Source organism: Patagioenas fasciata, chromosome 27 (assembly GCF_037038585.1).
Source record: "Patagioenas fasciata isolate bPatFas1 chromosome 27, bPatFas1.hap1, whole genome shotgun sequence".
Lineage (NCBI taxonomy): Eukaryota > Metazoa > Chordata > Aves > Columbiformes > Columbidae > Patagioenas > Patagioenas fasciata.
In genome coordinates, this window is record NC_092546.1 from 4,357,465 (window position 1) to 4,483,735 (window position 126,271).

The 126,271-nt window shown below is 55.2% G+C and overlaps 14 protein-coding genes across 24 annotated transcripts in view; 5 read left to right on the forward strand and 9 right to left on the reverse strand.

Annotated features, from left to right (window-relative positions):
- The window catches only part of ZBTB7A (zinc finger and BTB domain containing 7A), a 20,249-nt gene extending 19,718 nt beyond the window's left edge, over positions 1-531 (reverse strand). The window contains exon 1 of the mRNA XM_065858273.2: positions 412-531. The gene's annotated coding sequence lies outside the window, so the exon portion shown is untranslated. The remainder of the gene's footprint in view (positions 1-411) is intronic.
- Positions 532-4,003: 3,472 nt separating this feature from the next.
- On the reverse strand, positions 4,004-12,816 carry MAP2K2 (mitogen-activated protein kinase kinase 2). The gene is made up of 11 exons (XM_065858514.2): positions 12,662-12,816; positions 11,284-11,494; positions 10,384-10,530; positions 9,811-9,888; positions 9,497-9,548; positions 9,279-9,403; positions 7,894-8,107; positions 6,823-6,887; positions 5,967-6,028; positions 5,316-5,361; positions 4,004-4,445 (listed from the first exon to the last, which is right to left on the reverse strand). The coding sequence occupies exons 1-11, from the start codon at positions 12,745-12,747 to the stop codon at positions 4,335-4,337; spliced, it is 1,197 nt and encodes a 398-aa protein (XP_065714586.1). The 5' UTR covers positions 12,748-12,816; the 3' UTR covers positions 4,004-4,334.
- A 1,086-nt stretch (positions 12,817-13,902) lies between these two features.
- CREB3L3 (cAMP responsive element binding protein 3 like 3) lies at positions 13,903-18,514 on the forward strand. 2 transcript variants are annotated; one of them, XM_065858394.2, is made up of 10 exons: positions 13,903-14,037; positions 15,148-15,272; positions 15,409-15,664; positions 15,906-16,021; positions 16,219-16,350; positions 16,859-16,965; positions 17,072-17,140; positions 17,270-17,354; positions 17,642-17,738; positions 17,809-18,514. In XM_065858394.2, the coding sequence occupies exons 1-10, from the start codon at positions 14,022-14,024 to the stop codon at positions 18,156-18,158; spliced, it is 1,353 nt and encodes a 450-aa protein (XP_065714466.2). In that variant the 5' UTR covers positions 13,903-14,021; the 3' UTR covers positions 18,159-18,514. The 2 variants fall into 2 exon arrangements, with proteins under 2 accessions (XP_065714466.2, XP_065714467.2); XM_065858395.2 differs by having other exon boundaries at positions 16,222-16,350.
- Positions 18,515-18,865: 351 nt separating this feature from the next.
- Positions 18,866-24,761, reverse strand: SIRT6 (sirtuin 6). The gene is made up of 8 exons (XM_065858339.2): positions 24,631-24,761; positions 23,515-23,642; positions 22,636-22,818; positions 21,572-21,631; positions 20,874-20,969; positions 20,076-20,156; positions 19,677-19,800; positions 18,866-19,353 (listed from the first exon to the last, which is right to left on the reverse strand). Exons 1-8 carry the CDS (start codon positions 24,694-24,696, stop codon positions 19,018-19,020), a joined length of 1,074 nt encoding a protein of 357 aa, XP_065714411.1. The 5' UTR covers positions 24,697-24,761; the 3' UTR covers positions 18,866-19,017.
- Positions 24,762-25,227: 466 nt separating this feature from the next.
- On the forward strand, positions 25,228-34,505 carry ANKRD24 (ankyrin repeat domain 24). Of its 2 annotated transcripts, none has more exons than XM_065858309.2 (19): positions 25,228-25,380; positions 27,994-28,124; positions 28,225-28,313; positions 28,655-28,719; positions 28,878-28,935; positions 29,016-29,086; positions 29,820-29,926; positions 29,999-30,186; positions 30,624-30,652; positions 30,754-30,846; positions 30,978-31,082; positions 31,169-31,213; positions 31,310-31,408; positions 31,478-31,550; positions 31,630-31,751; positions 31,833-32,996; positions 33,778-33,915; positions 34,008-34,073; positions 34,234-34,505. In XM_065858309.2, exons 1-19 carry the CDS (start codon positions 25,345-25,347, stop codon positions 34,309-34,311), a joined length of 2,757 nt encoding a protein of 918 aa, XP_065714381.2. In that variant the 5' UTR covers positions 25,228-25,344; the 3' UTR covers positions 34,312-34,505. The 2 variants fall into 2 exon arrangements, with proteins under 2 accessions (XP_065714381.2, XP_065714382.2); XM_065858310.2 differs by lacking the exon at positions 25,228-25,380 and adding an exon at positions 26,744-26,939.
- Positions 34,506-35,473: 968 nt separating this feature from the next.
- Positions 35,474-49,561, reverse strand: LOC136113378 (scaffold attachment factor B1-like). The gene is given in 23 exon segments (XM_065858522.2): positions 35,474-35,780; positions 35,982-36,048; positions 36,238-36,350; positions 37,047-37,159; positions 37,901-37,940; positions 38,697-38,834; positions 39,335-39,628; positions 40,037-40,173; positions 40,685-40,773; positions 41,764-41,900; positions 42,399-42,499; positions 42,599-42,748; positions 43,249-43,349; positions 43,856-43,905; positions 44,328-44,826; positions 45,783-45,810; positions 46,923-46,985; positions 47,327-47,605; positions 47,694-47,758; positions 47,884-47,971; positions 49,174-49,415; positions 49,418-49,480; positions 49,483-49,561. Coding segments are annotated over 23 exon segments (3,051 nt in total). The 3' UTR covers positions 35,474-35,665.
- Positions 49,562-49,615: 54 nt separating this feature from the next.
- On the forward strand, positions 49,616-64,161 carry LOC136113379 (scaffold attachment factor B1-like). Its single transcript, XM_065858523.2, is given in 20 exon segments — positions 49,616-49,835; positions 49,838-50,091; positions 51,624-51,711; positions 52,133-52,197; positions 52,284-52,490; positions 52,947-53,009; positions 53,450-53,477; positions 54,383-54,881; positions 55,301-55,350; positions 56,916-57,016; positions 57,968-58,117; positions 58,213-58,289; positions 60,161-60,300; positions 60,588-60,679; positions 61,083-61,189; positions 61,644-61,937; positions 62,139-62,276; positions 62,695-62,737; positions 63,387-63,508; positions 63,800-64,161. Coding segments are annotated over 20 exon segments (2,850 nt in total). The 5' UTR covers positions 49,616-49,630; the 3' UTR covers positions 63,927-64,161.
- A 1,214-nt stretch (positions 64,162-65,375) lies between these two features.
- On the reverse strand, positions 65,376-68,083 carry MICOS13 (mitochondrial contact site and cristae organizing system subunit 13). Its single transcript, XM_065858530.2, has 4 exons — positions 67,896-68,083; positions 66,641-66,797; positions 65,864-65,915; positions 65,376-65,590 (listed from the first exon to the last, which is right to left on the reverse strand). The coding sequence occupies exons 1-4, from the start codon at positions 68,066-68,068 to the stop codon at positions 65,493-65,495; spliced, it is 480 nt and encodes a 159-aa protein (XP_065714602.2). The 5' UTR covers positions 68,069-68,083; the 3' UTR covers positions 65,376-65,492.
- HSD11B1L (hydroxysteroid 11-beta dehydrogenase 1 like) lies at positions 68,073-73,350 on the forward strand. 3 transcript variants are annotated; one of them, XM_065858528.2, is made up of 8 exons: positions 68,073-68,240; positions 69,402-69,577; positions 70,025-70,155; positions 70,403-70,514; positions 70,890-70,981; positions 71,264-71,357; positions 71,830-71,995; positions 72,682-73,350. In XM_065858528.2, the coding sequence occupies exons 2-8, from the start codon at positions 69,493-69,495 to the stop codon at positions 72,866-72,868; spliced, it is 867 nt and encodes a 288-aa protein (XP_065714600.2). In that variant the 5' UTR covers positions 68,073-68,240; positions 69,402-69,492; the 3' UTR covers positions 72,869-73,350. The 3 variants fall into 3 exon arrangements, with proteins under 3 accessions (XP_065714600.2, XP_071655838.1, XP_071655837.1); XM_071799736.1 differs by having other exon boundaries at positions 68,226-68,310; XM_071799737.1 differs by lacking the exon at positions 69,402-69,577.
- Positions 73,297-100,605, reverse strand: CELF5 (CUGBP Elav-like family member 5). 6 transcript variants are annotated; one of them, XR_011735939.1, is made up of 14 exons: positions 100,236-100,590; positions 97,266-97,348; positions 87,255-87,306; positions 83,791-83,919; positions 83,189-83,268; positions 82,041-82,187; positions 78,659-78,803; positions 77,877-78,023; positions 77,600-77,662; positions 77,429-77,512; positions 76,293-76,436; positions 76,015-76,179; positions 74,887-75,079; positions 73,297-74,696 (listed from the first exon to the last, which is right to left on the reverse strand). XR_011735939.1 is itself a non-coding variant. In XM_065858525.2 (13 exons), the coding sequence occupies exons 1-12, from the start codon at positions 100,513-100,515 to the stop codon at positions 76,043-76,045; spliced, it is 1,491 nt and encodes a 496-aa protein (XP_065714597.1). In that variant the 5' UTR covers positions 100,516-100,590; the 3' UTR covers positions 73,297-75,079; positions 76,015-76,042. The 6 variants fall into 6 exon arrangements, 4 of the variants coding, with proteins under 4 accessions (XP_065714597.1, XP_065714596.1, XP_071655835.1 ...); XR_011735938.1 differs by having other exon boundaries at positions 73,297-74,787; XM_065858525.2 differs by having other exon boundaries at positions 73,297-75,079.
- A 2,506-nt stretch (positions 100,606-103,111) lies between these two features.
- Positions 103,112-105,285, reverse strand: LOC136113383 (activated RNA polymerase II transcriptional coactivator p15-like). Its single transcript, XM_065858531.2, has 4 exons — positions 105,081-105,285; positions 104,812-104,922; positions 104,509-104,617; positions 103,112-103,745 (listed from the first exon to the last, which is right to left on the reverse strand). The coding sequence occupies exons 1-4, from the start codon at positions 105,159-105,161 to the stop codon at positions 103,666-103,668; spliced, it is 381 nt and encodes a 126-aa protein (XP_065714603.2). The 5' UTR covers positions 105,162-105,285; the 3' UTR covers positions 103,112-103,665.
- A 3,301-nt stretch (positions 105,286-108,586) lies between these two features.
- Positions 108,587-116,439, reverse strand: NCLN (nicalin). 2 transcript variants are annotated; one of them, XM_065858318.2, is made up of 15 exons: positions 116,209-116,439; positions 115,063-115,253; positions 114,709-114,853; positions 113,975-114,069; positions 113,661-113,741; positions 113,366-113,469; positions 112,851-112,939; positions 112,527-112,666; positions 111,900-112,078; positions 111,596-111,683; positions 111,466-111,504; positions 111,195-111,358; positions 110,562-110,615; positions 110,393-110,471; positions 108,587-109,763 (listed from the first exon to the last, which is right to left on the reverse strand). In XM_065858318.2, the coding sequence occupies exons 1-15, from the start codon at positions 116,387-116,389 to the stop codon at positions 109,704-109,706; spliced, it is 1,689 nt and encodes a 562-aa protein (XP_065714390.1). In that variant the 5' UTR covers positions 116,390-116,439; the 3' UTR covers positions 108,587-109,703. The 2 variants fall into 2 exon arrangements, with proteins under 2 accessions (XP_065714390.1, XP_071655680.1); XM_071799579.1 differs by lacking the exons at positions 108,587-109,763; positions 110,393-110,471; positions 110,562-110,615 and having other exon boundaries at positions 111,199-111,504; positions 115,069-115,253.
- A 266-nt stretch (positions 116,440-116,705) lies between these two features.
- Positions 116,706-120,161, reverse strand: S1PR4 (sphingosine-1-phosphate receptor 4). Its single transcript, XM_065858465.2, has 2 exons — positions 120,071-120,161; positions 116,706-119,210 (listed from the first exon to the last, which is right to left on the reverse strand). Exon 2 carries the CDS (start codon positions 119,103-119,105, stop codon positions 117,888-117,890), a length of 1,218 nt encoding a protein of 405 aa, XP_065714537.2. The 5' UTR covers positions 119,106-119,210; positions 120,071-120,161; the 3' UTR covers positions 116,706-117,887.
- Positions 120,162-123,876: 3,715 nt separating this feature from the next.
- On the forward strand, positions 123,877-125,573 carry LOC136113079 (mast cell protease 1A-like). The gene is made up of 5 exons (XM_065857998.2): positions 123,877-123,940; positions 124,016-124,160; positions 124,352-124,487; positions 124,759-125,010; positions 125,263-125,573. The coding sequence occupies exons 1-5, from the start codon at positions 123,877-123,879 to the stop codon at positions 125,437-125,439; spliced, it is 774 nt and encodes a 257-aa protein (XP_065714070.2). The 3' UTR covers positions 125,440-125,573.
- The last annotated feature ends 698 nt before the right edge of the window (positions 125,574-126,271 follow it).

Sequence of the window (126,271 nt, forward strand, 5' to 3'; positions counted from 1 at the left end):
GCCTCCCACTCGCCGCGCACGCCGGGGCCGCCGGGAAGCGTAGTCCGCGCGCTCCTTCGCACCTGCGGAGCGGCGCGGCCGCCGGACTACAACTCCCAGGAGCCCCCGCGCCGAGCCCCCCCACCCCCCCGCCCCGCAGGGCCCTTCCCCCCCTCCGCGACCCCCCCAACCCGGCCCGGCCAAGTACAACGTATGCAGGCGGGGGGGGGGGGGGGGGGGAGCGGGGGGGGGCAACTGCCCCGGCACGACCCGGCCCCCCCCGGCCCGCGGACCCCCCCGACCCCCCTCCTCGCACCACTCCCCCCCCAGCTCCAGGGCTGCCCCCGGGCCGGGGGGATCGGGCCTCCATTCCCCCCCCCATGCCCGACCCCCGCCCGCCACCACCGCCCCCCCCCCCGCGACCCCCCGTACCGGGCGGGGGCTGAGCGGTCCGAGCGAGCGGAGCGGGCCGCGCCGTGCCGAGCCGGGCCGGGCCGAGCCGTGCGGGCGGGCGGAGCAGGCTCTGGCCGCCCCGCGGGAGCTGCTCGCCGAGGCCCGTATGCGGCTCCTTCCTGCTCCGGCCGGGGCCGCCCCGCTCTTAAAGGGGCCGCGCGCCGCCCCCCCCTCCCCCCGCCCGCCCCCCCCGCACCCGCAGCCCCGGGCGCAGCCGCCCGCTCGGGGGGGGAGGGGGGAGCGGGGCGCCCCCCGTAGCGCGCGGCCCCGCGCGTGGGCAGCGCGGGGGGGCCGTGAGGAGCCCCCCAGCCCCCCCCCCACCCCCCCCCCGCGTGGGCCGCGCCGCGCGCCGCTGTCACCCGTGTCACCGGCCCGGCCCGCGCGGGCCCCGCGGGACAGCGGCCTGGGTCATCGCGCCGCGTGCCGCCCCCAGACCCACCCGTGTCCCCGCACACGCGTTTCCCCCCATGAGGCACCTCCCCGCACCCCTGACCCCCCCGTGTCACCCACCGGGCACCTCCCGTGTCACCGCCCGCCAAGTGCCACCTTCTTACCCCCCCAGACCCACCCGTGTCCCCCCGCCACCACCCTATGTCACCCCACAAAGCGCCTCCCTGCACCCCTACCCCCCCCCGTTTCACCCCACAGGGCACGACCCCACAGCCACCTGTGTCACCCCCCGCATGTCACCCAGGGCACCTCTCTGTGCCTCCAGCCCCACATGTCACCCCTCCTCTTGCCACCCCCCCGTGTCCCTCAGGATCCCCCCACCGTCCCCTGACCCCCCCCCCCACTGGGAAGGGGACACAGAGCAGCTCAGCCCAAGGTCAGTGTGAGCTGGGAGCCGGCCTGGCAGGGACAGGGGACAGGACAAACCAGCTGGAGCCACCACCTCCAGGCTGCCCCGAGGTGGGGGACAACAAGGGTGGCCCCCACCCACAACCAGAGCACCGAGTCTCTCAATAGATCCCCATCATTACGCTCCAGAGTGAACGGCTCCTCCAGGCCGGCTTCCTGCGGGTGGCCGGGTTTATCCATGCGGAACACGGGTTGCCGTGGGGCACCCGGCCCGGCCGGGGCTCAGGGAAGATTTGGAATTAATCATAATTTTTTAAAATATTAATTAAAGAGAAAGGGATAAAACATTGATCAACAGCCCCCCCCGAGGCTCCTGGGGGACTCTGCCCCGGCACCCCCGGGATTTCCCCATTTCTCCCCTTTTTTACCTTAAACAACCCCACTCAGCTGCTCACAGCAGCACCGAGGGCTCTACCCCCCTTTGCCCACATCCCCATCGCCCCCCTGCCCACTGGTGGGGGGGCCCGGGGGGTTTCTAGGGAGGTTTGGGATCCTTAACCACACTCCACAAGTGGGGAAACTGAGGCAGGACAGGGGAAACTCGGCTGCAACCGGGGATCGGGGGGGCCCTGAGCCCAAACACCCCGTGGAGGGGGAGGCAGCGTGGGGTGCAGGGGGGACCCCCCGGGCCACGCTGGGCCATGTGCCCACAGCTGCTTTCGCTTTCCCCACCACAGCCGGGGGCCCACCCAGAGCCCCCCCCGCCCAGAAATGAAGCCCCAGTGTGGCCCCCCCCAAAACCCCTCTCCACCCTGGGGCCACCCCACACCCACTTGCACTCATGTGGGGGGGTACAGGCAGGACTCCAAACCCCAATTTGTCCCACAAAAGACACAGGGGTGGGGGTCCCCCTTCCCCCAGCCCTGGCCAGACCCCCCCCTTCCTCCCTGCACCCCCAAAACCCCCACCGAAATTCCCAGCCAATCTCACCCACCTCTCCCATGGGTGCAGCGAGTTTATCCCGGTCTCCGCAGGACGGCCCAGACCCCCAGGGAACCCTAAAACATCACAAGAAGCAAAACCTGGACCCCCCCAAACTGCCACCCCTAGGACCCCACGGTGGGGACAGCACCAAGAGGGGCACCCTCACTGCCCCCCCCCAAGCCCAACTTCACCTCTCCCTGCTTCTTTTCACCCCAAATATTTAAAAAGCCGTGAATATTTCACCCAGAACGATGCCGGGTCCCCTGGGGCAGCATTTGGGGTGTCGCAGCGCCCTCAGACCCCGCACCCCAAAATAATCCCATTATCGCCGCTTTCCGCTGGAGGCGGCGCGGCCAGAGCCACCGGCCCATCCGGCACCGCGTCCCCAAGCGCCGGTGACATCGCTCCCGCTGGGGTCCCGGCTCTGCGGGGGTTAAAGCCGCTTGTGGTATAACCAAGAAGAGAAAAGGCCTGTAAATGTAAAGTGCCGTTTATTTATTTCTTTAAATCCATGATGAAAATATCTTGCTTTTAGAAAACAAACGCAAAGTCGCACCAACCAAACGCCCCGTGCGCTTTCTCCGCAAACCAGCACCGAAACCCAGGGAAAATACCCCAAAGCTTTACAAACTCTCCCCTTCCCAACCTCACACTTTAATTAAGAGGCAAAACCATCATTACAAGCCCCCCCACAGCTCCAAGGTGCCTTGGGTGGGCACAAGACCCCCCCCCAAAATCTGGGGTCTCACCCCCCAGGTTGGTCTTGGGGGTCCCAAGTGGGGCAGCAACTCCGTGCTTTGCTGGGGAGGGGGAAAGAAAAGGGTACGAGGGGTTTGGGGGGACAAAGTGACAGGGTTTGCTTTTGGGGGTCTGTCACGGTGGGACCCGAGCGGAGGGGGTGTCAACTGCCAACCCAACGGTGCTAAAAAACAGCCTGAAAAGAAGGAAAACACACCAAAATGTCCCACCAAGCTTCCAAATGCCACCTCGTTTTGGGGGCTGGGGAGGGCAGAGCCCGGCATGGGGGGAGCAGGGGAGCGAGTCAACCCAAAATATGCCCCTGTGGTGGACAATGAGGTGACAATGGGGTCTGCAAGGAGGGGACAGGGAGGGACAATGTGGGTGGCGCTGGGTGGGTTCATCCCCCCCAGGTCCCAGCCGAGGGGAGCAGGGGCTCCCACAGGGACCACGGACACTCGTGGGTCAGTGAGAGGCAGCTGGAGGGGGAACCCTCAGCCTGGGGGGTGTCACCCTTCCCCGTCCCCAGGAGATGGTGGGGACAGGACAGGGACCCCACTCGCGGGCCATGGCAGGAACAGGGCTCTGGTTGTCGCCCCACAGTGCCCAAGGGACCCGGGGAAGCAAAAACTCATGTTCAGCACCCAAAGGTGCAGCCACGGATCCACGGTCCCACTTGGGGACCCACAGTCCTGGGGACCTGCTCCCCCCGCAGCTCCCACCCCGCTCCCCAAGATCCAGACCTCTCACAACCACCCACCGGTGGTGGCAACAGGCGTTCAAACAACCGCTCGAGGAGAACACGAAGAAAACACCATTCCCTTCTCCACCCGCAAAGGGGCCCGGAAGGAGCTCGCTGTCAAACTCAGCCACAAATCACCCCGCAGACCCCTGTGGGGCACCCAACGCGTCCCCAGCCGCCGGTGACACCGTTTTGGGTCACCCTGGGCCTCATTTCTCCATCCCACAGCCCACGTGCAAACCAGGACGAGGTGACACGTCTGCCGTGCCCATCCCTGCCACCGCCACACGAGTGTGCACACACACGCAGTCATTTTCTTGTCTTTTCTTTTTAACCCAAGTGAACATGTTTCCAAAACAAAAACAAACAAGAGAAAAATTAACAGAAGCAGCACCACATTTCCCAAGTGTCAGGAGCTCCAGGGTTGGAGCAGAGAGGCCTGGAACACCCCCACACCAAAATAAAACCAACCCCGCTCTGGGCAGGGGGGGTCGGCCGCTAAAGACGTTTCCGAGGGGCCGGTGCTTTGGCGCTGGGACGCGAGGAGGGGCCGTGGGGAGGAAGGGGGACAGTTCTGTCATGTGCGGGGATAGGAAATGGTGACAGAGGCAGATGCACTGACACCAGGCGGTCGCTGGGCTCACACGGCAGCGCGGGTGGGCGTGCTGGGCTGGTTCAACCGCAGCGTTCTGCACAGCCAGCCGGCGAAATCCACTTCCTCCACTTCCGAGCGCTTGATGAAGGTGTGACTCTGAAACACGGGGGAAAACGGGGTCAGGAGCAGCGCCGCCCGCTCCCCGGCTCCCAAAACTGCGGCTGCTCCCCGGCGGTGAAAGCAGATTTTAAGGAAATATTTGTTCCTTGCAGCCCTGTGTTTGGAATTTTAATCCCTGTAATCAACACACAGGAAGATCTGTGGAGACCTTATTGCCGCCGTTCCGGACTTAAAAGGGGTTGATAAGATGGGGACAGAGTTTTGAGCAGGGCCTGTTGTGACAGGACAAGGGGTGATGGTTTTAAACTAAAGGAGGGAGATTGAGGCTGGATATAAGGAATTGTTGGCCCTGAGGGTGGTGAGAGCCTGGCCCAGGTTGGGCAGAGAGGTGGTGGATGAACCACCCCTGGAGACATCCCAGGCCAGGCTGGACGGGGCTCTGAGCACCCTGAGCTGGTGAAGATGTCCCTGTCATGGCACTGGGTGAGCTGGGAAGGTCCCTTCAACCAGAGCAGAGGGTTCCTCGATGTTCCCTCAACCTGCTGGCCACGCTGGTTTGGATGCAGCCCAGGACACGGTTGGGTTTCTGGGCTGTGAACACGTTTTGCCGGGTCATATTCAGCCCATATATTCATATTCTGCCCAGCTCGGGAGGTCCCAGGCGCCTCTGCACTCACAGAACAAGCGGGTGGTTCCCATCGCGGGCTCTGCATGGGCCAGATACCATCACTGCCTTTGAATCAAAGGTGCGTGAGTCACTCCCTCTCCCAGGCTTGATTTGGCTCATCTTAAGCTCAGCCTGGGAGTTTCCAGCCTTTTGAGCAAGAGAGGCGCAGCGGGATGGGGCAGAAGTTCGCAGATCTGGTGCCACCCCACTGTAGGAAGAAAATTGCTCTCCCCACTCACCATCAGCATCTTCAGATCTGCCCGTTCTGCTGGGTTTTTAATTAAGCTGAAATGAGAAGAGAGCAAAACCAAGGCTGAGACGTCTCTTGTGGGAAACCAGTTATCTGGTTGGAGAGGTCTGCAGCTTCACCAAAAGCCACTCAGAGCCTGGAGCGTGGAAACGGCTCCGAAAGCACCGTCTCCACCAGCCCGGCTCGGGAGAGCCGCAGGATCCACCTCTCCCGCATCACACGGATGAACCGCAAAGCGCCTAACGCTTGGTGGGCGACTTTTATAACGTGCAATCTCTGATTTAATGGGAGCCGCGGTACCATCTCCAGGTGACCCCCAGCACGCCAGGTCTGGAAGTTGATGGTGCAACACCCGCGAGGCTGTGGGTGACTCACCCCGGCAATCCGCGCCACCACCCCCTGCCAGGCTCCTATTTAGAAGCTGCTGGGAGGCTGTTAAGCATCGCCACAAATAAACCGCTTTCATTCCAAGCCTTTCCAAGGCAGGAGTTCCCAGCACAACGCGGGATCGCGCTGCAGCCCAGAGATCACCGATGGAGCACAGGGAACGCTGCCGTATGCTCAACATTTGGAGCAGCAGCCGAGAGCTGCCAGGAGCACACGCAGCCCCGCACCTCAAGCTTCCAGCACAAATCCTTACCATTTATTTACAAACTCCTGGAAATCTTGCGTGAAAACTCCATTCGGCAGCTTGGGAGGCGGCTGCAGAGAGAAAGAGAAAGGGTTTTCTGCGTGACTGTGTGTGAATGGGTCGAAAAGCCAGCGTGTCACCTATGGGGTTTAATGAGCCGCTGAAAAGCCGCCCCCTGCTCTGCTGCCCCTTCCAAGCCGGGAGCTGCGCCCTCTGCCACCTCTCACCCTGGCAGCAACCGGGGGGGACCCTGCGCTGCGTCCCCGCCAAAGCCGGACACCAAAACTGCAGCGTCACCGTTCCGGATCCAGCCTCGCAAAGCCCAGCTCTGGCAACGCCTACGGAGCGCAAAACCAATCTGGAAACGGTAATTGGGGTCAAGTCCTATCACCTTGAAAGGGGAAACCGCTCCTTCCGCTTGCTGGTGGGATGGATCCCACGCTGAAAGTTGGGATGGACGTTTCAGGCTGGGATTTTTAGCACAGGTCACCCCCATCCCAAGGGCTTCGTCTGGGAAAATGTGCACGACCTCAGCACCTGCGCAGGGCTTGTGCTTCGCTGATCTAGGCAGGGCACGTTTAGAACTGCTGGTTGCAGAAGGACAGGTCGTTTTACAGCCAAGAGCTCCCCTGATGCTGCTTTAAAGGGCATCACAAACATCCCCCTGCAGAGTCTTATTGCAAAACCAGGGATGCTCTTTGTGATTAAGATGGAAAAAGGAAGCAGGGAATGCGGGGGACAGGAAAGGATGGCACAGGGGCTCCCTATTGAAAAGCTGCTGTTCACGCCAAGGTTTTGGAGCCCACCCTGGCTCAGCACCCACGGTGCTGTGGGACCCCAGGGAAGCCCGACGGTCAATACCCACCTCGTTAACTATGTAATCCAGCAGTTCGAAGATGGCCATGGCCGGCCGGCTGTCCATCCCGTGCCCTGCATGGCCAAGACAACAGAAAACAGCAGTGAGAGGCTTCAGGGACAGCAAAGGGCTTCGTTTTGTGTGGAAAGCACACAAAGACAGAGGCAACTGACTCACGGTTAAAAGAAAATAACGAAGGGAAAACCCAAACGCATTCTGAACTTTTGGATTTCTTTCGCCATGCCTATAGCCCAGATTTATTTCCTAGCTTAGAGCATTTGGAGAGAGCAGAGCATCTGCTGCGGCAGCCTGGCAGCACTTCCAGAGCCTTCTGCTTCCCAGCAAATGGCGCGAGCGGAGCCTCCTTCAAACCCCTGAGCTGGTTTGGTTCTTCTAGGAGACGTCCCAGCAAAGCTGCTCCCAAAAAGCTGCCCCTGGCTTGGAAGGAACGTGGTGGCAGCTGGGGAAGAGTCTGAGGAGCAACATGGGCTGTGACAGCATCCCCTCCCCTGGTGCACATTGGACAACCTGCACTGTCCCCAGCTTTGGAGCCTTCTCGTGGGACACAGCAGGGTCTAAAGGGAATAAACTGAGCTTTTCAAGATGTTAATAGATCCTGGTTGGCATAGAATCACAGGATGGTTTGGGTTGCAGGGACCTTCCCAGCGCCCCCAGTGCCACCCCTGCCATGACAGGGACATCTTCACCAGCTCAGGTTGCTCAGAGCCCCGTCCAGCCTGGCCTGGGATGTCTCCAGGGATGGTTCAGCCACCACCTCTCTGGCCAACCTGGGCCAGGCTCTCACCACCCTCAGGGCCAACAATTCCTTCTTCATGCCCAGCCTGAATGTCCCCTGGTTTAATCTGACCTCCCCACCCAAGACCAGGCTCCCATCTGCACTCATCAGGAACCACATCATCTCCATCAGCTCCGCAGAGCGCAGCACCCCTGGGAACACTCACCTCCCCACCACAACCTCATCCAAAACGGCCTTTTGGCGAACCCAGCCACACCGAGCACCCCCCGACCCCCTTCTCCCCACGTCTGGGTGTTGTTTGCAGCGCACACGACAGCCCCTACCACTGACGGGGCGTCCTGGGGGCCTGGCCCGCGGCGACACGCTGTGGGACTCTCCCTCCGCCCCGTCCACCACAGGACGGCCAAATATTGCTTCCAGTTCCTTGGAGTCTGGCGGGGGGATTGGGTACCTGCCGATAGACAGCTCCACTAACGACAGACCCATGCTCCAGATGTCCGACTGCACCGAGTAGTGGGTGCCCTGCAACCGCTCGGGCTGGAAGGAAAGACGGCGACAAAACAGGGGTTGACGCGGGATATTGATAGGCAAGGGCATAAATATCACACGCTGAAATTAAACCCGATATCTTCCCGACGTCTCCACCCCGGTTCTAAACGCACCCAGGGAGAGGACGGTCCCAAAGGGATCGCGTGCAACGGGGATGCACAAGAAGGATGGAGTGCAGACAGAAAGCGCTTGTGCACATCTCTGCTGCCAAGGGGATGGTTGGACTCGGTCTTGAGGCTCTTCTCCAACCAAACGGTTCTATCCCATAATCAACAGCTATAGCCGAGCAGCACTTACAGCTGCTGGTACTCAGGGGTCCAGAGCACCCAGCAGGAATGAAACCTAATGAGCTCCATTTATTAACGTTTCTTTTTTCTTGCTCACTTCTGTTAACACCCAAGAGGAATCCGAGGAGCAGAAAATCCACCCATTGAAAGGAAAACAAAACTCAAAAATAAGTCAGTCAATGCAAGTCATCCATACTGGCAGCTTCGAGTCAGCTGCGCAACGGGGATCTTATTTTTAAATAGCCCCTGTCTAACTATAACTGGACTTGAATAACCATTCCCAAAATACGGGAGCAGCTCAGACCCGAGCGCAGAAGCGCCGTCTGATGGGCTTCCCCCCAAGAACCCACCGCGCACGCTGCCCGGAGGTAATTTCATCCTCACGGTCGCTCAATCCGCATTCGATGGCGACTCGCACTTAAAGGAGAGGCACGACCGGCTCTTCCTGCAGCTCGTTCTCACTGGCAGACTCCAGTGTTGCCTTAATTTCCTATTAATTAATCCCCAAACCCCGCTGCACCAGCCTGGCTCTGCCCCCACCTCACCAGCACATGGTCAAAGCTGCAGAGGAGGCGCCTGCATCGGCATCCACGTCCCATCCATGCAGCCTTTTGGACAGTTAGGAAAGACGTTTTTGAACCCACAAACACTCGCCAAAACCAAATATGGGAGTATTTGTAGGATCCAAAACGTCTTTCTCCGCAAATCTCTGCATTTCCACCTGCTCGTCCATGAACCAGCAACGGGGCAGCCTGGGTTAGCATGGAAACACGGAGCAAATCTTATGGGGACTGGATGCTGATGGATTCTATAAGAGCCGAGCTGAACCCAAATTGTAAAGAAACCTCAGGCAAAAGCTGAAAGGAACTTACAGACATGTAGGAGCGAGTGCCCACAAAAGAGTTGGCCATGGAGTCAATGAGCTGCCCGCTGACCCCGAAATCGCACAGCTTAATCTCTCCTCGAGAGTTGACCAGGATATTAGAAGGCTTCACATCTAACAGCAAGAGAGAAGAGTGTAAATGTGACTCTAGGTAAAACACCAGGGTTCCCGTACCGGGGGTGGTCATTTTTAGGCTCCTCCTCTCACCTCTGTGCATGATCTGGTGCTTCTCCCTCAGATAGGCCAAGCCTCGCAGAACCTGGGAGGAAAGCAAAGCCAGGGTGAGAGCAGAGCTGGGCAGACAACACCTAGGAGACAACACCTGAGAGCGCAAAGCAAGGGATCGGGGCTACGAGAGCGGTTTGGACGTGCTTCCCGCCCCCTTCACACACACCGACCCCTGCTCTAACGGGACAGGAAAGCGCGTACCGGGAAACCAAACTTCCCAAGGCAACACCAGGTTCTTCCCAAACCGCGCCCAGCAAATCCTCTCTGGAAGATGAGGAGGCAGCGTAACTCACCGCGATGCTGACTTTCCCCAGGATCTCCTCGGGAATTCTTTTGGCTTCTTTCAACACTTGATCCAAAGAGCCACCGTCCTAAAATAAAGAACAGGAAAGTGACCAACGTGCCAACTCCCGGCTGGGAAACCAAGCAGTTGGCTGGACAAGGATGCAACTGCAACAACGCAGCGTCGAGCACACTCCTTATACAGCAAACAACCCCAAAAGATCGATATCTGGTGATCAGAGCTCAAGCTTCTTGCTAAAAACTATTTTAATGTTATCTTCTATCAGCTCTCCTTGCTGTTAGTTCTCAGCTTCCTCTCCATCAGCGGTAAACGCAAAGATGATGCTGTCAGCACAGATCAGAAGCACCAACACCGTTCTGCGCCGGAGATGATGGAGAACACACACGGTGCTCCACGAGCTCTGCAGAGCGGCGGGTTCACATTTCCATGCGGCCAACCCCCAAACTGCTGCCACGTCCCAAAACGTCGATCCCGTTTCACCCGCAGTTTCACGTCTCAGAGGGATGCGATTCGGAATTCGGAACAGCCCAGGGAGCAGCAGTTTGCAGGAACAGGGACTCACCATGTGCTCCATGCAGATGGAGATCTCCCCGTCGCTGTAGAAGGCTCCATAGAAACCCACGATATACGGGGAATTACATTCGTGCAGCACCTGCAGCTCCCGGATAATCTGATTCCTGATGGCCGGTTTGATTTCTAAATGAATCAGCTGCCAAGAAAGAAAAAAGCGATGAGAACTGCGTGAGCGTCAGAACAAAATCTTCAACGAAAACTTGGCTCTGGTGCAGACTTTCTACCATTTCCAGACTAATTCTGAACAAAAAGGGAGAGGCAGAGCCCTGGGCAGGCCGTTAGTGACTGAAACAACCGCCGGCCGTGCAACATGAGGAGATGGCGCAGGACACGGAGCGGAAAGACGAGCGAGAAGTTCGATGCAGATCTGACTCAGCAGACGGGAACGTTTTCACAAGCTCTGTAAGTGTCGTAAGAAGAGGTGCTCCGGTGTCAAGGAAACCACAGAAAGAGCAAAAACCCCATGAAAGTTACGCACGCCAAACAGCATCGCTTTATTCCTTGGGCTCTACGCAGAGCCAGTTAACACAGCTGTGGGGAGGGAAACCAAAGGCTAGAAAATACAACGGCAGGCCAGAAAAAAGAGCCACCGTCACTGTGAGCTCTAGGACACACCAGCTTCACCGGAAAATAAATTATAAGCTTATATTTTCACACAAGGCGCTTCAAACCCCAGGGACCTGCTGCAAAGAGCGCAGCCTCTGCCAGGGTAGGACTGGGAGGTGAAGCAGAAGCTCCATGTCAAATGAAGCTGGGGCAGTTGGGACCGCAGTCCCGGCCCCGGTGAGCCGGTCAGGGCACAGATGGGGCGGTGCATGGAGATCCCGACCCACACCGGCTCCATCAGCGCCGGGAAAAGCGCCAGACGCCCCAGCCTGTCCCCAATTACCTTCCGCGCCATAACGAGCCCCGAGGGTTTGTGCTGCACTTTGGTGACCACGCCGCCATTGCCAGCGCCCAGTTCGGAGATCCTCTCGAAGTCGTCGTCCTTCAGCTCGCCCACTTTGGCTTTCTGCGTCAGGAAAGCTTCCAGGCGCTTCTTCTGCTGCTCGTCCAGCTCCAGCTCCTCCAGCTTCTTCTGAAGGTCCACCAGGTTTGCCCTGGAGAAGGGGACAGCGGGGATGGTCAGAAGGCTGTGAGGGCAGCACCAGAGAAAAACAGCTCTTTTTTTTTTAGGGAAATAACCAAAAACTGTTGTCTGATGCATACTGAGCCCTGGCTATAGCAGTGAGACTAAAGCGGAGCTCTGGAGAGAGGCCGGGCGCAGCTCTGGTGCCAACAGGGACACATGGACAGGGAGACCCATGGTGCAGTATCTGCCCAACACGCACATCTCCTCTGGAGAGGAGCTTCCCTGCACTCAGCTGTTCTGGGAAAGCCAAGGAGGAGGGAAAACCCTTGGGCCCTTAAAGAGGCAGCGCAGAGAGCGGCAGCATCGGCACCTCTCCCTCTCCCGGCGTGGAAAGTCAAGCTTGGGTTTCACGGCGAAACACGAGAAGGGGTTGCCAGGGTGTTCAGCAACCCCTGCTCCGTTACACCCCCCAAACCCCAGCACAAAGGGGTGTCTGTGCTTCCCCAGCACCTGCTGCCGAGCTCCCAGCCCCACACAGGCTCCAGCTGCTCTCTCCCGTTTGCTGCCCACCTCCTTATCTCACTCCCAACATTTCGGGCAATGGTTCGGGAGGGTCTCACCCCCCCTGCAATACTCTGCTGGGGGCACTGCCCTTGCCTCCTCTCTACCACCCTTCACCCCACATGTCCTGCTCACTGAGCCCTGATTACGGCCCCAAATCCCCCCCAAAACCTGAGTCTCCATCCCAGGCGCTGCCCGTGTGCCCAGGCCTGGTCCCCACAGCCCCCAGCCTCCCGTGCCACCCCTGCAAAGCCGGGGATCAGCAAGCCCCCTGCCCCATCCCCACCCCCTCTGACCCTCAGCCTGCCCGCCCAGCTCTGGTTCCACAGACACCCCCAGGCTGGGTCCATCCAGTCCGGCCTATCCCACCCTCCCCACACCGGCTGTCTGGCTTATCCCAGCCCCCCTAGGCCTACCCTGGCCCCATGCCCGTCCTGCCCAAGCTGTCCCAGCCTCCCCAAGCCCGGTGCCCGCCCCGTCTCAGCCCCCCCAGACTCCCCAGACCCGACGCCCGTCCTGTCCGGGAACCCCCAAGCCTGCCCTGGACCCCCAGGCCCGGTGCCCGGCCTATCCCGGCCCCCCCAGCGCCGGTGCCCGCCCTGTCCCGCCCCCCCCAGGCCCGGTGCGCACTCACTCGGCGGAGCCGTCGGGACTGGGCCCCTCGGCGGCGCTGGGGGCGATGTTGAGGGCCGGCAGCACCGGCTTCCTCTTGGCCGGCATGGCCGGGCCGGGCCGCGCCTGCGGGCTGAGCGGGGGCGCGGCCGCGCGGCGCGGGGGCGCGCGGGGGCGGGGCCTCGGAGGGGGGGTGGCCACGCTGAGCCTATCAGGGGCGCGGCCGCATGGCGCGGGAACGCGCGCGGGGGGGCGGGACCAGAAAGGGGCGGGGAGGCTGAAAAGGGGTGGGGCCGAAGGGTCTCGCGAGAGTTCGCTGAGGCGGGAGGGGCGGCCATGGCCGAGGGGCGAGGGATGGGGCGCGGTGGGGGGTTAGCGCGCGTGAAGGAACAGTAATTAACACTAATTGCCTCGTCACTAATTAACCACACAGTCATTAGCATGAGTCCCCCGCCCCTTGCCTGCTCGTCCCTCCCGGATCCGAGGCCCAAACGACGCTCAGCACCCCGACGAAGCCGGGCAATAAGCAGCGATTACAGCCCGAGGATCGCGGCGGCGGGCGGGCGCCCTTCGCTCGGGTCGGGGGTTCGCGTCCCCGCTGCGGGGCCATAAAGCGGGGAGCGGCCCCACAGCGCGGGCACCGCCGCTGCCACCCGGGCAGAGGGCGTCGAGCGGCCGATAACGCCCGCGGCCTTGTCCCCAGTCACACGGCGCCTTACTCACCCGTCCCCTCCCCGCAACAGGCAGCCGGGGGATCCAGGGGGATCTGGCGGGGAGGGGGTGACGGAGCAGGCTCTGGGCTGACACCCACGGTGGCCAACAAACCGCAGTGTGTTCAGCGCCCGGGCAGCCACGGGGGAAACTGAGGCACGGAGGCAGCAGAACCCAGGGGTCCGGGCCGCAGGGGTCTGAGGGAACCAAGGCTTTTTGTGGTGGAGCCATAAGTGGTAGAATCCAAGTCAACGTCTTGTCCAGATGTTCTCAACGCCTATAAAACGTGATTAACGCCAATACATTAAAAAAAAAAGAAGGGAAAATGTCCTCGAAAATGGGTGAAAGTTCACGGGCAATCAGAGCGTTCGGACTTCGCTCGCCAGCTCCCGGCCCCTCCTGCCCCGCTCTGCGGAGGAGGGTGAACACATTTGGCTAATGAGTGACGGGGAGCAGCGGGTCCGGCCCTGGGGTGGCCCTGCCATTGCTCAGCGCCGTCCCCAATCAGGGCCGGGAGGTTTTGCAATCGGGGACTTTATTTCTGTGCGGTTGGAGTTTAAACTTTGCCACTCGGGTCGGGGCGCCACGGAGGAGGAAGAGGAGGTGGGGGACGGATTCGGCGGCCGCCCTGCGCACCGAGGGGGTTGAGGCGACGGGAGGGATCGTTGGGAATGGGATCTCACACAGGTACGTCCTGGCTGCTGCTGCTCAACCGGGTCACTCTACCCGATGGGCGCCCAGGGCCATCAGACGTCACCGGCAGGACTGAGGGTGAAGGACAAGGCACAACAAAGCCTCTCGGCTGGGTTGACCATCCAGATGTCATGGTAATGACAAATGTCACCAAATATGGCTTGGAGGACACTTGAGTCAGGGCTTCATAGGTTGGGAAGGATGGTTGGGTGATGGGTTGGGTGGTTGGGTGATGGGTTGGGTGATGTGTTGGTTGGTTGATCAATCAGGCAGTTGACTGGTCAGCTGGTCAGTGGGTTGGTTATTTGGTCAGTCGGCCAACAGCGTTGACCGCTTGGTCTGTTTCTTGATCGGTTCATTGACACGGCTGGTCAAACGGTTGGTTGGTTGGTCAAACGGTTGGTTGGTCGGTCAAACAGTTGGTTGGTTGGTCAAACGGTTGGTTAGTTGGGTTGTCAGTTGGCTGGTTGGGCAGCTGGTCTGCTGGTTTCCTTGGAGTCCGGGGTCTGGAGCGGTGCCCGTGGTGGCAGTGGCCACGCGGGGCTGTGTCCCCTCCCTGGGGCCGTGTCCCCTCCCCGGGGCTGGGTGGCAGCCGTCTCCTCCCCCTCCACTTGCCACCCAAAATGATTAACCCAGCCTTCTGGTGTGGCCACACGCAAGGACAGGGCTGGACGGGGGAGCTGCCCCGGCTCTGGGCGCACACCCTGCCCTGCGCTTGGGGGGCAGGAGGTGGGGCTGGAGGGGGCTGGAGGGAGCCTGGGACTGTGCGGTTCTCTTGGGGGGAAAAATAGAGGATTCAGGAGTTTCAGCAGCTGGAAAGAGGCAGCGGGGGCTCTACCCGTGCTCTCCCTCCTGCGTGGGGCTGTGCCAGCTGTGCCCATGTGTTCGCACACCTGTGTGTCCCTGGGCACACGCGTGCACACCGCGTGGTCCTGGGGTTGCACAAACACACATCCCTGCACACGCGTGTGCCCAGCCCTGCACACGCGCCCACACTTGTGTGGGTTCACCCCCCGAACACGCTCCCTCTGGCCATTCGGGGTGTCCCTGGGGACAGGCTGGGGGTGATCCCAGGGTTGGGGACCTGACTTTGTCACCTCACAGCCATGGCCACCAGCGTGGGCGGCCTCGACAGCCTGGACCTGCTGGACCTGCTTTTCGACCGCCAGGACGGGATCCTCCGCGGCGTGGAGCTGGGGACAGCGCCGGGCGCCTGGCACGGGGACGGGGTGAGTCCCCTGGGAGCGGGGGTCCCGTCCCCACCTCCCCCTGCTCTGGCGGGACACCCCGTCCCCACACCCACGGCTCCCGTGGGCACCCGGGGTGACGGACGCCCCACGGTGACGGGCGCCCGTGTCCCCGCAGCGTGGCCAGGATGGCGATGACTTCCTCAGCTCCGTCCTGGGCTCTGGGGACTCAGCGTCAGGCTCGCCCAGCTGGTCCCCGGCCACCAGCGACAGCGGGGTGTCTGAGGACCCCCCGTCCGACCAGCTCGACAGCCCCCCCCGCTGCTGCGAGGGGTGTCCCAGGGACCCCCCGTACCCCTACAGCACCCCCTGCCGCGCTCTGCCCACCTCGGGGGGGACAGGGGCCCCGCACCCCGACGTCTCCATTGATTTGGGTGAGCCATGGGGGGAGACTGGGGAAAGGACCAGGGGGAGTGGGGACATTGGGGGCCTGAGCGGGTTGGGGGAGCTGGGGGGTCCTGGGGGTAGTGAGGAAATTAGGGGAGCTGGAGGGGCTGGAACTGGGGAGAACTGGGAGGTCTGGGGGACTGGGGTGTGCGGGTTCTGCCTTGGGGACACCAAGGGGACACCGAGGGGACACGGGCTGCTGACAGCCTCTGCCGTCCCCTCGCCCAGACATGTGGCACCCCGGCTTCTTCCTGGAGGAGAGCCAGGACCTGCCCGCGGCGCCCCCGCTCGCCACCTGCGCCCTCACTGTCAAGGACCTGCTGCTCTCGGGCAGCTCCGACGCCGTGAGTCCCGTCCCTGTGTCCCCATCCCTCCCTGTCCCCAGCCTTTTCCCTTCCTGGCCCATGATCCTCTCCCTGTCCCCGCACTTGTCCCATTTCCCACACCGTTATTCCATCCCTGTCCCTTCCTGGCCCACGATCCCATCCTCATCCCCACTACGGTCCCCGGGGTCAGGGGGTGACTGTCACCCGGCCCCCAGCAGCCGCAGGCGCCCGGCTCGCTGCTGAGGCAGAGCCAGGGGCAGTTCCAGGAGCTGGTGCTGACCGAGGACGAGAAGAAGCTGCTGGCCAAGGAGGGGGTGTCCCTGCCCACCCAGCTGCCCCTCACCAAGGTGGGTCCCACCGCGCCCGGGAAGGGCTCCCCACATCCTGGGTGCGGAGTGGGGGGTCCCAGCCCTGACCCCCACCCCATCAACGGAGCTGGTGAGGGGCTGGAGCACAAGTGTGATGGGAGCGGCTGAGGGACCTGGAGGGTTCAGCTGGAGAACAGGAGCTGAGGGGAGACCTTCTGATCTCTGAACTGCCTGAAAGGAGCTTGGAGCCAGGGGGGTCGGGCTCTGCTCCCCAGGAACAAGCGCCAGGAGCAGAGGAAACGGCCTCAAGTTGCACCAGGGGAGGTTGAGGTTGGATGTGGGGAACAATTTCTTCCCCAGTGGGCTGTGGGGCATTGGAACAGGCTGCCCAGGGCAGTGCTGGAGTCACCATCCCTGGAGGGTTGGACAGACGGACATGAGGTTCTCAGGACATGGGGCAGGGACAGGGGTGGGTTATGGTTGGACTTGATGAGCTTGGGGGTCTTTTCCAACCAAAATGATTCTGTGATTCTCTGATCTCCCCCAGTACGAGGAGCGGGTGCTGAAGAAGATCCGGCGGAAGATCAGGAACAAGCAGTCGGCTCAGGAGAGCCGCAAGAAGAAGAAGGAATACATCGACGGGCTGGAGAGCCGGTACAGCCCGACACCCCTGGGGACACCTGGCTGTGGTGGGCATACTGGTCCCACCAGCCCCCCAGCTGTCCCCTGCTGACCTTGTCCCCCGGTCCCTGTCACCCAGGATGTCGGCGTGCACGGCCCAGAACGAGGAGCTGCAGAGGAAAGTCCTGCACCTGGAGAAGCAGAACTCGTAGGTGTTACCGGGATTGTGACAAAGCGGGGGGGTAGAATGCAGCTGGGACTGTCTCCCCTCCCCTGGGCAGACCTGCTGGGGGGCCGGAGGGGCTCAGAGGTGCTAATGGGCTCTCCCTGTCCCCAGGTCCCTCCTGGAGCAGCTGAAGAAGCTCCAGGCCCTCGTGGTACAGTCGAGCAACAAGGCAGCGCAGACGGGAACCTGCATCATGGTGTGTGGGAGCCCCCGAGCCCCCTGTGGCCTCCCTGCTTGGAGGGAGGGACATCCAGACCCACCGAGGTGGGCTGGGGGGGTGGGTGGAAGGACGGACAGAGGGATGGACAAGGGCTAAGGCAGAGGGAGAGATGCTCTGAGGCTGGAGGAAGGAAGGGATGGGTAGATGGACGGAGGCTGTGCTGGCAAGGACACCTGCACAGGGCAGGATGGACACAGCCCTGGCTCTGCCACCAGCCCCTCTCTGGGAGCCGCGTCCCAGAGCTCCCCCTGCTCTGTCCCCAGGTCCTGCTGCTCTCCTTCGCGCTCATCGTCTTCCCCTCCATCAGCCCCTTCGCCCCCAGCAAGGCCGAGGCGGGTGGCGATTTCAGACCCGTGCGAGGTGAGGGCTGCGCCGGGGCCGCGCGGACCTCGGGGCGCTGGAGCGGGTCCTCACCCTCCTCCCCACTCAGTTTTCTCCAGGTCCCTGCACAACGCGGCCGCCTCCCGCGTGGTTTACACACAGCCCCAAGCCGGGGGCGAGAAGCCCGCAGAGCCACTGTGGCCGGAGCGCCCGGGAGAAGCCCCCGAAACCCTGCACGAAACCCTCGGCGGCCGCACGTTCACCCCACGGCCTCACAAAATCTCCCCCCGTAACGACACGCGGCCGTTTGCGCTGGAGGGGCTGAGCCGGGAGGACGGGGGTGGTGCTGAGCCCGCGTCTGAGGACGGCACCGGGCTGCACCACGGCCTGGGCTCGCTGGAGTGGTCCAAGAGTGGCCACGGCCGCCCCACGGCGCTGGAGCCGGCGGAGGAGCTTTAAGCAGCCGCTGGGGACCACGATGGGCTGGCTCAGCACCTCAGCCCCTCCAGGATCTGCCTCCAGGCACAGGCAGGTGCTGGACCCGCTTGGCTTTGCTTGTATCTGTGAACTGGGGAGAAGAGACCCATTCCCACTGCCCTTACTGGGAGGGAAGGGGCTGCTCCTGCCCACCAGGTGCAGCAGTTGTGGAAGGGACACGGGGCCACACAGGATGGGGACAAGGGGACCGGAGGGGCCCTGTGCTGACTGGATGTTGCAACTGGTTGGTTTTGTTCTTTTGTTGTTGTTGTTGTGTTGGTTGGTTTATTTTTTTTTTAAGCTTTAATCTCTAAATAAAAGGTATTTTGGAAAAAAAACCCACCTGCTTTAGTGTAACATCCACAGGGTGTCAAGGACCAGGGACACAGGGACACCCCGAGCACAGCCGTGAGGGACACGGGGCCAGACCCGGCCCTGGGAACAGCAGGGAGGGCGGAGGGACTGGGGCACCATCCCACAGCGATGTCCCCAGGCCACAGCGATGTCCCCAGGCCACCAGCACGCAGGGGACCAGCTCTCCTGGGAGACCCCAGCGGCTCATCCCAACCTCAGTGTCACTGGAGATGGCATCAGCTGTCCCTTTTGTCATCCCCACGTCCCTCTGCCCCTCGGGGTCTGCAGGACCCACAATCGTCTCCTTCCAGAGAAAGAATTGGGTGCTCAGGACGTTTCAAAACTGGTGGGAGCAGCTGCCCTGACACACGTGCTTCAAGTGTATTTAATACTTACATACAAAAAGGGACAATGTCGAAGGGTGTAAAAAAAAGTCGGTAGGAAAAGCGGCACAGACGAGTGTCTAGACAGGCAGGATCAGTCCGGGTCAGGTGGGGAGAGGCTCCACCTTCATCTTCTTCACCGTCGTTGGCCCCGTGTCCGGGCTGGGACGCTCCTGCTCCAGACTGTCGCGGCGTTTGTCCAGCGTGGTCCCGCGGTCAGGGCCGAGCCCCCCCGTGCCGTTCTGCTGCGACAGGGGCTCCTCCTTCAGCGGCCCGTGAGCCCCGGGGGCAAATTCAAAGAGCTGTTCAGGTTTGGGGAGCTCAGCGCTTTCCACCACCACCGGCCCCGTCCACTCCGGGACCTCCAGCCCCAAATGCTTCATCAGCTTCGTCATGACGTCGTCGACGTAGGCGTGGATGCGCAGGTCGGCCTGTCTGTCCTGGGGCAAGCGAGGGCAGGTATGGCGTTAGGGGACAAACAGAACGTGTGAGGACAAACGTCCCCTCCCGGGGAGCGTGTGGGGACAGGGCCTGGGTGGTGGCTCAGCTGCATGTGGCTCCTGTCCCCAAGACATTGTCCCTGGTGGAACAGGAGCGGACTTGTGACTAGTGAGCAGAGCGGGACAGGGACAAGGGAGCTCTAATGACATCTCAGAACACCCCCAGCTCTTGTTATTTCACAGAATCATTTTGGCTGGAAAAGCCCCTCAAGATCATCGCGCCCAACCGTTAACCCAGCCCTGGCTCACACGCTCACACTCACGTGTTTGGTTGCTTGCAGGTTGACGATGACCAGCTTCCCTCCCCTCTTCTTGGTGATCAGCGGGAGGTTGCCACTGGGTTTGATCTGCAGAGAGGTCCCCAGCGTGACGGAGAGATCGGCTTTCCTGCGGGGAGGAGACGAAACATCCAGAGCAGAGAAAGAGCTGCGTTTGTTCACAGGCTGCTCCAGCGCAGACTCCCTGAGCTTCCCAGGCGGGAGGCAAAACCGCGGCCAGAATTTGCCATGGTTTCACTCGGCCACTTTCAACTGAGTGCTGAGGCACAAAACACAACCAACAGAGCCAGGCAGGGCTGGCCCGAGGGCCAGGGCGGTGCTGGCAGAGCCCGAGGAGCCCCACGGGCACTGGGACCGCGGGGTGAGCGGCCCGAGCGCCATTACCTGCAGGCTTCGTCTGCCAGCGTCAGGTCACGGTCGGGCAGGGAATCTTCCCAGTCCAGGATGGTGTCTCGTAACTTCCCTCTAGAAAACACACACAGGGATCGTGGTTCCCCCTGCCCGGCGGGGACAGGCAGCAGAGCTCGCCTGAGACAGGGGACAGTGACCTGGGTCCTGTCCCACCTCCCTGCTCCAGCACCGGGGAGGGACAGAGAGCCCAGACAAGCCGAGGGGACTCACAGGCAGGTGACAGCAGGTCCAGAATTCACCTGCGTGGGGGATTTTGTGACTGATGCTACAACAGCCACATTAAATATTAAAGCCCCAGCTGTTCTGCTGTTGCAGTTCACTCCCAAAACCCAGAGCTGTGCCTGCAGAGCTCTGCCCCACGGCCCAGAGCCGTGGAAAGGCAGCTTGGCCAGGCTTGGTGAGCCCAGGCGAGGAAGCGTGAGGGGCACACAGAGCAGGTTTGGGGGTCAGATCACCCCAGGAAACGTCCAGCTGCACCGTCCATGTGTCCCCACGCAAGGCAGGACAGCAGGAGGGGATGGGGCTCCAGAGCTGCCAGCCCACAGCAGAGCCCTCTCCGGCACTAGCACAGATTCTACCCGCGTGGGAAGAACCCCCCAAGGAGGCTGGGACTCCTTGAAGGCGGTGCTGAGCTCTTATTTGGGTTGTTTAGAGATCTCCCATGCACCCTCTGCTTCTTCCCCTGAGCTGGAGGGAATGTAGGCCCAGCCTTGCAAAGCCAAGCGCGCAGCAGAGCCGCTTGCTCGGCCGAACGCGTCCTGGCACACGTACCTGCAGGCGCGCAGCCCCCGCGCTTTGGTGACGCTGCACAGCCGGCCCGTCGGCTTCAGCCCCATGCTGCCCACCACGGCGTCGCGCACGTACTGCCTGCGGGACACGGGAACTCAGCGACCGGCTGAGGAAATGAGCCCCCCGACACGGCACAGGTCACACCAGACACGGTGGGGAGCAGGCGGTCACACTCTGTTCAGTGGTGCCCAGCGCCAGGGTGAGCGGCAATGGGCACAGATTGAAATACAGGAGGTTCTGAGTATGAGGAGTAAACGATTTATCTCCTTCTCCAGAGATACTCAAAGCCCACCTGGACACGTTCTTGTGCAACCTGCTCTGGTGAACGTGCTTTAGCGGGGGGCTTGCACGAGATTATCGCCAGAGGTTCCTTCCGAACCCAACAGTGATTCTGTGGGGTTTTGGGTGGTTCTGCGATGGCTCAGCGCCACAAGCAATGCGTGGAGCAGCTCAGTCCTTAGACTACGGAGCAGTTTGGGTTGGAAGGGACCTTCAAAGGTCATCTAGTCCTGCATCGATCTGCCTGCATCTCTCCCCAGGCGGACAGCAGCTCTGACCCACAGATCTGCCACAAACCAGGATGGCAAACCTGGCTTGTAACGACCTCCAGCGCTCCCTGGGGACAGCAACAAAGCCCCCACGCCGCTGCCATCCCCTCCCCAAGCTCAGAGCTCACGTACTTGCCGCATTTCACGCATTCTTCCACAAACATGTTCCCATGCAGCTCGGCCAGCTTGTCCCTGCGGGAGAAAGGGCAGTGGTGAAGGGTGGGGGGCAACAGGAAATGCTGCCCAAACCCCTCCTGACCGGGGACCACGAACATCAAGGGTTCTTCCTCATTTTCCAGACCTATATGAGCTATAGACAAATCTGACACGGCTGTGTCAGAGCCAGGCAGGCTCTTAAAATTTAAACACTCCCATCCGCAGCACCAATTCCAGCACATTCTGATCCAGCCTCAATTTTCTGTTATTCTCCCCATGGTGGTTTAGTTTAAAAGGGCAAATGTGGTGCTGGGAGCAGGAACCAGGACTCGGGTCTCTTAATAATAGGCAACACCCCCCTGAGGCAGCTCTCTGCTCAGCCAGCGATGGCTGAAGACATTTGTGAGATGCATCTTCTCCAAGGTTCCAATCACACTCGTTTCCATTCCACCTTCCTTCGTTTTGTTTCCTTACTCAAATTCAGCTGCTCTCCTCCCTTTCCTTTCCTTTCCTTTCCTTTCCTTTCCTTTCCTTTCCTTTCCTTTCCTTTCCTTTCCTTCCCTTCCCTTTCCCCTTTCCCCTTTCCCCTTTCCCCTTTCCCCTTTCCCCTTTCCCCTTTCCCCTTTCCCCTTTCCCCTTTCCCCTTCCCTTCCCTGGAGCAGTTTCAGATGCTCTCGTCCTCCCTGCTGTCCCCTTCACCTCTGGACGGGCACAGAGGCAGCAGAACAGACCACGTACCCTGAGCACCTTGGTTCTACTTGTGCACAAATGGCTCCCGGCTGTACTGAGAGCATCGGCTGGGGCTGACCTCATCTCATCACCCTCTAAATCACCACCATAACCTCTCTTCTCTACATTCGAGCTGGTTTATGAACCCCTTCCCACACCAGCGTATCTCAGGTTCCACTCCCCGTATGGGTGGGCAGGCGTCTTCTAAGCCAGGCTTGGAAACCAAGGCCCAGCATCAAACGTTTGCCACACTAACGGGGCAGCAAGAACGGCCCCGTGAAGCGGCTGGGAAGGGCGGAGGGAGGCAGTACCGTGGGAATCCCGAACGCACGTGCAGGCCGTCCACGTTCTGGCTGACCAGGAACTTCAGGATGCCGACTCTCTGCAGCCCCAGCAGCGCCATGTGGGTCTTGGAGGGGCGGGCGTTCTCAAAGGTGGTGTCGAATTTTGGGGAGAGCCCCTTCTCTTCCATAGTCCAGACACCATTGGGCCCCCTGTAGCAACGGGGGCAGAAAGAGCGAGAACTGAGAGCTCAGGCTCTAAGAAAACAGTCTTGAGTGCACCACAAGCCCTATCAATGGAGGACGAGCAAGGCACAGCCTGGAAAAGGCTCCAGGGAGACCCTATTGTGGCCTTTCTGGACTTAAAAGGGGCCGATCAGAAAGATGGGGACAGAGTTTTGAGCAGGGCCTGTTGTGACAGGACAAGGGGTGATGGTTTGAAACTAAAGGAGGAAGATTCAGGCTGGACATGAGAAAGGAATCGTTGGCCCTGAGGGTGGTGAGAGCCTGGCCCAGGTTGGCCAGAGAGGTGGTGGATGAACCATCCCTGGAGACATCCCAGGCCAGGCTGGACGGGGCTCTGAGCAACCTGAGCTGGTGAAGGTGTCCCTGTCATGGCAGGGGGGGCACTGGGGGAGCTGGGAAGGTCCCTTCAACCCAAACTGTTCTACAATTCTATGATTCTAAATGCAGGTCACGGATCACCAGCAACTTTTGTCGCTGATGTATACAAAGTGTACGCAGGGCTTCTTGGTGTAGGGGTTAACGTCAAACAGGCATGCAAGAGGGAAAGGGTATTTTCAACAGGAGGGCTGGAGAAGGTCTGGCTGGGGTAGCAGAAAACAGTCCAGAGCTCCACAAGATGAGAGAGGGACTTGGAGGAGGTGCCATCCTGCCCAGTGCCCTTACCTGAAGTCAGGAATGCCCGAGGCGGTGCTGATTCCGGCCCCCGTGTGAAACACCACATTGGAGGAGCTCCTGATCAGGTCCGCCAGCTCCCGCACCTTCCTCTCCAGCTCCTCCGGCGGGTCAAAAATCTGAGCAGAGGAGACAAACCACCACGGGGATGGAGAGACGCAGGAACGGACCCTACACACCTCCACCGCAACGACCCCATAAACCACAACTCTTTCTTATCCATGAAAGGGAAGATTTTGCAATCCTTAATGATAAAAGCATTTAATCAGAGACAAACAGCATCGTACAAACCATCTCCGCGCAGCGTAAGGGCTTAAAAGAGCTGAGGCAAACGGGGGCATTTCTTGCCATGGCCGACAGGCAGCTGACAGCCCAAGAAGTGGCCGGGATCCAGGGAGGACAGGAGCGAGCCCGGTGTCACCCCACGTGCGCCCAGCTCCAGCTGTCCCCGGCACAGCCACCGCTCTGGGGACAGCACGGGGCCGAGGGACGGCGAGGTGCACGGGAAGCCACGCAGGTGGGGACCGCGGGGACCCTGTGGGGGGACAGGACCCCACGGCCATGTAGCTTTCTAGCGTGGGGACAAGATTTAGTGTCTGCGAGATGCTTCTCCAGCCTGGTCTGCTGGGGACAGGGACACGGGACAGGCCACTGTCCCCTCACCCCAACAGGATCAGGACAGGCCCCTGTCCCTGTCCCCTCACCCCAAAACACGTTTTGTGCTGCTGGGGACATGGGGCCGGGGTCACCCCCTCGCACCCACCCTTGGGGATCCCTGTGGGGGATACAAAGGGTCCCCACATGGCTGGGAGCCCCTGTTGGGGGCGGGACACAAAACAGGGGGAAAGTGCCAGGCCTGGATGACAAAAAGGAGGGAGCCGTGGGGCTGGGGACACGGCAGGAGCCACGGAGGGGGCCGGGGGGACGAGAGCCATGAGGCTGGGGACAAGGAGGGAGCCGTGGGGTGGGCATGAGGGGACACAAAGGAGCCCCCGGTGCCGGTGTCCCCACGGGAGACGCCCAGGGGGCCGCGGGTCCGGTTACCAAGGAAACCCGTCAGGCTGGAGCAGGCCCCGGGGGACCCGGACCCCGCCGAACCGCGCTCACCTCGGGGAGGCCGCACTTGCCCTTGTCCGAATACGGCGAGAGCCCGGCCGCGTAATTCACCGCCATGGCCCGTCCCGGCCGCCGGAGCGCGCATTGTTGCCAGCCCCGCGGCCGGGCGGAAGCGCGCAGGGACGCCGCGGAGAGCAGTGCGCATGTGCGGGCACCGCCCAGGGCACGGCGCCGCCGCCGCCGCCATCTTTGTGTCGGGCGGGGAAGGGGAGGGGGTGCCAGCAGGTTGGGGCTCAACTGCTATCATTATCGCTTAAAAGAATAACTCCTGTCTGCAACCTCTAACCTCAAGGTTCATAAATCCTTTCATTTTGGGGTCTGTCTGACAACACAAACGTGCCCTATGCTCCCTGCAGATTCCAGACAGGGCCAGGGAGCCCAATGCTGTTGCCACTAGACCCCTGTCCATGCCATGTCCCCCCACTTCCCTCTCCCTGGCCATGTCAGGGACCCCCTCCCCAAACAGGGCTGGTCCCCCCGGCCCCCCCGCCTGCCCAGCGCTGCCAGCTGTAACCGCAGCCCGGCCGTAACCCAACTCCTCTGCGCCTGGTCCTCCGGTCTCCGCGGCCGGTGGGAGACGCGGGCGGCAAGGACGGGACTCGGGAGCGGGGGGTCTGGGGGCGGCTGAGCCGACAGCGCTGCAGGAGAGACCCCCGAGCACGGCCTCCCCCGTCCAGGCGCTGCGGGGCTGCGGCTGGAGCTGCCATGAAGAGCCTGAAGGCCAAGTTCAGGAAGGCGGACGTGAGTGCTGTCTCCAGAGTCATGGGGACGTGCCCTGGGATGTCCCAGATTCCATAGGGACACCAGGACCTGCCCTGGGATGTCCACGGGGACATGGGCACCTGCCCTGGGATGTCATGGGGACCTGCATGGGGTGTCCCAAGTTTCACGGGGACATGAGGACATGGGGGTCTTCCCCAGGACGTCCCCATTGTCACAGGGTCATGGGGACCTGCCCTGGGCTGTCCGTGGGGACCTGACAGGGATGTTTGTGGGGATCTGCCCCAGCACGTCCATGGGAACCTGCCAGGGGTGTTCCAAATTTCACAAGGACACAGGAACCTGCCCCAGGATGTCCCAAATTTCACAGGGACGTGAAGACACGGGGGTCTTCCCCAGGATGTCCCCAGTGCCACAGGGACACAGAGACCTCCCCCAGGACGTGGGGTGGCTGCTCACCATGGGGACAGCAGCCCCAGGGAGGTCAGCACGGCCACCCTGGGCAGCGGGACTGAGCTCCCAGTGCACCCAAGGGTGCTCCCAGGGCTGTTGGTGGGAGCGGGGCACAGCAAAGGGAAAAAGGCAGCGCTGGGAAGATGGAAACGAGTCCCAGGTCCCCTCCTGTCCCCTCCCTGGGGACGGCTGCCAGTTTTCCAGCTGCCACAGCCAGCAGAGCCCACATGTCGATGCTCCTCAATTATTCAGCACCAGCCTGGCTTAGGGCCGCGGGCTCTCGCCATCCTGCACACCGGGCAGAGGGTGACAGTGCTGTCCCAGAGCCCACGGCAGCACTGGGGATGCGTGTTTGGGGACACATGGACACACATCGAAGGCCCCCACATGGAGCCGGTGGCCTGCCCTGCTCGGGGGGCTCTGTGCCTCAGTTTCCCCACACTGTGCTGGACACTTTGCGAGTGGGGATGTGTGAGAGGCTCTTGCTGTCGTGTCACCCCTGGGGTTATCCAGAGACCCTTTGAATTTTGGGGTTCCCTCCTTGGGGAGAAGTCGCAGGCAGGAGTTCCTACCCCTCCCTTGGCCCCAGGGCTGGGGTGGGGGGGAAATCTGTGCCCCCAGGGCAGGGCAGGGGGTCCTACGTTCCCCTCCTCAGGGTGCAGGATTTAGATGGCAGGAGGATGCTCATCCCCTTGGTTTGGGGGTGCATGGCGTGGCAAAGCTGCTCCCCTCCTGCAAGCCCTCCCGCTTGAACTGGGACCAGTCTGGCTGCTGGTCACTGACTGGGACCTCGGTCCCTGCTCCGTGGGGTGGACATGGGGCTGTCTGGAGCTGTGGATGTGGAGAAGGGGAGGGATGGAGGGAGGGATGGAAGAGGGAAGGAGGGGAGGGGTGGAGGAGGGATGGAGGGAGGGATGGAGGAGGGATGGAGGGAGGGATGAAGAGAGGCGGGTCCGGCTCCCACTGCGGCACCTCCCGGCCCCCCCGGGCAGCGATGCTGGACCCAGCCGGGCGTTGGGGTCCCCGGCACAGAGCCCCGGGCTGGGGGCAGGGGGTGCATGGCTGCCCGCCGCCTGCTCCTCAGCACCATGAAGCAGATCTGCCTCTGCGCCGCCGCCTCCTTCGCGGTACGTCCCCGTCCTCCATCTCCACTCCCCTTTAGTGGCGTCCTGCGGGGTAAGATGTGTCACCCCCACCCCACCTGGGGTCCCCCGTCCCCATCCCTGGGCTCCACTGCATCCTCTCCACCCCGCTTTGTCCTCCAAGGGCGTGGGGGGGAGCGGGCGCCACCCTCCCAGTTTGTCCAGTAACCCTGGGAGGCTGGCTTATCCCCTGGCCCCACAGAGCCACAGGGGCTTGCAGGGGACACGGTGACACAGGTCCCACGCCTGGCACCAGCAGCAGGCTGGCGAGGGGCAGGATGCGGCTCCCAAAGGTGACATCCGTTTCCTGCTGCCGCGGTTGTTTGTTGTCACCGGCTGCAGGGTGACCCCAGGGGAACCCGCGCTGGTCCTGTCCCGCTGTGGGTCACCGCCTCGGGATGGGGACATGCAGGAACACTGGGTCAGCAAGCCCCACATCCAGCCCCGGGAGGGGGGTCACGTTGTGTCCCGTGTGTCCCAGGGAGGCTGGAGCTGTCCTAGGGGACCTGATGTTGCTGCCAGCTGAGCTCAGCCTTGGTGTGGAGCAAAGCAGGGCTGGGAATGGGCTCAGTGAGGAGAGCTGGGCAGGGATGGGGCTCAGGGACCCCCTGGGTGCTGGCTGTGTCACATCGGGGTCTTCGGGGTGACAGAGGCAAACCCTGGGGTAGGCTCGCTCCCAAACCCTACCTGTCCATGGGTAAACAGGGGCAGCTCTGTAAATGAGCTCTGTGAGCTGCAAACTTTGGGGGTGCTGCAGGGGATCCTCGCCCCAGTCAGCCCCCCAGTTAAACCCTCCACACCTGGGGACAGCACATCTGTCACAGCCACCTCTGTGGGCCCTGAGCAACCTGACGTGTAGATGAGGTTCTTAGGGACATGGGTTAGTGGCAGAGTTAGGTTATGGTTGGACTCGATGATCTTAAGGGTCTCTTCCACCCAAAATGATTCCATGGGTCCCTGCTCATTGCAGGGGGCTGGTCTAGATGAGCTTTGAACGTCCCTTCCCACCCAAACTATTCTGTGTTTCTTGCCATTGCAGAGCCAGGACTGGACCAAGAACGATGAGAAGCTCCTGCAAGCCGTGGACTACAACGATGCCGGGAGGGTGACATCTCTCCTGGTCCGGAAGGGCCTGGTGGCCACCAAGTTGGACTCGGAGGGCAAATCTGCGTAAGTGCTGGCCCACGTCCGTGGGACGCCGGTGACACAGGGCTGGGGACAGGCCTGGGAGCCAGGGACATGAGTCCAACGGCCCTTGTTGTTGCTGCAGGTTCCACCTGGCTGCCATGCGGGGGAACGTGGACTGTCTGGAGGCCATGCTGGCTCACGGCGTGGACGCCATGACCAAGGACAGCTCGGGTGAGGGCACAACCACCACACGTCCCCAGCGAACGCCGGGGACCAGACACCCTCGTTGTTCCCACCTTGATGGCAGGTGTTGAGGGGACAGAGGGGACAGCCACACCTGTGGGGGCTGGAGATTGTCCCAGGGTCCTATGGGGACTCAGGCACCAACCGATGGTGCTTGAGCTGTGGATGTGGAGGAGGGGAGGGATGGAGGGATGTTCCATAACCATTCAGCCCCCACCCAGGTGATCCTCCGGTGTGCCCGTCCATCTGTCTGTCCCCTAGACGGTCCCCTCTGCCACAGACCCGTTGTCTGTCCTCTGAGCCATCCGTCCGTCTGTCCTTCTTCTCAGGTTACACTGCTCTGCACCTGGCATCCAAGCACGGCCACCCCCAATGTGTCAGCAAGCTCCTGCAGGTATGGCGCTGGCGGCGGGGAGGATGCTGCGCCAGCACCATGTCCTCTGTGCCCTTCAACTCCTGTTCCTCACTAGCAGTGCTGCCCAGCACCTGCGCGTCCCTTCACCATGTCTGTCTGTCTGTCTGATCCCCTGTAACCCAGGCTCTCTTCCTCAGGCCTCCTGCCCCGTGGACGTGGCCGACGGCAGCGGCCGCACCGCGCTGCACCACGCAGGTGAGTGGGGACAGTGCCAGCTCCATCCTGCTCCCGTCCCCGCGGGGAGCAGAGCGCTCAGCCTCCGTCCTTCTCCCCAGCGGTCAGCGGCTGCATCTCGTGCTCTGAGATCCTCTGCGATTTCAAGGCTCCCTTGAACGTCAAGGACAAGGTGAGGTCCCTCTGCTCCTCGCCCTGCTGCGCTGTGTGGAGCAGCACGGGGACAGGCGGGGGCTGCTTGAAAACACAGCAGCTTCTGGGGTGGAAATGGAGCAGCTTCTGGGGTGGAAACGCAGCAGCTTCTGGGGTGGAAACGGAGCAGCTTCTGGGGTGGAAACGGAGCAGCTTCTGGGGTGGAAATGGAGCAGCTTCTGGGGTAGAAACGGAGCAGTTCCTGGGGTGGAAATGGAGCACCTTCTGGGGTGGAAAGGGAGCACTTTCTGGGGTGGAAACGGAGCAGCTTCTGGGGTAGAAATGGAGCAGTTCCTGGGGTGGAAACGGAGCACCTTCTGGGGTGGAAACGGAGCAGCTTCTGGGGTGGAAACGGAGCAGTTCCTGGGGTGGAAACGGAGCACCTTCTGAGGTGGAAACTCAGCATCTTCTGGGGTGGAAATGGAGCAGTTCCTGGGGTGGAAATGGAGCAGTTCCTGGGGTGGAAATGGAACAGTTCCCGGGGTGGAAATGGAGCAGTTCCTGGGGTGGAAACGCAGCAGTTCCTGGGGTGGAAATGCAGCAGCTTCTGGGGTGGAAACGGAGCAGCTTCTGGGGTGGAAACAGAGAAGTTGGGGTTCCCGGAGTGAAAACATGAAATGGGACGTGGCAACCTGGGAGATAATTGGAGATAACAGGGTGCTCCACGGGGGGATCTGAGCCATGTCCGCGCATCCTCACCCGACCCTGCCCAGGATGGCTCCACGCCGCTCATCCTTGCCGCCAAGATGAGCCACTCGGAGCTGTGCCGGTACCTGCTGCACCGCGGCGCGGCCGTCAACAGCCGGGACCTGCAGGGGAGGTGAGTCTGCGCGGCTGGGGACCGGGGACAGACGGGCGGACAGACGGAACGGGCGCTGTCACCTCTGCTCAGGACGGCCTTGATGGTGGCCTGCGAGAACGGCAGCGTGGAGACGGTGGAGGTGCTGGTCAACGCCGGCGCCCGGGTGGCCGTGGTGGACTCCACGGGTCACGACGCCGCTCACTACAGCCTGGCCACGGGCAACGCGCTCATCCAGCACTTCCTGCAAGAGGCTGCTCAGCGCCGGTCCTGGGCCAGCGGTGAGGCCGCCGTGCCACCCTGGGGCTCCTTCTCCAGACCCACGGGGGGTTCTCACCCTTGGGGTGATGTGGGGCAGGGCTGGAAGAGGCTGAGCAAGGCAGGGGGGCTCACAGCCCCTCTTCCCACACACTGGGGTTGGTTTTGCCCGAGCTGTCACCAGCCAAGAGCTGGGAGGTGGTGCTGAGCCTCGCTTGCCTGTCTCAGCATCTTGCACACACATGTTCACACGTGTGTACCAGCCAGCGTGTCTGTATGTCTGTCTGCATACGTGTGTCCCTGCACTCACACATCAAGTATTTCCCCATATTTGTCTGTCCGTGTGCGCCCCTTTTACACACGTGTGTCCCCCTGTGCACGCACGTGTCCCCCGCTGTCCCCACCCCTACGATCCCCTAAACCTCCCCACATTTCCCTTTCCTCCTGCTCTGCCCCACAGAAGAGGAGTCACCTGAGCAGACGTCCCAGGTAAGGGGTGCCTGGCTGTCACCGCTCCCAGGGTGACAGGGGGTCAGGAAGGAGCGGTGCCACATCAATGTGATGTCCCCTCTGTCCTGGTGTCTCTGCAGACATCTTCGCCCAGCCAGTCGTCTGCTAGGGAGAAGAGCAACACCCCGAGGAAGAGGAAGGCGCCTCTGCCCCCCCTGGGCACCCCCAGCCAGGTGAGAGGGACCTGGGGGGTTCAGCTGGAGAACAGGAGCTGAGGGGAGACCTTCTGATCTCTGAACTGCCTGAAAGGAGCTTGGAGCATGGTTGGACTCTATGATCTTGGGGGTCTTTTCCTCCCACGCAGGAGGACCGGGACGCCTACGAGGAGATCGTGCGGCTGCGGCAGGAGCGGGCCCAGTTCTTGCAGAAGATCCGGGGCTTGGAGCAGCAGGAGAAGCAGAGACGGGAGGTGCCAGCAATGCCACCGCGTCCCTAGGGGTGGGAGGGATGGGGACAGCAGTTATCCTTCCCTGTTTTCTCTCTGTGTCCCGTTAGCGGGCAGAGCTGGATGAAGGGTCCCTGCGCTCCATGGAGAAGCAGGTGAGGCTGGTGCAGAGGTCACGGGTGGGTCCTGGTGCTGGGGGTGCCGTGGGGACTCCGGTGGCAGCAAAGGGGACCCCATGTCCTGCCCCACAGATCCAGGAGCTGGAGGAGAAGCTGGCGGCGCGGGATGGAGAGAAGGAGCAGCTGGGCAAGGAGGTGGAGGCTCTGCGGAGCCGCTTGTCCTCGCTGGAGGTAGGTGGGGCGGCAGCTGGCAGTGCCGGGGGCTGGGGCGTGCGGGGGTGACACCGCTCTGCACCCCAGAACGAGAAGGAAAACACGAGCTACGACATCGAGACGCTGCAGGACGAGGAGGGAGACCCGCTCGAGTTCCCAGGTAGAGTCCTACCAGCCTCCCAATGGCCCTGTGGGGTTGGTGGCGGCGAGTGGGGACGTAGGTGACACGGCACCCGCAGGGGCAGAGCTGCTGCTCTCCAAGAAGACGCTGAGCCCCTCGGCCGAGGAGCTGCTGGCCACGCTGCAGGGGCAGGTGCAGTCGCTCACCGTGCAGAACAAGGAGCTGAGAGAGAAAATACAGGCAAGTCCCCATCTGTCTGTCTGTCTGTCCCTCTCTGCGCCCATCCCCTCGCCCTTGGTGGCCTCACCGTCCCCTCGGCAGGTGCTGGAGAACTACGAGCGGGACGAGAGCGACCCGTCCAGCCCGGGGGATGTGGTGCCCGGCAGCCTCTACCGCGCTCTCCAGCGCGAGCTGGAGCGGCTGCGGGCGCAGCACTCGGAGCCGCCGCGGGGCATGGCCAAGGGGGACGGGGCCGCTGGGCAGGACGGAGCCTCGGAGCAGACGGAGGGGAGCGAGGCACAGCCGGTGTGGAGCTGGGGCGAGTGTAAGGCGGCGCTGGGCGAGCTGCAGGGGCTGCAGGCGCAGACCTTGTCCTCGGAGGCCAGTGCGGAGCTGGCGGCGGCGCGGGCGGCGCTGGAGGAGCGGGAGCAGCGGGTGAAGGAGCTGCAGGCGCGTCTGGAGGCGGCAGAGGCCACGGCCTCCCTGGGGGCCTCCCTGGAGGAGGCGTCGAGGGAGAAGGAGGCCTTGCTGGAGCGCTGCGGGCGGGCGGAGGCCGAGGCCGAGGCGCTGCGGCGGGAGCTGGAGGCCAAGGCCAAGGACTGGAAGGCGGCGGGTGGTGCCGAGCCGGGGGCGCTGGAGCAGCGGGTGGCGGAGCTGGTGCGGCAGCAGGAGGAGGTGACGGCGCAGCTGGGGCGGCTGCGGGAGACGCTGGGGCGCCGGGAGGCCGAGCTGGGCACTCTGCGGGAGCAGCTGGCGGCGCGGCCGGTGGGGCGGCAGGAGCACGAGGAGGCGCTGGCGCGGCTGCGGCGGGCGCAGGCGGAGGCCGAGGCCCGGGTGCCGCGCGAGGAGCACGAGCGCGCCACGGCGCAGCTGGAGCGGCAGGCGCAGGCGCTGCGGGAGCGCGCGGCCGAGCTGGAGGCGGCGGCGGAGGCCAAGGGGCGCGAGGCCGCGCGGCTGGAGGCCGAGCTGGCGGCGGCCGTGCCGCGCGGGGAGCACGAGGCGGCGCAGGCCGGGCTGCGGGCCGAGGCGGCGGCGCTGGCGCAGCGGCTGGAAGAGCTGTCGCGGCGGCACGAGAAGACGTGCGAGGAGGTGTTCAGGGTGCAGCGGCAGGCGCTGTTCATGAAGAGCGAGCGGCAGGCGGCCGAGGAGCGGCTGGGCACCGCGCAGAAGCAGCTGGCGGAGGCGCAGGATGAGGCGCGGCGGCTGCGGGAGCTCCACGGGCACGCCGAGGACTCAGCGCGGCTGGTCAGGGACAGGGACAGGAAGGTAGGGGACAAGGGGGGGGTGTCAGGGTGGGAAATTGTGGCCTGGGCGCCGTGCGGGTGAGCTGAGCTCGCTGGGTTGCGGGGGAGATGTGGCTGCAAACGTGTTCACACGGTTGTGCACACACACTCACACGTGTCTATGGACACACATGGTGCACCCACACGTGTGCTGCCTGTGCACACTCTCACACACCTGCACATCACATAGATCATGGAATAACAGAATTGTTTCGGTTGGAAAGCCCCTCAAGATCAAGTCCAACCATTCCCCAGCCCCAGCACTGCCCCATGTCCTGAGAACCTCATGTCCGTCTGTCCAACCCTCCAGGGATGGTGACTCCAGCACTGCCCTGGGCAGCCTGTTCCAATGCCCCACAGCCCTTTGGGGGAGAAATTGTTCCCCACATCCAACCTCAACCTCCCTTGGTGCAACTTGAGGCTGTTTCCTCTGCTCCTGCCGCTTGTTCCTGGGGAGCAGAGCCCGACCCCCCCTGGCTCCAAGCTCCTTTCAGGCAGTTCAGAGATCAGAAGGTCTCCCCTCAGCTCCTGCTCTCCAGATGCACACTTGCACACATCAGCACACACAGACACGTGCAGACTTTTGCTGCTCTTCCCCTTTTTTCGTCCCCAAGCTGAGACTGAAATTGGCAGCAGAAGTTGGCGGGGTGGGAAAGCCCCTGCTCTGCATCTACTCAGGGGCCACCCCGTGGGTGACAGCGGGTACGGCCATGGGGGGACCCAGGGGAGCTGGGGCTTGAGGGGTCCCCATAACCTCTGCGCAGATCACGGAGCTCTCTAAGGAGGTCTTCAGGCTGAAGGAAGCTCTGAACGCCCTCCCTGAGCCCCGGGGACCCCCACAGTCACCCGCCGACACCGCTGCGCTCCAGGCCAGGATCCGTGCGCTGGAGGAGAAGCTGGTGGTGGGTACCAGGGGGCTTGTGGCTGTCACCTGGTGGGTTCTGGGCTCTGGAAGCCCCCAGCCCCATGCTCAAACCCGCTCGCTCTCTCGCAGGAGACAGAGACGCAGCACAGTAAGGTGGTGACGCTGTACCGGAGCCACCTGCTCTACGCAGTGCAGGTGAGATGGGGACGCAGCTGTGGGGGAACTGGGGACACTGGTGTGGGGCACCAGCCGGCCACATGTTGGTGGGAGGCAGCGAGGGGCTGGATCCAGGCGCCAACCCAGAGTCTCCCTGTTATCCTCTCCGTTGTCCCCACCAATGTCCCCTCCACCCCAGGGCCACATGGACGAGGACGTACAGCGGCTCCTGTGCCAGATCCTGCGGATGCAGCGGCTGCAGGAGCAGAGCAGATGAGCCCCCGCCAGCACGGCCGCACCGCGGAGCTCGGTGGCGCAGCTGGTGACACGATGGAGGGGACAGGCCTGTGACAGCACCTTCTGCGCCCCTTTGCGTCTCGGGGATCACCCTGTCACTGGCACATACACCCCCAGCCCTGCTGTCCCCCACACTCCAGCACAGCAGCAATAAAGTATTTATATTCACACCAACACGCTGGTTCATCCCTGGGGGGGACAAGGGTGGACACGGGGCTGGGGTGAGGTTGGGACATCATCACTCTGGAATTTTGGGATCTGATCCCCTTGAATTTGAGGTGGTTGTGTCATAGTTAACTCCTCACCGCTATTTGAACCTGCATTGCATAATTTTGGATAAACCCCGTTTGTAGCTGGTTTCTGTTAACCAGCTCTGTTTGGAGCTTGTTGCCTGCCCTAAGGTGAGCGTTGGGCTCCCTGCTGTCCCCTGACCCGGGGTCTGACCATCCTGCCTGTTCCCACGGGTCCCTGGAACCGGGCAGCTCCGCTGAGTGTCCTTGACATGGAGTGGCTTTGGGTGGTGGCATCTGTGACACCTGCCTGCAGTGTTCCCAAAACACCACCGGGCACAATGGGGATGGGGACAAACGGGGACAGCGGTATGGGGGCCCGTGGGACCAGGAGGGACTGGGGCAGCTGGGGTGGAGGTTTGTGGGGCGCTGAGGGGACTCGGGGACCGCCGCTAAACCCGGTCCAAGCCCCGGGTCCCGCCGCCCCGGGACGTTACGCGGCGGCTCCGCCAGGCGGCGCTGTTCGCACATGCGCAACGCGGCGCCCGCGCCGTTCCCGCCAGTGCCGCAGAGCGCATTCGCGCATGCGCAGGGCGGGCCGCGCGCTGCCGGCTCCTCCCGCCCGAGCGCCGCCATTGTTACCTGAGAACAGGACCGGGTTTCCACTCGTCCTGGTTTATGCTGTAACAACCGGTGGAGAAATAAACACAAAGCCCTCCAGTGCAAGAGAAGGACGTGCAGGTTCACACCGTCACAGGGTCCTCGTGCCCCTCCAGCCGCCTCGTTGCTGCCACCTCAGTCACTCCTGAGAGGTACGTTGCCAAAGACACCGGGAACAAGAAAGCAGTAGCTGTAAACTGGTTTTATTATTATTTTTGAAAAACGGAATGTTTCACTAACAGAAACTTGAAGTGATGTTTGACCAAGAACACGTTTATTACAATAAAAAGAAACCAAACAGACCAGTTGCTGTAACATTTGGCCACAACGCAGCAGCAGTCTCGCTGTTTGCGATCACACATTCCAGGTGGCTCCGGTTAATCCGATTCACCTTTGTCTTATGGCATTAAAAAATAACGTATCTATAGGTATAGTACAGCGGTGTCAGTAGCGGCGGGTGAAGCGCGGCTCGGTCGGTCTGTCCGTCCGCTCCGGGGCAGCAAACACCTGCAGGCCGCCGGGCCCCCCCGGGCTCTGCGTCCCAGCGAAGCCTCCGCGCCTGGAACAGAGCAGAACAACTGAAAACCACCCGAAAAGTCAGCAGCGCCAGGACCGGGAGACTATAGAGGTTTGCTCAGTCTTTTTTCCTACATGCCAATCCATAGTTACGTAGAAGCTGAAAGCAGCGTTTTTCACAGGGATTTCTGCTTTTAGACAGGTCAACTATTAGAAAAACAAGCGCTCTGACAAAGGTTCTTACCCCGACATCCCTCCTCGGTTCATCACATGGCCTGGTCCTGACTGACCAGGCACGCTTCTATCACCACCTAAGTTAAAGAAAAAGAAAAATAAAAAGCCAACTTTATGTTTTCCTATTAAAAACAACACCTTTTTCCCCAGAATTTTATTGGCTTTTTTGGTAACGCTGTTAAAGCTCCATAGGGATTTTAACTACCGCTCGTTCAGCAGTAATTCATAGTATAAAACACGATCACACTGGTAAGCAGCAAGTGTACCTTGCCATCTCTCATGATCCCGTCCCATCACTCCTCCAGCCACATTTCCCTGCCATGAACGATCTTGATGCCCCTCTAACTTTCGACCATGATCTCCCCAGTCACGTCCATCTCTTAAAAAAATAAAAGAACATCTTCTAGGTGTGTCCCTTATCTGTTTAGCACCACAGGGTAAAGCCAAACACCGTACCCCATACACAAGTGTATCAAGCGGTTAATCAAGCTGTATCTATAGCCACTGAATCATTGCATTAAAAACCCATCAAAGAGAAACAAGAAACGCGCCGAACAGCATCCTTTGCACAATAAAGCTCATCTTTTTCTGATCTACAGAGACATGATTAGTGTTGCAATGTACTACTTAAATATGGAGCAATTTGTTGACCACGATTCCTTCGTCTGGCACATTTAGGAAGAACCGAACGTTAGACACCTAGCGCGACTGGCTGGTTTAAAGAGAAGAGTCTCCATTCCGCACAGCTCACTGCTGCGGAGATTTTGATCCTTAAAACCCGACCGCTAGCCACAAATGGGACTTCTGCAGTAATGGAGCATCTGGTACAGACTCAATCTCACCTGCAGAAAATAAACTTATTTAGAAGAGAACCGGAGTTACACGCTGAGCTAACTGAGCAGCACGTCTTTACTCACTACAACGCTCTGTTCAGTGCAACGGAGCTACACGTGTGAATTCCTTGGAGATGGGATTCACACTTGTCCAACTGCTTCTGCGGTCACCTTCAAAGGTCCACGGAATGTTAGAATTTTAGGAACCAATAAATCCCTTCCCTTATGTCATCTGCACTAACCGCGGCTGGGGGGGAATCCCTCTTCCTTCGCTCATTCTTCTGTCGGAGCCGTAGCCGCCCCAGCTATCGCGGGAGTGACGGTCGGGGCCTCCGTGGCGTTCGTCTGGGTAATGCTGGAAGGCAAAGGGTGGAGACCCGTGCTAAGAATGAATGCAGGGTTTATTTTAGGATTGCAAAAATCCAGTTCCTCAAAGGTTGCCTTTCTAGAAGCTGTCAGAAAAGACTACAGTAGCTGTCTCATTTTGTCCTGGTTCCACTGGTGCTGCTGTGTGCAGTTCAGAGTTTGGTTTGGTGTTGTTTTGGTGGTTTTCATTGTGGGGTTTTTTGTTTTATTTGTTTGGAGCTTTTTTCAGGAGGGTGAGGTGGGTTTTTTTGGCTTGGCAGAGTGGTTTTAAGGCTTCCTTCCTGGCCCTATTCCCAGCTCTCTCCAGAAAGGAAAGGTACTGATTTCACACCTGTCCTTTTAGTTTTCTTGCTCCATAATGACATCAGTTATTTTCTACAAACAATTTAGATAAAGGTCAGAGAAAGGACCCATTGCCAGTGATGAGACAGCACAGTAACCACCTCCAAACACAGTACAGACAAATTTTAATTGCCACACACCAGCCTGAAAACCTGCCGTACCACAGCTCCCATTGCTTGGAAGTTTCCCCGCCCCAATCTCTAGCAAGTTTAATAACTTATGTTCTGCACATTCATGTGCAAAATCAGGTACTGCTTGAACACCTCCTCAGTTTAAACCTGGCAGTGGTTGCATTTAAGAACCAGGTAGCACGCACACTTGTGTTTTTTGCACTTTGGGATTATTTTTTTTGCTTTTAAACTGAAGCTGCTGTTTGGGTATGACCCACCTGCCCATCTCGATCTGGTATTCCTCTCGAACCATCTCTTCTGGAACAAAAAAGAGAAGCGGCTGTTCAGTCACCGCAGTAATCATCACTCCAATGTCTTTATGAAATAACGCAGGAGAATTTATCTTTTTCCTTTTAATTTGTATTAGTCCATAAGTCTGATTGCTGCTGTCTCTTTAGGGGTAAGATATTGACATGAGTTCTTATTTCATAGCATAGAAAGAGATCAAAGTAACATCTATGACTGTAATACAGGACCAGTGAGGCTGGTCAGGTACTTGATGGTGCCAAAGGAGAAAACTGAGTGAACCCACCAGATCAGAAATGAGTTACAAGCAAAGCTAAGCAGCATTTTTTTCCAAAGACCCTCTGAGAGCAAAGCAAGAAGTCTCAATAGCACTACACAAAGTGTTTCTGCATTCTGTGGAACTAGAAATCTATGTTAGCCAGGCTGCAAAGATGAAAGGAAGCTTTAAAGCCAAAGGAAATGGGCTAAATCTTAGGGATGCATATATCGGATTTCCATACATCTCGAGAGGAGCTGTAGGATCTCCCTCTGTATCACAGCAGACTACGTTAAGACTCGGCTGATCTTTATGCAGCCTCTTTCTGAGATGTCCATAAAGGGTGGAAGCCCAGGATTTGCAAACACATATAAAATTAGACACAAGAAATGCACAAGGGTCATTTTTTTTTCACTCTCTTTCTTTTGGCACCCTTCAAGCCATTAGGTGAGCCACAAAAAGACATCTAACTTCTGTAATGGTATAGGGAGAAGAGACACCGCCTTGCTGACCTGTCCAAACAGTGATCTTGGTATCGGCCGCGATCCCTGTGGTCAAAGTCATGGAAGCGATCCTGACGACTGAACTCAGAATGATACCTGTCATCCATCGCCATCCGCTTCGCCTCTGGCCAGTACAGGTCATCCCGTCTGCAAAAAAAAGGTCACAATTAGTAGTAATCTCAAAACAATCTTCCTTTCCTGCTCTCTTAGTATCCAACCTCATTCAATCCAGTCATCCAATTGTTTTTGATTTATAATTCAAAGCTCTTGTGCGTTAGGCAGGCATTGTAGCTCAGTTTCAGAGGAAGCCAGGTATATCAACACTATACAAAAAGCTTAATTTCAACATGTGCTGACGTGAGAAGAGAATAATTATCTGTTCCTAACAGCAATCCCGCTTTGGAGTTGTTACACAGAATTTCTACTCTCGGTCACTCCTCTTTGGGAACCAAGAATTTTAAACCTGCTGTAACAAAGTTGTGCTGATAGGTACACAAGTACAACATCTGCTTTTTCTCAAGATTGATATCAAAGTGATAAAAGCAACATGTAAATACTCTTTCAGTTGTGAGCTCCCCAACTGCTTTAGCATATGCTGTTTGTAACTGGATGTGGCCGAAGGGTTTGGAATCCCATCGTGGCGTTACCTGCCGTCAGGATCGTAGGGCCTCCTCATGGCCGAGCGCCGCTCCTGTTCGTAGCGCAGCTGCTCCTGCTGCCGCCGCAGCTCTTCCCTCTCGCGCTGGATCCGCTCCTGCTCCCGCCGCCGTTCCTGCTCGATGTGCATTCGCTCTCTCTCCAGCCTCTCCCTCTCCAAGCGCTCTCTGTCAAGACGCTGCCTTTGAAACTCCAGTCGTTCTCGCTCCCTCTGGAGCCTCTGCCTTTCATCCCGCTCGTGAATGGCCTGAAGACGTTGTTCGCGTTCTCGCCGCTCTCTCTCTCTATAATTGAAAAACAGGTATTTCATTTTCAACTGAGACTCTTAAGTTTAAGCTTAATTGCTTCTTTCTTTTGGGTGGGGTTTGTTCCTTTTTTCAAGTTCCTGTGTTCTTCCCACTACTTAAGTCTGAACTAAATCACACCTACTCTAAGTCAGCAGTGAAAAAGCACCTACAAAAGCTGTTATTCAACACGGCTCCTGAGGAGCACAGGCTTGGAGAAGACTGATTTCAGTAGTAAAAACATTCATAAATGTGCATTATGTCCGTTCTATCAATAGATTTGTGTCAGATCATTCTGAGATACTAACGTTGGAGGGCCAGCATGACACTACTATGGAGTCTGTTCAAAACCCAGATAAGTAGAAACAAATTCCATTCAAAGTTTAGAGCAAAACGGGAAAAACTCACCGGCGTCTTTCTGTTTCCCTGATTTCTCGCTCCCTCTGTCTCTGACGTTCACGTTCTCGCTGCTCTTTGATTTTATCAAATGATAAAATGTCTTGTTTCTCTTTGCTCTCAGACTTCCGATCCTGGCTTTTTGTACTCTGTGTTAAATCAAAACAGCACGTTAGCTGAACACTGCGCATTTTGAGCTGAAATTCCTAGGCCTACCTATGCCAACCTGAACAAAACAGACTACAGAGGTAAATAATGTTGGAATTCCATGGAAAAGTAGGTTGGGGAACAGCACCCTAAACTGGGTGAGAGCTTGTATATATAAAATCTAGGGGCACACGAAGTGGCTCACACTGGTGGCAAACAACACACCACTGCAAAGGTCACCACACTGCACGCCAGGGCAACACGTCATCTTAGCACCATTTTCCAGTTGCAACTCTACTTCTTCAACTAGGGCAGCAGCGACAAAAACTATAAAGAAGGTGACGCATAAACGTTTACCTTTGCAGCATCATTAACACCCTAACGCTTTCTGAAAAGTGATAAAAGGGTAACTGTTCCCAATATGCAAGGCAAAAAAACCCTTCAGTTACATGCATATACAGCTATTCGACATCTATTTTATTACACAAAGGCTTCTCTGAAAACTGTACTTACCCTCTCTTTTGACGTAGAGGTTTTCACACTAATAACTGGTTCTCCTTTAGATTTATCCATTACCACTGTCCTTTCAGTTCCTCGACTTGCTAGAAAACAAAATACATCTGAGCATAAATTATATGCAAGTCGTTCAAACATTCCTGTGAGACTCAAAACTGTCAAGATGCTAAGCAGTAAATTATTTTGTTGAGGTTCTACACTTATGGAAGAACACACTGATCATTCGAATAGCTTGTCAAGATTTGGCCAAGTTGGGCATGAGGGTAGCAGAGCAAGCAGACAACTATGTGAGTGTTTTCTGGCAGAGACGAGTTTTTGTTCAACAGGAAAACCTCAGTATTCCTAAGCGTGCCTCACGCTCTTTTTACTGAATTGTGAATCACATCTGGTAAGAACTTGGGACGGATGGTAAAAGAGTCTGAGGCTCAAGTGATTTTCTCTTCCCTCCTTCCAGTTTTGGGTGATGACATGGGAGGGAATAGAAAAATTCGGTCTGTAAAAAATTGGCTACAGGACTGGTGCTACAGGCAGGGAACAGGGAACTGCTGGAGAGAGTCCAGTGCAGGGCAACAAAGATGCTGAAGGGAGTGGAGCATCTCCCGTGTGAGGAAAGGCTGAGGGAGCTGGGGCTCTGGAGCTGGAGAAGAGGAGACTGAGGGGTGACTCATTAATGTTTACAGATATCTAAAGGGGGAGTGTCAGGAGGATGGAGCCAGGCTCTTCTCGGTGACAACCAATGATAGGACAAGGGGTAATGGGTACAGACTGGAACACAGGAGGTTCCACTTAAATATGAGGAGAAACTTGTTGGGGGTGAGGGTGGCAGAGCCTGGCCCAGGCTGCCCAGGGAGGTTGTGGTCTCCTTCTCTGCAGACATTCAAACCCGCCTGGACGCCTTCCTGTGGAACCTCAGCTGGGTGTTCCTGCTCCATGGGGGGATTGCACTGGATGAGCTTTCCAGGTCCCTTCCAACCCCTGACATTCTGGGATTCTGTGAACTCCGGGGTTTACAGAAGCTGAAGGGTTTTTTTTAAACAATATCCTTGAAAACACTTCTGAAAGGCAGCTGCAAGTACCTGATTTGCTTGCCCTGGATCTATCGGAGGATCCGGCCTTTTGTTCATCTTTCTCTTTTCCTTCTTTTTCGTCTTTTTCTGATTTCTTAACATCATCCTTTTTGTCCGTCTTCTCCTCCTTCTTAGCACCAACAGACCTAGAGGTAAACTTTGCTTTAATAGAGAACCTGACAACAGTGCTAAATAACCACCCTGGTTGGGCCAGCTATGCCAAGAATAAAAACCCACCAAACCAACAGCACCCAACACAAAAACCCTCCAAAAAATACCAACCATGCAAACGGCCCATCAAAACACCACACTAAATCCCAGAAACATGTATTAGTTCAAAGAGTGGACTAAGCCAGTGTCAGATCAGAGGACAAATGACTCTGTTCAAAATAATGGTTCACCCAGCAACAAGTTGATTTGGTGTCTCACAATTTAACAGACAAGTTTTGATACTAAACGCTGCTGAACCCTCTGTTTCTGAACAGTGGGTCAACTAAGACGCACTTACTGCAAATGTAATCTTTTCAAGTATTACTCCTATTTCACATGCAGCATAAAGCAGCAAATTGAGATTTATTACAATTACTGTTCGCTTTGGTCAGGTTTGCATTTTAAACATGGAAAAATTACAAAAAGCACTTTACTTCTCCAATTTGGATTCTGCAGAATGGTGCCTGTCTTTTTCCTTCTTTGCTTCTCCTTCCTTTTTGTCTGATGGCTTTTTCCCAGCTGGTTCATTTTTTGCCTAGAATTTCAGCCAGAAATATTTCCATAAGAAGAGACAAGACATGGAGCTTGCACGGTTCTATTTGCATTGTGCTGTCATAGAGCAGCCGCCACTTACCTTTTCCACAGAGATCATTTTTCCATGCAGCTCTGTCCTGTGGAGGTGATTAATACACTTAGTGGCCTCTTCAGATGTCGACATGGTAACGAAGCCGTAGCAGCGAGCGCCAGGGCTGCGAGCGTTCGTCACCACTTTTGCACCGACCACCTTCAGGAAAAACATCACTTTGTGTTTGCACCCAAGAACAAACGGAAAACTGCCCTCAAAGACGAGATTTCTCAAATGGATACCCCTTGAAATGGAACTGTTTGGTTCATTAACTACCATTGGACACACAAGATGTACCATTAGACTATAGCGCACTAGATGAGAGGCCACCTGTCTCTATGCGTTCCTGCTCCAGCAGGGGGATTGGACTAGATGATCTTTTGAGGTCCCTTCCAATCCCAAACATACTGTGATACTGTGAATTGTCTCATTTTTACAAATATCTGCCCAGAAACTCTCTGAATTCTGGATTTCTATCCGCTCCCTTTCCATTTCAACCTTCTTTATGAAGTGTGCTGCTTTCGGATAGTTTCAAAAGCACAAAACAAAGCTATGTGCTTAGCCTACCCAGTTATTCATTAGGAAAAATAAGAGCTACATTTAAGGTAATAATTTTCAATTAGTAAAACGCTTCATTCATTTACACACCCGCTCCGTACCTTTCCATACTTGCTGAAAAGATTCTTCAAGTCTGTGGCTCTGGTAGAGGAGGAGAGGCCACTGACCCACAAATTCCTGCCAGAGCCACCACCCGCACGGCCTAAGGAACAAAACCGCCAAACAGAAAAGCCGGTGTAACACAAGAACACAACAGGGAAAAGGTGATCGCCCTAGAAACCCCACTGACTTTGTCAGCTAAAGAGGTTACACAAGTTACATAAGGTGAAATGTACAATTCATGCCTGGAAGGTTTGATGTTACAACTGCATTGAGGGTTGACAGAATGACCAGGCCAAACCATACACACCATCAACCCATAGATTTAGGCATCTGGTAAGATTTTTCAGACAAATCCTGGTCTTGTCAGTACCCATTGCCATTTGGGAAGCCAATATAACTATTAGAGTGAAAACATACGCATGCTTAGCGAATTAACAGGACGCAAATAATAAGCAATGCAAGTCAAAAAGCAAGCAGAACTATTACTCCGTTTGCTCCGCTGAACACTCACTCACTATAACTGATTCACAAGTAATGGTTACATTTGACCCCATAACATATTTTTACCAAGTCATTTGTACTTGTATTTCTTTTTAATAAACGTACCTTTGTCATCTTTTGAGATTATCTTTGTATCTCTGTCCTCCTCCACAGGGCTAAAGACAAAACACCACATTACTCAGCCGACCAGATGCAAAAAGAACGTTAATTCTAGATTTTGCACTAAAATTGGATACCTACCAGTAAATTAGCTCTGAAATAAACACTGTCTTTCCAAATTTATAGAAGAGTGACAGGAAATATGGGATTTGTATCCTTACATAGACAATTCTGGTTTGTGGATGACAGAAATAAGAGTAATTTAAGGAAACAACCTTTGAAGGTTGAGGAAGGAAGGAAATCAAACCCTCTGTGTTTAGAAAAAAATATCTGCACATGAAGAAATCAAACAGACTCTTTAGGAATAGGCTACAATTTCATCAGTCTCGGTGGCCAATTGAAGGAAACAGCTTATGCGCATCACTTAACGACCAATGAAAAAAGATAGCATCTGGTCTAGAACGGAGAAAAAACAAACCTCTTTTTCTGATCACCGCCCTCACTGGCTGAGGACTCTTTAGTAGCAGGGGGTTCCTCAGAATTAGCTTTGTCTTCTGTTTTCTTCGCATCTTCTTGGCCTTCTTGGCCCTCGGGACCTGCGCCTTTGGCCGCTGTTCCCCCACTAGAGGCTTCCAGGCCTTGGGAGCGTTTGCTACTCTGATCGCTTGGGGTCTCTACCACTAAAGAGCCACAGTCCGGTTTCTCTTCCTCTACTGGCTGTTCACTTGTCTCCCCTTTCGCTACAACTAAACGCTTTGCTTCCTTCCTTGCCAAAGCTTGTGCCGATTTGCTGTCCAAATCTAAAGCATCTTCCTCCACCTGAGCGGCAGCAAGAGCGTCCTCTTCCTCCGCCAGCCTCTTGCCTGGCACCGCGTTACCCGCTTCCTGCGCTTGTGGCCGCTCCGCTTCGGAAGTTTCTTCGTTAAGTACTTCAGATTTACAAGTTTCCCCCAAAATGTCGAGTATTTTCTCATTTTCTACGGATTTAACAGGAATAGAATGGCACAAGATTTAATCACCAGGGAAATACAGCAATCACAAATGTGGAACTGGCATGGCTGCCACACTAACACCAAGAGAACTGCTAAGCTACACAGAGATTGGAAAACCCTAAGTGTACACAGTGTGCAAAGTACCGCGCTAACTGCTGTCTGACAAACTACCAAACCAGCCCTACAGTGTTAACAGGCAAGAAAAGGGCCCCCAGATTTAACAAAAACCTTCTGGCTGTTCCTGGATATTCTTCACCAAATGGTTCAGCTCTGTTTCTTCTCTAGTTAGCTTCCAGAGTCCGAGACGCTGAACTGAACGTACCAAGGCACTCAGGGTTCAATTTTTAAATCTCTGTGAAATCCTTTTAGAGCGGACAGTCCAACATGAGAACTGGGCATCTTCTGGTGGTGCGTGAGAGTGTTTGCAGTCCACAAAGCGAATAGGATCTGTCGAAAATTCCTGGGATGACAGTGAATTCCTTCTTCTGTATCCAGTCACTCTTTAACTTGTGTTCTGTGCCAGAGCTTTTTATTACCTACGCTCCTCTATTTATATCCATAGAACTACAGTACAGTGTGATATCACAAGATCTGTTTTCAGAACCTTCACATCTTTAAGGGTCATTCCTTAGCTCCGCTGTAGGTAATAGCTCTACAGAACCATTTCATCACATCAAAGACATGTTTTCAAAAAGCACTTATTCACAGATCTGGTGATATGACAGGGTTTCCAATCTCTATGACCCTGCATGACCTGGATTGTGCACCATAATAATGTACACTACAGTAATGCATTAAAAAAGAAAAAAATAAAAACCACACCAAAAATCCCCACAGGGCCACAGAAAGAATTAAATGAAGAATGAAACTGCTTTAATGCTCAGGATTTTTTTTTCCATTTAGACAAAACCAATCAAACAAAATAAAGCCCACCACAGTACCTGGCTCCAAAGGTAACTCTTCAAGATCCTGCAACAAAAAAGATTTTAAAAAGGAGAAATGTCACTATTTTTTAAGAATCACAGAATGGACTGGGTTGGAAAAGCCCTCAGAGATCATCAAGTCCAACCCTTGGTCCAACTCCAGTCCATTGACCAGATCATGGCACTAAGTGCCACAGCCAATCTCAGTTTCAAAACCTCAAGGGCCGGTGAGTCCAGCACCTCCCTGGGCAGCCATTCCAATGCTGACCACTCTCTCTGCACAGAATTGCTTTCTAATCTCCAGCCTCAATTTCCCCTGGCAGAGTTGAAGCCCATGCCCCCTTGTCCTATTGCTGAGTGCCTGGGAGAAGAGCCCAATCCCCCCTGGCTAGAACTGCCCTTCAGGTCGTTCTAGAGAGTGCTGAGCTCAGCTCTAAGCCTTCTCTGCTCCAGACTGAACAAGCCCAGCTCCCTCAGCCTCTCCCCATAGGGCTTGTGTTCCAGTCCCTTCCCCAGTCTTGTTGCTCTTCTCTGGACCCGCTCCAGCCCTTCAATCTCTTTCCTGACCTGAGGGGCCCAGAACTAAACACAATATTCCAGGTGTGGCCTCCCCAATGCAGAGCACAGGGGAAGGATCACTGCCCTTGTCCTGCTGACCACGCTGGTTTGGATACAGGACAGGACACCATTGGCCTTCTTGGCCACCTGAGCACACTGTTGGCTCCTGTTGAGCTTCCTGTCCATTAGTCCCCCCAGGTCCCTTTCTGCCTGACTGCTCTCCAGCCACTCTGTGCCAGCCTGGAGCGCTGCAGGGGGTTGTTGTGGCCAGAGTGTCAGAAACAGAGCAGTTCCAGCTCTCCTGTCAACACAGGGTAGGTGCACTTTTAATGGGAGTTGAATAGAATGTAAGGCACCGAGTTCGTTTGTATAACGGATAAAAAGAATCAATCTACCACCCAAACTCAGTATACATCCTATGTGTACGACCTCAGAGATAGATCTAGATCTTTGTCCCTATGATTAAATTAGAGAGGCATTACTTGTTGTTCTTTGCAGAATAAGAATGCACCCACCGGCTACCACCTGTTCACACACTGGTTTAGCGTACAGTTTATATAGCATTTATTATGCCCTTTTGTAAAAACAAAAACCACCTACCTTTATGATGGTTAAATCAGATGAAGAAGCATCTAAACTGTTTCCGACATCTTCGACCTCCACCTTTAAAAAGTAAAAGGAAGACGCTTTGTCATCTATCACAAAATGCTATTGTGAATGAAACCTGAATGAGAAATGGAACGTTTTATTTTCACTGACGACTGACATGAAGCAAACGTATCTAGCATCCAAAACAGCCAATAGGCGTAAAACCTGACCAATGCACCTCGAGCCTCTTCCCGATCCCCACCACCTGAATAAGATTCCACATTACATCTCCAATAAGTTTGTCAGCTTACAAAAATCTTTTAAAGATGGGTATACTCTTTAGCTACCATTTTGCTATTTAATTAAAAAACAAAATGAAAAAATAATCTGATTCCACACACAGAAGAGATGCATACCATCACTACTGGTATTTCTCTTGGTTCTTCTTTAATCTCTGAAAATTGTGGGGATGCCTCCAAGTTACCTACAGCACATTCTGTAGGCTGATCGGGAAGTTCTTTCACTGCTGCATCAGCATTTTCTTTACTATCAGACAGTGAGTCAAGAATATTATCAGCATTGTAATCCTCTCCGCAATCTACCGCATTGCCATTATCTATTTCAGCTTCATCTAACACACTAATATCCATCATGTCAATATCCTGCAAGTTATCCAAACTTGCTTCAATATCCTCCTGTAAAAAGAAAAAAAGTATATATAATAGTCATTGTAAGTGGAAAGCGGTGCTATCATTACTTGGCTTCAAACTCAGCCGTACACACCTGTCCGTCTCCCGAATCCTCCTCCAGGCCATTATCTTCTCCTCCCTCTTCATCTGCTCTACGTCCTGGCAACATTATCATCATTAGAATGAAAAGAAAGTTACAACATGCAACCTTCAAGTTTGTTTTTATTTTGTTTTCCATCAGAGTTGGAAGAGAGGAGCAGAGAACCTCTCTAAGTGCCCTGTACCTTTGCTGCTTCTTTTTGGTGTTTTCTTCATGACATTTTCTGAAACCACTGGAATTTCATCAGGATTCCCCCCTTCCTCCTCAATAGCCTATTAAGGGGAAAAAAATAAGAGATCAAGACAGACATCAAAATTCCATTTGCGCATTTCTGTTGAGTTTAAGAGCTGGACATCAAGAGCGGAAGAAACACCAAACCAAGAATCTAAGTGTTTTGAATTAGACGCCAGCAACCTGGACACACAAACCAAAGATCATGCAGGAAACCGTAATGTGTTGGTGTAAAAGGTTTTGGAAGCGGTCATTGGCTTTACCTACACACAAAAGGTCAATCCCACAGCAGCGCACGGATACCGGAGGTGCTGCGGCAGGGTAAGGACCTCGGCTCTAGGAGACAAGCATTGGTTCAATGGGGGCAGTTCACATGCTGCTAACATAAAACCATCCTGATGAAGATGCGGTGTACAGGCTGGAAACTGGAAAGGTGGGTAAAAGGCAAACACACAGCAAAAAGCCGAGGAGACAGAGAACCGTAAATCCAGGAGCTCAATGCACGGCAGAAACCCCAGTGGTGCCGCGTTGTGCGGCTCCAGGAGCGCTGGTAAACGAAGAAATAAACTTAACAGCACAGTCAGTGATGCTGTTAAGCAACATTCTTTATTTTAACAGCGCTGGGGATCATCCTCCATCAGTGCTCCAAAGAGTGGATGCTCTTGCGTTGCTTATATCCACATAATTAGTACCTAGCGTTACAATTTCTGAAAATTTTGACATACATCTATAGTAAGAAATAATTTATGATGTTAGCTATAATTGTTTAGTTTCTTACTCACAACACATCTATTAATTATTAGTTAAATATAAACTCAGCTCTTCTTCTAAACAATTTATCACTTAACTTTCCGTCCCCCTCTTGTCATGCAAAAGGATCTAAAACGTGATAAAACATCCCCTCGTTTTGCAGGTGGTCGGAAAGCACTGATCGTGTCAATTGGTTAATAACGGGTATGTATTTTATAACTTAATCACAGCATTTACAGCTTCATGGAGAGCGGCTCCATGCGCGGGGGGGTCACCCAGCGCTGCTACCCGAGCCCGGCGGCTCAGGGTGAGCCTGGGCCGGCCGAGGACGCTGGTGGGGCCCACGGCACCCCCCCTGAGCCCGGCGGGCCCCACAGAACCCCCCGAGTCACCCGCGGTCCCGCTCCCCCCGTTCCCCCAGCCCCCGGCGCCATTTCCCGGAGCAGCGCGGGCAGGAGCAGCCGCGCAGGCGCCGGTGCCGCCCCCCGCTCACCTTCCGGAGCCGCTGCAGGAGGACGCTCTTGTTCCCACCGCTGTCCAAGCTGCGCCGCTTGAGCTCGGCCCGCAGGTCAATCACCCGCAGCTCGCTCAGCCGCCGCCGGTTCTCGGGCTCCGAGCCGGGGACTCCAGACCCGCCCAGGGACGGGGATTCTCCGTGCGCGGCCGCTGGCTGGCTGTCCGCCATGAGGCCGTCGCTTCGACTCGCACGCACGGAGCTCGGCGGGGTGAAAACAGCGGCGGCTGCGGCACAAAATGGTGGCGAAACCGAAACGCGGTGCAGAGAAAGGGGGAGGGGAGGAGACGCAGCCCGCACGCGCGCCCGCCGAGGGGCCCGAGCGACATGCGCGCCTAAATCCCCGAGCGCTGGCGCGCCTGCGCATGCGCACCACTTCACTTGACTCCCGCACCGCACAACTGAGCAAGCGCAGCGGGTTTCGGCCCTGGGGCGCATGCGCAAGGGCTCGCGAGCCGCCCCCGAGCGCACGCGACGCTTTCTGCGCCTGCGCAAGAGTTGTCACTCAAATTCCCTCCTAAGCCACGCCCTCCCCTTCCCCCGCTCGTCATCGCGCTTCTGTCCGCGCATGCGCAGAGCGGGGTTCCCCCCTCCCCTGGCGCGTCCCGGCCTCCCCACCATTTTGTGCCGTGATCGCGGGGTTCGTGTGTGATTGTGCGGTGTTCTCCCGTGTGCTCGGGCCTGAGGCGGAGTACCGAAGGGGCCTTGATGGCGGAGAGTCAATCGGCGGCCGGGCTGGGGGACTTCACATCCCTCGGCGGGGCCGCGGCTCTCGGCTCAGAATCCGAAACTCGGCGGCTGAGCGAGCTGCGAGTCATCGACCTGCGGGCCGAGCTCAAGCGCCGCAGCCTGGACAGCGGCGGCAACAAGAGCGTCCTCATGGAGCGGCTGAGGAGGGTGAGGCGCAAACACGGGGGGAGGGGACGTGTCATCCGGGGCCTTTCTCCCCGGCCCGAGGCCGCGCGGGCGCATGCGCACTGGTCTCTGGCCGTGCTGGGAGCGTCTGAGGGCGCTGCTGCCCCTTCCCTTCCCTCCCCCGGGCTGCCCCTTCCGTCCTTTGGGTTGCCCCTTCCCTCCCCCAGGTTGCCCCTTTCCACCCCCGGGCTGCCCGTTCCCTCCCCAGGGCTGCCCCTTCCGTCCCTTGGGTTGCCCCTTCCCTCCCCCGGGCTGCCCCTTCCGTCCCTTGGGTTGCCCCTTCCCTCCCCAGGGCTGCCCCTTCCGTCCCTTGGGTTGCCCCTTCCCTCCCCAGGGCTGCCCCTTCCGTCCCTTGGGTTGCCCCTTCCCTCCCCCGGGCTGCCCCTTCCCACCCCCGGGCCGCTGTGGATCCTCTGCTCTTGATCTCGCTCCGTGCTGGCCCCGGTCTTCCCCTTGCTCCCTGTCCCACACGTCCGCGCATCTTTCCCCAAATCCCTCAGCCCCCAGCATGTAGACGCGTTCCCCTTTCCCGCATCTCTTGCCTCGCTACCTCTGTTCACGCTTCGTCAGGCTCCACCTCTCCGAATGTATTTTCACAGACTGACAAGGAGCCAGAACAGTGTAGGTGGTCCTGACCATTTAATGCGTTCTAATAGGTGTATGTGTGGAGGAAAAAAAAATACTATTGGCTGCATCTGAGCTCCTGTAGTGGTCATTTATACACTTAAAGTGCTTATCTGCTAAATGGGGGGCCTTGTTTACAGATGAGGGCACCTTTGCTCCTCAGTCGTGGCGTGATTTGGCTGCGGGGTTGTGTTACACGCCTTCGCTAGGCAGCGTTTCCGATGGCTGATAGGGCTGCTTGGCTGTGTGATCTGAACTAAGATGAGACGCGAATGTTTCCACGCGACACATCTGTAAAAGCGCTCTTGTGGTTTAACCGTGGTAGGTGGTTAAGCACCACACGGCCGCTTGCTCACCCCAACCCTCCTGGCAGGATTGATGGGAGAATTGGAAGGGTCAAAATGAGCGAACACTCATGGCTTGAGATCAAGGCAGTTTAATATATACTTATTTTAAATGAATCGCAAAAAAAAGCCAACAGAGAGGAGGAAAAAGAAAAAGCAAACCGCCCAAGAAAAGCAAGTGATGTAAAAGCGGCTCACTCTCAACTGACTGATGCCAAGTAATGGCAGCCCCACCCCTGCAAGTTTTCTTGCTGAGCATTTGGTCTGGAATGTCCCTTGGGTGGGCTGGGGCAGCTGTCCTGGCGGGTCCCCTCCCAGCTTCCCGTGCACCCCAAGCCGGGCGGTGTGAGAAGCAGAAAAGGCCTTGATGCTGTGCAGCACCCTCCACAACGGCTAAAACATCCCTGTGGTGTCAGCACTGTTCTCAGCACTAATTCAAAATGTGGCCCCATACGAGCTACCGTAAGGAAATGTATCGTATCGAAAACCTGTATACATGCAAACAACCAAACGATACAACCAGTGTCGTGCTGCTGTCTCCGATAGGCCATCGAAGACGAAGGAGGAGACCCCGATGAAATCCCTGTGGCCTCAGAACTGACCAACAAGAGAACGCCCAAAAGAACTAGCAAAGGTATGGAGTCCAGGCAAACACAGTGCCTTTGTTTCCTTGTAGCTGGAACTTAGCATACAACGTTGATTCCTTCTGTGGATGAGACCATAAGTTGTGGATGTTTCTGTATTTGTGGGTGTAAAATTGTGTCAAGTGCAGAGCAAGGGGCTGCAGCAAAAGCTCTACCAGTGTACATCAAGGTGGCTTCACAACACCCCAGGGACTAATTTCCTCGCTGTAACTATATACATTTTCCTTGTTTTCATAGAAGGCCTTGAATTATCTTTGGGGTACATTTTTAGATGCGAGAAATTAGGACAGGAGTAATTAGAACGATGTTTTGTTGCACAAATAACAAATGTGTACAGCTTGTGTTAGTGTTGTATTTAATTGAAAGCAGTTCTGAAATAGCTGGATCTCACTTCAGTGCTACGATTTTTAGGAAGAAAATCAGAGGAAGAAGGTGTTGAAGACAACGGGCTAGAAGAAAACTCTAGAGATGGGCAGGTAAGTGAGATCATGATTGCTGTTACTAAAAATATGCATCGTTTAACCCACAAAAAAATAAAGGGCTCCCCTTTTTCTTTCTGTAGGAGGACATCGAAACAAGTCTGGATACCTTGCAGGATATTGACATGATGGACATCAGTGTGTTGGATGAAGCCGAAATCGATAACAGCAGTGCTGTGGACTGTGGAGAAGACTACAGTCCTGATAACATTCTCGATTCTTTGTCTGATAATAAAGACAATGTCGAAGCGGAAATGAAAGAACTTCCAGATCAGCTAACAGAAAATGAGGTGAGTAGAGGTCTTTGGACACTTTCAGAAGGTGTTTAATAAATATATGGGCACCCGAGTGAGTTATTTGAGTGTAATAGAATATAGGACATGGCTGTGATATGGAATCTATTTCACATTAGCAGCTCTTGTGTCCTGCTGTTGAAGTGAGAAATGTTTTGAGACCTATCAGGGGCTTGAAATGGTCCCAGCAGAGTGGTCAGAGCCTTTGTTACCTTGTAGTACCATCTTCGCTTGCTGTGAAAGAAGCTTGGAATTGAAAGTAATGTTCTAATATTCACTCTTCCCATTTAAATGTGTCCAAGTATATAAACACCCGTACGCAGCCAGCGAGGTAGTTCTGTATATGGAGACAAAACTATGTTTTCAACTCACAAGTGGTTTTGCAATCTTTTCTGTAGAGATAATCTTCCTGTTTAAAGAATTTCTATTGTAATTCCTTTTTTACTCTTTTAGGAAGATTATGATGAGATTGAAAACAATTTAGATGCCTCTTCTTCTGATCTAATTGAGATGAAGGTAAATTGAAAACGTTGCCGTATTTCGGGTTATTATTAGCAGTATTCCCTCTGTGTTCGTACTACACAAGGGAAAACACGACCATAATGTGAAATTGTACTGTTTATTTCTTCTTTCTCTTGCTGATTGTATCAAGCAATAGCTGGGTTGGGTTTCCACTCCGCAGTTGATGTGATACACAAACATACTTTACCGATCTCTTTAATATCCCCAGTTACATACGAGAACACGATTGTGGCTGAAACTGTGATTTGGCTTTAATGTGCCAGAAAAATTACCCACATAAAATAGTCGGTTGCAGTGGATGGGGGAAGAAGGTGCTAAATGTAGCAGGTGAACAGTATAGATGCCAATCTCGGGGTTGGGCAGGGGGTGCTGTTATTCTATGTTACAACACATATTTGATAAAATCCTCATTCTCTGTTTATTTTCCCCAACAGAAAATGGAGAAACTGCACTTGGAACCAGGTACTGTTAAAGAAAAACATATTCCTGTGTTTTCAACTAATACTTTTTAAACCATTAACTCTTAAAAAAACCAGGCAAACAAACATAATTTGCATTATTTTTATGATGGACAATCCAGATTATGCAGGGTCATAGAGATTGGAAACCCAATCATATCCCCAGATCTGTGAAGTGATGCTTGGCATCTTTGCACTATTTCCAGTGAAATGAAATGGTTTAAAAACCTGTTAAACTACATAAATGGATTTAGAGAAGTTAATCGCAGTTTAAAAGCTAAAGATTCTACTTGTAAACAGATCTTGTGATATCGCACACACCTTAACTCTGTTACTAAGTAGAGAGCAGTGAAAGCAATAAAAAGATACTGTAGGGCGTTAAAATGTAAAGGTTAGTTACTGGATACAGAAGAAAGAAGAGAGTTGCTTCATGGGAATTTCATACAGATACTTTTCACTTTGTGGACTGCAAACACTCTCACGCACCACCAGAAGATGCCCAGTTCTCATGTTGGACTGTCCGCTCTAAAAGGATTTCACAGAGATTTAAAAATTGAACCCTGAGTGCCTTGGTACGTTCAGTTCAGCGTCTCGGACTCTGGAAGCTAACTAGAGAAGAAACAGAGCTGAACCGTTTGGTGAAGAATATCCAGGAACAGCCAGAAGGTTTTTGTTAAATCTGGGGGCCCTTTTCTTGCCTGTTAACACTGTAGGGCTGGTTTGGTAGTTTGTCAGACAGCAGGTAGCGCGGTACTTTGCACACTGTGTACACTTAGGGTTTTCCAATCTCTGTGTAGCTTAGCAGTTCTCTTGGTGTTAGTGTGGCAGCCATGCCAGTTCCACATTTGTGATTGCTGTATTTCCCTGGTGATTAAATCTTGTGCCATTCTATTCCTGTTAAATCCGTAGAAAATGAGAAAATACTCGACATTTTGGGGGAAACTTGTAAATCTGAAGTACTTAACGAAGAAACTTCCGAAGCGGAGCGGCCACAAGCGCAGGAAGCGGGTAACGCGGTGCCAGGCAAGAGGCTGGCGGAGGAAGAGGACGCTCTTGCTGCCGCTCAGGTGGAGGAAGATGCTTTAGATTTGGACAGCAAATCGGCACAAGCTTTGGCAAGGAAGGAAGCAAAGCGTTTAGTTGTAGCGAAAGGGGAGACAAGTGAACAGCCAGTAGAGGAAGAGAAACCGGACTGTGGCTCTTTAGTGGTAGAGACCCCAAGCGATCAGAGTAGCAAACGCTCCCAAGGCCTGGAAGCCTCTAGTGGGGGAACAGCGGCCAAAGGCGCAGGTCCCGAGGGCCAAGAAGGCCAAGAAGATGCGAAGAAAACAGAAGACAAAGCTAATTCTGAGGAACCCCCTGCTACTAAAGAGTCCTCAGCCAGTGAGGGCGGTGATCAGAAAAAGAGGTTTGTTTTTTCTCCGTTCTAGACCAGATGCTATCTTTTTTCATTGGTCGTTAAGTGATGCGCATAAGCTGTTTCCTTCAATTGGCCACCGAGACTGATGAAATTGTAGCCTATTCCTAAAGAGTCTGTTTGATTTCTTCATGTGCAGATATTTTTTTCTAAACACAGAGGGTTTGATTTCCTTCCTTCCTCAACCTTCAAAGGTTGTTTCCTTAAATTACTCTTATTTGTAAATGTCTTCATAATATAAGTCTGTTTAAGAATCTGACTTTGTTATTTATTGTCAGATTTCTTAAATTTACAAAGGTGTGTTTTCATTTGCAACATTTTCTGGTAGGTATTTCATTTTAGCATTTTTTCATCATTTTTGGTTGTTCACTTTTCTTTCTGACTTGAACAATGTGGTGTTTTGTCTTTAGCCCTGTGGAGGAGGACAGAGATACAAAGATAATCTCGAAGGATGACAAAGGTACGTTTCTTTCCAAAAACACAACTCGAATGAATGCTGGGAGTCTCCGTTTTTGTATTGGGTGGGGTGTGCAGTTGTTAAATACCATAGACATGCTGAAGTAATTTGGAATCTAGTATTTGTGTGTTTAAATGACACAGAAACTTAAAGCTTGGACCTTTATTGAGGATGAGGAGTTTTCTAGACAGGCACGTTTTGAAGAGCCACAGTACCTTCAGATCTGCACCGCTGCAGTTTAGTGAAGAACGACGTGTTTCTGTTGCCTGTGTCAAAGCTTGTAGTTCATCCTAAAAGTTTTTGGACTTGGAATGCTTCTTGCCTTCAGGAATGTGAATCATGGGAGGAGACCGTTAATACATCACATTTCATTTGCTCTGTGATTTTTTAAAAACAGAATCACAGAATGGACTGGGTTGGAAAAGCCCTCAGAGCTCATCCAGTCCAACCCTTGGTCCAACTCCAGCCCATTGACCAGATCATGGCACTAAGTGCCATGGCCAATCTCAGTTTCAAAACCTCCAGGGCCGGTGAGTCCAGCACCTCCCTGGGCAGCCATTCCAATGCTGACCACTCTCTCTGCACAGAATTGCTTTCTAATCTCCAGCCTCAATTTCCCCTGGCAGAGTTGAAGCCCATGCCCCCTTGTCCTATTGCTGACTGCCTGGGAGAAGAGCCCAATCCCCCCTGGCTAGAACTGCCCTTCAGGTCGTTCTAGAGAGTGCTGAGCTCAGCTCTGAGCCTCCTCTGCTCCAGACTGAACAAGCCCAGCTCCCTCAGCCTCTCCCCATGGGGCTTGTGTTCCAGTCCCTTCCCCAGTCTTGTTGCTCTTCTCTGGACCCGCTCCAGCCCTTCAATCTCTTTCCTGAGCTGAGGGGCCCAGAACTGAACACAATACTCCGGGTGTGGCCTCCCCAATGCAGAGTACAGGGGAAGGATCACTGCCCTTGTCCTGCTGACCACGCTCTTTTGATACAGGACAGGACACCATTGGCCTTCTTGGCCACCTGGGCACACTGGTGGCTCCTGTTGAACTTCCTGTCCATTAGTCCCCCCAGGTCCCTTTCTGCCTGACTGCTCTCCAGCCACTCTGTGCCAGCCTGGAGCACTGCAGGGGTTGTTGTGGCCAAAGCGCAGGACCCGGCACTTGGCCTTGTTGAACTTCATCCCATTGGAATCAGCCCCTTTTTCCAGTCTATGCAGATCCCTCTGCAGAGCCCTCCTGCCTTCCAGCAGCTCCACACTCCCTCCCAACTTGGTGTCAGCAGCAAATTTGCTGATGATGGTCTCAATCCCCTCATCTAAATCATCGATAAAGATGTTGAACAGGACCCTCCAGCCAGTTCTTAACCCAGCAGAGAGTGCGCTTGTCCAAGCCATGGGCTACCAGCTTTTGCAGGAGTATATGATGGGAGACAGTGTCAAAGGCCTTGCTGCAGTCTAGATAGACCACATCTACAGCTTTCCCTTCATCACCAGGTGGGTCACCTGATCTAAAAGGAGATGAGATTCGTGGAAGTGCTCCTTTTACCTTTAGAAGCAGCTGGTTTGGGTTTGTCTGGTTTTAGGCCACGCTGCTGGTGGTTCCAGTCGCAACTTTTGGGTGAGCGGCCTGGCTTCCACTACCAGAGCCACGGATCTGAAGAACCTGTTCAGCAAATACGGGAAGGTGAGGGGCGGCGTGGCAGGTTTTGGTGGTTGAAACATTATTGGGGAATATCTTAAAAACCGCCTTGGTACCGGAAGTTTTGTCTCGAGTTGGCAGTTGCTCTAAGAAGCCCCTGTTTGGGTCGTTTGGGGCGGTGTTTGGTTTGGTTTTGGGTGGCCGGGTTTCCTGCAGTTATTAATGATGGACAAAAGGGCAAGTTAAGTCTCATTCTCAGCTGGGAAATAGAAAGTTTCATAGAAGACGGATGGCAGGAAGGATTTTGACAGAGCCTTGAAGCCAATTTAAAGATTGTAGTAAAACGATGTGCTAACAATCGCCTGTTGAATCTTTAACAATCTTTAACAATTCTAGAACCTCAGTTTGACTTTACAATAGGTACAAAAAGTAAGGGTAGCATAGCTTTGAGTTTGTCTAAACGTCATGAGACTGGTAAAACCTTTTTAACCTTCCTCCTAACAAAAATGCAATATTTCCTTCTATTTATTCGCTCAGAATTCCATCTAGGAACCTGGAACATGTGTCATAGAGATGTACCACCAAAATTTGAAATGTAATTAAAAACGATGTGACATCCAACCTAGTATTTGCCTCTTCTTAGATGCCATGGTAACATTTAGTCATTTAAATACAATTGCTGGGGTGTTTTTTAGTATTAGCAGAAGCCAGGCGTCCTAGAAGTAGATGGACAACTGCAATAAATGCTCAAAGCAGGTTCTTTATCCAGCTGTACATTAAAATACGACACCTCTGTGGAATATGATTTCTGTCATACAGAGTGAGCTCTATTGAATATGTGAACATCAATAAGCATCATTTATTACACGCGTGTTTTACGTGGGCTTTTTAAAGTCAGACTTTTTGGGGAAACTTGTGTTTGTTAAACAAGATTGTAGATAACACGGTGGGTCTGCCCCTTAGTGACTGTGAGTTAAAGCTCCTTGTCTCGGACAGGTGGTGGGCGCTAAAGTGGTGACCAACGCGCGCAGTCCCGGCGCTCGCTGCTACGGCTTCGTCACCATGTCCACGGCCGAGGAAGCCACCAAGTGCATTACTCACCTCCACAAAACGGAGTTACACGGGAAGATAATCTCTGTGGAAAAAGTGAGTACCGATCCCCAAAGATACCCCATCACCACCACGTTGTACACGGTACCAAGACCACATTCTCAGCTGATGACGTGCAAAATCAATTCCAGGCCAAAAATGAACCCGCTGGGAAGAAGCCAAGTGAAAAAAAGGAGAACGAAGCAAAGAAAGAACCGGTCAGCGAGAGGTACTGTTGGAAAACTTCTCTGTCCAAAGGGGTTTTGCTGTTCCTCAGTCTGTGTCGATTTGTCAGGAAGAACAGAGTTACAGTAAGAATTTCTGTGGCAAACAGTCAAAAAGAGCAACTTTTCCTACAAGATAAACTGTTGAATTTGATGCTTAGCTTCACGTGTTTCTATTCCATGCTTTAAGGCAGGCATTGGAGAGTTGCGTTTTCAAGCACACGTTTTAATTCAGCTGTATTTAGGTTCTGGTAAAGATGGGGTGTTCTCAGGTCATACGTCCATAGGAAGGGCTGTTTGAGGGTTGTGATCAGTATGGCGCTGTTTCTCCCTTGCATTTTTCTCTCGCTGGGGCTTTCTCAGGTGGTTGTGCTCCCCAAGAGGCAAAGATCAGGTGTCCAAGATCCTGTTTCCAGAACACGTTCCCCTTCAGCACTGTGTTTTATCTCTCTAGCATTGCTGAAAGTAGCTGAAAAATACCCGAAGAGAGTGAACATGACACTGACTCCTTTGCTTTAATTATCTTATTGAGGCATAACTCATTTTAAATGCTGTTTTCTGAGAAGTTTTTGCCTTGATTTCACCTAGTTGCACAACGAAAATTATAATGATTCATATCGGCACTTCCTAATCACAGAATCCCAGAATGTCGGGTTGGAAGGGACCTGGAAAGCTCATCCAGTGCAGTCCCCCCATGGAGCAGGAACACCCAGCTGAGGTTCCACAGGAAGGCGTCCAGGCGGGTTTGAATGTCTGCAGAGAAGGAGACTCCACAACCTCCCTGGGCAGCCTGGGCCAGGCTCTGACACCTTCACTGAGAAGTAGTTTCTTCTCAAATTTAGGTGGAACCTTTTGTGTTCCAGTTTGTACCCATTACCCCTTGTCCCATCATTGGTTGTCACTGAGAAGAGCCTGGCTCCATCCTCCTGACACTCACCCTTTCTATATCTGTAAACATGAATGAGGTCACCCCTCAGTCTCCTCTTGTCCAGCTCCAGAGCCCCAGCTCCCTCAGCCTTTCCTCACACGGGAGATGCTCCACTCCCTTCAGCATCTTGGTGGCTGCGCTGGACTCTCTCCAGCAGTTCCCTGTCCTTCTGGAACTGAGGGGCCACAACTGGACACAAGATTCCAGGTGTGGTCTCCCCAGGGCAGAGCAGAGGGGCAGGAGAACCTCTCTGACCTACTGACCACCCCCTTCTAACCCACCCCAGGTCCCATTGGCTTCCTGGCCACAAGGGCCCAGTGCTGGCTCATGGTCACCCTGCTGTCCCCAGGACCCCCAGGTCCCTTTCCCCTACGCTGCTCTCTAATAGCTCATTCCCCAACTTACACTGGAACCTGGGGTTGTTCCTGCCCAGATTCAAGACTCTACACTTCCCCTTATTATATTTCATTACATTTTCCCTGCCCAACTCTCCAGCCTGTCCAGGTCTCTGATGGCAGCACAGCTTCCAGTGTCACCACTCCTCCCAGCTTGGTGTCACCAGCAAACTTGCTGACAGTCACTCTATTCCCTCATCCAAATCATTGATGAATATATTGAATAATACAGCCCCAGTACTGACCCCTGAGGCACTGCACTGGATCCAGGTCCCAACTGGACTCCGCCCCATTGACCACAACTAATTGTTGTGTTGAATGAGAAGCTTTGTGGGCATTAAGCACATGGTGGGGTGGTTTTTGAATCACGGCCGAGCTTTTCCGACAACCACACAGCGTGGGCCGATTGTCTTGATGGTGGAGGAAGTTGTAGAAGGAAGTGTTGGGAAATCTAATTACAACTGTCATATCACATCAGAATCCTGCTTTGTTACTTGAATTTTCTTTTCTCTTGCTCTGTATCAGTCTAATCTGTATCGATATCTCTCTGTAGACCTGGCAGTGTTAAAAGAGACGAGAAATCGGACCAAAAAGATGATGCTAAAAAGACAGAAGACAAAGACGAAAAAGAAAAAAAAGAGAAAGATGAACTGAAGTCGGGTTCATCGGATCAACCTAAAACTATTAAGTCAGGTAATTTGGCTCTTATTTTTTTATAGAGGGAAAGATACTGTGAAGGGTGAGTAATTGCAGTCAATCCCCTCATCTAAATCATCAATCAAGATGTTGAACAGGACTGGACCCAACACTGACCCCTGGGGGCACCACTAGTGAGATGCAGCCCCACTCACCATCGCTTCTCTGGGCCCGGCCCTCCAGCCAGTTCTTAACCCGGTAGAGAGTGCGCTTGTCCAAGCCACGGGCTCCCAGCTTTTGCAGGAGTATATTATCTCTTTCCCCTCAATCTCGGTTTTATTTAGGAAATAAAGGAACAGAGCGAACAGTGGTAATGGATAAATCCAAAGGAGAACCTGTTATTAGTGTGAAAACGTCGACTACATCAAAAGACAGAGTAAGTATTGTTTCTGCATGGGAAACACGGCAGTCTTCTTTAGGAACGAATGCTGAATGTTGCCAACCTCTGTGTAGCCCCCGCTTGTGTAACCGGTTTGTCCAGCTGCAGTTTCTATGATGTGGATTTAGATCTTAATTAGTAAAACACCTTTCACACAGCTGGTAGCGTATTCAGCAATGCAATCCTGCCAAACAAATGTGGGAGGGTAAGTATTAGTATATGTTAATGTATGCTGTGTCTGTAAGGTTTGAAAAAGAGCAGCTTTTATAGAAATGCGGGGACCAAGCTTTGAGACGTGAGATGTATGAATGGAAACAGAGCTCAGAATACTGTTTGTGATAGTTGCCCTTTTATAAATGTTCTCCATTAAGTTTATCATCTCCTTCCATATTAAATACAGAGCGTTAAGAGCCAGGATCGCAAGTCGGAGAGCAGAGAGAGACAAGGGATCGTGCCATTTTACAAAATCAAAGCACAGCGGAAAATGAGGGAGGCAGAGCAGCGCCGGTAAGAGCAGCAGCGCAATCTTCCTTTGTTTTTTCACCCTGAATGAATATTTTTGTATTTAAATACATCGTGTCTATAGAGAAATTAAGAACCTAATTCAGGTATTTAGTGATTTCTGTTCCCGTGCTGTTGAATCCAGGATAAAGGTGGCAATGGCCATCCTGCAAATTCCCCGCTAAAAGTGTCACCTGAATTCCATGTTAAAACAATTTTCACACTATTTTTTAGCTAAAGTGAGGTGAATTGAACAGAGGGAAAAGGTTTTTATCAGTCGTACTGGAGAGGAAGAAGTTATTGAGCTTTAGTGGATCCTCCTGTCCCGCATACTGTTCTGGCTTCTTCAGAGCTGGATGTGTTCCTAGAGCAGAAGGAATGAGCTTTTATATTATTTTCTCTTCCCCATTTTATTTGTTGAAGTATTAGATCCGTAACTCTGTTTTTTGTGTTGGAACAGCACACGCGAGCGCCGGGAGAGGCAGCAGCACCTGCAGACCATCCGGGAGCGGGAGGAGAGGGAGAGGCTGGAGATCGCTCGGGAGAGGCTGGAGATCGAGAGGCAGCGCCTTGAACGGGAGCGGATGGAAAGAGAGCGGCTGGAAAGGGAGCGGATGCACATAGAACACGAGAGGAGGAGGGAGCAGGATCGTATCCAGAGGGAAAGAGAAGAGCTGCGGCGCCAGCACGAGCAGCTCCGCTACGAGCAAGAGCGTCGGTCTGCGATGAGGAGGCCGTACGACATAGACGGCAGGTAGAGCCAATAACCACGAGGGATGCGGGTGGAAAACGGCGCTGCCAGCTGCTGTCTGTGCTGGTTGCATTGAGATCATCATGTTCAGTAGAGGGTTTTTCAGCTCCCTTTTGAACTTAATTATCCTTCTTCTGGTTCGCACACAGGGAACAATCGCAAAAGTCATTATCTTGACTAAAATGAGCACGTTCTTCCTTGCAGGAGGGATGATCCGTACTGGCCAGAAGCAAAGCGAATGGCAATGAACGACAGGTACCACTCAGATTTCGGTCGCCAGGATCGCTTCCATGACTTCGATCACAGGGATCGTGGCCGTTATCAAGATCATTCAATAGACAGGTTGGTGCTGGAGGACAAAAACGTATTTAATGTCACATTTTGCCGCCTTTCCTGTGTGTTTGACTTGCATTTTGTGTGGCTTAGTGGCCGTGGACTTTTTTTCTTGCACAGCCATGAGGAGATCTGTACTTGTAAAGCTGTTTCACACATTTGTAGGGTACTGAAATTGTTCTAAATGATGTTGTAGGCACCCAGCATCTTAATGAGAATATTCTCATTGTACCTTAGGACTGACTGGGTCTTCCAGGAATGCAACACGTGTCCTGGTTTCCGCGTGTTCCAGCTGTTCGTGCCTTTTATAGCTAATGTGGGCACCACAAGGGAGCGGGATCGTTCATCTGGGTTGTTACACAGATGGATTTTTACAGACTGCTCTATGTTCTTCTACCACGGTCTGATTTTACTGGTCTGTTTGTAGGAGATACGGATCAAGGACAATGATGGGAGATCGGGATGGACAGGTAAGGCGCTTTATGAAGCTATGGAAATATCTTAACGTCTTATAACCTGTTTTTTTATAGTGTGTGTCAGATTAAATTGCAGTAGTTAAGAATTAAACGATATCTCCAAAATACATATCAATAAGCAGATTGTCTTGTTTTCTTTAACAAGATGAAATTCAGTTCAAAAGCTTGTTTATTATAAAGCTGTTCTGATACAAAACAAGTGAATTGTGTCCAAAAGGGACTGTTGAGCCTGGAGAGGAAAAGGCCGGGGTTGTGTGATCAATGCACATCAATAGCTCACAGGAGGGAGTGTGGGGAGGAGATGGAGCCAGGCTGGACTCGGTACAGGACGAGTCAGTGAGCACAGACTGAAACACGGGAAACTCTGTCCAAAACAGAGCAAATCACATCTCAAAAAAGACAGACACACACACAAAAGCCTGGGAAGGTGGTCGGACACTGGATCGGGTGCATGGGAAGCTGTGAAGTGTCGAGCTGTGAGGATGGGAGACTGTTCTGGATCTGATCCTGCTTGCGTTGGGTTGGACTGGATGGTCTCAGGAGGTCCCTTCCATCCGAAATGACTCTGAGATTGAGTCGTTAGAGCCGAGCAACCTTCAAGAGTTCCTTCCAGGCGGTTCTGTCATTGCTCCTTGCCTTTCAGCATTACCCTGATGAGCGCCCGGGAGGCCCAGACCGGCATTCGCGAGACTCTCGGGAGAGCTGGGGCGGCTACGCGTCTGACAGAAGAATGAGCGACAGCAGAGGGATCCCCCCCCAGTCACGGTTAGTCTGTTAACAAGAGGTTTTTCCTTGTGCTGTATGTGACAGCAGGATGCTGGTTTTGGACGTACAATTCCTTTCTTTTCCAACTTTGTTCTCTGTTGGATGGATGACAGGTGAGTAGCCGCTTGCCTTGTGCGTCAAAACGCATCTTGGCGTGACTTTTCTTCTCCAATAACTTCACATCTGAAAGTCTCCATTACTATCGAAGCCTGAAACTCAGCGTAGTGGTTCTTCTCTAGTTTGTGTTTAAAACAACACCCGTTCTAGCAAAATGTCTCAATCCCTTTCTAGGCGGGGAGGGTTCATGCAAGGTGGCAACCAAAGTCAGATGATGCACGGAGGAGGAATGCAGGAAGGCTTTGCTGGCCAGGAGAGAGCAAACAGACCCAACGATCCTCGTTTCAACCGTCGCTACTGAGTATGTTTTAATTTTTAATGCAAGGTGGCAACTGAAATAAATCTGTCACCCAGGGTTACCATTAATTGTAACTTATGGGCTACCGTAAGTGTATTTTTTTTTAAGCTGCTGCCATATTACGTCACTCAATCCAATGTGAACTCATTTGTTTTGTAATGTGTTGTTCATACCCCATTGAAAATGTTTATTAATGAAGCATTCCATTTTCCATAAATAAAAGCCAGTTTACAGTTAATTGCTTTGTTTCAGCAGTCCCTGGAAAATGAATTTATTCAGCTCTATGCCAAACCATCTCATTTCAAAGGTGAGCTTGATTGAGCACGGATATTGAACTAGATTATGTTCCAAGCTCAACAACACAGCTCAATTTCTACACTGCCTAAGGGAATCTGATAAGCACCCTGTCCTACCTACAATTATTTCTGTAAGTCACAAACTAGACTTGGCAAAACATTCAACTTAAACCCAGCAACTGTATGGAAGGATCAGTCCCTTATTGAATGTACACGGTCTCACTGAGATGCAGTAAGAGGAGAACAGATGCGCCGGGTTAGATGCAGAAGTCCTTCCGGCTCGGTATTCTTTCCCCTTTAGAAGCAGGCGCGTAAAGAATACGTTGGAGCAGGGTGTACGTGGAGCAGTCGCCATCAGTCAATAACCCCCCAGCGTCCGGCACTCCGGGCTTTACTGAGCCGTAGTTTCCACCCGGGCCGTCAGGTTTAAGAGCCACCGATGGACCCGTCCTCCAGGAATTAACTTAAGCGCTTTTTAAAGCTATTTATACCTTCACCAAATCCTCTGAAATCTCCTGGCAGCAAGTTCCATCATATAACTATTTAAAAAAGGAAAGAAAACCCTTGCAAATCCTTCTTTGTTCCAGACCTACTTATATTCTGGCAGGGTGCACTGCAATCTTGGCTCCTTCTCTTCAGAGGAGATGGCTCCTGGGGAAGAAGTGGAGAGCAAGGCAATATTCTTGCTTTCCAGGAACTTCCCTTCCCAGCTCCCATTTTGTGTTGTTTCCCATCAGCAAACGAGGCTTCTGTCTTGAAAACAGACACCAACCAACCAAACCATTTCTGAACCCCTCGTTCTGTGTCCCATGGGGACTCTGCTGCACCTGCAGATCCATCCTCTTGCTCAGGTGCCAAAAAGCGTCACACACCGAGGTCTGAGTGTCTTCAAGGGAGTTCTAGCACTTTCTAAAGAAGCCAGCAGACACAATACTTTTCAACTCGAGACAAAATGAATCCACTCAGTTCCAGCCAACAGCTGTTAAAATGTAAAACCAAATAATCTGTTTAGTTAGCGAGTCTGGCAGCTGTAGAACAGGGGCCGTACCTCAGCACACGCCATCGCCCCGTTAAACTGACGCCTGACCTCTGCGGACCCTCTGCTAAGCCAGAAAGCACCGCAGCCTGTACGCTAAAACCAACCCAGATACAAAGGGAACTTCCAAATGGTTTTATTGTAGCCCTTGCGTGGCTGAGCTGCCCTCCAGCGGGACGGACTGTGTGTCACCCCAAAGACACGGGATGGAGAGAACCGTGAACCCCGAGAACGTGCTCACTTGACGAGATCCTTCATGTATTTCCAGCCTTCCGCGGTGTATTCACAGGCCCTGCTGGGAGCCGCAGACAGGGCGGACATGACTGTCTGCACTCCTGCAAGGAAACACAGCAGAGTTAGCCCAAAAACGGCGCCATTCAAACCAAACTTCCTAATATTATTCTAGCATTGCGGATCTCTTTAAACATGGAGAGAAAAATCCAGCTCCATCTCAGCTTTCAAATACACTGAGGCCTGAATGATCCATGGTTCAAGTACAGGTTTACTGTCTCAGTAGCATTTGTGCCACAGAGAAATTCCACCTTCGGTATAAGCTACATCACCCTTGGCCCCTTGCTCCTTTCACAGTTTGCTGAAGGTTATTTTACCTTTGTTCCAGGAATCAGAGGGGGAAAAGTCCAATTTTGGAGTGGGTGGGAGCTGGAAAGAGAGAGGGAGAAAATATCAGCACTTGAGGGGTTTCACATATAACAGGACCCACATCACCTTGGAGAAGCCTCTTGAGCTCATCCCAAAAATACCCGAGTGCCTACTCTCCAAGTCTCAAAAGGATCAAACATGAGGCTTAAAGTCTGGACTTTGCTCTTCCCCCCAGTATAAAGCGGGTACAGAAGTGGTAACTTATCATTTGGGTGCTCCTGAGAACTCATCTCCACGCCTGTCTCCTCACAGTTTCGAATACGCTCTAATATGAAAACTGCTTTTCAAACTGAGCAAAGACTCCTCCGGTTCTGAGGATTTCAAACACTAAGATTTACTCAAAGAGCCTCTTCAGATGAACTTAAGCAGCCTGAGAAATCAGGAGGAGGATCTTTACATTAATTTTTTAAAAGCACGTAGGATCCTTCAAAAGCAGCTTAGGAATAGCACTACCTAGTGAAGTACCTCGCAGAGCGTATTTGCAATCCCCTAGTTACCCCTTCTCCTTTGAAACAACATCCGTGAGCAACATCTCTCCCCTAAATTCAAAGTTTTATCCTCCTTCCATTTCAATCCTCCTCAAAATATTTTCAACATGAAACCCAGTTTCAACAGCAAAACCCCTGCCAGCATTACTGGAACCAGAACATCGCCCCAGTGTTTCCTCCTCCTCGTTCAAAGGACGTGTTTGTTCTGCTGGCTGCTGCCATCAGCGCAGCCCTTACCTCCCAGCCTACGTAACTTGTCCACTCGTGGATGGCCGGCGGCAGCGCCGCTCGAGCTTTCCGAAGGGCCTCAGCGCCCTGCGCGCCGCTGCCCAGCAGCCCCTGCTCGTACACCACGAACACGGCGGCTCCAGCCACGCTGCCCTTGATGACAAACCTGAAAGAACCAAACACCGTGACAGTTCAGTTCGCGATACCATTATCAACCCACCTTGGGAGCTGTGACATCGAAGGGGGAGCGTCCAGAAAGAAACCACAAATACGCTGCTGTAATGTCTCATTACAGACAAAAAGTGGCATAAAAAATATGTAGCTACCTTCCTTTTCCTTCCTAGCAAACTATTCCCCGTCAACCCCTTGAAACCGTCCCCATTCACGTTTTATCAGGGACAGTTTTCAAGAAAAAATGAGAAAGTCTCAAACAGCTCAGACTATGGGTCAGTTTTTCAAGCCTGAGAATCACTGGCATTTCCTTTGATAAAAGGAACTAAATGATTTCACAGTGAGTTTAACATCCCTGTTAATAACGTGGTTCTTGCTGCCTTGTTAATAAGCAATGTGATTAATCTGACAGACAGCAGCGTCTTGTTAAGCTCGTTACAGCCCAGTTAACACCTGGCCACGCCTTTCCTGCAGTGCCCAGGCTCCCAAAGCTCCCCACAGACTGCACGGGGTGCGAACACCAGTCTGGATGGGCAACCAGCACAACGGGAGATGGGAGAATATTTGACCTTTAGCTACTTTTTCATTATAGAGGAGAGATCTGGGGAGACCGACTTCTTCAAATCCACAGGGCAGAGTTGTTTCCCCTTTAAAGAGACTACAGTACACCTAGGGGAACAAACAAACACACGCACGTAAACTTGCCCGATAGCACCAACGCAGCAGGAGAACACTGACAGGTACCGCCGTTCAGAGAGGCAGGACAAAAACATCCATGTTCTCACAAGTATTTTTGGGAAAAGGGATTTCTGTGTTAATGCTGCTCTCCCAGGAGCCCCTTCCCCGCCAGCGCTGAGGGGGCTGCATGTCCAGCTCCGCAGGGCTTCCCTTGCCCTGTGTCTGACGCGTTCCCGTCAGCCGGACATGGCGGCTGAGGGAGGTCAAGGGCGCAGCGCTGCAGGGCCGGGCGCCACGGGAACAGGCCCGGGAGAGCCGGGGGACGCGCGGTGCGCGGGGGGCCGGGCCGGGCGGTGCATGCGGGCCCGGGGGGGCCGGGCCGGGCTCTCCGGGCAGCGCGGCCGCGGGGACTCACTTGACGGCGGGGAACAGCCGGGCGGCCATGGCTGCCGCGGGGGCCTTCGGGAGCCGGTCACGTGGCCGGGGCCGCGCGGCGGCTCCACCTATCGCAGCCCGGCTCGGTGGTTGCCATGGCAGCCGGGCGGGGGCTCGGAGGGCGGAGCCTCGGGGGCGCGGGGGCATGGCCATCGCGCCCCGCCGTTCCCGGGTCCCAGCGCTGGTTCCCGCCCGTTGTGCCCGTGTCACCGGTTTTCGCTCTGCCCGTCACGTCCCGGCGCAGCGGGCCCGGCTGCTGCTCGGCCGGGGCTGCTGGGACCGGCTCCATCCCGCCCGCTGCTCCGCGTCCGCCGGTCCTCCTGAGGTGCGGCTTCTTTTGGGGTTAACGCTGTCCGCTGGGAGCATAAGAGCTCCTGAACTGAACGTTCCGTAAGGTTCGACACGAGGGGTTTTGTCTCCTGTAGACTAGAGAGGACTCGTGTTGCATAGAGGTTGGGTTCAGAGCTCTGGGAATTGCCAGGGAAAGACCCTTCCCTTTTCCCCTTTCCTTCCCCTTTCCCTTTCCCTTCCCCTTTCCCTTCCCCTTTCCCCTTCCCCCTTCCCCTTTCCCCTTCCCCTTTCCCCTTCCCCTTTCCCCTTCCCCTTTCCCCTTCCCCTTTCCCCTTCCCCTTTCCCCTTCCCCTTTCCCCTTCCCCTTTCCCCTTCCCCTTTCCCCTTCCCCTTTCCCCTTCCCCTTTCCCCTTCCCCTTTCCCCTTCCCCTTTCCCCTTCCCCTTTCCCCTTCCCCTTTCCCCTTCCCCTTTCCCCTTCCCCTTTCCCCTTCCCCTTTCCCCTTCCCCTTTCCCCTTCCCCTTTCCCCTTCCCCTTTCCCCTTCCCCTTTCCCCTTCCCCTTTCCCCTTCCCCTTTCCCCTTCCCCTTTCCCCTTCCCCTTTCCCCTTCCCCTTTCCCCTTCCCCTTTCCCCTTCCCCTTTCCCCTTCCCCTTTCCCCTTCCCCTTTCCCCTTCCCCTTTCCCCTTCCCCTTTCCCCTTCCCCTTTCCCCTTCCCCTTTCCCCTTCCCCTTTCCCCTTCCCCTTTCCCCTTCCCCTTTCCCCTTCCCCTTTCCCCTTCCCCTTTCCCCTTCCCCTTTCCCCTTCCCCTTTCCCCTTCCCCTTTCCCTTTCCCCTTCCCCTTTCCCTTTCCCTTTCTGTTTTCCTTTCCTTTCTTTCTCTTTATCTCTGTTTATTGTTTTAAACAGAGCTCCTAACCTTTTAGACTTTGTACACGCTTACATGAAATTTGGGCCCAACCTTCTGGCCAGGGTTCCCTGTTGTGTTCAGAAACCACCACGGTTCTCACTGTTTTCCTTAATGCTAAGAAAATCCAAACAGGTTCAAAACGACACATTTGTTGTTTCATTCAACCTTGAAGCAAATCTTAGATCTGAGTCCCCTGTGGGTAGAAATAGATACAATGCATAGAAATAGAAGAGTTCCCAAGCTACCTGCAAACTTCTCGACTTGAGGAATACCCGCTGTGTTATCTCAGAACCTTCCAGGCGCTGAAGTTCGTGTGTTCCCATTTATTTCTGGAGTCGTCGGCTTGAAAACCGCGCTTCGTTCTCCACGAGCTGGGGGATATGAAGGCGATCGGGACGGCGCTTTGTGCCGCGGGGATCGTGGCCGCGCTCCTGGCTTTCTTCTGGAAAGACCCTTTCGACCCAGGTGGGCTCAGCAGAGGGGTCGTTCCAATGCTATCGGTCACATTAGAGATAAAGGCTCCATTTCCAAGCTCTGCCGGGTGGTCTCGTTCCTGCCCATAGCCCCAGGGGGCCCAAAGCGACGCTCCAGCCCCAGAAATAAAGAGGAGCTTGAAACAAAGAGGAAGACAAATCTAACAGCATTTACAAGGGAAAGGAAATTACCTGTACTTTGCCACTGCCTTCCTCTTGGTTTGCTTTTGATCACAAACTCCTCGGGGTCAAGAACCATCTTGATGGCTGTGCAGCCGCACTCGTGGCTTCTGGAGGTCAATCCTTTTCTGCTTTTAGAGACCCATCGAGACTTTCCAGCGCTGACAGCTCCGCTCCAGAGCTCCGCCAGCCGCTGGGGGCGGCGCTGCTGCTTCCTCCCCTTACTTCTGTATCTGTTATTCTCTTTCCCATGAATAAGAGAGCTTGTCCGGCGCCCGCGTCCTCCTGACCGGAGCCAGCGCGGGGATCGGGGAGCAGATGGCGTATCACTATTGCCGCTTTGGCGCCGAGGTCGTTGTGACGGCGAGGAGGGAAGCCGTGCTGCGGGAGGTAAAACTGCTCAGTGTGTATCCCCAGGGTGCACTGAACCTGCATCCTTCTCAGAGTTACCTCTGTTTAACTGCCCGGTTAAACAGCGTCTGGATGCACAATCAGCTCCCTATGGTAGATGTAAAGTGTCTCTGTCCCGAATTGGCTTTCGGTGACTGTAGTGCTGGGAAAAACCCAGTGCTCTTATTTCTAGGCGTTCCCCCACACTCTATGTTGTTTAATCTATGGATGTGCGTTCATTTTCAAGGTGGCAGAAAAATGCAAGACACTTGGAGCAAAGAAAATACTTTATATCCCTGCAGATATGTCTTCCCCTTCAGAGCCCGAGAGGGTGGTGCGGTTTGCTGTGCAAAAGCTGGGTAAGCAAAGAATAAATGACGGACTAAGGAGAGAGAACAAACTTCGCATTATCTGGTGTCTTCACTACTTCATTATGCTCTTGGTTTTCCTGATGTGGGTGTGTTAAGAAACAAGTGTGTGCTGTGACCAGGCCGGCAGCCATCACTTCACACCCTTCTTTTAAACCTTCTACTGTTCCTGATGCTTTTGCACATAATTTTTCTGTTACAAATAACTTTGGAAGTCTGCAAAGCTGCTTGGATATGGACATATTTAATGTATCTTCATGGTAAAGCACTTTGCAGCCTCCTGCTGGGTCCGGCCCTGCTGCTGCATTTCGGGGTCCCTTGGTTGGGGGGTGGCCTCGCTTTACCTGCTTTCCCTCCCACCCACAGGGGGACTGGATTACCTGGTGCTCAACCACATCGCTGCGAACCGGTTCCAGATGTGGGATGGAGATGTTGAATACACTCGCCGGCTCATGCAGGTGAAACGGCTCATAGGGAAACCAGCGACGGCTCGTTGGCTCGCGGAAAGAAACCCGTGTGTTAAAGCCCAGGAGCGACCTTTGTTCTGACTCCATTGGGAAGGCCGATGGATGCCACGTCTGTCCCCTCCCCACAGAGATTATTCTTCTCACTATTCGTTTGAAAAAGCAAACCCCAGCCGTGCTCCTTTCCCTTCCTGACCACTTCCCTGGCTTGCTGGCTCGTGCTGCCCTTCCTCCTCAACTCTGTTGCTCCTTCCATCTCTACTTTTGCCATTCCAGGTGAATTTCTTCAGTTACGTGGCCCTCGCAACCGCGGCGCTTCAGACCCTGGAGAGGAGCAACGGCTCCCTGGTGGTCGTTTCCTCCCTCGCAGGTCAGTGTCTTCAGCCGGCCCCGTGGCAACGATGGCTCCCAGCACATCGTGCTTCTCCGCGTCCTCCCGCCCCGCAGCGCGTTTAGAGCGGCGAGGACCGGCCGCTTGTTTTCTGCAGCACCTTCCGCTTTGCGTTCCCTAACTCGGCTCTTCCCTCGCCAGATGTGTTGGCATTTGACGGGATGTGGCCACGATCCGCTCTGCAGGTGGATCATCACGTTGGGCTTTCCAGCCCGGCGTGTCACCTGCTTATTGTGCAAGTTAGAAGAGATTTCCTCCCTTTATCCCACGTACGTGGTGGCTCTTGTGCTGGGACGTGCTCACACAACGCGGCGTCATTTTCCAAGCGTCTGTGTTGCTAGAAATAGAAACACCTAACAGAATGGTGCAGGATGGCAAAGCCAAAGTCTTTACCCACATTCCCTCTCCTTACAGCCACTTTCCTGGTGTTTTCCACTCTTTTTCCCCTCAGGACGAATACCCACTCCCTTCACCACTTCTTACTCTGCCTCCAAGTTTGCGCTGGACGGATTCTTCACCTCGCTGCGCCACGAGCTCACCATGCAGAAGAGAAACGTCTCTGTCACCCTGTGCATCCTGGGCCTGATCGACACCGCCTCGGCGCTGGAGAACACCAGGTGTGTATTTGGAGGGGGCAGGAGTCAAAGAAACACACACGGCGACTGTATTCAGGACGGTGTGCGCATCTGGTTGGATGTGCGGCCCTGCAGGACTCGGTCTGACGGTTCAGAGCGCGCCAAGGACCGAGCGGCTCTGCGTGTGCCGCTGTTTGCTCGGGCTGCCCGGGGTGGCGGCTGTGGGGACATGGGACGATGGCTGAGGAGGCAGCTGGTTAAATAGAAACGTAATCCCTGCAGAATGGGATGGGGAGACCTGTGGGGCGCCCTCCCCATGCAAAACAAGGGGCTGAGTGCTCCTTGCACAGGCTGGAAAGGGGTGAAGAGGAGGCTTAGAGCTGAGCTCAGCACTCTCTAGAACGACCTGAAGGGCAGTTCTAGCCAGGGGGGATTGGGCTCTTCTCCCAGGCACTCAGCAATAGGACAAGGGGGCATGGGCTTCAACTCTGCCAGGGGAAATTGAGGCTGGAGATGAGAAAGCAATTCTGTGCAGAGAGAGTGGTCAGCATTGGAATGGCTGCCCAGGGAGGTGCTGGACTCACCGGCCCCGGAGGTTTTGAAACTGAGATTGGCCATGGCACTTAGTGCCATGATCTGGTCAATGGACTGGAGTTGGACCAAGGGTTGGACTGGATGAGCTCTGAGGGCTTTTCCAACCCATCCATTCTGTGATTGATTCCTTCCAGGGGCAAAGTGTACATGACGGCTTCTCCCGCTCCCGAAGCCGCGCTCGCCATCATCCGCGGGGGAGCCATGCGGGTGCAGGAGCTGTTCTACCCCTGGTTGCTGCAGCACGTGTGCCAGCTCTGGGTTCTGTTCCCGAGTAACCGCGACCGGGTTTTACAGAGTTACTACAACTACAGCAGCCCGTGAGGACGCTCGGTCTCCCGTCCCCCATCCCTTCCCATCACGTCCCCCATCCCACTGAGCTGGAGGGGGTGACAATGGAACCTTCGCCTTTCCATGAGGCTCCTCTTGGCGTGTGTCCCCTCCCGCTCCAGCCGCAGGTCTGATATGGGGCAGATTGTCCCCTGTCCCCATCTCAGCCCCCATATCTCCCCTGTTCAGCCTCAGCTGCTTTCACCCTGCGGCTCCTCAGCCCCAGCTCTGTACAGCACACCCCACAATGTCCGTGCATTCCACCGCTTCATTGGTTTGCTCCTTGCTTCCTCTAAATAGCATTTTAACCTCTATTTTAATTAAGCTATTTCGTAACGTGTTGCTGGCACACATTGAAGTTCCCTTTGTCTTCACGCTCTACCCAAGAGGGGCTGCAACCAACGCACAAAGGAAAACCCCACTTACTCAGCAAGTAAAACTTTTATTAAATAAATTTAAGATTTTTTTTGACCAGAGTGAGGAATTTGACATTGACGAAACTTGTACCTGTAACATTGTACAGTCACATCAGTAATTGTGATGGAAGAAACCGCTTGTTTTAAACCAGCTTGACCTGCAATTTCCCAAGTCCTTTTATTTTTTCCCGTTTTGCCTTTGTTGGTCTTTTTTTTTGTTTTCTTTTTTTTTTTTTCCAAAATTAGATTCAACTTCATGAAATTACTTGTAGCAGAAATAAAGTACATTGTACAAATCACATACATAATAGATGTTAAGTATAAAAATGGTATTTACAATAGGTAAACATGGACTATAGAAACACGCGGACTCGCGCAGCTTCGCCCATCGGCTCCGCACCGGGTGCAGGTTGAGGTGTGCAGGTACTTAAAGAACCTCAGTACCCCCATTTTGCTTCACTATCCATTGCACCAACTTCTTTTCCACCAACCCTCTGACCACATTGAAGCGCAGACACACACACACACACACACAAGGGAATGTTCTTGGTACATTACCAAACTCTGCAATATTGAAAGTAATGATTCAGGAGGTTTGTAGGGCTGGTTTGTGGGTTTTGGCGTCGTTTTCGTTCCTTATTTTGGTCGCAACCTTAAAGAGACTGTTTCAAGTCATTAAAGGGATGTGCCTTATCAATACAACACTCCCACTCCCGGAGAGCTTTGTTAAATCAAGCTCTGAACGACGTTCCGTGTTTAAGTGTGTATAGCTCTATCTATATACGCTGCAGAATGCATAATCCGTGCCTTGGAGGGGGTGGTGGGTTCACAAACCAGAATGGCGACCGTCTGTCCACGGCGCCGTCCGTGTGTCTGCTCGGGAAAGCTCGGCGGAAGGGGCGCGTCCCCTTGCTCAATTCGGATGGAGGAAAAACGTCCCTTTAGTGTGGGAGTCCCCGCTGCCCGCTCCCCAGCGCCGGCTCAGTTCTGACGGGGGGAGGCAGCTCTGTCCCTTGCTTAGGAGCTCGCACCCGCTCACACGCATCTTCTCGCGCCGTGATGGAGAAAACGCTCCATTACCACGGAGCGCTACGGAACACGGAGCTGCGCCCATGCGGGGAGGCAGGATGGCTCCTGGAGGCGAAGGGGCTGGTCTCCTGTGCCTTCAGCCCGATCGAGGAGCGCTCAGGATGGGCTTTGGCACCGCATTCCGGGAGCTTTGTCTGCAGAAGCCCTTGGACTGAGCTCTTGAGATCCTCAAGCAGGCTGGCGCTCCGGTCGGTGGACGAGTGCATTGAGCTGAGCAGCCGGCCGGGCCCTAATCCTGGAGGTCCATCGGTATCTTTCTTGCTGCTGTTGAGCAGAGAGATGCTCTCTGTCCATCCTCTCAAAGCGTTCAGGCCTATCTGAGAAGACATTGTAAAGGCAAACCCTTAACTTCCAGTCCCTCTTGCAAGGAGTCAGTCTCTGAATGGAAAAGTTTGGTCCTGTGAGCCACTTTAAAAAAAAATAGAGACTGTGTATATATATATATATATTTATATTTATCTGTGAAAGGGCCAGGAGGGAGGGAGGGACAGAGCTACGTTTCCATACATCACTGCGGTAACCCAGAGACACAGCGGTGGGTTTTCTTGGTCCATGTACTCCAGGCACACCCCGAGAGGAAGAGCTTCGGGTCCCCAGGGGCTGCTGGTTTTCTGGTCCCTTTGCTATGCACCGCATTAGCAGCAAATACACGAGTCCATCGCGGCAAGAACCGTCCTGCTGGGCAGATATTGAGTCTTCTCTTTAATCGCATGGTTTTGGGAGGAGGGCAGGAGGAGGATGGGGTGGGGAGCAGAGAAAGGAAAGAAGTGGTGTCAAAAGAGTTGATAAAGTTACTGGCCTCTCTGTAAATCAACCCGAAGCAGAAATTCTTCCTCTGGGCTTTCCCTTCACCTGAATAGAAAGGGAGGAGGGAGGGAATTGGGAGATTAGGAGCTACGCAAACCTCAGACTCTGAGTTGCTTAAATGTGGGGGAAAGCGACCCCAAGGAGAAGGGACCAGGACCTCCCTTGCTCCCAGCGCTGGGGACGGAGCGGCTCCCACACCAGGCAGCTCCTCTGGGGGCTGTGGTCCCACCTCATCCCTGCTCCATGATCCTTGTGGACCATGGGATTGTCCCTTCTCACCCTGGAAAGCACCCTCTGCAGACTCGGGGCACACGGAACCGTTGGAAACAGAGCTGTTTGGTTGTAAAACCCTTTTAGGGGCTGAGACCACAGGCAAGAGATTTGAAGCCATCTGCTTGTCAGGGCCCTGAGTGCACTAACACGTCTTAACAGCCTTGACCAGCCCCACCTGTGGCTTCTGCCCATGGACCAGCTCAGGCCTGGCCCCCCAGTCTTCACCTGTCCTGGCCAGGGATCGGATTTTCTGGACTCCAAGCCTTGCATTGCCTTCCTATGCTGGTGTCAGTTCTGCTTATTATTCTCATTATAGACCTGCCCGGCATTCACTGGACTATGTCTGACCTTGTTTACCTTCACCAGACCCCATCCTAATTTTGACCTGCAGATTCCAATCTCTGGCTTGGCCTTGGGCCTCTGCCACAGATTGATGATGATGATCTAGACCCTTGGCTGGACCTGACCACCATCTCCGGGCCCGTCTGCGTCCCTGTGCTCAGCTCTGAGCTCCCAGCCCGCGGGGGGACCGTGCCGCGCCGGCGCCGGCTTTACCTGCGCTGCAGAAGCGACTCCTGCTCGCTCACTGCTGACAGTAGGGGTGGTTGGCATCCTTGGGTCGTTTCAACTGGACCTTCAAACGTTTCATACCAATCTGGAAGCCGTTCATGGCCTGGATAGCAGTCTGTGCACTGGATGGGTTGTCAAAGCTTACAAAGCCTGGAAGATAGGACACAGGCACAGGTAATAACAACACTTTTGGTGCTGTGCCCAACGCACGAGCGTCCTCGTTATCTGTGACGCTTCCCTTGCCCGCTGGCCTCAGCACTCACCAAAACACTTGCTCTGGTTGGTGGCACGATCCATGAACACCTTGGAGGAAATGATATTGCCAAAAGGCAGGAACATCTGCATCAACTCATTGTCTCCAAACTCCTGAGGGAGATGGTAGATGAAGAGATTGCAGCCTTCAGGACCTGCAGGCACGGGGGCAACGGGGAGGGACAAAACAGAGAGCCCCAAAGGGGAAGAGAAATGGGCTCAACTCAGCACTGGAAGAGAACCCAAGCGCTGTCTCCTGCTGCCTTGACCTCCCCTTGCTCGTCTCCATCTCTGGCCCACCAGGAATTCCGAGGGCTCTCTGAAAGCAGCCGGGAGGCAACATGCAGAGCCAGAATTTCACAGCTTGCCCAGTTCTGACACGGGGCGCTGGACACAACCCTCGGAGTGCCTGGATGAGCTGAGGTGACAGCCCCTGGTTCACAGCTCTCCCGGCCCCACGGGAGCAGCAGATGCCGCTGTGAACGCGGTGCTGTGTGAAGGTGCTGCTGCCCACAGCTCTGCAGCGGTTGCCTTCAGCCCAGGGGCCACAGCCCCAACTGGAATCTCCTGCATGGCCACACATCCAATTTACGGGCTGACCTGGTCCTGCCTTCCCCTTCCCTTGCTCCCCGTGAGTGCTGACACCTGCTGTACAAAGCAGGAGCAGACAGCCAATGCCTTCGCCTCCAAACTCTGGCCAGGCCAGTTTTGAAATAAGCCAAAAAAAACCCTCATGAGGCTGGGAAGGCTGAAGAGAGAGGGCAGTACATTGGAGAGGCTGGTTTGACCGGTACCAGTGTGGTTCTTGCATTAGCAAAGCTGGGGAGGAAGGGCTCTTTTCCCTGCCTGCATAGGGGAGGCGCTGACCGTACCCTTAGGTGTCAAAGCTTGGTGTTGTAGTGCTTGCTGTCCCCTTTGCACTTCGTATCTGGCCAGGCATGAGCTCAGAATGATTGCACGCCATGCATCCTGTGAGCCCGTCCAGTGCAGCCACCGCACAGACACGGTTGGTTCCGTAACCTCCAACGTTCAGGGTTACCAGGGACAGAGATCAGCGCTGTCCCTGCGGTTCTGCGGTGCAGACGAGCTGCACAAACCCCTGTTCCCCCCCCGTGGGCCGGACACGCGTGCCCACCCCGGTCCTCACCTTCTCGCTGCTGCTGCTGCAGGATGGGAGGTGGCTGAGGGATGCTCTGGGCAATGGGGGTGATGGCGGTGGTGGGGTACACGGCTGGATTCCGAGGAGACAGAACAAACCGCTTACCTGAGGATCTGGTCAGGCACACGGGGGCCTGGGGGAGACAAGGGAAGCTGGTACCTGCGTACTGCTGGACTCCTGTGAACGCTGGGTGCAACGTCTCTGCTACCGAAGGGCTCTGGGCTGCAGAGAACAGCATCGTCAGCACAGCAAAGGGAACCACGCACGTTCTGCCTCTCTCTCCCCACCCTCCCGCCAAGTGAGACTCAGTGCCTGGCAGGTACAGAGCTAGAAAACACATCCTGTGTGGGGAACCCAGAAAAGAGGAGCTAATTGCAGTTCCTAAAGTCTCTGGATGTTTTTTGGGGGGTTGGTTTTGTTTTCCTGCTCTCCATACCTGAGTACGGCACAAGGCCGTTGGTGTAAACTGTTTCCAAGGTTGGATGCCCGTTCGGGAATGGTATCACTCCAGTGAATCCATTTGAAATGGGCGCCACCAGTCCCGGCATGGCTGCTGTCCCCAGGAGTGGTGGTGAATGTAGCCCTGCAGAGCCACAAGAGAGGAGAGGAGGAGAGGACACCCCCTGAGCGCTCCCTCCTCCCCTCTGCCCGACAAGACCGCTCGGTGCGAAGCTTTTAATCTCTTCTAGTTGGCATGTGGAGGTGGCAGCCTGGTGCTGGTGACAACCTGGTGCTGGTGATGGAGCCTTCCCGAAACTAGGAGCAGCACCGGTGAGAATAACACGTGCAGCATCACTAATCCTGGCTGCTGTCAGAGCTTTGGGATGGAACGTTTCTAATCCAGGTTTGTACAGCACCTGGCATGATATAGCCCTGCTCGTGACAGCCGTCCACATCCAATATGCATTATTACTGATATTATTACTGTGTGATGATGAATAACAGCGCTGCTGTACTCAGAGTCAGGTGCAACCCTGCGAACCCGCGTCCTTCTCCACTGTGTCAAAAGGCAAAACCGCAGCAGAGAACAGCAGCGGGGCAAGAGGACGCGCGTTGAACACCTGAGGGTGTCAGGGAGGCTGCAGGAACTTGTGCAGAATGAGGGGCTGCCGTCCTCAGCGGCTGCGTGGTTGGAAAAGCGCGGCCGAACGCAGACGCTGAGCCCAGAGGGCTATAGGAGCTGTTTTACCTGTCTGAGCACCGGGCGCAGCCCCTCACCTGATGCTGGTGCGATGGGAGCGGCCGGCAGCCCGTTGAGGCTGACGGCGCCGATCTGCTGGATGTGGCACGGGGAGAAGGCGACGCCGGGGCTCAGGTAGCTGCCGTGGGAGGTGGAGAGAACCGTCGTCTGCTGCTGCATCAGCTGCAAGGCAGGAGCCGCAGTCAGGGCCCTGGGCTGCTCGGTGCTCGCTCCGCTCCGCCGGCGGCTCCGGGGCCCATTCTGCCCGTCTCTGCTCCCTCCACCGCTCCTGCAGCGCCCTGACCGCAGCACTCACCGCCCTGCTGAGCACAGCAACCGCAGCCCCCACCGCCCTGCCAGGCAGAGCATCCACAGCACCCTGATCACAGCCCCCACCACCCTGCCAGGCACAGCAACCACAGCATCCCAACCGCAGCACTCACTGCCCTGCTGGGCACAGCAACCGCAGTCCCCACCGCCCTGCCAGGCAGAGCATCCACAGCCCCCACCACCCTGCAGGGCACAGCAACCGCAGCACCCCAGCCGCAGACCCCACCACCCTGCCGGGCACAGCAACCACAGCATCCCAACCGCAGCACTCACTGCCCTGCTGGGAAAAGCAACCGCAGCCCCCACCGCCCTGCCAGGCAGAGCATCCACAGCATCCCAACCGCAGTCCCCACCGCCCTGCCAGGCAGAGCATCCACAGCACCCCGACCGCAGTCCCCACCGCCCTGCCAGGCACAGCATCCACAGCATCCCAACCGCAGTCCCCACCGCCCTGCCAGGCAGAGCATCCACAGCCCCCACCACCCTGCAGGGCACAGCAAACGCAGCACCCTGACCGCAGACCCCACTGCCCTGCCGGGCACAGCAACCGCAGCCCCCACCGCCCTGCCAGGCACAGCAACCTCAGCACCCTGACCGCAGTCCCCACCGCCCTGCCAGGTAGAGCATCCACAGCACCCACCACCCTGCTGGGCACAGCATCCACAGCACCCTGACCGCAGACCCCACCACCCTGCTGGGCACAGCATCCACAGAACCCCGACCGCAGACCCCACCACCCTGCCGGGCACAGCATCCACAGCATCCCAACCTCCGCCACTTCTAGGGCAGCACCAGGAGTGCGGTAACAGCTTTGCCTTGAGGAACAGGGTTCCAAATCCCTCTCCTCTTGCCCAGCCTCAACAAGGAGAGCGTGCAGCTGGGAGACACGCGGAGCTCGCTCGGGTACGCACACAACCAGGTGTCCATTGCGGGGACCGGGGGGGGAAACTGTTGCTGTATGAAATTGCGAATGCAAGAACCAATGCCTGCGATGCACCAGTTCACCCCAGCAGCGCTCGCTCCTCTCAGTCTGATTCGAACACGTATGTAACTGTTAAGCTGCATCTCCTGGGCCTGCGAGGAACCTCAGACGCAGCATCTACCGCTCCAAGCCCTGCAGCGCTCGAGCATGAAGGATGTTGGGATTCCCTCGGCTTCCCTGGGGTCCCAGCTCCCCAGAGCCGCCCATGGACATCTGGAGATGCTGTAAGGAGACTCGGTGAGGAAATCCCTCCCTCCCTCCCTCCCGTCCCCACTTCCAGAGATATTAGACAGCATTTCAAAGGGTTGATGCCCTCTCACTCTGATGGGGACACTGTATGCACTTGAGAACTGGCTACGATCTCTCCTCTGGGAAAATGGAGAGCAAAGGCTGGGATAACACAAAAGAAGAAACAATCAGCTCTCAGGTCACTGCCCCGGAAAGAAGGAGAGAGACCAAAACCAGTGGAAAGTAAAAAGGAGGGAAAAAATCTGAAAGAGTGCATCTCAAGTCGAGGGGAAAGCCAAAATAAAGGCACAGAGCAGGAAGGCCAGTGGAGGATTGGAGACAGCAACGAACTTACAGACACAGCTGGGGAGAAAGAAGAGGCAGATAAGCAAGGAGCACAGCCTAGGCCTGGTGGCTTCTGGTCATCACCAGCTTCTGAAGATTGGGGGGCACCTTAACGACCAAGTCTAGAAGCTCTGGCTGCTCTCCTTCCTTACACACCCTGGACCATAAGCTAATATAGTGCTTTCTGCCATAAAACCTCACTGTGTAGCCCATTCCTGCCTCCTTCACCATGCCCAAGTTGGTGCCGTCTCCATGACAGCAGGAGATCCACCAAAACGATCACCCCATGGCTGACCCACGGCCACAACCTCAGACCTCAGGTGGGGCGGGTGGGTCACAGGGCTGGACAGACACGGCTGGTCCTTGCAGGAGATGCCGGTGTCTGGGCAGGAAGGGCCTCTCCTCCAAACCCTGGTGCTTGGGATGGTAGAGCTGTTCTCAGCCTCATTACACAAGAACCAAATAATGTGTTGGACAAATTCTGTGCTTGGTTCCCAAACTTCACCAACAGTGTAGCACCTCAGTTTTACCTCTTTTCTCTTGCCACACACCTCAATGGCATTTGGCAGTCTCTGGGGATTCACTGAGAGGAAACAGCAGATGAGCCACAATTCCTTCTCTGCCATGTAGATGAACAGGAGACACACCAAGTGGCCACTGAAGCCAGAGGTGGAAGAGGTGTCCACATAAATGAGGTTTATTTGCACTCCTCCCCTGGAAAATCACTTTTGGTAACAGAAGCTACTTTCGAGTCCTGTGACAGGAGCACCTCTCATGCCTTGAGCAATTTCTGAGCCTCCTTCCATGGCCTTTATACTTGGTAGCAGAGACCTGGAAGCGACAGTCATCGAGGTGCCAGACCCAAAAGATGCTCCACCGCAGCTGATGGGGGACTCGTTGAGTTTGGGACCTTCCTCAAACATCAACAGCAATGACCACCACCCCTCCAAGGCACTGAGGTTCTCTCACTAAGATCCAAAGCGCAGCCAGAACTGCTGGAGCACCTCTGAGCCTCTGCTCCATCCCCAGCACCCTGCGAACCCCCATCGAACGCACTGGGGGGAGAACTTCAGCAGAGAAATAAAACACATGAACCTGGGTGCAGGGCTCTCACGGCTCCAAAACCAAAGAGAGACGCACGTTTGTGCCCCAGCGCCGCAGGAGCTCAGCAGCTGGCAGACCGCTGTGTCTGGCACACATCACCCACCAGCGACCACTGAGCTGGCCTCAAAACAACACTGAAAGACACTGGGTCATGCTCGACCTGCTCCCGGCCACCTCCACCAGCCTGCACACCAGAGAAAGCCAACCTCACTTTGAGGAGGTCCCGGTGCTCTCCTGTCACCCCTTCCAGGAGAGAAACGCACACAGACTGGGCTGCTGAACGGAGAAACGAGCCAGGAACAACTCCCACGTGCCCGGAAGCCTTAATGCATTGTTAGAGAGACCCGTTTGTGGTCTCCCAGCCCAGGTACGGTGTTGCCCCACAGCCAAGAGGGCAGCGTTTCCCCCCACACACCCCCCGTGATACTCACAGCCTGCGCATAGGCGCTGTATGGGCTGAACGGCAAGGTGAGAGATGGAGTGAATATCCCCAGCTGCCCCACCATTTGCTGCATACGCCGGAGGGTCCTCTCCTTATCTGTGTCAGCAAACTTCACCACTAGACTGGAGGAGGCACCCTAGGCACAGAGAGGAGACAGAGAGAGGAGGCGGGGGGGAAAGAGGCCATGGGACAGCCAGGCAAGGTGGGACAGGGCAGGACAGGCAGCAGAGAGGAGCCGAGAAGGAGCAGAAGAGCAAATATTGGTGTGGAAGTGCTTGGGAGCTGCCTGGAACCTGGGCTGTGCCCTTCCCCATCCATCCATCCATCCATCCATCCATCCATCCATCCATCCATCCACCCACCCATCCATCCATCCATCCATCCATCCACCCACCCATCCATCCATCCCTTCCCCTCACACCCTGAGCCTTGCACAGCTGCACAAGTGCGTGCACACATCCCTGGCTGCATTCGCCGGGTGATGGTGCAGCCAGGAACACCCAGGACATTGTCAGCCACAAGCACCATCTTTCCACCACCTTGAGCTGGGCCGGATAGGCAGAGCGGTTCCTGGCAGCTGGAAATGCCCCTGCTGCAGCAACGCACTGTCCTACCAACCGCAATCTGGGTTAAAGATGGTGAGAGATCACAGCTGCCGCTCCCCTGGCACAAGGAGGCACAGCTGCGGCCACACAACCCCGGAGAACCCACAAAGCGTCCCCATCCACACCCAACCTGCCCCAGAGGGCTCTGCTGCCTGAGCCGGAGAAGCTGGGGAGTGCGCTCAGACACCGCGGTCCTGACTGCTCCCGGTGCTGAATCAGCCCGCACCCTGCTCAGATTTGAACTGTTCCAATGCAAATTCATGGCCTGGCTCTTGGCTCTGGTTTAGTTGGCCCTTATAGTGTCTGTCACTACCAGTATGGACGGACACAGAGACACACACCAGCCTAGGATGGTTCACAAAGACAAAAGCACGGACAGATGCGCACACCCCACCCCACTGCCCCCCACAGCCACACGAGCTGGAAACCGCCGTTGAACCCATCGTGGTTTTGGACTGTGAGGGCAGGTCCCTGCACCAGGGTGATGGGAAGAGGATGAGGAAGAGGGTCGCTATGCTGGCCTTATACTCACGGGCATCGTCTGGCTGCCGTGGAGCGCGTGGATTGCCGCCTGAGCCTCTGTGTGAGAGGAGAACTTTACAAAAGCACAGCCTGGAAGGGGATAGAAAGAGCACAGGAGATTGCAGAGACAAGACTGCTGTGAAACTGCCCCTTGCCATCGCCACGCGGGACACGGGATCTGGCTCTCAGCCAGGGCGAACGAAAGCGACCCCAAGAAAGCAGGGAACAAACAGGATGACTCAGCCCAAGCCCTCTATCCTCAAAAATACAGGAAGGGTCTCGAATTGCTAATTCAATTATACACTCTACAGATGATGTCACACCTGATTACCTTGCTCTCAAACTCTCCATGCCCTCCTAAAGGTGTGTACAAACCCCCCAAACCACAGCCCCAGCCTGAGCCAACACGCTGGCTGGTGATGCCCATCGCTCAGCTGCTGGTCGTGCTCTGCTTCCCCTCCTTCCACCTCCGTCTCTGCCCGTCTTCCCCAATCCTTCCCCGTTCCCTGCGCCGGGCTGGGACGTGGGTTCCCACAACCACGGGGTGTGGAATAAGTGGAAAGGAGACACATGTGAGCGCTACCCGAGGAGCAGGGAGAAAGGGGTTCACACCTTTGCTGTTCCCATCAGGTCCACGGAGCACGGTACATTCATCAATGACGCCAAACGGTTCAAAGAGCCGGAGCACGTCATCCTCAGACTGCTGCTTATTTAACATGCCCACAAAGAGCTTCCTGTCCCCTAGGGGCAAACACAAACATCAACCTTCTATGAGGCTTACAGTCCAAAGCGGGAGGGTAGGGACACTTCAGCACAAACCAGCACAGCGTTGAGAACACGCCTGCCGTGGAAACCATTTGCTGCTGGTTGAAATGCAGGATCCTCCCAAGCTCCTCAAACCTGCAAAGGTTTCTGTGGTTCCCCGTCCTACCCTCCCCAAAGGAAAACAGAAGATTAACAATTTCCTTCTATTCATGAGATTCCTTTGAACAATCCAACACAAATGGTAACATGAAAAACTGCCTGCACAGTTACACCTTTATTGAGCAACATGTGAAGTCCAAGAGGTACCTGAGGAACACAGCAGAGCAATCCGGGCAGGGCGGATAAACTCCAGGACCCTTGGCTGCTGTTTCCTTTTCTCCAAGATCGCTGTTTCCACACCTGCTACGTAATCGTAGCTTCAATTTGCCCTTCCCTACCCCAGTCTAACCAGTATGTCTACCAAGCTTTCCTCTAAGGCCTGGAATAAACCTCGGCATCCCGAGTCCCTCAGCCCAGGATCAAGGATCAGCCAACACAAGAGAGCTGGGTGAGGGCCAACACATCCAGGACCTGGAGCTCAGGGTCATTCTGGGCTCCTCCAAGAAGCGAGGATCCCGGTTTGTCCGGGATGGCCACGTGTGGAGGTGGGGAGAAGGGTGCACAGCGTTGTCTCCATCAGTGCACAGCGGGGCCCATCACACATCCTGATGCCAGCCAGTCAAGCACAAACACAGCAGCGGACGGAGCAGCATCCTCCACAGATTGCTGTCAACAGCTATTAAAATAGCACAGCACTAAAAACCCAGCCTAAATGCCAGCCCAACCTCCATCTTTGCAAGGAGACAGCTGCTGCAACTACAGAGTTAACGCCCCCACCGCCCCAAACATGCACAGGGAGACCTGACCCACAGGAGCGAATGTGTCAGGGTACGGCTTGGGAGGAGCAGCGAGAGAAGATTCCTTATTGTTAGCGACAGGATCAGAGGGGCTGGCTGCAAACCAAACCAATGTAACGCGACGCACGTCAGGGAAAATAGCAAGGGAGCCGCTCTCCGCTTGAGAGTGCGGTGACCTGAAAAACAACAGGTCTCGGAGCTACAGCAGCAGCGCGGGCTGCAGGGGCGGATGGCAAACACACACCCACGCTGCCAGCAAAGCCCCCCAGCCCTCCCTCGCTCCCCTGGGCTCAGAGGACCTGGGTATTTAATCCCCCAATGCTTCTCTGCCACATAGAGCCGCTTGGGAACACATGCAGGAGGTGCCGCTGTCCCATGCAGGGAAGCAGATGCACACGCGTGTTAAAGGACAAGCACACAGGCTCACGCGTGCGCAGGAACGCGGCCGCGCGTTGACACAGCCCAGCAGGGGCCTCCAGAGACAGATTGCTCAGCGAGCAAGAGGGACGTGCGGCGGGGTGCACGGCTGCACCGAGCCCAGCGCCCCAGCACCAGGACACACAGCCGACACCGCCGCGACCCCCCAGATCAAGGGTTAAAAGTGCTGCACCTAAGGCTCTGACCCAGCCCCAAACAGACACTCCTGATTTACATCACTGCAAGCGGCTGAAATATACGGCGTCGTGTATTTTTTTATGGCCGAATTTCCCAGCTTCGCCATTGTCGTTACTAAACCCATGGGAATTTTGTCCCCTGCCATTTTCCTCGCGGTTCTTCCCTGCACCTGCACACCAGAGGTTGCATTCTGGAGACGCTATTTCTGCTGATGGAGCCATCCAAACTTCAGTGCTCTGGTGATGCCCGGTAATCCCCAGCCAAAGTACAGGAGCTGATGAACCAGGCGCTGATGAACCAGGCGCTGATGAACCAGGCGCTGCACAGCTGCCCTCTCAGCAGCCACACAGCATCTCCCCCACCCAAGGGCCAGTTTGGAAACGCTGTTGGGCAAACCAGCCAAAAAATAGTACGTAGAGAATGTGAAAAATCTGACTGGGAAAAAAATGGGACTAGTGAGGGTCATATTTACTAGGAGGAGGAGAGGAGAATGGAAACTACAGGAGTTTGCGCTCCCACCAACATCAGCTGGATCGGCTTTGGGAGAGGATGCTCGAGCTCCGCAGTGCTCCCCCTTCCTCTGCTCTCAATCTACACTGCAGGCCTTATTTCAGATACACGCACCATGGCCTTCGGACTGCAAACATAGCAGGAGCTCCTCGAAAAACGCATCACCGTTCCTCCTCCATTTTCTCTCCAGCTCTGGTTCCTCACCCCCTGACTGGCCGGTTCCTGTGCTGTGCAGCGAGCCAGGGAATTGTCATCTCTGACTGTTGAGTTGCCATGGAAACGCGCTCCGGTACAGTCACCCAGGCAGCGGGAGGAACCGGTGCGGAGCGGGTCACTGAGGAAGGCACCGCAGGAACAAGCGAGGGGTTAAGGCAAATGCTTTGGCCACGAGAGACAGAGGAGAGCCCACGAGCACCGGATGCTGCTCCTCTTTAAACCCAGTGGATTTAGGTCATCTGGCCAACAGAAGGACGGGGGAAAGGGAGGAAGCTCACTGAGGATGGGACGCAGCAAATCTCCTCCGGTATGCAGAGATTCCTGGTTTCAAAGGCAGCGCTAACGCTAACGGGCTCGGGGTGGCTGTCGTATCGCATCAGCGCAGCAGCGCGTTCCGGGTCTCGCAAGAAGCACAGACAGGCGCCCCCTCGCCGCTTCTCCTCCTGGCGCCCTCAGGCTCACATCAAGGCAGCAAAGAGCGGGTAAAGCCTGTGCCGGAGCCACAGGGCCCCTCTGCAGCATCTTTTCACCAGTGAGCTCCTTCTGCAGGGCGCAGGAACCCTGAGCGTTCAGATATCCCCACACAGCCCCGCAGGGCTTGGCCAAAACTGCCCTGGAGACAAATTCTGGTGCTCTGACTTCATGTTCTTAATTCAGGGGGCATCACTTGAGAGACGTCAGTCCCTGGAGAGGATAGAAGAGCTTCCCTCCCAGGGAGCAGAGCCAAGCAGAGCCTCATCCATACAGGAGCTCTTCCCTTGATAAATTCCTAATCCAAGCAGTCTTGTCCTGCCCCAAATCTTCCCTTTACTCCCTGCCAGTGTGGGGCTGTTGCTACAGGGAATGGTTCACCCCACATCAAACTTATCAGAGAAGCGGATGAGCAAGTGGAGCATCCCGACAGAAACCCTTGGGGAGACCCCGCTCCCTCCTCCTGCCCCCCAAATCCCCACCACACACAAACACCCCTATGCATGGACTGTGGGGAGGGGGATGGCCGGGCCAGGACCCTGTGTCTCTGCTCCCCCTCACACGCACAAAGCTGCCAAAGGAGAAACAAGGAGAGATGACAACTACCTCCACGGCTCTCGCTGTCCGCTGGTTTCACTTGAATCGGCCGCGCCATCTGCAACAGAAGAGAAACGCAGAGCGTTAGAGCTCGGCCCATCCGCCCGGCACCGATGGCACCAGGACGCCCCGTTCTGCCCGCTGGGCAGAGCACGAGGACGGCAAAAGGGAGCTGAGACATCGTGAGTGCGACCAGCACCCTCGGAGGAGGGACCACGTGGATTTCAGGCTGCTCAAGAGGAAACCTGGGGCTTTTCCCCGCAGGGAACGGCTCTCCTGGAAATTCCTGCACACAGCACATGGCAAAGAAAGGGCTCTGAGAAGTGAAACAGAGAAACAGACTTAGCAGAGGCAATTATACTGTTAAGCGATATTATTTTATTGACAGTCCTGGGGATCATCCTCCATCAGTGCTCCACACACTGGATCCTCTTGTGTTGCTGATATCCACATAACTATTAAATATGCATGACCATTTTGGAAAACTTTGACATACAATACATCTATACAAAGAAATGATTGGCGATGTTAGTTATAATTTATTTTCTTACTTACTATTAATTATTAGTTAAATCTAAACCAAACACTCTGCTTCTGAATGTTTTACTTAATCTTCCGTCTCTCGTCACGCAGGAGAATCAAAAACTTGGAGAATATCCCCTCGTTTTGCAGGTGGTCAGAAAGCACTGATCGCGTCAATTTGTTAATGATGGGCACTCAATTTGTTAATGATGGGCACGCCTTTTGTGACTTAATCCCAGTCTCCCTGTATTGGGCAGCTTCTCTTTGGAAGCAGCTCATCCCCGTGAGGCTGGAGCCTGAGCAGCGGCCCCTGTCCGTGAGCAATTCCTGCGTCCGCCCTGACTCAGCACGGCCACCTCACCCACCTGAGCCGCTGATTTCCTTGCAGGAGGGCGGACAGAGCGGCTCTGAGCCCTCCCCAGCCTCAGCGTCACAGCCAGCGGCTCCAACCGAGGGCAGCGCTGCTCTCCAGCAACACCTCCCGTCCACAGCCAGAACGCTCGGCTTGAAAGCAACGGAACTCCACTCGCTCGGCTACGACTTAAAGCTGTTTATTCATCTCTCTCGCACCCATCAGTGCCATCGGCAATAATCCAACCGCAAGTAGCAAGTCTGAGGGGTGGTTTAGGTCGTGTGATATGGGGATGCTCCAGGTAAGACAGAGCGATGCTCCTACCCAGGAGGAGCTGCATTCAGTAACCCACAGCTCACCTGCAGAGCGGGGTGCGAGTCTCATCGGATGGAAGGTGCACAGACCCCGTGCTGCCCAGAGAGGCAACTGATAAGCTATACCCTCCTTCCCAAGCTAGCAGGATTCAACCAAGCCAGAATCTCCTCCAAGGAATGGCGTACAAGGCAGATTTCCACAGTCACAGCACAGCTCACTGTGTCTCAGCATCCCTCACAGACGCTGACTTGCATCAGCGATGATCATAATAAAAAATCAATCAGAATATCACAGGTAAGGCCTGCACACAAGCGGCGGGTCCGGGCACAGTCTGCTTCCTCGCAGGAGAAACATCAACAACAAAACGCAAAATGAGATCCAGCCATAAAAGTCACCAACTGGAATGTGTTTAGGAGCCAGCACGCAAAACATGGACCGCTGTCAGAATCCAAGCGGCGGCCGAGCCGGGCTGGGCACACACCAGAGGCAGAGCCCACGTCCACAGCGGCCGGGGGAAACCTGCCCTGTCCCTTTGCAGCTCGTGGGATGGAGGTGCCGAGCAGGAGGTGCCAAGCAGAAGGTGCCAGGCTGCCATGGCACCGCACGCCACTGCCGGGGCGGCCGGATGAGCGGGAGCTGCGATCGGCCCCAGGCGGCAGCGTCCCTGCCTCGGGAGCGACACGGGGCCGCTGGGCAGAGCAGAGCGGCCAGCAGCTCCACAAAGTGCCACCTCCATCCCCAGGACTCGCTGCGTCATTTGGGGGAGAGCGAGAGGCTCAGGGTCCCTCTCCCACTCTCAGTCAGATTTGCAAAGCCCGTTGCATCCCCAGCACATGCAGCACTTGCCAGCCCCTGGGTCGCTGCACCCCCGGGAGCTGCCAAGGACCAGGCGCCTCTTCCAGCCCATAAGCCGAGCGGAACGCGGGGCAGGGGCTCAGACATCGCTCCAGAAAGCCTCAGATTTCCTCGCTGAGCCGCGGCGGCTCCTATTGCTGCTCACAGCCCCTGGCAATGCCCGTGCCAGCGAGGCTGGGGGTGTTTGGGCAGCAGGATGGGTGGCAGAAGGAAGGCGGCCCAGATGTGTGCTCGGAAGAGGGGGCTCGGTGCGGAGCCAGGATGGGCAGCTGCCCACCCCACTGCTCCCACAGCACTGAGAAATAGCTTTGTTCCTACCCAGGATGCAAAACCAGGATTAAGCTAAACAGATGGGGAGGGAGATGGAGGGACAGACTTGGATCCCAGCTTCTGCGAGGAGCAAATCCATCTGGGGGAAGGGAGGGATGCCAAGCGTCACCCTGCACGAGCACGGGGCCACCCAGGGGTGCTGGGCACGGAGTGGGGAAGGATGGCGGGAGGTGAGAAAGGGGGTTCAGCACCTGAGGACATCTCCGTGTCCCCTCCCCCAGCAGGGCTGTCACTCCAGCTCCCAGCACCTAGGGTAAAGGAGGTGTTGTCATGGAAACCGTTATTCACCACATGGAACCTGACATTTGTGGTTGCCATGGAAACCAGCTCTTGGGGGCATTCCCTCCGCTTTGCACAAAAGAGACATTTTGATATGATCTCTGAGGAGGGGGCCCCCTCTACCCATCTGTGCAGCTGTGGGCGCACCGGAGGGTCCGTCCCCGGGACACGAGTCATGGTCAGTCCTATGGACCCGCACCCCACGGGTCACGGCCCCCCCCATGCCCACCGCACGACGCCTGCAACACGGCACTGGGGCCAGTACGGGGCTGGTGCTCAGCGCTGGTGCACGTCTGGCTGTGCTGACAAGCACAATCCAGGCTGCCCAGGGGGAGATCCTAAAGCTCGGAGAATATCTCTGTTTAAAAAACACCAAATAGTCATTGGTAACAAAAATAATCTATAGATAATTTTGACTTAAAAGTCAGAATCCAGGCTGCCATCATTCCAGGGCAGCCTGAGCCCACCAGCCATGGGCACCTCCTCCCACCCCAGTGAAGCTCCTCCTGTTGGTGGCTTTGATGGGACAGGGCGAGTACTTGTGCCCAGAGCCTGACAGCAAGGGACACCCCACGGATGGGAGACACGAAACCGAGTCATCTTGGGCAGGAATAAATAATCCTGGGTGTCTCGCACGCATTACAAATGCTGGCTTGGACCAGTCTCGTCTCCTTAGTCATTCAGTGTTATTTCCCAAAGGCTTCTACGAACAGGGCACCACCACCTCAATCTGATTACGTCCCATGTTGCTACTCCAGATGAACAAAACACCCAAGGCCTCTCAAGCAGAGCTGTGAGCCTACAACTGCACAGCAAGCCCGCAGTGGCTTTAACTCAACAACATAGGCAGCAAAGCCTTGAGAAGCGTTCCTGTAGGCTCCTCAACTTTATGGGCAGATCTCGGACAAAGAGCTCTGTCCCCTACAGAAACTCAATGTACAGGAAGGATGGTTGAGCTTTACGCCTTCCATTCGAGGGACACAGGGCAACAGCGCAGCAGGCAGGACGAGCTTCTGGCTTGCACATCAAACTCCGGCCATACAAACTCTTCCAGCCTCTCACCACCATCTCGAGCTGCACAGCAACCAGAGAACACACCTGATTCCTAAGAAAGCTCCGCCGCTTTTGCAGCACTCCTTGGATCCAGGATGCAAGGGAAATTTCTGACCAAAATGCACCATTTCTCCCACTGCACCCCCCAAAAGAATCCTTGTAGAGGTGAAGGGCTCCCCACATTTACACCCATGCGCAGCAATCCAGCAGCGTGTGCCCCAAGGAGGAGCAGCGGCCCCTTGTTCTCACCTCCTCGGCTTTCCAACTGCAAACGCTGGATAGGGGAGGAAGGCCCCTGGGACAGCAGGGCAAGCCTCTCTATTAATTAGGAGTAAATGATGTAAAATAGCCCCTCAGGTGCAATGCAGGGGAACCTCGCGGCGTTAAGTGGGTCAGAGGCAGAGCGTGAAATGCTCAGCGCAGCCCAGCTCCTCTGGGACAACAGGAACCAAAAGGCATCCGGGGCCATGGGAAGAATGAGGTCCTGGGCTCTCAGGCTTTGCAAGAGCGGGCTGGTCCTCTTCTGGCCGGTGAAAAGCGCCCACAACCACCTCTAGATGTGCAGAGCGCATAAATCTAAACGTTGGTTTGCTCGTTTGGATCCTGTTTCTCACTAGGAATGCAAGCAATGATGGAGAGGTGCCAGTCTCAGCGCTTGAGTCTCCTGCCTGCATCTGTCCCCTGGTATCTCAGGGCACCTCAGTCCTACCCAGAACCATCCTCCCCGAGCAAGGGGAGCTGCCGCACACAGAAACATGAACAGCGCTGGCACCAAGCACCGCTCCAGCACGAATTCACCCCGTCCAACCCCGTTACGAAAGAGACAAGGTTAATTATGAGTCCTGTGTTCCAGGCGGAGGAATCAAGGCACACAACGATGAAGGTTGCACGGGGAGACTGTGGCAGAAGCAGCTGCGAAGTCCAGAGCTCCAACCACACAGCTCCTGCCTCCTCCTGCAGGAGCAACGAGATTGTTGGGGGACTTCACCCAACCGCTTTGCATCAGCAGGAAAAGGACTCACGAACTCCAGCTCTGCTCACAAGTTCACTCCAGAGGTGTTTTCCCTAAGCACAGCACAGAGGGCAGGGAAGGGAACCCCCATTCCCCACCAAAGCTGAGGGACCACAGGAACCGGCAAGCAGCCCACAGCACCCACACCGCCCGCCTTGCTTCCTGGGTCCCTTTTCCCTTAACACAGTCAGACACCCCTGTCCCCGCTGTAGCGCTGCTCTGGGAGGAAGGCGAGCGCCCCATCGCCATGACTCAGAAAGCCTTTGGATCTCCCTGGTGTCTCCATGGAAGCGACAGCACCATTACCGTGCATTAACATCAGGCAATCAGCAGGGAGCTCAGCGCCACACGGCAGCTCCGGCCCCCATCGCGTACGTGACTGTTGGGTGGACTCATTTAGGCGCCGTCTCCCAGGACTCCGTGGTCAGTCCGTGCTCGTGTTCCTCCAGCCTTGACGTTTCAGTGCCCTGCAGGGAAGTTCATCCTCCCCGTTGCCCTGATCTCTTCGTGTCACTTGTCATCAGTGCCACCGAAGGTCAAACGAGATTTTAGGTGAGCGAAGGAAACTCCCAGCTTTCTCAAGGCTTTTTCTACAGGTGCAGGCACACAGATGAGCTGGAAGGTCCACACACTGCGGTCATTCGGGGTTGATGGGGGTACAGGCAGCTCAACACAGCTACAGCCCCACCGCGGCAGGTTATGACTGCAGCTGGGGAAAGAGGTCTCTGCCCATTTAACACCCTGGGGTGGCTGTGGCCGGGCCGAGCAGAAGCAGACGCCCTCCACCCTGGCTGCTGCGCACCAGTTCCCATGGCAACCGTTAACATCCCAGCAGCGCAAAACCTCCTGCAAAAACAACGAGCCCACAGGAAAACCCACTGAAAACGGGTGCAAGCCCCAGCGCCACTGCAAGAACCCCACGAGCCGCCTCTGTGGGCTGAACGGCAGAAGTTACAGCTGATATCAGGCAAAACATTTCACTTTGGGGGTGCTCGCGGGCATCCCTGTGGATACCGGAGAAGGCGCTCGGTGACCTGATGTAGTTACTCCTGCTTTGAGCGGGGCTTGGCCAGAGAGCCCAGAGGTCTCTTCCAACATAAATTGTGATCCTGTATCCACACTCACAAACACTTGCACCAAACGGCCCTGGGGAGGGGGGGACGCAGCCACGCTCGGCAGCACCGGTGCCTCCGCGGAGACCAAGGTCTGCATGGGCTGCTTCACAGGTGCGTTACAGGTGAGCTCACCAGGAAACACATCAGCTCCGGGACACAGAAGTCTCAGCTCTGTGCTATAAGGAGAAGCGAGCGCTCGGTTGTGCAAGGGGCAGCGGTTTCCAGGGAGAAAGGGAGGCCCCTCGTGCACAGGACAGTGCGTGCATTTCGCCAGCACGTGGGAACGAGCGCTGATGTTTCGTTCCGTTATCCTTCCAGTCCCACAGGCAGCAGGAGACACTGTTTGCCTTGGCAGCTTGCTCTCCCCTGCCTCTCCGGGGTATGTACTTCGCAGGGCTGTGCTTTGCCTCACTCCCAGCCCCTTAAACCAAACAAGCATGTGCAGCGAATGGACACTCCTGTTGTTCCTTGCCCAGGGGCTGCTTTAGCCCAGCACCTCCATGTCCTGGAGCTGCCATTTCAACGAGACGGCCTTGACGCGCTCTCTTCTACTGTTGCATGACTCTCATGAAGTTACTGATGTTGTCCATCAAACCTGCAGGACGGACACCAGAGAAAACTTCTCCACCCTGCCCAAAGGTTCAAACTGCAGGGGCCGCTTCAAAGATGAACAACCAGAGTCCAGCTTGAGCCCCCAGCCGAACCCGCAGGCCCCCGCCCGCTCCCCGCGTCCCCCCGCTTTGCCAGCTGCAGGACCCGCTTGTGTTCGCACCAAGAAACTTTCCGAAACGCTGGCTCCTTGTACGAAAGAGAGGGGAGAACGAGACGCTTTGACCTCTCTACTGAGATCCCTCGTCGCCCGCGTTCCCTCCCGGGCCGCGGATCCCGACAGATGGCTGGGGATGAGCCCCGGCTCCCGGCGGCACAGGGGAGCCTGTGCTGGGCTCCAGCTCCGCGCTCATCCCTGTGCCCAACCATCTGAGCGAGCGCTGCAGCATCTTAACCCCTGGTGCATTCCCAGAGCCTCTCTCCGCTCGAACGCTGCTGCTCTCTGTAATTTTCCATTCCCGCGGCCCTGCTCTCCCAAGCTGTCGCTGCATCCATGAGTTCTCCCCCTGATGCAGCCACATTTCTGTACCCCCATCACCGCTCTTAAACCGCCCGTATTCCCAGCTTGGATCAATACCAATTTCTGCCACTTCCTTGCCTACCTTTCAGCAAGCCCTTCTTTGTTCTGCATAGAAATAAAACTGTAACTGTACCTTGCCAGGAGAATTACTTTTTTAAACCTCCCCCCCTCCGCTTCCTCCCTCTATTCTTCTTCCCCTTCTTCTTCAGGAGCAATTTTATGTAATTTGCAACTGTCTGGCTGCAAATGAAAAGAGACACAAAGCGTTTCTGCGAAATATTGAAAAGCTGGCTGCTTTTCCCTCAAATTTCACTTAGCGAGAGGCTCTAACTTGGTGTGCAATCGCTGCGTGTCGTTAATAACCTCTCCAATTCCTTTCAGAACTCGGCAAAGCGAAGGCACAATCACGAATCAAAGGCATGGGTTATTGAGATATAATATCGTTTTGCGGAGCCGGGAGAAGGCGGAACACGGCACAACCAGGCTGGCTCACAGCTAAGAGCACATGAGATGTAGGAAGAAGCACCAGGGTTTGATTCCCTCTCTGCTTTTCAGCCCCAAAGCCATTGCTCTGTTCACCCTCTGTGGGTTGTGTCCCTCCCCAAGCCGCTCAGCCCACAAAGGGAGCCGGTTTCTATTCTGTTCCTCAACCCGTCTCCATCTCCGCCGAGTCTTCGGAGCCCATCAAACCGCTTTATTGAGACTGAGTCAGGCTTCATCGTGCAGCTCCCCAGCCTGTCCTCAGGGAGCAGAACCGGGGAGCACAAACCAGCATCTCTGCGCATGCAGGATGCAGAAAGCACCGCTCCTGCCGGCTCGCCGAGGGCGCACCGCACCCCTCCGCTCCAGGATGCGCGTCCTCCCTTCCCCAAGGGCGGATTCGCACGCTCCACACTGCGCTGACAGCAACTCGCCAGCAACACAGGTGATGTAGATAACACGCAGCAGACAGGCTTCTTGCCTTCCACCCTGCGCACACCGGCCATTAAAAACGGAGGTGAAAGCCAAAATATCGGTCTACCTCCAGAAAAAGATGCTAAGCCTTACTGTCAAAAAATAAGCTTTTTTTGAGGTTAATTCTATTTGGCTACCATACACCCAACAGTCCTCAATTTAAAAATAAACCGGAATTTTCATCTCCCAAAAGGAGAACTTGCCAGAAACGCCACAAAAGCAAACAGAGACCATTGACTCATATGGAAAACCTACACTATAAATAATGTAGATCCTCAGGAAAGCTACGCTGCAGGTACAGCCCTGAAGGAACAACGCGGCAGCATTCGCAGCGTCAGAGCTGGAGGGTCTAAGCAAAGCCCTGTGGGCACAGGTTGGCCCAGTGACACACTTGGAAGAGAACTTGGGAGGTCAAGAAGTGCCAAGACCAACCCTATGCACGCTAGGATGGAGGGCTGCTCCGTTCCGGTGGTAACCACCTTTAAAACGACCGAAGAGAGAGAATCCTGCCTTCTTGGTCACCGAGGAACTTTCCAAACGACAAACTAAACGTGGTGAAGTCAGGTATTGCCAACCTGCAAACAGCTCCAAATGCAGCACAGCTCATGTTCGTCTTAATCCTCGAGCTTAATTACACCACATTGCTCATCAACTGTCTCCAGACAAACATGTTTGAAAGCACTCAGCCAGCACAGACTTCTTACTGTTCCCAAGCACTTTCTTACACCTCCTTTAACATAAAAAGCCTTTAGAACCCCGCATCATAGATAAATCACTGCTTTAAATACTACTCCATGCAGCGCCTTGTAACCACCGAGAGCACAAACAGCAGAGAACGCAGCAAAACACAACACATTCCCGCTATAGAACCGCAATGAAACTAAGACTGAACCCACCCAGCATCACACGAATAACCTGTCCGTGTGTCCACAGGCGCTCGGGGAGGCAGGTCCGTCTGCTCCGCCGTGTGACAGCCCCGCTCCGTGACCCATCACAGCCGCTCCGGCACCCTCCGCCTTGCTCTTACAGACTCCGACCTCCTCCCCTCACACATCGACCCACGCCGCGTCTGAGCACTCGGTTACCTGCGCTCTCCCCTCCGAATCGGTGAAGATCCTATTAAGCGGTAATTAAATCACATGCGTTTTCCAGCCCCCAAATGCAACCACAGGCAAAGGGAGCGCAGGTAAACAAACGTGGGAAAGGATGCGTGCATGGAGGCTTTGAGGGGAGCTACAAGAGGTGAGGGAAGCTATTTGGAACTGTAGGGGTTAAGGAGGAAATGTTATGGTTAAGAATTCCTAACCCCTTTCCAGAGACCCCTGGTTTACGTTAATTATTCTGTTGCCTTGAGCACTCGGGGCCTCCTGTGAGCTTCTGTCTATAAGAACCAAAGCTCCTCCGCCTACTCACTTCCAAATGAATCCTTCAACGCGCTTGATCAACCCCCTCAGCGCAGCGAGGGAACTGCCCCGGCAAAGCTCCCAAACCCTACCAAAATGGGAATGGCAACAACCCAGACCTCCCTCCAGCCCACCAGCAGGTCCCAGTGGGACACAGGACCTGTTGTCACCCGTGCACTTTGCTCCCAGCACCAGCGGGACCACACAGGACCCAGGAACGCACCACAGCCAGTTCAGCAGTCTTGGTCTCACCTATATAACCCATTTTTCTTCCAAACTGTGGGATGTGCCAAGCGTATTCTTTCCTTCTGAGAAGCTGATCCAGCTCAGCCACTGCACTATATATCATTCTGGGTCCTGCAGAGAGCCATCCAACATATTGTCCAAGCACCCTGAAGGTCAATGGCAGACTAGGAGAGGATGTAGCAGGAGGAAAAGGGTCTGGTACCTTTGTCTTGTCTCCTGTCAGCTCTCCATTGGGTCCATGCACTGCACCCCAAAGCCACAGCTCCCCGGTGACAGGGACGGGGAGCTGAAGATGCCGCATCACATCCCAAAGAGCAGCAGAGAAACAGGGCTGGCTGCAGGTACACGGGGCAGCCTCGGCAAGCGGCGAAAAGAGCATCAGCTCTTCGGCTCCCACGCCCCTGTCCTAACCCCCAAACCACATTGCTCTTTGGCAATCCCCCGGGACTTACCCCCGGCAAGGTCTTCTGCTCGTGCAGCGCCGTCTGGGCTTTGATGGCAGAGTCTCTGGCACAATACGTGAGGAACGCACAACCTGCAGCGGGCACAGCAAAGCGTCGAGTGAGACGAGCGATTGAGACACCACGTTCCTCCTTGGTAACAGCAAGCGACCCAAGTACAAGAACTACGGAGGCTGTTCCAGTAGATCTCCGTCCCACCTGGCTTTTTGATGGGCAGAAGGTTGCTAATTAAAGGTGCAAATGTTAGGTAATGCGGATGTGTTGAAGGCTGTAGGGTAAAAGGCAAAGAAACAACATTAAAGGACCCATCCAAGGTTTGTTGAAGTCATGGAAAAGGGTCCCGGTGAATCAACTTGAACAAGGTGACAAACAACAGGAGAGCAGAACATAAGCTAACGCACAATACACATAAGCGTAAGGGGAACACAGAAAACAGCAAAGTATAATGCGTTCTGCAAGGGCCAACTTAAGACGACAAAAAGCACGTGGAAAAGGTCAAATCCTGACGTTCTCAGTCAAGATTTGACACATCTCAGCCTAACGCCGGAGCCAAGGGAGGAGCCGCAGCCCCTCCAGGAAGAAAAGGGATCATTTTCGGGTGCTCTGACGCTAAGAATAATCAAATGAAACTAAGCAAAGGAAAAATCTGGCTGGCTATCAAGAAACATTTCCTAGCAGAGAGAGATTTATTAGACTGTGGAATGATGTCCCCAGGGAAGCGCCTGGAGTTCCATCACTTGAGTTGTTTCAGATGAGGATGGGCAAAGCGCTAGAGAACAGGCTGGAACGCTAGAACGCATCCGACCCTCTCACTCATCCCCCCCTCCTCGTGGTGGTATTTTACATGCTAAGTAAAGGCAGGATGTGTCCCTTTAGCCTTTCCTCCCTGGGAAGGGCCTGGCTCCACACAAGCTACACGGGGTTATTGCAAGAAGAGATGCTGGGCTTTACACAACCGCTTCTCCCCACTCGGGGACAGAAAGGGACAAAGCAGATGGAAGCCACGCGTGAGCTGTCAATTGGATCTTGCTGCAGACCAGGAAACACGGGGAGAGAAAACTGAATGTGCTGTTACACCTCCCTATTCCCAAACCAGGCAGAGGTCTGCATGTCAACTCGTGCCACTAGGAAAGGAATCCCAACCATTCACTATGTGCAAAACAGGGCAGGGAGAACAGGAGCTGAGGGGAGACCTTATCACTGCTTGTGATTGCCTGACAGGTTGAAGCACGGAGGGTGTTGGTTTCTTCTCCCAAGTAGCAAGTGATATGATAAGAGGAAACGGCCTCAAGTTGCACCAGAAGAGGTTGAGGTTGGATCTGGGGAATAATTTCTTCCTTAAAGGGCTGTGGGGCATTGGAACAGGCTGCCCAGGGCAGTGCTGGAGTCACCAGCCCTGGAGGGGTTTAAAAGACGAGGTTCTTCGGCACGTGGATTAGCGCCAGGGTTAGGTTAGGTTATGGCTGGACTTGATGCTGAGGGTCTCTTGCAACTGAAATGATTCTATGGTTCCATGCGAAGCGCAGAGGAAACTGCAGGTGTGTGGCAATGACTGTACAACAGCCCCCAGAAGAACCTACGCATCTCAGCGGCCGTTCCTGGATAGAACAGAGCACCAACAACCCCTGACCAACACCTGCACCCGCTCAAAAACGTCAAAACCAAAGGGATATATTTATTTTGCTGCGGGAATCTTGCATTTAGCAGCAAGTTAATGTCACGCAGATCCGGCTAATACCAGTGCTGCCCCCTTTCACATCCATATCTAAGAGACAGATCTGCCTGGAACCCGACCTCAGACCGCAGGGTCTGTATTTAACACGTCAACCGACATGAAACGTGCGATTGCCTCTCGCCTTGGGACCGTTCTCCTCCTCGCTGGGTTCGAACCTGGCTGCTCGCTGTCGGATGGCACCAGGTTGGGCTCAGTCCCTTGTACACACAGACACACAAGAACATGGCGATCTGGTTCTGAAGTCACTCTTCTCCAGCTAAATCCAACCCAGCTCCCACAGACTTCGATGAGGAAGCGTTTGCCTTTTGTGCTGTGCCTAGATTCGGCCTTTTAAAAATGAACTTATTTTCCCGTTGTTCCCTTCCCTCTGTGCTCAGTCCGGGACGGCTCGTTTTGCTGCAGCACTCGCAGTTTTTCTCACCTTCCCTCTTTAATCTGAAACCAGAGGCATCGGGACCGAACGCAACTCCCGTTCCCCCCCGGCGCACCAACGCGAGCCCATCGCAAACCGTTTGGAGGCAGCGGGGCTCATGCTGAGCACCGACCGCGTTCAGAGCGCCGTTCCCTGCGGGCTCGCCCTGCGTGTGCTGCGATCGCGCTCCCGGATCTGGCAGCGAACGAGCTCCATCAATCCCCATTCACGGCTGGAGCTGTGGCCATCACAAGATCCCTGACACCTGCCGGGGTGGAACCTCCACAGAACGGAGCTGATGCTCTGGACACCGCAGCTTTCCAATACAAACAATAAGTACAGCTAAACAAGCCTCCCCAAACTTTTTAGCATCCACTAAAGGTTTTCTAGCAAAGAAAGACCCCCCTCGTCTATCCCAATTTATCATCAATAAGGCCAAACGCCACCGGTCATGGATTTGCGGCCGATATTCTTTCTGATGTGGATTTAAACCCGTGTTCCTGCCTGGGGGGTCTGAGCTCCCAGGGGGTGGTGGCCGCTTCCCCAGGGCCCCCGTTCCAAGCCCGGCAGCCGCGACCCGCCCCGCTGCACATCGGCGCCTTTGTCACCGCACCGGCGCCAGGCCCCGGGCTGCCCGCGCCGGGCAGCGCTCCCCGGGGCCGCCAACCGCGCCCGAGCCGCCGTGCGGACCCCGCCGTGCCGCCCCTTCCCCGGCGCGGCGGATCGGGGTGGGGGGCGACGCGCGGAGCGACCGTGGGGCGCTGGGACCCGCCGCCCTTTGTGCGCGCCCCGGGCCGTGCGGGGCCGCGCTCACCCTTGTGCATGCCGGTGTAGCGGTCCTTGAGCACGGTGAGCTCGTAGATCTTGCCGAACTGCTCGAAGAGCGGCTTGAGGTCCTTCTCCTCCAGGTTGCGCGGGATCTGCCCCACGAAGAGCTTGATGGCATCCAGGTCCTTCATGCTGTCGGGCTGCGCGGGGGGCTCCGCGCCGCCGCTGCTGCTCATGGGGGAGGCTCGGCGCGGCGGCTGCGGCGCTGGCGGGGGGAGCGGCGGCGGCGGCTGCCTCCTCGCCTCGCCCTCGGTGAGTCTGGCCATGCCCCGCGGCCGGCGCGGCTGCGGGCGGACGGGGGAGGCAGCGCGGCTGGACCGGCAGCGCGGCTGGACCGGCCCCGCCGCCAGCGCCGCCGCCGCGGCGCCACAAAGAGCGCTCCGCAGCGCCCCCTGCGGGCCCGAGCGCGGCTGCGGGGCGGCAAGGCGGGGCGCTTGGGGGGCGGAGGGGGGGGGGGAGAAGCGGGGACAAGGGGGACCGAGCCCCAAAGGAGGGGTGCGGGGATTGGGGGCCCCCTTGGTGGGGACCCCTCGCAGGCACGGCGCACTCCGCCTGTCTCAGGCGCGGACTGGAAACACCGAGGAGCAAAGGCGAGAGCTCTGCGCACCCCCAATCAGCCCCCTGTGCTCAGCAGGGGTAGGAAGCATTGTTTGTAGGAGCCGGTGCTTATCTCAGGACAAATTGTCATCAGCTGTCAGGAAATGAGGCACTAGAGCTTCTTCCAAAATAAGAGCTGGCTCTTGTGCTGCTAACAAAAGGCAAGGCTGTGCCCTTCCACATCCAGAGCAGAAATCGCCGTTCTGCCCCTTTTCCTCGGTGTCTGAGCACCAGAATCTGGAAGAAAATGAAATATTTAAAGAAAAATATGTTCTACCATAGCACAGCCCTCCAAAGAGAAGCAACGGTGCCAGGGCGATGGGCACGGCCACGAGCACCAGGCATGGACGGGGCTCAGCAGGGGCAGAATGTGGCCCCAGGTCTGCACCCCATGGGCAAAGCTCTTTCTCCTGAGCAGCTCAGCTCCATCCTAACCCTACCCTGGTGGCGAAGGCTCCAGCCAGGTTCCATTTCCAGCTGGTGCTGCATCTGCATTGGAGCAGCCATTGCTGCTGCAGGGCCAGGTCTGTGTGCGGGGATGTGCGTTGTTCTCCCACCGGCTGTGACAGGATCAGTGTGACAGGATCAGTGTGACAGGATCAGTGTGACAGGATCAGTGTGACAGGACAGCCCAGGCTGCCCTGGCAGTCTCAGCCTTGTTAGGCCGGGCTGATGAGGCCCAGCGCACCAAAGGCTGCACATTCCAGCCTGTCACCCTCCCCAGCGTCCCCGAAGACGGATGGACCCGTGCATCCTTGTGCTGGTTGTGCTCACTGGGTTGTTTGCAGAGAGAACCAGGACAGCAAGACACGCTTCGCATTGGGAGCGCCTGCCCTTTCCTTCCAGATCCTAGAGGCATGGAGGGATGGAGAACACGCAAGCCGGAGCTCTGCATTTCTGCGTCACCTAGGAGACAGCGCTCGAGGCAGGAAACGCTCACAGCGCTCCAGAAAAGCATTGAAAATAGGATCTTTCAAGGATCCTTCAAAACAATCCGCCTTCTCTTACCTATTTGCTCCGCAAGCAGAAGAGCCAAAGGACCGGCTAAAACAGTCCGGGCAGGAAACGGCCATGCAGCAATATAGTATTTGAGGAGATAAGAGTTCATCCCTGCAATGCGATTGTTTGTGGTCTGAAGCAAAAGGTTCTGCAGAGAAAACTGCTCCAAGACAGCCATATTAACACCCTCCCTGGGTAAAAGAGCACGACTCGCTATAAGCTTTCATCCCCTTTCATTTGCCAAGACCTTGCTGTTCACCTTTCATTAGATATCTGTCATCCCAACCAATTTAAAATATATATATAGAAATTTTTTAACTTGTTAACAAACCAAAAATTAACTTAGTTTTAAGGCTTGTGGATTTTACAATGGGAAGTTGCCCATGAGAGCGGGCAGGTTGAGATGAACAACAAAGTGTCCCGATTCCTGATATCTTCCTGATCCCGTTCTCCGAGGATTAAAACCAAAATAAAAAGCACCTTGTTTGCAAACTCTTCGAGTTGTTTGCAAACTGTATTAAGACATAATTATATAAATATTCAATGGGAGTGAGTTTACAGCATAAGCAACCTGGCTTTGGGCCACAGCCTCGTATCCTTATGCTCTCTCTCACTTTAATGAGCTCTTTTCCTCCCGCTGTCCCCAGCGAAAGGTTGATCCACCATTCAGTGTTTGGAAGGGCTGGTTCCAATTCGCGTCTTCACACAACCCGGAGCCGCTCCAGCTCCAGCGCCTCCGAAGAGCGGCGGCCTCGGTACCTCCCACCTCACCAAGGTGTTGCGGGTGTCAGAAATACTGGAGAGCGTGAAGCATTCGGGTACCATGGAAACCAGGGCAAGAGAAAACCCAAAAATAGATGGAAGACGCAATCTGTTGAAAAGTCTGGAAAAGCCTTGCTGGGGAAGGCAGCGCTCGCTGCCGCTGATCCCAAAACGGGATCCGGTTAGAGCTCAAGCACAAAATTCCCTCTCTCAACCCTCCCCATAATTTTTTTGGCCTCAGGGAAATGAATATTCTCCCTCCTCCTTAGGCCTTTAATTTGCCCTCTGTTTAACAGGCCTCCTAATTAGCAGTTACTTGGAATGACTCCCATTCTAGCTTGCTCTTCCCATGACCTGGAGCAGGTCTGATTGCTTCTCCGTGGCAGGATTATGTGGAACATATAATGAGAACAGACAGCACGCTCCTTCTGAATGGGAAACGCAACAGCAGAGCGCATAGAACGAAGAGCGGAGGTGCCGGCCCGTGAAACACGATGCCTCTCCTTTTCATAATGCAAACACGTTTATTGTGCATATTCACCCTCTACAGACAACCCAGTTGCTAAAATATAATAATCCCTTTCTTCACTCGGAAACAAAAACACCAAACAACCCCCACCAACACAGAAAGTACTTGAAATAGCCAGAATGACACATGGAGGAAACGTGGAGGATGGCAACGTGAGATTTACAAACCACCTTCACGGTCAGGCCGTGGAACAGTGACAGACGTGGGGCAGCTTCACCCCACCAGGGACACTGAGGCCACCTCCCCTGCAAAGCCATTGTGGTCGCGTCCCTCACCAGCACAGACCTCGAGTCCACTGGGGACCAGAGCTGCCGACGTCTCTCCACGGCACGGCCTCTCATTCCGGATGCTCATTCCAAGCTACTTCTTGCAAACAGAAGAGTGTCTGGTCTTGTCAGCACGGCCACCACCTCAGCGAGGAAACCCCATCGAGGAGGGGGGAAGGCGCCAAATGAGAATCTTTGGCCTTACGGCTGTCAGTGCACTTAAGAGAAAGGAAACAGGTTGAAGGTGCCCGTGATTCTTCATCTTACAGTTTCTTGAGTGCAGCATCAACCTCCGGAACGATCTCCTTTAGCTGGTTCCACTGTTCTCCAGACAGGGCGATCCCTGCAAACAGCAGCAGAGGTTTCAGAGCGCGCAAGGGGGAAACATCACATTGTGCAGCAGTGGCTCCTTCAGACCAGCTGCAGAAGGGAAGGTTGGAAGCTGAGGGAGAGGCACGGACCAGAAACAGCCTTCTAAACATGGCGGTTGTGCCAGCACTTCACTGCTCACCTGGAGCAGCGCTCAGTGCTGTCACAGTGAGCTGTTTTGTCCCAGGTATCACTCCTGTGTTCCAGTTTGCACCCATTGCCCCTTGTCCTGTCACTGGTTGTCACCGAGAAGAGCCTGGCTCCATCCTCCTGACACTGCCCCTTTCCATATTGATCCCCAGGAATGAGTCCCCCCTCAGTCTCCTCTTCTCCAGCTCCAGAACCCCAGCTCCCTCAGCCTTTCCTCACACGGGAGATGCTCCACTCCCTTCAGCATCTTGGTGGCTGCGCTGGACTCTCTGCAGCAGTTCCCTGTCCTTCTGGAGCTGAGGGGCCACAATTGCACACAAGATTCCAGGTGTGGTCTCCCCAGGGCAGAGCAGAGGGGCAGGAGAACCTCTCTGACCTACTGACCACCCCAGGTACCACCAGCCTTCTTGACCACTCACTCATTCTTCGTGCTTTTCTCCAGCTGTTGCCACACAGGCTGAGAAAGTGCTAAACCCTTTCATGTGGTTTGCCCAGCTCCCCATTCCTCAGCGTGGCACACACAGCTCTCCCTGCCACCGAGGGACACGAGCTAAACCTGAGCTGGAGAGCTGGCCCAGAAACCGTACCTTTCCTCCCTGGTTTCATGTCACCCTCTTTGTCAACGTAGAACTCCCTGATGTCCACGAGAACCTTCCCCTTGAAGCTGGACACGTGGACGTAACGCATCTTCCCGATCTGCGGGGACACGGAGCCACAGTTAAAGCCAGCCCTGCAACAAGCGGCTCCGCAGCCCACGGGGCCCATCGGGTCACTGGATGTGCCCGAGAACAGCTGAGCTCCATAAACACTCCACTACAGGTGCTGAGGCAGAGGGGAAACCCGCACAGAGAGCAGGAGTGAGATGTGATCCCAGAGCCTGCCCTCCGTACCTGGAACATGCCCTCCTCTCTGCTGCTCTGTCCCTTCTCTGTCCCCTTTGAGGGTTTGCCCTCTGTTTTCATTCTTTTCTCCAATTTTGAAGACGTTTCTTGCTTTCTTTTCTAGAAAGAGAGATCCACGGTTTGAACAGCCCAGCCCGAGGAAACACAGACCTTGTGCTGGGCCACAGCCGGGTCTGCACAGCGCCGGCTACACGGGCTCAACGAGGCCCACACGGGGACCCGGCCCCGAGCACCCCGAGCCCGCCGGGGAGCACTACCTGCCCCTGCCCCGCCTCGTCCTCCTCCTGCAGGCCGCTGTCCGAGTTGCTCGTCCCCACCGACTCCTTGGCCCTGGGCATCCTGCGGGAACAGCCGCGGGGAGCGGACGGACCGGACCCGGGAGCAGCGCAGGGACCGCGGCGGCGCCGCTCGCACCTCACCGAGCGCTGCGCGGACCGCCGGCCCGCGGCCTTTCGAACAGGCAAGCCCCGCCCCCCGGCCTCCAACCAATCCCGCGTCTCCTCCCGCGCCGGCACCCTCGCTCTCCCCCAATCGCTGCGGCGCTGCCCGCTGGCCCCGCCCCAACCTGCTCCACCCAATTGCTGCGGCGCTCCCCTCTGGCCCCGCCCCAACCTGCTCCACCCAATCGCTGCGGCGCTGCCCGCCGGCCCCGCCCCCGCTGGCCCCGCCCCTCCGGGGTGCACATTTCTCGCTATTTTTAATTCGAATCAACAGCTGCCGGGTGTTGAGCCAATCGGTGCCGACACAACCACCTGCTCTCGGGTTTCACAGCACTGATGCTGCTGTTTCCTCAGCACAACAACTGCCAACCTGCCCACCTCGAGGTGCTGAGTCTTGCTCACGGTCCGTAGCTGTTTTACTACTTCACTTTTTGCTACTTTGTGTAGGCACCAGGTGCACTCAAACGCATGCATTTTCTCCCTTTTTGCAGGGGTCTATTCCTTCCAATAACACGAGGAAACTCCATTTTTTTGAGCTTCCAGCAGCAAATAGTTCTCCAACAAATCCATCCATCGCTTTATTTTTCCAAGGGGAAAAAGGGACAAACAATTAAGGAAATGAAAAATGGTAAAATACTTAAATATTATTACATTTATAGCCAGAAAGAAATGTAAATCAACTGCATTGAATTTTCTATTCGCTTTTAAATATCCACCTCAATATACATTTGTTCTTCAGGACACACGAGATAAATAATTGAGTTAACATTGCCAGATAAATCACCTCTTCTTCCTGAGCTGCAAATATTCCATATGATAACCTTGAAGTTGATACCCAATGACTACAAATGGAGACTAAACAGGTTCCAGTGAGCAAGCAGGAGCCCACACTCAAGTACCCAGAGGCCAAATTTATCAAGACGTATCGTAGCACCCCCATCATTCCCATCAGCAAGACTGAATGGCTCTTAAATGCAAATCCCAGCACAGGCAAACGGTGCAGGAGAAGCTCCAGATTCTGGCTGGTGTTATGGTGCATGATTTCAAAGGAACAAACAACAAACCCCGCAACAATTTGGGGGGGTATCTGTGGTTTTAAATGTCTAAAAATACGGTGGTGGCTCCTCCAGCTGGGGAACCCACATCAGGGTCTTTCCTCTTAACACAGGGTGGAGTTCATGTTGCACAGTAGTCACTATTTCATAACAAAGAACCAACTTCTCTTATGTGGGGGATCAACCACAAGAGTCCAAACTACTTGTCACAGTCCCCATGAGTCCTGCAGGGAGTGGACAGAGGGAACGAACAGCTTCAGTGCTTAAGTCCTGTTGGAAAACAAGATTGTCGTGAGCTGCAGACTTTGATAGCAACAGGTAGAGCCAGACAGACGGCACAGAAAATTGGTTTATGGCTAGAAGCATCAACTGTTGGCCACTCGTGTGTATGTGGACATACATTTCCACGCTGCTTCCTCCTGATAAAAGGACAGATAAATGGGAGCAACAAGAACCAGCTACACACAGCTTGTGGAGCACTTTTATTTTCCCAGAGCAGCTGTTAGATTCCTGCCTCCGCCTGTTGTCTTGGTGACAGAATTGCTGCAGTAGGGATCACCACTTTTGTCTTGGGGTTTCTTTGTTTTCCAAGCCCAGCAGAATAGCAGAGCACATTCACGAGCTTGTGTCAGCTTCCCGAAGGAAACAGCAGCGTGGGCACTCAGTTCACTCCCAGGACAGGCACTCGGTCCAATTCCAGTCTCCTCAGAACTGGAACAATCTCAGATATGAGTGTGTAACATTGCAGTGCACATGCACTTTGATCAAAAGCATAAACACTTATCTGTCGTAAAAACTACTTTATATGGCAGGCAGCTAGAGATACGCAAAATGCATCCAATCGGATTATTGGACAAATTACCCTCGTGTGGGAGAGTGCGATGAACCATCCCAAGTGCCCTTCAGGTTCATGAACTCTCCTGCTTTACCTCCACTGCAAGAATGTTCTGGGCCTGTTCTCATCTCTCTTGCCCATTACCCATAAATTTTATATGCATGGAGTCAGGCTGCAGCAGGATTGTTAATAACATGGGGGTTTCCTATTTTTCTTAATGAAGTAATGGAGTAATTAAGCCTGGTTAGGCAATCTGGATTGGAGGGAACGTTCCCTCTCCAAGTGTAACACACCAGGAACATGGGATGCAGCTGGAGGCCCCTGAAACTACTTCCAGATACTCAGAACCTATGGAGAAATTCTTCAATAGCCACGGTGCCATGGACATTCTGGGCCTCACAGTCCAGAGCACAACAGCCACGGTCTCTAAGGGCAGAGCATCAGTCCTTGGAAAAGAATCACGGCTCATCTTCCAGCCATTTCTGAAGTCACCATAAACTCATTTGGCAGCGGAGCGTCACAAACACTTAGTGCATGCAGAGCTGTATTTTAAATAAGCACTCAAAAGATCAGAAAAAGGCATTTTTTCCCTGTAGGGCTGATGTAGTGCTTGGTACCAGGGTAGCTGGTGTTACAGTGGTATACCTGCTGCCACCAGCATGCTCTCCCAGAACAGAAAAGACCCTTTAAAGAACAAGGCGCTGCACATTTAAAGTAGCAGAAAGCACACGGCATGGGGTGAGGGGATTCCAAGGAGGCTACAGAGGAACAATGAAAGACGGATGGAAATCAGCGCTTTGGTCCCCATCCAAAGGACAAGGCCACAACCACCCCTTTTCTAACAGGCACACACGCAGCGGCTGTGGAATAGACAAGGATGCTCGGCTTGAATTTTCCTCGCATGCAAACAAAAGGTGACACCAGCATTCAAACCCACGAGAGCTTTTCAGCCTCTGTAGATGATGCTATTTTAAATGCAAGAGGTAGTCAGCGTGGTCTGTGAAGAGACCTCATGTGCATAGAACAAATTACAGAAAGGACTCATTCTGTGGAGCGGCAAGCAGGAGTATTCCATCAGGAATCTCCCAAAATACCCTGGGACTTGTAGTCAGTATCTTGATATATTTTCCAGAAGAATTTGGGGGTAAACGAAGTGCAACACTGCCCAGAAAAGGCATTCAGCTCTCACCAGAAAGTGGTGACAAGTATCCTGCTTATTTTGGATGGTGGAATTCAAGAAAGACTTAAACATAAGACGATGACAATGCCTGAGCAACCGGTTACCTGGTCCTCCCGATCTTCGCACAGCACTGGCAGCAGAAGCATCAGCAAGCTAAACACGAGGCTTGTGCAAGGAGAAAAGTAACAGAGAGAGTGTGTTCCCTTAGGTACAGCTCTAGAAACAGCCACGTTTAAAATGACATTCATAAAACTTCACGTTTTGATTTGCTTTTTAATGGCTAAGTGACCTGCCTCCCTCCGCACACACCGGGGGCGGCACACGAGCAGACGGCAACAAGCACTTCGGGAACTTGTTCATACATGCAGGTCAGGAACAGCGTTTCCAGAAATAATAGAGCGGAAAAACGTGAAATGAGACCCTGAGATGCAGGTGAACATGGGAAAACACCTCGAATTCCAGAAGCCATCTGGGAGTGAAAACTGAGGAGTGAAGACTGAAGGGATTACAGGCCAGAGCTCAGCAGAAGCTGCTCTTGGTATAACCACCTCATTGAATACACGGAACAGCACAGAACAGGATCCTGCAGCACTGAGGCTGTACAACCCCCCTTGAAAACCAAGCAAGAGTTCAGCACAGAGCGGTGGCAGCTGTAAACTGTTCAAGGACTGAAAACTTGAAGAGAAATCAAGTCCAGTGCAAAACGCATCCTCCAACAGAGACAGGAGAGAACCTGCCCTGCTAAGAACCCTCACACGAGGAACCCGTTTTAACAGCCTCTCCTCATTCTGGCAACAACAGTCAGAACCGTTCACAGTGCACCTCCTAGGAGGGAAGATCCTCCTGCAGACACTCACCACGCTTCCCTAAAGCCAGGCGCTGAACTTAAGGAAGAGGTGCTAGAAGAGAACACGCTCATAGTATTCTCTTTAATTTGCACGTGTACTTTTTGTTTTCTTTTAAACTGCTCTGAGTCCTTGTTTGCTGGGCAGAGATAACACAACACTCTGCAGTTTGAGCTTCCCAGTTGGCTGGAGGGCACACGAGTCCATGAAGGTGCTGGACTTGGTTTTACACTCAGAGAAGCTGCTCAGAATCAGCCATTCGGTGTTTAAACAACCGGCGGGAACTACTGAAGTCTCTGAACCTCTCCCCAAAAAAGCAAAGGAAAACAGACATGGTGCAAGAAGGTGAAGAAAAGCGCTTAAAAGGCGCACAAGAGTTAGAATTTCATTCTCTTTCTGCCTTCCTCCCCTCTCTAGAGCAGCGAAGAGGAGACAGAGGAAGGGAAACAGCAGGGTTCAGTGGGAGCAGGAGGTTCCTGACGGGCTCACCGATGGCTCAGTGCTGCTGTACCGCGACGACTCGCGTCACTGCTGCTTGGTTTTCATGGATAACCTCTGTATCAACTTGTAGAGAAGACCAAAGTGCTGGAACAGAAGGAAAATAAGTAACCATGAGACGTTATAAATTCTAATCAAATGACTGTCCTTTAACTGGATCTTCTCTTTCATCAGCTCACCAGTGACTTAGAAATTCACTTAATTCCTCTTTTGATTAATTGCATTTTGATTTGTTAACAGCTCCTTCAGATATTTGATAGATACAAGAAGATCCAGGCTCCAAATAATTTGTAATGACAAACAATCACAAAAACCCCCCTGAAGATGCATTTCTAAGCTGCATCCCAAGTTCAGATATCAGAAGGATCTCCTAATGCTCCAAGCTGCAAGCCTTTAACATTACAGGAGATCTTAGTTACTTTGAGAAGTTTCAGTCTGAAGCTGTTACAAAACCAAAAGAGCTTAACAAGAGGGTTATGTGCATCCTTCACCAAAAGAAGGGGCTCTAGCACATAGTTTTGCACTGGGATGGCAAGAGATTGTCTTCAATACTCAACACATACACATCGAACCAGCCAGCCCGTTTGGATCGCTGCTTGTAGAGCGAGGCGGCATTATCGTTCCACCTTTGTCCTGGGCCTGTGTGAGCACCAGTTACTGGAGTTAACGTTATTAACGAGGAAATAATACAACCATCTCCCGCTTCTCTTCTTTACCTGCACTGCAACGTAGGCAACACCAAGGTACGCTGCGATACAGACGGCCAGCAGGAGGTCAAAGATGGCCGGTTTGACCCTGCAATAAAGAACAAACACATTAAGTTGCTGCAGAAAGTGTTGCCACAGAGAGAGACAACAGCGCAACAGCCCAAAGGGAATTCCTCACCTGTATGCGTTCATCACCTGTTTCAGCTGGTCATAGAAAACAAACTCAGGGTCCCTGTGAGAAGAAGGAATTCCTTAGAGCGTGTTACACTTCTCGACAGCACAGACAGGTTGGCGTGACCTCCCTGCACACCAGTTTTGAACTGATTTTAGTTGCCAAGTGTCTCTTTTCCTACAATCAGAAGCCCGAGGATACAATCCGAAACACACGCTGCTCGGCTGTCTCGGAAGAGGCACATGGAAGATGCCTCGCTGGGTTCACTGAACCGCTTTAACCCAAGCAGGTCAGCCAGGATGGGAGCTGCATTTCTTGTAATTAAAAAAGGCTTTCTCAGATACTTGAATATTTTCAGAGAGAACCAAGACCCACAGTGGGAAGGGTGGAACAGTAACAGTGAAAGAACAAGCCTTGCAGACAGAGGGAGCTGCCGAGACTCAGCACTGTGCTGTGAGGAATGATAAAGAGCTTTTTCTGGGAGAACAGCATGAACCAAAACTGACAGGAGAGCAGAAAAGAGCAATCGCTTCCAGCTACACGCCAAGCAGCCAGAAAAGCTGCAGCTCAGAGCCAAAATTAACTGCAGGAGGACGCCAGCTTGTGTGCCCTGGCTGGTTCTTTCATCTTCTTTCTTACCGTTTGTCTGCCTTCACATGATGCTGTTTGACATCCTTCAGGTAGCGACCCATACAATATTCTAAGGTGTTGAGGAAGGTGCTGTCTTTATCAATCAGCTGGGCAGCCCGGGGCTGACTGCTCAGCCAGTCCATCACGGACTCCAGTTGTTCCTCCTGGATCTGCTGCAGAAAAATACCACCAAAGCAAGGGAGTCAACCACACACACACTGAGATGTCTCCCAGACCCAATTCCTTCTCCCCACAGGTTACAAAAACGCACGGTGCTCACCATCTGATCTGTGAAGATCTGCAGATCTGCAGGTGCTCCCTGCAAGGGAAAAAACAACAAACAGGCACATGAGGGCACGCTCAGCTGGGCAGGGTGAGTTTGGCCAGCACTGCACAATGGTGGCTCTTACCTTGTCTGTCAGGTTGTAGATGACCCTTGTCAAAGCCTCAGCAATGATCCTCGTGTTCCTGGTTAGTGCCTTAGTGTCTATTCGTGCCCTAAAGCAAAAGAGGGGATTATGGACTTGTCAACGGGACCAGCTTCTTCTAGAAACCGCCCGTTTTCACCGCATCGAGCACAGCCCTGAATCCACAGCCCAACTCCCAGTGTTTTTTCAGCCACACTCTGACCATAGGAACAGCACAAGCAGTCACGAAGCCAATTGGTGTTTACAAGCTGGATTTTGGCTGCAGCTTCCCCCCAGCGCCCCTGACCTCCTGTCCATGATGCTGTTGCGCAGGCTGTCCCGGTGGCTCTCCAGATGGGAGATGGTGAAGGCCGGCAGGCGGCGGATGGCAAAGCGCTCGTGCTCCCACGCCAGCATGTCCTCGGCCAAGTTTATCTTCTTGTGCACCATGGAAAACTTCACCTCTGGGAACTGGCTGGCAACAACCTGAGGGAAAGGACAAGCCATCCAGGGTGTCACGCTGCCTGTTGCATAGTCAAATCTTGCACTGCCCAGTCCACCTAGACTCAATTTTTTTGTTTTCCGGAAGGTAAATACCCTTCCACCTCAAAGGTGTGGTTACTGTCATTAAATAGCTGGTGTACCGTCAAAAAACACTGGTTTAATGCCACTACAGAAATCAGCTGGGTAGTTTTTGCAAGCAAGGAGCCATAAGGGAGCACAGTGGAAAACGCAGCAGATCTAGTCTGCTTTATTTGGGACTGAGACATGAGGAATTGTCTGCACTTCAAATCAAGTGACTGTGAACAACACATGAAATATTTCAATGGCACACCCTTTCTTCACCTCTTCAGCCCTTTACTGCACTCCTGGAAAGCTGCGGCTCCCCACAGTAAGTCCCAACTTCCCATCTCCCCAATGTGCTTTTCATTACCATCTCCAGTTCTCTCAGAAACGCATGCTGCAAGGTCCCCTCCTTGGGAGGCTTTGAGACATGGAGATGAAGGGTATTGCCTCGGCCCAGAGTATCAAGGCAGAGAACAAATGCTACGTTGTCCTGAAGCAGGCTGGAATCTGCAACAGAAAAATCCACACCTTTATTGCTATGCTTTGTGCTGGGACTTCCATCCCAAAACATCATGGCCCACACAAGGAGATTCTTACATACAAGACACTTAGCACAATCACAAGACACAGCACAATCGTATTAACAGAGGCCTTGCCGCAGACCGTGCTGGAATGCCAGCGCCTTACTCACCAGTGTGGTCCAAATTGTCTTCCAGCCACCGCTTGGTTCCTTGGTAATTGAACTTGCCACCTCCAGATGCAAAGAACAGCAAGTTATACCTGCCCATCAAAGAAGACAGAAAAGTGTCAGCACACTGCACTCCATGGCTACAGAACTCCCGTACTCAGCCTCGGAGGTGGGTGAAATCACAAGAGCTGGCACCTGACATTCAAGGCAAACTGCCCATTAAAAACACTTCCTATGTGCCACATACTAATGTAAAGGGGATGGGGTGAAGAGGGGGAGTTCCCCGTGCTTGAGGATGGAATCTGCTCCCCACACCAGCCCTTCCACTTGTTCCCAAGCTTGAGCAGAGCTATGGCAAAGAAACCAAAGGAAGGAGCTTGGCGATTAACTGCAGCCGTACTCAGAGGGGAGCAAAGGGAGTAAAGGACTCCTTGCAACACCCTACAGGTCTGGAGCAAAAGCTGTTCTTCCCTGATCTCAGCTACACACATTCCACCGAGAACAGGGCAGTTTCTTACCCAGCATGGGTACGTCTGTAGGTGTAGAGTCGGGAAAACAGCCTGGCCAGTTCCAGCAGCACCGAGACACCGCTGCCGTTGGAGTCAGCGCCGTGCGACAGCCACTGCAGGATGAAGGGGGCAGAGACAAGGTAACAACCCCGCTCTCATGTACCACAACAATCCTGAAGACAGCACGCCACCACACTTCACTTCTAACTGCCCCGGGTCTTTAAGGCCAAGAAACACCACAGGGGCACAGGCCACATGAGAGAAAAGACAGGAACAGAGAGCTGCAGGAAGGAAGAATACTCACTGGAGCCACTCCAAAAGAGTCGTAATGGGCAACGATCACAACGGTGGGCAGGTCCTCTCCACCCAGCCCCGAGAGCCTTCCCTGCAGAGGAAAGACAGAAAGACATCGGTGTCACCCAGCATTGCCTCAGTTCAGCCGTACAAAGACAGCCCAACTTCTCCACGCCTGAATCTGCAGCAGCCTCAGCTCTAAGGACATCAAACACTAACCCAGCTGAGACTCCCCCAACTTCTCCATCAGTCCAAACGTCTGCTGAAGTCCTGATAAAAGAGGCATCCCACAACGCCGCCAGTTTGAACCCAAACACAACTCACCTCCACGCTGGGGATGAGCCAGTCATTGATGGCTTTGCTCTGAGCCCCGCTGGTCACCATCTGGAAGCCATTGGCAGTTGCTGTGTGCAGCAGAACTGAAAAAAAACCACCAAAGCCCTACAATGTATGCCTGGGAAAGTTTTGTCCCTTTATTTCCCTTGCTAACTGTGCTCTGGAGAGACCAGCTTTAAACCATTTAAGCCTTTTCAACCGTTGCTTGCGTTTATGCATTGACACGGAATCCTGGTGACCGCAAATTTTCATTCTGTCCTGAAATCCCCATATTTTGTGCTGGCTAAACCAAAAACTTTCCTCCAGCAGTCCTAAAATGAATCATGAGCAGTAGGCTGGTAAGATAGTAAAGCTATTTACAGGGGAATACATGGAAGCACTGAAATGACTTGTGGTCAGACAAAAAGCTTCAGCATCTACCCACACACCATAGTCATTTAACACCTTCGGTGTTGTTTTTAACCCGAGCTGGATTCCCTATCTTACTCATAACAGTGTGAAGCTGAGAACTCAACTCCATGCCACCGTATTTCCAAATATAGTCAAGTAATACTCTATCTTTAACTGTGTTTTTCTTCCATTACGTTTCAAAGCACTTTAACAAAGAATAAACATGCAAGCAACACAACACCGGTCCACGGTGCGAGACGCAGCAGACTGCTCCCAGAGCTGGGATCAGGCCTGTCCTCCTCTCAGCCTTTCCCCCACGTGTTAGAACCCACCTTCTGCAGCCGAGGCAGAACCCTGTGACGCAGAAGCAGCCCGTGTTTGTTCATAGATAGACAGCAGCTCTTCATCTTCCACCGCAAAGTAGACTGGCACAATGGTTTCCATCGCGAGCATTTCCGGCTCTATCTCCATGAATTGCTGATGATTTAAGCGAGACACAAACTTATCATCTGCTAAAAATGCAGGAGGGCAGTAAAAAATTAACAACCAAAGCAGAGAAAGGCAAACTTTAAAATTAGAATATGATTTGTTGTGCATTACAACAGCTTCCAGTCCTGCAGCAACCCAAGCCTCTCTCCCTCTCAACCATATCTCCCATCAGAAGAGAAAGGGAACATTTTTTTTACCCTTACAACGTCCTGTGGGACAGAAGAGATGGATCGCGGCAGGATGATCACCACAGCGCCCGCTGACTGGCGGAGAGCCTTCTGGTACTGCTCGTAGGAGAAATCCACCAGCCGCATCATCACGCAGCGGCGGCTCAGCACATCCGCTTCTACAGTGCGGGCTTCTGTGTTAAGCACCGCGCTCCTGGTGCCTGCGAGGAGACAACAGCAAGAGGGTTTGTAAGTGGGGTTTGTAAGTGATTTCATCACATCCCCTTTGCTTGGGCCTAGCTCCTTCTCACAACAGTCCTGGTGACAGTCTGATGAACTCCAGAGCAGCCACGACCTGCAGAGAGCTACGTTCTTCTCTTTCCCTTTGTCCAAGAAGGAAGAGAGACCTGTGATTTTTTTCCTTGCATCAATCAGAGCAACATCTGTCCAGCCACGTCCTGCCGGGCTGGACTCCAGCACTTCACAGCCTCAACCACCCTCCAGTCCTCCCCCTCACCGCCACGCAGGCCTGCGTTAGTGAGCACAGGGGCGTGGAGGCTGAGGGTTACAGCACTTCAGTGATTCGCAGAACAGGTTGTGTTTCTGACTCGGTGAAAGGTGTTGCACAATCAACAGCCTGGAAGCAACAGAACAAAGGAACCGGAGCTCAACAGTAGCATAAAGGAAGAACTGTAAAAGACTCTCAAATGAGGAGACACTGGAACAACAGACATTGCTGAGACAATGAAGAACAACGAAGAATCAACCTGTCAATGGCAAGAGAACAAAACTGAGGTTATGACCAAGTTCCCCGGTACACGAGAGGGCTGCAGCTGGACCACCTGCAGCACAGGGCCCAGCCCACACGCAATGACACGGCGGGGTCCTCGGACACCTCGGTCACCACGTGGGAGCTCCTGGCAGCCTCCTGCTCATGCTGAGACGTGAGGCCCATCTGCGGCCTGCCTGGGGCTGGGCCTGAGCCCTCCTGCCGCCTCCCCGGGCCCTCCTGCCGCCTCCCCAGGCCCGGGTCGCCCTCCCGGGGCCGCCTGCGGCTTCGCGGCCTATCCTGGGCTCCTCCCCGGGCCCACGGGCCGTGAAGCGGGCCGCTGGCAGGATCCCCCTCCCGGAGGCCCGGGGCCTGGCCGATCCCGGCCGGGCCGTGCAGTGTCTCACCGTAGGCCTGCCCGCCCAGCTCGTACTGCTGCATGCGGTACACCGTGAACTCGTGGGCGGCCTCGGCCGCGGGCGGCGGGCCCAGGAGCAGCAGCACCGCGGGCACGAAGAGCAGGAAGCTGAGCGGCAGGCACGAAGCCTTGAGCACCGACTCCAGCACCTCACCCGCCTCCTCCAGCATCGCCGCAGCTCCCGTCCCCCGGCCGCTTCACCGGCGCGCACCGCACGCACGACGCACGCACGCACGACGCACGCACGCACGACGCAGCCACGCACGCACCGGCCGCGTCTCCCGCAAGGGCCGCTGGGAGTTGTAGGCGCGGCGGCCGAAGCGGCGACGCGGGGCGCCCTGCGCGGCCTGCAGGGGGCGCGCGCAGCGGTGGCGCAGGCCCCGCCCCCCAGCCCCGCCCACCCCGGGCGGGCAGATCAACCACATCAAACCACGCGGGCGGTTCTGGGCACCCAGATTTATTGCGAAACAAAGGGGCTGGGTGCTCGGCACCCCTGCGTAGGGCCCAGGACAGCGGGGTTTAAGTTGTCAGGAGCTGCTCCCGCAGCGCTCGCGTGTTCGGTGCTGTTCCCGCTGATCGCAGCGGAGCGGAGAGCTGGGCGCAAGCTGGCGGCGCCTTCGGGCTGCACCGGGTCGCTGTCTGGCCCTGTTGTGATAGGACAAGGGGTGATGGTTTTAAACTAAAGGAGGGGGATTCAGGCTGAACATGAGGAAGGAATCGTTGGCCCTGAGGGTGGTGAGAGCCTGGCCCAGGTTGGGCAGAGAGGTGGTGGATGAACCATCCCTGGAGACACCCCAGGCCAGGCTGGACGGGGCTCTGAGCACCCTGAGCTGGTGAAGATGTCCCTGTCATGGCACTGGATGAGCTGGGAAGGTCCCTTCAGCACAAACCATTCTGTGATAAAGCAACAGGCCTTGTCCTGGGAGATGCAGAGTGCAACAAGCCCTTTTCTTCCAGGTGTGCTCCGTAGCAGCGTCCCTGATGATTTCCCCTGGCACAAAGAGGAATCCCAGACCTCTGTGTCTCATTAGCAGCACCACGGAGTCCAGCTCCACCTGGGTCGTCATTATCTCCCTGCTCCATCCTAGTCGCACCACCTCTTCTCCTGTTTTACAACCCACTGCTGCCGGCAGGATTTGGGGTCCCAGTTCCAGTTGCTCTTGTTCTGGTTCTGCCTTGGCACGAGTGATTGATGTCCCGGCACCGAGGTGTCTTGGTGAAGTTCTCCTTGGTTCTTTCCTGCTGCTGACACGGTGTTAAGGCCATGAGCAGGGATGGAACTGGATGGGCTTTAATGGTCCCTTCAACACAAAATATTCTGTGATTCTAAGAGGCTGGGGGTAGGCTGGTTGGGGCAAAATACCCTCATCTGGGCACATACAGCATCTACACACACACACACACACAGAGCAGGGTCCACCAAGCACAACAGTTGTCCCAAGATGTGCCCCTGTCCTTCCCTCACACCCCAGGAGCAACGCACACCCCGGTGCTGCCCCCACGTGCAGAACATCCCGGTGTGACGGGGCTGGAAACCACAGTTAACGACCGAGCCAGGCTGCGCCTGCTCAGCCTGAGGTGCACGTAGGCTCCAGTTCTGCCAGGCCAGCCCCAGCAGTGTGAGGTCCTGCTGGGCTGTGTGGCTCCCCCTGCCCTCCCTGCGGCCCCTCAGAGGCTGGGGAGGTTGCTCATCATGCTGGAGTTGCTGGAGAGGGGAGCCCTGGGCCGGGCGTTCAGCGCCACCGAGCTGCGGAAGCTCTCGCGGTAGCGCAGGGAGCTCTCTGTGGACGAGCCGGAGTTGATGTCCGTGATGACCACGCAGCTCCCGGGCTTGCAAAGCCCGATCCTGACACAGCAGCAGCACAGCAGGCTCCCCACGGCCCGGCGAACCTCCACGCTCCGCAGAGAGTAAATGACGGGGTTGATGGCCGAGTTGAGCATGGCCAGAGCCAAGGTCCAGTCCAGGCTGTGCAGGTGTTTGCAGGTCTGGGTCTCACAGAAGACGTCAAAGAGCAACAGGACAAAGAGGGGGCTCCAGCAGATAATGAAGGCGCCCAGGATCATCAGCACAGTCTTGAGCAAGCGCAGGGACCGTTTGCGGCTGTGCCGGGAGCTGGTTTGCTTAGAACTGGCCTGGACCAGCTGGAAGATGGAGATATAAAGGCCGATGATCCCCAGGAGGATGATGCTGAACATGACTACGGAGAAAAGGATGTAGTTCTTGGCGTAGAGAGGCAGGAGGACGGAGCAGGCGTTGAAGTCGCAGAGGCAGTTCCAGCCCAGCAGCGGCAGCAGCCCGATGACCAAGGCCAGCAGCCAGCAGGACACGATCAGGCCCCGTAAGCGCAGGGTCTTGCTGGCTTCGTTCTCAGCGATCGGCCTCACCATGGCACTGTAGCGCTCGATGGCCGTCACCAGCAAACTGAAGGTGGAGGCAGCCAGCGCGACGAAGAGGATGCCTTCCCGCAGGAACCAGAGCTGGGGTGAGAGCTGGAAGGTCTTCTTGCCCGAGAGGCAGAGATTAGAAAGGTAGGCGATCCCTGCAAGCAGGTCGCTCACGGTGATGCTGGCAATGCAGGAGTAGACCCAGCGGCGGGCCCGCAGGCAGCGCAGGATGGCCAGCAGCACCAGCAGGTTCTCCAGGATGATGAAGCAGCTGACGATGACGAAGGTGGTGCGGATGAGACCCATGCCCTCGTCCCCAGAGTGCCGGTTGGTCAGCTTGCCTGTGAAGTTGTAGTGCTGCAGGATGATGTTCACGTTCCTCATGGCAGTCAGCTGCAGGCAGGAGCCCTTCCCGTCAAGTCTGAGCTCAGAATATTGAGCAGAGCCCAGTGGAAAGCGAAGTGAGTGATTCACCAGCCAGCTCAGCTCTGGAGCATCCATCTTCTGAGCCGAGGGATGCAGGATGCAGGAAGGGTTGAGGTGGGTCTGGAGCAGAGCAGTGCCCGGGGTGCGGATGTCAGAGCCCCGTCTGCCAGCCTCGCAGCGCTGCAGGAGAGATGGGAGAGCAGGGTGAGGTGTTTTGTAAGGCCACGCGTACGCCTGGGCTTCCTGTTGTTTAATAACGTTTCCTGTTGTGAGCTAGAGTATTGACATCGTTTCTAACAGCTGCCATCACTTCTCAGGACGGGTCTGGCTGCGGTTGTGAAGGTGGGACATGAATGAAATAACGTGTCCAGCTCCTCTTTGAACCAGGGCAGGCTGGGCTGAACAGGTTAACACCTCCCACCTTGCTGGGTAGAGTGTTGGGCTGAACAAAGTGCTAGTGGAAGCACCCAGACAGCCTAAGACACTCAGTGCTTTGCCTTTGGCAGGGTTAAATTTACCTCTGAGCAGAGAGCAACTGCTTCTTCATCACCTGCCCCATGCGCCACCCGCGCCCAGCTCCATCCTCAGCCAGGAGGAAGCTCCATAAGCTCCGTGCTCTCACCCCCGTGAGCTCCTCCGCAGGCCCAGCTCCCGCCAGCCTCACGGGACACGTCCGTCCATGTCCTGCCCTGTCACCTGCGTGTCTCAAGCTGGGGCTCAGCTACACCCAGCTCAAAGAAAAGCAGCCGGTCCAGGCCCTGCGTGGGCCCTGACGCTGCACCCTCCACCTCCAGCTCTCCAGGCACCCTCTGGAGATGCACCAGGGTTGTCCCTCTGTCCAGGTCACAGGCGGGGAAGCAGACACAGCGCTGCTGCCGCTTGCCTGGCACTGCAGAAGGCGCGTGGCGTGCATGGAGACCAGAAGCCAGGAGTCCTGGCATCACTGTGATGCTAATGCCTGCCATTGACCTCTTGCCTGGAGAGAAAGTCTCGCACCGCACCATTCCCAACCGCAGCTGTTGAATTTGCCTCTGACTCACCTGTCATGACCGGCAAGGCTCCCGCTGCCCGAGGGAGGTTCAGCAGCCCCGGTGCTCTCCAGCTGCACAGAGCAGGTAGCGGGGAGGGCTCCTCGTGCTAAATAAGTGAGACTTCTACCTACCAAAGTGGCAAAAGGGAAGTTACAACACCAACCGCGTTTCTGTGCAGGGTGGACCCCACCCAAAACAGCTGCAAAGCAGCATAGAGAAAAGAAAGACGGAGCACCTTTCAACTCGGGATCACAGCGGAGACTCTGCCCTGCTTTCTGCTTTCGGGCTGGCACAAAGCCAGGGACAGGTCCCCAGGCTGAGAGCAGAATCAGTGATTTCTTCCATCCTGGGAGTCCATTCACTGCTTGATGAGCGGAGAGATCCCAGCCTGGACAAGTGGAAAATGCCAAAGAGGCTCCTGCTGCGGGAAGTCGTGTGCAAGCAAGAGCTGTTCTCCTCCAAACTCAGGGCTCCATCCTCCACGTTCACCCTTTCAGCTGGTGGTTTGGGCTTTTCTATCAGCAGCGTGGAAAGAAACTCATGCTGATAAAGTCAGCAGATGACCCCGGGGGGACTTGTATCTCCTCCTGTGTGTGCAGAGTGGGACCTCGCTGGGGGGACAAACCCGGCCCCACATCCCCGCAGAGCTGCTGCTGCCGGACCTGGGGTGGGATCCCCATCTCCATGGGGGCAAATGAGGCCCCGCTTCCCCGAGCAGCCGCCTGGGGAGAGTTCCTGTTGATCTGCAGCGGCTCCCCGTGCTATCAGCACAGAGCCAGCCTGGGCTTTATCTTGATACTTCTCCTTTGCTGCTGTTTCAGTTCAGATTGTCTTTCTTTGCGATGCAGGGGGGCTGGGGAGGGCCACCCTGTCCTGCAACGTTTCTCATCTCTTTCCTTCAGATCAAGACCACGACACACTTGAAACTGCCTGGTAGCTGCTGAGTGCTGAGCTTGCGAGGACCAAGGGAGCTCTGGGGGCAGCTGCAGCCCCCGAACCCTCTGCCGGAGCCGTGGCCGTAGTGGGTGCTCTTGGGTGCTGAGCAGCAGGAGCCCTGGAGCCTCCATAGCCTGCTCTGCCCAGGCCAAGGGGAAGGGAAAAGCACCTTGGCCCCCAAGGGAAGAGTTTGTCTGCACACAAATGGGGTGCCCAGGGGCCGGAGCAGCCTGGAGCCCAGCACCATCACGCCCAGTCAGCCCTGCCCAGCCCGCTGCTCCCTGCAGGGCATCCAGCTCCGAACCGCGGGGGCCACGAGCAGCGACGGGGGAAAAGCAGCGAGCTACAAACACAAGATAAAATAGCGATGACTTCTGTTGAGGTTTTCCTGCTGCGCTGCTGCACCATCCTGGTTAAAACTGGTGTATGTTCTGATGAAGAAGAGATGGAGAACTCTGCCTGAGGGAGGGTCCAGCCTGGTGACCCCCAGGTTGGCTCACGGGCAGCTGGTGTCCCCATTGCTGCCCCATAAGGCCATTGTGTCCCCGCTGCGTGGCCCCAGCACAGCCCAGCAGCAGCATCCATTCACCCAGAGGTGTTTTTCTGCTCCAGGAAGGGTGGAGTTGTGCTCGTTTGAAAATGACTGATCGCTCCTGGTTGTGTTTCCTGGCTTTGGTCTCTTGTCTGTCCAGGGGCACATCCCGGTCCCCAATGTGGCTGGATGCACCCCAGAGGAGCTGGGAAGAGCCAGCAAGACCCCTCCAACTTGGGCCAACCTGGAGATTTGGCCCTTCACAGTGCTCCAACAATCACCCGGGCACAGCTGTTGTGCCTCAGCATCACTTTGTTGCAACTGGGTGGTGGTGATGGGGGAAAGGTCTCTGTGGTGCATCTCTGGGTTTGAAAGGAAAACAAGAACACAAAGCAGAAAGTTTCAGGATCGTCTCCTTTAGGCCACATTCATGACCTTAAATGGCAAAGTTTTGTTGATGTTTTTTTCTTTAAGTGGCTTTTCTTTAGAAACTTGTGTTTCCTCGATGCAAAAACATTAAACAGAAAGCAAACAGCTGCATAAAATGCCCTCCCACCTCTCAAAAAAGTAAAGATAATTACTTGGAAGTCATCCCAATCAAACCCATCATGAGTGGGCCAGCCCGGACCCCGTCCTCTGTAGTGTCCCCTCCTTTGTGACAAGCTTGAGACTTTGACCTTTGGGCTGATCTGCAGTGATTGGCACCAAGTGTTCCCCCTGCTCGGTGCCTATGGGATGGGAGGGTTGGGGACGCGCAGCCCTCAGCATCCCCTGGAGCGAGCGTCAAACCAAACTCACGAGTCTCGCTGCCTCTTTACACGACGGTCACCGGCGATTGCCAGAGAAGCGATGCCCCCCTCCCTGCGGCTGGGATTTGGGCTGGAGAGGCTGGACTAGCTTGGTGCTGTGTCCCCAAACACCAGCTCAGCCTTCCCCTGGCATCCTCTGCCCTGGAACCGCATCTCCGGTGAGCGAACACGTCCCCAGGAGCGAAGGGGCTGGATGGTGCCCCCACCACCTGCACCCCGTGCGGCACAACCAGCCGTGGTCACTGTGGTGTGACCAACACCACGAGGCTGCTCCAGAGCCCCGGCCCAGGGCACCCTGTGCAGGACCCATAAAATCCCTCGTGAGCTGCTTTGCACGGGGCTCACGGCCGGGAGCTGCTTCTTGCCACGTTCACATGGGGACGGCAGGAGGAACCGGGGGGGCTCAGCGTGCACAGCCGGGGGTGCTGAGCATGGGGAGGGGGCAGGGTGTGGTGCCAGCACCAGGCAGAGGAAACGGGGCTGGTTAAACCAAACCTGGGTGCTGCGGAGGAAGGACGAGCAGCACACACCTCCCTGCGGTCGGAGCCGCCGCACCAGGGCAGCGCCTGTGCTGGCAGCACCGTGTCTGGAGAGAACGAGTTGATTCCAAACTCGGCTGCGGTTACAAGCCCAAATTAGCTTATTTAAACCAGAAAATCTGCAGTGACCTCAGCCAGAGCTTCTGGGGGGATTTCTACTGAGGTGAACCAGATCAAAAGTACTCCAGGGATTAAAAGGAGGCATCACCTCTGGCTTGGCAGAGCTCGGAGACGCTGTGCTTTGGAGCAGGTGGACACGATTTGTCCTGCAGCCAAACTGCAGGAGAAATCATAGACTCATAGAATCATTTCGGTTGGAAGAGACCCTCAGCATCATCAAGTCCAACCATAACCCAACTCTGGCACTAAACCACATCCCTAAGAACCTCATCTAAACGCCTTTTAAACCCCTCCAGGGATGGTGACTCCAGCACTGCCCTGGGCAGCCTGTTCCAATGCCCCACAGCCCTTTGGGGAAGAAATTGTTCCCCAGATCCAACCTCAACCTCCCCTGGCGCAACTTGAGGCCGTTTCCTCTGCTCCTGGCGCTTGTTCCTGGGGAGCAGAGCCCGACCCCCCTGGCTCCAAGCTCCTTTCAGGCAGTTCAGAGATCAGAAGGTCTCCCCTCAGCTCCTGTTCTCCAGCTGAACCCCCCAGCTCCCTCAGCCACTGCTCATACGCCTTGTGCTAAATCACACCTCAAAAATACCCCAGGACACCTCTCCTCATCACCAGCTGTGGGGCTGTGGCACCCCCCCCGTCTCTGCCATGCCCTCTGTCCTGCTCTATCGCTCATCAATCACAGCGGCGGGGCACACGGGGCATGTGAGCGGGCCAGAGATGCAGATAGACCCACCGGGATGTTGTGTGGCTCTGATTAGCGCCATCAGGCCATCGGGCACATGGTTTCCTGGCTGCTGGGCGCAGCTGGCCCAGGATATAAAACCAGGAGACTCAGACTCAGACGCACCTTGGAGGAGCATCCATCTATGGGAAGAGATGTCCCAGCCCTGGCCACCACCAGCCCTGCTGCTCCTGCTTTCCTGCCCCTGGGCCAGCGCCGGTAGGCGGGGGCACCACAGGCTGCTGCTGATCTGGGCTCTGATCTCGGCTCATCCTGCCCTGGGGTGTCTTGCAGGTGCTCTACAAGGTCACATTGTGGGGGGGCACGAGGTTCGGCCCCACTCCCACCCTTACATGGCGTACCTGAAGATCGGGACGTTCGCCTGCGGGGGTTTCCTGGTGGCCCCTGACTGGGTGATGACAGCTGCACACTGCATGGGGTGAGTACTTCACATAGGGGCTTTAGCGCCTTCTTCCTACCCGAACTTGTGAGCTCCTTCGCTGGAGTCATTCTGGAGCAGGTCCCGTCCCTGCTGTGCTGAGCACCGCTCTCCACCTCCCTGCTAAAGGGGAGGAACACGGGTAAGACCCAACCTGTTCTCCCCCTTCTCCTCTCTGCTGCCACGGCCAGGAACGCCACGGTCATCCTGGGGGCTCACGACATCCACGAGCCAGAGAAGACCCAGCAGGTCCGGGGAGTCCTCAGGTATCACCTGCATCCAGCGTACGACCCCGACACCATGTCCAACGACACCATGCTGCTCAAGGCAAGAAGTGCTGCAGCGGGGCTGCAGGGCTGTGGGGCTGCAGGGCTGTGGGGCTGCAGGGCTGTGGGGCTGCGGGGCTGTGGGGCTGCAGGGCACAGCCTTGCTGGGAGCTGCTTCTGCAAACCCGCAGCTGCTGTGGCCACGAGCGCTGGAGGGACCTGGGAGGGCAGAGCGTGGAGCCGCATGTTCGCAGCAGCTCCCCAGGCTCTGTGCATGGTGTCCTTCAGCTGTCCTGCTTGTAGCCTTCTCCAAAACCCTTGTTTTTCCCCAGCTGACAGCAAAGGCCGCTCTCAACGACTACGTCAAGACCATCCCACTGCCCAAGACCAGCAGTGACCTCCCCACGGGCACCAAGTGCAGCGTAGCCGGCTGGGGCCTGATCGATGACGACCAGGCAACCGACAAGCTCTTTGAAACCCAACTCTCCGTCTACAGCCGCAGGAAACGCATCCTCTTCTACCCGCATCTCGACACCGGCATGGTTTGTGCCGGCAGCTTCCACCAGCTTCGGGACGCCAGCCAGGTACGAGGGGCTGGGGGCTCGGCCATGGGGCGGGAGGGTCCTGGGGCAGCGGGGGCTGCTGGCGCAGGTGACAACGTTTGATGTGTAACTCCCACACGGACCAGCTCTCTGGGTGCCCTGACACCGCGGTCCATGCGCAGCCCCAGGGCAGAGCCCCAGCTCCTCTGCTTGGAGGGCAGGAGGGTAGGGAGGGAACAAAGTGAAACCTGGTCCTGGGGAACAGGTCTCTCAATCCAGCCTCTCTGTCCCCAGGGAGATTCCGCTGGGCCCCTGGTGTGCAATAAGGTGGCACAAGGCATCGTTTCCTTCGGGTACAACAACCCACCCGGTGTCTACACCCGCATCTCCAACTACCTGCCCTGGATCAGAAGAGCCCTGAGGAAGCAGCAGCCCTGGAGCCTTCACTGGTTTCCTTCGTGCCCCCGCTGAAGGCTCAAACCCCCCCTCTCTCCTTGGGACCTGAGTGACCCCATCAGTGCACACCAGGGTCCCCTTCTCTCTGTCCTGGGGCTGCTGTCCTGTTCCTTGCCCACCTCAGGCAACCCATTCAGGGCCGTGTTAAATCACCCTGTCCCTGCTTGACCTTTACTGCACCCTCATTAAACTCAGACACACTGGGAAATGCAGCTCTTTCTGGTCCCTCGTCCCAAGGGAAGGGAGGGAGGGAGGGTGGTGGGACAGGGTCTGGCTCTGCATTCCCAGAGCTGCTGGCAGACTTGGAGGATAAGAGGTGGTCACCCTCTCGGTTCCAGCTGTTTCCTGATAGCATCACTCGTACACAGAGAGGAGAGCGTTAGACACTTTCCGTGAGGAGATGGCAAGGGGCAGAGACAGCGCATTGATAAATAACCGAGGGTCGGAACTCCCTAGTGCAGGTTGGTTTATGTCTGTGCAAGTTCAAGAGAAGCCCAGACCGGTTTGCAGCGGGGAAACCCAGCGGGGAATTTGAAACATCGAGAAACTGCGTGCAATTCAAGGGAAGAGGCCGTTCCCTGTTCTCATGGCCCTTTGGAGGCTCCACCAGCCACCTCCAGCCCTGGATGTCCGCTCCTACGTTCTCCCTGTTCCGACCTGGGACGAAGGGAAACTGTCTCCGTTGCCTTCAGCACCCAAGCCAGCCTGAGGAAACCAAGAAGGATCCACTTCTGGGCTTCTGCTGAGCTCTGCTATCAGCTAGGAAATCTGCAACTGTTTATCTGCGTAGCACAAACCTTTGTCACGTCAGGGTTTTCCTTGAAGCTCCTTGCTGCAGCCTTTGCAC

Bases quoted from the DNA above. Each gene is read 5' to 3' on its own strand.
- LOC136113079 (XM_065857998.2), top strand. From the start codon at position 123,877: ATGTCCCAGCCCTGGCCACCACCAGCCCTGCTGCTCCTGCTTTCCTGC. The intron at 123,941-124,015 runs GTAGGCGGGGGC...GGTGTCTTGCAG, and splicing joins CTGCCCCTGGGCCAGCGCCG to GTGCTCTACAAGGTCACATT. The intron at 125,011-125,262 runs GTACGAGGGGCT...CTCTGTCCCCAG, and splicing joins AGCTTCGGGACGCCAGCCAG to GGAGATTCCGCTGGGCCCCT.
- ANKRD24 (XM_065858310.2), top strand. From the start codon at position 26,871: ATGGCTGCCCGCCGCCTGCTCCTCAGCACCATGAAGCAGATCTGCCTC. The intron at 30,653-30,753 runs GTAAGGGGTGCC...GTGTCTCTGCAG, and splicing joins CACCTGAGCAGACGTCCCAG to ACATCTTCGCCCAGCCAGTC. The intron at 31,083-31,168 runs GTGCCAGCAATG...GTGTCCCGTTAG, and splicing joins AGGAGAAGCAGAGACGGGAG to CGGGCAGAGCTGGATGAAGG.
- HSD11B1L (XM_065858528.2), top strand. From the start codon at position 69,493: ATGAAGGCGATCGGGACGGCGCTTTGTGCCGCGGGGATCGTGGCCGCG. The intron at 70,156-70,402 runs GTAAAACTGCTC...TTCATTTTCAAG, and splicing joins GGGAAGCCGTGCTGCGGGAG to GTGGCAGAAAAATGCAAGAC. The intron at 70,982-71,263 runs GTGAAACGGCTC...TTGCCATTCCAG, and splicing joins ACACTCGCCGGCTCATGCAG to GTGAATTTCTTCAGTTACGT.
- MICOS13 (XM_065858530.2), bottom strand. From the start codon at position 68,068: ATGGCCATGCCCCCGCGCCCCCGAGGCTCCGCCCTCCGAGCCCCCGCC. The intron at 66,798-67,895 runs GTGAGTCCCCGC...TGGTTCTTTCAG, and splicing joins CGGCTGTTCCCCGCCGTCAA to GTTTGTCATCAAGGGCAGCG. The intron at 65,916-66,640 runs GTAAGGGCTGCG...CTCTCTTTCCAG, and splicing joins CAAGTTACGTAGGCTGGGAG to CTCCCACCCACTCCAAAATT.
- S1PR4 (XM_065858465.2), bottom strand. From the start codon at position 119,105: ATGGATGCTCCAGAGCTGAGCTGGCTGGTGAATCACTCACTTCGCTTT.
- CREB3L3 (XM_065858394.2), top strand. The intron at 15,665-15,905 runs GTGAGCCATGGG...CCCCTCGCCCAG, and splicing joins CGACGTCTCCATTGATTTGG to ACATGTGGCACCCCGGCTTC. The intron at 17,355-17,641 runs GTGTGTGGGAGC...CTCTGTCCCCAG, and splicing joins AGACGGGAACCTGCATCATG to GTCCTGCTGCTCTCCTTCGC.
- SIRT6 (XM_065858339.2), bottom strand. From the start codon at position 24,696: ATGGCGGTGAATTACGCGGCCGGGCTCTCGCCGTATTCGGACAAGGGC. The intron at 23,643-24,630 runs GTGAGCGCGGTT...TCCTCTGCTCAG, and splicing joins GCAAGTGCGGCCTCCCCGAG to ATTTTTGACCCGCCGGAGGA. The intron at 20,157-20,873 runs GTACGTGTGCCA...TGTGTTTTCTAG, and splicing joins CGGGGGCTGCGCGCCTGCAG to AGGGAAGTTACGAGACACCA.
- CELF5 (XM_065858525.2), bottom strand. From the start codon at position 100,515: ATGGCCAGACTCACCGAGGGCGAGGCGAGGAGGCAGCCGCCGCCGCCG. The intron at 83,269-83,790 runs GTGTGAACCCCT...ATCCCCTTCCAG, and splicing joins ACCTGATGGGAACAGCAAAG to GCTGTGCTTTTGTAAAGTTC. The intron at 76,180-76,292 runs GTGAGTGCTGAG...CCTATCTTCCAG, and splicing joins CAACCAGAGCAAGTGTTTTG to GCTTTGTAAGCTTTGACAAC.
- NCLN (XM_065858318.2), bottom strand. From the start codon at position 116,389: ATGCTGGAGGAGGCGGGTGAGGTGCTGGAGTCGGTGCTCAAGGCTTCG. The intron at 111,684-111,899 runs GTCAGGGGCGCT...CTTTTGCTTTAG, and splicing joins AACAGCATCATGGACAGGAG to GGCACGAATAGACACTAAGG. The intron at 111,505-111,595 runs GTAAGAGCCACC...TTTCCCTTGCAG, and splicing joins TCTACAACCTGACAGACAAG to GGAGCACCTGCAGATCTGCA.
- LOC136113383 (XM_065858531.2), bottom strand. From the start codon at position 105,161: ATGCCCAGGGCCAAGGAGTCGGTGGGGACGAGCAACTCGGACAGCGGC. The intron at 104,618-104,811 runs GTACGGAGGGCA...GTGTCCCCGCAG, and splicing joins GAGAGGAGGGCATGTTCCAG to ATCGGGAAGATGCGTTACGT. The intron at 103,746-104,508 runs GTACGGTTTCTG...TGCTGTTTGCAG, and splicing joins CATGAAACCAGGGAGGAAAG to GGATCGCCCTGTCTGGAGAA.
- MAP2K2 (XM_065858514.2), bottom strand. From the start codon at position 12,747: ATGCCGGCCAAGAGGAAGCCGGTGCTGCCGGCCCTCAACATCGCCCCC. The intron at 11,495-12,661 runs GTGAGTGCGCAC...CCCCTTCTCCAG, and splicing joins AGTCCCGACGGCTCCGCCGA to GGCAAACCTGGTGGACCTTC. The intron at 9,549-9,810 runs GTGAGTTACGCT...CTTTCCTCCCAG, and splicing joins TGGGGAAAGTCAGCATCGCG to GTTCTGCGAGGCTTGGCCTA.